This window comes from Canis aureus, chromosome 9 (genome assembly GCF_053574225.1).
Source record: "Canis aureus isolate CA01 chromosome 9, VMU_Caureus_v.1.0, whole genome shotgun sequence".
Classification (NCBI taxonomy): domain Eukaryota; kingdom Metazoa; phylum Chordata; class Mammalia; order Carnivora; family Canidae; genus Canis; species Canis aureus.
The window spans coordinates 66,553,709-66,697,887 of record NC_135619.1 but is presented as its reverse complement, the minus strand read 5'-3'; the positions used below and the strand labels follow the sequence as shown (position 1 = coordinate 66,697,887).

Sequence of the window (144,179 nt, the reverse complement as noted above, 5' to 3'; positions counted from 1 at the left end):
TCATATGGTTTCACTCATACATGGAATATAAGAAACAGTGAAAGGGACTATAAGGGAAAGGAGGAGAACTGAATGGGGAAAAATTAGAGAGGGAGTCAAACCATGAGAGACTCCTAACTCTGGGAAACAAACAGAGGGTTGCAAAAGGGGAGGTGGATGGGGGTATGGGGTTACTGGTGATAGGCACTGAGGAAGGCACTTAATGGGATGAGCATTGGCTGTTATAGTATATGTTGGCAAACTGAATTTAAATTTAAAAAAATAATAAAAATTTTAAAAAGAAAGAAGCCAGACCAAAAATATGTGATTCCACTTATACAAATTAACCAGAAAAGGCAAAAGTATGGAGCCATAAAGCAGATCAATGGTTGCCAACAGTTGGACATCAGAGTAAGAATTGATAGCAAAATGGTTTATGGGATTTTTTTTCTTTGTGGCAATGGAAATGATCCAAAACCTAATGACATTGGTACAACTCTAAATTTACTAAAAATCATTGAATCATTCACTGTCAGCGGGTGAATCTTGTGGTACATCAATTATATCTCAATAAAGCTGTTTAAAACAACCCTTTACAGATACATGAAACAGCATTGAGGAGGAAATTTTACTGCTTCAAATGCATATGTCACCATATACACTAAAAAAATGATAAAATCATCATCTGAAGACATTAAAAGGAGAACCATAAATAAAATGAAACTGTAAAAAAGACAAATGAAACAAATAAAATGAAAAAGTGTAAAAAAGACAAATGAAACAATGTAGAAGAAAGGAAATAAACATGACAAAAGTTAATGAAATAGAAATAGAAAGCAACATAGAGTAAGACTGATTAAGAAACTCAAAAGTCAGTTTTTGAATATACAATAACATTAATGACCTCTTGGTGAAACTGATCAAGAAAAACAGAAGAGAAACACTAATAACTAAGGCCAGAAGTGAAAAATGGACCATTCCTGTGCATCCGGAACATGCTAAAAAGAAAAAAAAAAGTAGTATGTTATAGAAACTGTATATACATTAATTTTTAAAGGTAGATTAAATGGACATTTTTAAAATATCCTACTTGAATAAATAGGAAATCTGAGTAGCTCTCTGACTATGAAAGGAATTAAGTCCATGTCTAAAAAATTTCTTGGGGGGCAGCCCGGGTGGCTCAGCGGTTTAGCGCCGCCTTCGGCCCAGGACCTTATCCTGGAGATCTGGGATCGAGTCCCACATCGGGCTCCCTGCGTGGAGCCTGCTTCTCCCTCTGCCTGTGTCTCTGTCTGTCTCTCTCTCCCTCTCTCTCTCTCTGTGTGTCTATGAATAAATAAATAAAATCTTTAAAAAAAAAATAAATAAAAATAAAAAATTTCTTGAAAGGAAACTCTAAGCCCAAATGATTTCTCTGGCAAATTCTGCCAAACATTTAAGGAAAAAGTAACACCAAATATACACACTTTTCCAGATTTTTAGAATAACAGGGTACATTTCCCAAATTGTTCAGTGAGGCCAACCTGAGACTGATACCTAAACATGGCCAGAGCAGTAGTCAAAGGGCAACTTGTGACCGCTGTGTGTGACACATTGCATTGATTATTTCCACTTATCAGCACGATACCCCTTTTAGGCAGGCACAATTCTTCACCTCACTTAATGGACCAGAAAATTGAGGTCTGCAGACAGTAAAGGATTTGCCAAAATCACGTAATGAGTAATTGTTGGAGCAACCCTGGAGTTAGGGTTGACAGATTCCAAAGGTCCCTGGCAGTTCCTTGTACTGTTTCAATTCTAGCCTCCTGCCTTCTCTGACTTCAGGGAAGACAGAAGCTTAGGAAACAGAGCCTCGAAGAAGTCAGGCAACCTGTTCAAGGTCACAGAATAAGTTGGGGACAGAGCAAGAGGCAGGCTGGGACTGTGCCCCAGGCCCCTGCAAAGGACGTGCAGAACTGGCCCACTGCATCCCCTGTTCCTGGGACTCTTTCAAGCCACTGCCAAGTATGCCATACGTGGACCGCCAGAGGGCGTTCCCATCACCACCCTACACCGTGCGCCAACCTCCTGGGCTTAGGAATCTGCCCTGCAGAATTCCTACAGATCTAGACTGGAGTGCCCATAACCCCTGCTCTGCTGTGGGACCGGGTAGAGAAGGAATGCATGAAGCTGGAGGTAGCTGAACTCTGTGGTGAGGACTTTGGCTAAGGCACCTGGGTTCAAATTCTGACTCCTCTACGTACTGGCGTGACTTCAGGTAAGCCCTCCAACCTGTCTCTTGCCAGTCACCCAATCTGGCAAATGAGAATATCAATCATCACTAGTATTCCTATGCCTTGGAGTATATCAGGCACTGTTCTGGGCTCTCTCCACATATTACTGCAGGCATTCTTTACAACAACCTAATAGATTCTAGATATTAGGATTTCTGTTCCTCAGCTCAGGTATAGAGAGCTTATGTAAGGTACCCAACATAACAAAGCTGGGGTCTGGATTTGAACCCAGATCCGTGCTCTTGACTACTGTACTATCCTACATGATAATAATACCCTGTGGGTTCTTGTGAGGATCGAATAGATGAATACTCATAAAACACCAGAGCCAGCACCAGTGAGGACTTGATAAATGCTGACTGCTGTCCTCACTGGGCACTGGACCCTATGCTCAGTGTTTTACACATGGTTATGAAACCAGAGCAGAGCAGGAACTGGCAGGTAGGAAGTCTAGAGGGAAATAAACGGGAAACTTACCGGTGAATTGATGGCTTCCCTGGGCTGATTTCCTGCCTGTCCAGGAGAAGACAGCCCCAGAGAGAGTTAAAGTCCTGCTTAGTCCAGGAAAAGCCCAAAGGCTGAGCATACAGGTGGAACAGGTGGCCTCAGCAATGTGGGCCAGCAAGGCTGCAAGAAAGGGGGTCAAGCAGTTCCCCTGACCTACCACAACTAAAAGGCAGGCTCTGGAACCAGCAAGGGCCATCTCAGGTTAGTCTGCAAAGCTCAAGATTTAGCCCATCCCACCCCCACACTGGCCATCAGTACAGGTTGGCATCCTACTGTGCCATGTTGGAATGCCAACACGTAGGCATAGTAGGATGCCAACATGGCTCATGATTCCTTGGGTAAACAGCCAGCCAGGGCTCAGCAAAGGCCAGCCAAGACTCCCACCTGGTGATTCTAATCACCACAGGTCCCTGGCTTGACCTGACCTGTCCCACACCAGACGGGACTCCAGGCAGCACTGCCTTATCCACAAATTTACAGAAGTTAGAAGGCCCTAAGCAACCCTGCCAGTCCCACCTTCTATGGTTGGTAGAGTTGGGCAAGAGGAACCCAAGCTATGGAGTGATTTCACTCGAGGGTGTTGGTTACTCTTAGAGGACTCCAGCCAGAAGCTCCTTCCAGGATTTGAGGTGAACCCTAAAAGACCAGCAGATCTTTCCTGAATGAGACTCAGATGCATCAATGCTGAACAGGGCCCCCTGGTATGGAGGGAATGGATCTCACTCACCCGAAGGTCTTGAGCCATGGTCTGGCACACAGACCAGCGGTTCAGGGAACATGAAACTAACAAATGAACATCTGACTCAAAAGTACTTAAGAGAAACGTTCATGTAGAAAATTAGTCCCCCATATTAAAGTCCTCATGTTCATGGTTAAAGACAGTCAGGCTAATAATAGCCAGTCCTTGGTAGGTGCCAGTCACTAAGGAGATAAAATAACAACAATTTTAGCTCTGGCTGTCCTGAGTGAGGCCTAACCACACGCTCACTGCTGCGCTAGGCTTACGGATGCATCCAGCCTTAACCATGTGTATATACATGTATATGTATTTTCAGAATTCTTTCAGAATCCATTTTATACACATAACTTTTGACTCTTAAATACTTCCATGTTTATTTTCTAAGAATTTGGGGTATTCTTTTTCAGTAAAGCTCTCAACTTCAGGAAAGTCAGCCATGCTACAACCCTTTCCTCTCATGTACCGTTCATATTCCAGTCTTGTCAACTGTCCCAATAATGCCCTTTATAGCACACATTCCCACAGTTAAGGAGGATGCATTGACGTAGCCATCAGGGATGACTTGCTGGTTTTTCAGGGGTCACCTCAAACCCTGGGGAGAAGCTTCTTGCTGAAGACCTCCCAGAATCACTGCCTCCTCCTCTGAAATCACACCATTACAGATGCCATGCCTCTTTGATCTCCTCTGAGTGGTAACACATTTTTGTCTTTTATGACACTGACACTTTTAAAGAACACAACCCCTGAAGTCATTAAATGGCACATACATATGGGAAAAGACTAATTTGACCCCCACTTCACACCATGTACACAAGCCAGATCTAGATGGACTGCAGATCTAAATGTGATAAATAAAGAAATAAATGCTTCTAAAAAGAAAACATAAGAATATAGGTTTCACAACATCAGGAGAGGCAAAGATTTCTTAAGCAGGATTTAAGCAGCCCTGACTGCAGAATAAACAGAAGGATTGGGCCCCACTGGAACTATGCACTATGTTCACGGAAGATTCCATACAGATAGCAAAAAGTCAGACCACAAACTTAGAGAAGCTTTTTCGCAATATATTTATCTCTCTCCCCGGCACTCCTACCAATCAATAAGAAAACAATAATCTGACAGAAACAGTCACTTCTCCCCAATCTTACTTAAACAGGGTACTTCTCAAAAGACAATACCCTTAGCTAAGAGGTAGAAACTAGATTATCTTTTAACCCAGTAGTTTCCAGCTCTTGTATATTTAACAAAAATGTTTAAGCTTATCTGGCTCTCCCATGTTTTATTCCAAGTAGAAAGTATAAACCAGACCATACCTCCCACAGTTCACCTGGAAATCTCATCATCTACTAGCTCATTTGTTCCACTTTCCACATTCATGTTACCGCAGGTGACAGCGTTGCTAAACTTTCTGACTCCACGGAGTAAGAATGCTCTTCCTCCTTCCCATAGCCTGGACTCTACTTTTCATTAAGCTCTTAACAACAACCTCCAAAAGGGTCACAGGTGTCCACTAACTGTCATTATAAGACCTTTCCAACTCAGCTGCCCCACAACTACTACCTCATTCTCTTTGTTATGCAGCACCTCACCCACTCCCAGGTATCTAAATCTATTCTAGGTACTATAGTCTAATAATAAATTATCTAAAATTTTAATAGCTTATTCTAAGGACAGGAATTCAGGCAAAGCATGGCAGGAGTGGCTTGTCCCTGTCCTCATGATGGCTAAAGGCCTCCGCTGAAGGTTTTTCAGTAAAGGGCAACCACCATAATACCAAAAATAGAATAAATATCTTTTGAACCAATAGGAGAAAATTCAATCTCTTCCAGGCAAATAAATAAGAGACACAAAAAGAAAAAAATAGATAGTAAATGGAATATATGAAATAAAATCGTATGTCAGTGCTGATACTACAATAATTAAAAATAAATGTAAATAGGTGATTTTTGCCAATTGAAAGACAGAGACTCTCATTTTTGGTTCATAAAAATAAATTCAACCAAATGTTATATAAGTGAGACATTTTTAAAACAAGAAAGCACAGGGGCACCTGGGTGGCTCAGTGGTTGAGCTTCTGCCTTTGGCTCAGGTCATGATCCCAGGGTTCGGGGATCAAGTCCCACATCAGGTTCCCTGCAGGGAGCCAGGTTCTCCATCTGCCTCTCTCTCTCTGTGTTTCTCATGAATAAATAAAATCTTTAAAAAAAAAAAGCACAGCTTGGAAATGAAAGGATGGAATATAACAGACAAGTGTGAACCAAAACAAACTTAGGAAAGCAATCCTCATAGACAAAATAGAATTTAAGGCAAAATGTGTCATGAGAAACAAAGATAAGCAAAAAATAAGCAAGAAAGAGGATATAATTATCAAAACTTCTGCTTTAACAGCCTCAAAGTACATCAGCCAACAACTGACAGAGATAAATGAATGAATAATTGTGATAGGAGATAACATTCCCCACTGAGAAACCAAAAGGTCGAGCAAGTAGAGAATCAGCATAGATGATAAATAAAAAAATAAGCTTGGGCAGCCCTGGTGGCTCAGTGGTTTAGTGCTGTCTTCAGCCCAGGGTGTGATCCTGGAGATCCAGGATTGAGTCCCACATCGGGCTCCCTGCATGGAGCCTGCTTCTCCCTCTGTGTGTGTGTGTCTCTCGTGAATAAATAAAATAAAAATCTTAAAAAAAAGAATAAGCTCAAGTAATTATACATATACACGTATGTATACACATTTATGCATACTGAACAGATACTACCCATTATTTTTTAAGAAAACATCAAGCATTTATAAAGATAAAGCATATATGACGGCAAAACATCATAAATAAGTTCCACATGTTCAATATCATATATGGACATAACTCGTTTTATTGTGCTTCACTTTACATGCTTCACAGATACTGTGTTTTTTTCAAATTGAAGGTTTCTGGCAATCCTGAATCAAGCAAGTCTGTTGGCACCATTTTCCTAACAACATTTTCTCATTTCATGTCTCAGTGTCACATTTTGGTCATTCTCACAATATTTCAAACGTTTTCACTATTATTATATTTTGTAGGGTCATATCTGATCAGTGAGTATGACATGCAGAAAGCTCAGATGATGTTCAGCATTTTTTAGCAATAAAGTACTTTTTAATTAAGGTATATACATTGTTTTAGACATAATGCTGTCGGACACTTAATAGACTGTAGTGAGGTATAAACATAACTTTCGTATACACTGGGAAGCCAAAACCTTTACTTGACTCATCTAATTGTGATATGCACTTTATTGTGGTGGTCTGGGACCAAACCAACCACATCTATTAGGTATGCCTTGTAGGTAATATTTTTTGCCCATAATGAAATAAAAGTAAATAACAAGAGGGGCGCCTGAGTGACTCAGTTGGTTAGGCATCTGCCTTCGGCTCAGGTCATGATCTCGGGGCCCTGGGATCAAGTCCTGCATCGGGCCCTCTGCACAGGGTAGGGGGTCTGCTTCTCCCTCTCCTCTGCCTCTTCCCCATTCTCTCTCTCTCTCTCTCTCAAATAAATAAATAATCCTTTTTTTTAAAAGTAAATGACAAAAGAGTAGCCTAAGGTTCTAAATACACTAAATGACTTATTGCTAAGTTACCCTGGCGTTAAAAATAAAACCATAAAGAGTATTAAGAAACATACCAGAACATGACAATGATAACAGTCAATATCAAAAACTTGAGGGGCATCAAAAATTAGATGAAGACTTAATTTTAAATACATTTATAGGGAGACTGGAAATGTTAAAAGTAAGAAAGCTAGGTAACCATTTAACTCAAGAAAATAGAAAAAGAACATATTAAAAAACAAGAAATTTGAAAGGATGGTAAAAAAATAAAAATAAATGAAGAAATCCATTTAAAAAATAGATTTTAAAAAAACCAGTAAGGATTAATAAAACTAAAAACTAAAAGCTAACCCTTTGAAAAGATTAATTAACTGGACAGATCTCCCTAATAAGACTCACCAAGGGGAAAAAAGGAGAGAGAAAATACGTAAATAAAATATAGAAACCAAAAAAAATACTGTTATGGCAGAGATTTAAAAATAATAAATTTCTAGTTATAAATTCCAAAATCGGCTCAATAAATAAAAAAACTTCAAAAGATTGATAAGGACTGATAAAACTGAAGTGCCCCCAAAACTCTACACCAGCTCTGGATGGAACTTCTCTTTATTCCTGGAAACAGCGCCCCTCATCCCTGGAAGGAAGTAATAATGTCATCAACCAGCAGAGGGCACAGGACCCTGGGCATTCACGCGAGGCCATATTCTGCATGCTGTGATCAGGCCTGTGATGAGCCATCCTGCCCGGAGTCCTTTGGGAGACTGATATGAACAAGGAGAAAAAGTGAGTTTCTCTCCTTCTGATATCACATAACCAGTCAGAACCAAATAACCTGGAGCTGCAGTGGCCACCTTTGTCTCCACCTATATGGCTAAAGCAGGAAAGCCGAATAAAGAGCTTAAAAAGAAGTTTTTTTAAAAAGAGAGCGACATGGCACCCAACTTGGAACCCTGGATCCAGCCAAGCCTGAAGCCCTCCCCACCCTTCAGAAATCTCCTCCATGAGACCCAATATATATTCTTTTTCGCTTTAAAAAAGTTTGTTGTCTGCCACTTCCAATCAAGACAACTAATAAAAATGCAGAAAGAGGGAAGGTGCTAGACTTTCGAGTAGAACGGTCTTGGATTTGAATCTCAAGGGAAGCTCTCACTTGAGCTCCGTGTGCCTCAGTTTTCTTATCTACACAGAAGTGATAATAACAGTATCTACTTTGTAATGTCGTTGGAAGATTAGATGAGATAATCCGTGGGAAGCACTTGGTTGCTTTTCTTCCGTGTCTCTTTCCTACCAGAAGGAGGTCCCACTGGAGGCAGGACCTCGCTAGACTCATCCCCAGCCCACGCTTAGCACTGGGTTCTTCACAGGTGTCTGTGCCACTGGGCCAGTTAAGGGCACCTGTGGCTTCCGTGCCAACTGCCGCCAGGCAACCACAAACAGTGACGCAACTTCAGGCTCATTTTGATATTAAAAATACAACTTCAGGGAACTGAACGCAGAGGAAAGTTAACTTGCAGCATTGCTGTGTTTGCTCAAATGTCCTGGAAAAGACTCCCATTGGTTAATGTCTGGGGGGAGGGGACCACCAAATGGTGAAGGCCACTGGCCCCCCTCTAACCATTAACCAGCAGGGAAGCCGGCAAACAAGATTTAGCGGTGGTGCCCCGCAGGCCTACTGTACACATACTAGGACCCAGGACAGCCGGGCGAGCCAGCGGTTGCAGCCTGAGCCCTCTGCAGACCGTGAGTAGCACCTGGACACTGTCCATCCCTCCTGCTGCTGCCCGGCTGCCAGAATGAAGCCATGTACCTCTTGCTCATTTCATTTTGTTAATGGGCACTGAGCAGTAGGGCAGCCAGCAGTGACCTGAGGCCGGGTGTATGAGCAGTGACATGCAGAGGGTCTCACAGTCCGCGGGTCACCCCTGGGGGTTTGATTCTCCCCGGCCTGCAGCCTTGCAGGGGTTGGCACTGAGCTAAGAGCCATTCCCATCCGTTGCTCCACTGATGCTCCAAAGCCCAGCCAAGTAACACAAGCGAGACTGACAGCTGGGCGGGATGGCCGCAGGGCAGCACCCCTGCTGGGGGGTGCAGGCAGGGACAGTGTGCCCACTGGCACAGTGGACTGTGCGTGCCTCAGCCTCGCACACGCCTGCTCCTCACTGGTCCACCTGGGGCGAGGATACTGCAGATGGAACAGGATGCCTTGCATCACACCACATGTCCTGAGGCTTAAGTGCAGAAGGCCCAAGACTCTACCCGGCCCCTAGGGGTGTTCGTGAAAATAAAGAACACAGGGGATCCCTGGGTGGCTCAGCGGGTGAGTGCCTGCCTTCAGCCCAGGGCATGATCCTGGAGTCCCGGGATCGAGTCCCACATCGGGCTCCCTGCATGGAGCCTGCTTCTCCCTCTGTCTGTGTCTCTAACCTCTCTCTCTGTGTCTCTCATGAATAAATGTATAGAATCTTTAAAAAAGAAAAGAAAAGAAAGAACCCAGTGGACATTTACTTGGAGCCTCATTTCAAAAATGAGAGACAAGAGGACATAAGTGAAACTCATGAAGAATATCAGTATTTTGCATTGTAATTTTGCTGGGTACTTTGTGGAGATCTGCTTGACTCTTGTTGCTTTGCTTTCTCTAGAGAACGGTAGAACAGCATGGCACAGGCCCTGAGGCCAGGCTGCAGGGCTTAGAATCTCAGCTCTCAACAGGTTACCCTCTACCTCCCTGGGCCCCAGTCTTCTCATCTGTAAAGTGGGCCCAGGATGACCCGCTGAGCGAGGCCACATAGGAAAGTACTCATAACCACCGTGCCTGATGTTCATGACAATCTCGGGAGCTGGATGGAGTTTTCATCCTTACCTTGGGGGGTTGACACAAAAGGGGATGAGGCACGAAATCCCAGAGACAGCAGGAAGAGGAGGGGAAAGCAGAACTCGTAATGGGGCAATTGCACCCGGCTTGGGGCTGCACGCTGGACCAGGTCCTTGCCCAAAAGGGCTCCAGACAGCTGTGAAGGGGACAGGGCTAGCAGAAATCTCACTGCAGTGTGACGGGGGGAAGAGGGACCGCCACAGGGAAGCACAGAGAGCAGGGCTGTTGGAGGAGAGCTGGGACCTGTGTCTCCAAGGACACAAGGCAGTGAGCAGGGCAAGACAGGGAAGGGATGGCCCTACAGAGTGGAGTCACAGGGACAGGATGGGGGCATGTCCATCTTTGTCCCTAGCTCCCGGGTCAGAGCCAAGCTCCATAAGCAAGGAACTGAGATGACCTGCCCTGCCCTGACCTTGGCAGTGGGATGATAATCTGGTGTGTGCTGGAAGAAACCTCAACACACCTGGCAGTGCTGTGCCTCAGCCCTCAAGGGGCCAAATTAGAGGCTGAGGTGGGGCTGTCACCAGGCATGGAGTCATGCAGACCCCATAGGCCACATTAGTGAGGACCAACCCCTCCTGGAGTTAGTGTTTAATGGGTAGACTTCTGGTTGAGATGATGAAGTTCTGGAGATGGATGGTGGTGGTGGCTTCATGTCAATGGGAATGTACTTAATGCCACTGACTATACACTTAAAAATGATTAAAATGATCAATCTTTTGGACTTGAGTTTTACATATTCTGGATGTTAATCCGTTATCAGATATGGACTTTGCAAATATTGTCTCCCATTTTGTGGGTTGCCGCTCTGTTGATAGTGTCCTTTAGTGAACAAGAGTTTTTAATTTTAAAGAGTCCGATGTGTCTAATTTTCCTTTTGTTGCTCATAACTTTAGTGTTGTGTTCCAAGAAATCATCACTAAATCTACTGTCATAAAGCTTTCCCTCTATGTTTTCTTCTGAGTTTTATTTCGTCCTTACATTTAGGTCTTTGATCCACTTTGGGTTCATTTTTGCATGTGATGTAAGGTAAAGGTCTAGCTTCATTCTTGTGCATGTGGATAATCCAGTTTCCCATCATTTGTTGAAAAGACTATTTTTTTTCTCCCACTGAATAGTCTTAGCACCATCGTCAAAAATCATTTGACCATATATACAAGGGTTTATTTCTGGGATCTCCATTCTATTCCATTGGTTCCCATATCTGCCTTCACGCCAGTACCACCCTGTTTTGGTTATTGTAGTTTTATATTGAATTTAAAAATCAGGAAGTGTGAGATCTCCAACTCTATTCTTCTTTCTCGAGACTATTTTGGAAATTCAGGGTCCCTTGAGATTCTGTATGAGTTCTAGAGTGGATTTTCCTATTTCTGCAAAATGCTTCATTGGGATTTCGACTGCATCGAATTAGTAGATTTCTTAGGGTGACACTGACATCTTAAGTATTCCAATGCATGAACACAGCATGCCTGTCCATGTATTAATCTCTTAATTTCTTTCAGCAATGTTTTGTAGTTTTTAGAGCACAAGCCTTGTACCTGCTAAGTTAACTCCTAAGTATTTTATTCTTTTCGGTGCTATTGTAAATGGAATTGCTTTGTAAATTTCCTTTTACAGTTTGTTCAATTGTTGGTATATGAAAACAGAACTGATTTGTATGTGTGTGCTGATTTTGTAGCCCGCTACTTTTCTGAATTCATTTCTTAGCTCTTGCATGGTTTTTGTGGAAACTTTAGGGTTTTCTACATGTTGCTGTGATGCTGATCAGGTTGCCTATGAGCAGAGATCATTTTATTCCTTCCTGTCCAGTTTGGATGCCTTTTATTTCTTTTTTCTGCCTACTCTCTCTGGCTAGAACTTCCAGTGCTGTGTTAAGCAAGAGGCAAAAGTAAGCATCCTGCCCTGTTCTGAATCTTAGATGAAAGCTTTCAATCTTTCACTGTTACATTAGCTATGGGCTTTTCACATATTATTTTTTATTATATTGAAGTAGTTTCCTTTTACCCTTAGTTTGTTGAGTGTTTTTATCTTGGAAGGATGTGTTGAATTATGCCAAATGCTTTTTCTGCATCAAATGAGATGATCATCTTCTTTTTTTCTTCATCCTGTTAATGTAGTATAGCACATTGGTTGAGTTTTGTATGTAGAACCATCCTTGTATTCCAGAAACAAATCCCATTTGGTCATGTTGTATAATCATCCCTTTAATATGCTGATGAATTCTATTTGATAGTATTTTGTTGAGAATTTTTGCATCAATGTTCATAAGCAATATTCATCTGTACTTTTCTTTGCTTATATGCTCTTTCTCTGATTTTGCTATCAGGGCAATGAACAAGTTAGGAAGTGTTCTCTCCACTTTGATCTTTTTGGAAGGGGGATTCATGTGAATTCTTTAAACATTTGGTGGAGTTCAACAGTGAGGCCATATGGTCCAGGGCTTTCTTTGTTAGTGGATTTTCAATTAATGATTCTTTTTTTTTTTTTTTTACTGTGTATAGATCTATTCAGATTTTCCATTTCTTGTGATTCAGTCTTGGTATGTTTTGTGATTCCAGAATGTTTTTTTCATGTTATCTAGGCTATCCAGTTTGTTGGTATGTAATTTTTTCCATAATACTCTCTTATAATCCTCTTTTTAGAGTTTATTTATTTTTACTTTAGAGATAGAGTTGGGGGGAGGGGCAGAGGAAGAGAAAGAGAGAATCTCAAGCAGACCCCCTGCTGAGCACAGAGCCCGGTGCTGGGCTTGATCCAGGAACCCTGAGATCATGACCTAAGCCAAAATCAAGAGTTGGGCATTTAACTGACTGAGCCACCCAGGTGCCTCCCTTATAATTCTTTTAATTTTTGTAGAATTGTTAGTTTTAGTTCCCATTTTCATTTCTGGTTTTAGTAGTTTGAGACTTTTCTTTTTTTCTTACTCAATTTAGCTAAAAGTTTGTAAATTTTGTTCATCTTTTTGAAGACCATATTATATTGTATATCATCATACTATATTATACTATAATGATTAGGTAGATTTTGGTTTTATTGATATTTCTAGTCTTCCTATTCTCTATTTTATATGTCTCTGCTTTAATCTTTATTGTTTCCTTCTGCTACCCCATTCTCTTTCGGTGACTATTTAATTGGAATATCTTTTTCCATCTTTCCACTTTCATATTTATGTCTTTGGATCTAGAATGTGTCTTCTATAGTCAGTACATAGTTGGATCACTTTTTAAATCCATTCTGCTGGGGATCCCTGGGTGGCTCGGCAGTTTCGCGCCTGCCTTTGGCCCAGGGTGCGATCCTGGAGTTCCAGGATCGAGTCTCTTGTCAGGCTCCCGGCATGGAGCCTGCTTCTCCCTCTGTCTGTGTCTCTGCTTCTCTATCTCTCTCTCTCTATGTCTATCAAAAATAAATACAAATAAATCTTTAAAAATAAATAAATAAATAAATAAATAAATAAATAAATAAATAAATAAATAAAAAATAAATCCATTCTGCTGATCTCTGTCTTTTGATTGGGGAATTTTATTCATTTACATTTAGTAATTATTAATTTACATTTAGTAATTGCTGATAAAGAAGAGCTTCTACCATTTCCTATTTGTTCTCTTACATATTTTTTGTCCCTCATTTCCTGCATTACTATCTTCTTTTAGGTTTAGTCTATTTTTTTTTTTTTGTAGTGAAACATCTTAATTCCCTTCTCACTTCCTTTTATGAACACTCTATACCTATTTTCTTTCTGGGTATCACAGAAATTATATTTAACATCCTAAAGCTATAACACTTTAATTTGAATTTATGCCAGCTTAACTTCAATAGCACACAAAAGCCCCTCTCCTATGTAGCTCCATCCACATACACTTCCTTTTAGTTATTTAAGTCACAAATTGCATCTTTATTCATTGTGTATCCAAAAACATAGACTAATAATTGCTTTTCATGGATTAGTCTTTTAAATATATCAAAAATTAAAAGTGGAGTTACCAGGCAAAATTACAATAATATGACTTTTTCTAATTGTTCATGTGTTTACCTTTACCAGGGATTTTTATTTCTTCCTATAGACTGTATTTACTCTCTAGTGTCCTTTTCATTTCAGCCAGAAGGACTCCCTTTAGCATCTCTTGTAGGGTGAGTTTAGTGGTAATGAACTCCCGCAGCTTTTGTTTATATGGAAATGTCTAGATTTCTCCCTCATTTTTTAAGGATGGTTTTGCCTGATCCAGGATTCTTGGTTGACAGGTTTCTTTTTTCTTTCAGTCCTTTGAATATTTCAATTTGTTGCATATATAACCTTTCTGGGTCTCCATTTCTGCCTACCTCAATTCATAATAATAATACCTACTTTATTAGCCTATTGATGAGGATTAGATGAGAAAATATAGGCAAAACACATAAGTCGGTGTTGGGCATCTGGGAGGTACCTGATAAATCATAGCAGTATAATAATACTTTCAGATGAGGAATTTGAGGTCCAGGGTCCTGACCTGTCCCAGGTCACATAGCCAATGTGGAGGAAGGAACTGAGACTTGAATAAGATCCTCCATAGGGTCTTTTGCCTACCATTTCACCATGCCCCCACTGCCTCAGAGGCCCTACATTACCTAATGAGCATTCCTGATTTTCCAGGGCCTGATCATCCTGGACAATGCTGCTTGCTCTGTGCACCTATTTCCTCTGGCTGTCTACCAGTGACCTCTTGACTGTCCAGGCGAAGGACCCAGACACTGACGTGAGCACAAGTAGCTCTCACCGGGACTTGGCTCCAAAGAATGTTGACTTTGCCTTTAACCTGTATAGGCATCTAGTGGCTTCATCTCCTGACAAGAATGTTTTTATCTCCCCTGTGAGCATCTCCATGGCCTTAGCTATGCTGTCTCTGGGTGCCTGTGGCTATACCCGGGTCCAGCTTCTCCAGGGCTTGGGCTTCAACCTCACCAAGATGTCTGAAGCTGAGATCCACCAGGGCTTTCGGCACCTCCGCCACCTCCTCGAGAAGTCAGACACCATGTTGGAAATGACTATGGGTAATGCCTTGTTCCTTGACCGCAGCCTGGAGCTCCTGGAGCCATTCTCTGCAGACACCAAGCACTACTATGATTTGGAGGCCTGGGCTACAGATTTCCAGGATGGGACTGGAGCCAGCAGACAAATCAATGAGTACATCAAAAATAAGACACAAGGGAAAATTGTAGACTTGTTATCGAAGCTGGATAGTTCAGCCATGGTCATCCTGGTCAACTACATCTTCTTCAAAGGTACCCTTCTACCCATCTCATTGCCAAGAATAATAAGAGTCATCAAAACCCAGGGTGCATTCTTGGGCAAAGCCTTTGATTTTACAAAGCATGTTTTCATCTGTGAATCTCCATCTTTACCATAATCCTATTTGGAAGGTAGACTATATCCTCTTACATGTGATCAAAGTGACACCCAAAAGAATTGACCAACTTGCCCAAGCTCATGTAGGTTCATTTGAAGCTCAACTATGTAATCATGAATAGACTGACTGCCTCATGGTCTACAAATATTGGCTGAGTTCTGGCTGTGAGTCAGTCAGGGGCTGGAAGCCCAGCATAGAAGCAGACAGACACAGCCCACCCAGACAGACACAGCTCCTGCCCCCCCCCAGGAACTCCCCTAGATTGCCCCTATGCCACACACTTCCCCAGCGCTCACAACCAGCTCTGACCAAGTTCCAAACTCCAGCCCTTCCTCACCAATTTGGAGTAGGGTTTTCCAAAGTTCTTGTTCATAGAATTACCATTTCAACTTGTTAAAATTAAAGATTCCAGAGCCCATGCCATAACTACTAAGGCAAAGCTCCTGCAAGCAAGTCCTAGAATTTGTATTTTTAACAAGGCCCCTCCCCCAATCATTTTTATGATCAGACAATTTGGGGATACATTGTCCTTGAGAAGAAAATCTACACCCCTTAGTCTATAGCACTGGTTCTCAACCCAGGGTGATAGTCCCCCCCTTCTAGCCTCAGAGACGCTTGGCAATGTCTACAGATACTTGACGTTGTCACGATTGAGGGTGAGGTGGGGTGTGTTCCTGACACCTAGTAAGTAGAGGCCAGGGAGGCTGCCAAACCTCCTAGTGAGCTGGACAGCACCCCACAATGATATCTGCTCCAGAATGGCTATCATCCCAAGGCTGAGAAACCCTGGCCTAGAGTCATCTGCTTCTCTGTCCTCTCCAGCCTCGTGTCTCAACACTTTCTCTCCTCCAGTTCCCAACACACAGTGCGCGTGCGCACACACACACACACACACACACACGCATAGTGTGGAACCACACCAAATTTCTTCCAGGTCCTTGAGCATAACTGTCCTCATGGAAGCCTGAGTTAGTTCCCTATGGTTGCTGTAACAAATTACTGCAAACATGGTGGCTTATCTTACAATTACAGAGGTTAGAAATCCAAAAATGGGTCACGTTGGGATAAAGTTAAAGTGTTGGCAGGGTGTGTTCCTTCTGGAGGCTCTAAGGGGGAACCTGTTCCTTGCCTTCCCCAGCTTCTGGAAGCCACCTGTGTTCCTTGACATGTGGCCCCTTTCCTCTTGAAGCCAGTAATCATATCCCCATGACCTCTCCTCTGACCCTGCCCCTCCTCTTTCACTTTTAAGGAGACCCTTATGATGATACTGGGCCCATGTGGATAATCCAGAATAATCTCCTCATCTCCAGATCATTTGATTAGGAACCTCAGTGTCTTATTGCCATGTAACATAACATAGTCAAAGCTTCCACGAATTAGGAAATGGGCATATTCGGAGGGCCATTCTGCTGCCACAAATCCTTTACTCTGTCGCCTGAGCCCTCCCTCAACTAGTCTATTCCTAAAACTTCTTCCCAGTCTTCAAGTCTTGGCCTTAAAGTTACCTCATCCATGAAGCTTCCCTGATTCCCTCAGTCAAATCCTGGGTTCTCATCCATACCCCTTACAGTCTTCCCACACCTCATCTTAACAATCATCTTGTTAGACCTTGTAACCCTGGACCAACGTGGTTTGGTTTCAATTACATAGTCATATTCAAAGAAATGAATGTGAAAGAGGAAAAAAAAATGTAATGACCACATTTAACGTGTATCTCTCAACAGCATTTAAGCTCATCCAGAGCACAGTCTCCAGAAAGAATCTCTACACACCCTCCTTTTCTCCCCAGCTTCCACCACACCAAATTTCTTCCAGGTCCTTAATCATGACTGTCCTCATGGAAGCCTGAATTAGTTCCCTATGGCTGCTGTAACAAATTACTACAAACATGGTGGCTTCTCTTAAAAGAGGCCTCCCATGAGCCAGCAGTGCCCTGCAGCTATTTGTTACCTGTCAGACTTACCATCCTGGTATGCCCCCCTCCTTCCATCCTCCAACCTCTGCACAAGTTTGGGAACCCACCTGGCGGAGGCAGGCATGATGCTGACCTTGGAGGGTGTGAAGCTGACAAAACAAAGGCATCATTTTTTTTCCTTCACCTTCACTAAGACATAATAGACTTATAACACTGCATAAGTTTAAGATGTACAATGTGATGATCTGATATATGCATAATTGCACAATGATTACCAAAATCATTTGGAGTTAACATATGCACCCCCTCCCATAGTTACCTTTGTGTGTGTGTGTGTGTGTGTGTGTGGTGAGAATCCATCAGATGTGCTCTCAGCGACTTTGAGGATATGATACAGTGTTGTTGACTGTAGTTCCCACACCTACGTTAGATCCCCAGAACTAGTTCATCTTATAACCAGAACTTTATAACTTTGACCACTTTACCTATTTCTCCCAACCTCCTGCTCCTGACAAACCATCATTCTACTCTGTTTTTACGAGTTCCAGAGTTCACATTCTACTTATAAGTGAGATCACTCAGTATTTGTCTTTCTCTGCCTGGGTCATTTCACTTACAATAATACCTTCAAGGTTCATCCATATCAACACAAATGGCAGGTTTCCCTTCTTGTTTGTGGCTTAATAATATTCCACTGTGTGTGTGTATGTGTGTGTACTCACACACCATGTTTTCTTTATCCATCATGCATCAGTGGACATTTGGGTTACTTCCACATCTTGAATATTGTTCATAAGGCTGTGATGGACAGAGGAGAACAGATGTCTCTATGAAACAGTGTGTGCATTTCCTTCTGATATGTTCCAATGAGCGGAATTGTTAGATCATATGGAATTTCTATGTTTAATTTTTTTAAGAACCTCCACAGTATTTTCCAAGTACAGTTGGCTGCACCAGTTTACATTCCTACCAACACTGCAGGAGGGTTCCCTTCTCTCCACATCCTCACCAACCCTTGTTATCTCTCTACTTTTTGATACGAGCCATGTGCATAGGTGTGAAGTGATAAATCATTGTGGTTTTGATTTTATTTCCCTGATGACTAGTGATGTTGAGCACCTTTTCATGTACCTGTTGGCCATTTGCATGTCTTATTTGGAAAAAGAAAATGTCTATGCAAGTTCTCAGCCCATTTTTAATTCAATTATTTGGGATTTTTTGCTATTGAGTTACATGAGTTCCTTAACCCTTTATCCAGTAGACAGTCTGCAAATATTTTCTCCCATTCTGTGGGGTGCCTTTCATTTTGTTGATTGTGTCTTTTCCTGTGCAGAAGCTTTTGATTTGATGTAGTCCCTCTTATTTATATCTTCTTTTGTTGCTTTTGGAGTCACATCCAAAAACTCAACACCAAAACCAATGTTGAGGAGCTTCTTTTTCCCTACGTTTGCTTCTAGGAGCTTTGTGGTTTCACACCTTGTGTTTAAGTCTTTAATCCATTTTGAGCTAACATTTGCAAGTCAGGTAAGATATGGTCCAATTTTATTCTTCTGCATGAGTATCCAGTTTTCCTAACACTGTTTATTGAAGAGACTATTTTTTTCCCCATTGAGTAGTCTTGGCTCCCTTGTCAAATATAAGTTGACTGTATGTGCAAGGTTTATCTCTTGGCTTTCAATGCTGCTCCATTGGTTTCTGTGTCTGCTTTCATGTGAGTACCATACCCTTTTGATTACTATAGCTTTATAATGTAGTTTGAAATCAGAAGCATGATGCCTCTAGCTTTGCTCTTTCTCAAAATTGCTTTGAGTACTCAGTTCTTTTATATTTCCATACAAAAGGCAACATTCTTTACCCTTGACCACAGGAGGGTCAAGGAGCCTGGGAATGTGTGCCCAGAAATGTTCCTGGGTGCTTCCACAAATTCCACACGTCATCTCTCCCACAGACTATGTGCTCATGCACAATATCCTTGTCTCTTTCAAGATCCCAGTGCTTTTGCACAATGCATGGGATGGGGAAGGAGCTCCATAGTGTCTTCATAGAGATTCTGGCATAGAGAAGGACAGTAAACCCAGGTACGAAGGGAAGGTACTCCTGAGCCTGAGAGGGGGTTTGTGGACCAAGTGCCAGCACATCATTTGTGGTGTCATTTGGCACAGGGCTTTCCTCTCACAGGTTGCCAGCATTCTCATGACTACACTAGGGCTGAGTTGATAGGAAATGATCGCTCCCAGTAAGAAAATCAGAGAGGCTTTGGACTTCTGGAGGCAGGACCAGCCGCCAACCAGGCTCTGTGCTGCTTTGCTGTACACGGATTTTCTAGGACGCAGAAAAGCTAACTGGCAGGCCTGTCCTTAAGCTGGGGATCCCCTACCATGTTTCCAGCAAGCCAGCAAAGCAAATAGCAATAAGGAGTGACATAGCTATCATCACTCAGCCTCAGACATGTAAAGCATCCCTGGCATGTTCCTTCCTTACTTAGTGAACTATCTTGACTTTTTTTTTTTTTTTTTTTTGGAGAACATGAAAAATACAATTGAAAGATTTTCCACAGGAATCATCCTTGCTGTCTCCAATTTGCCTCCATAAATTCTTAAGCTTCCCTACCATGAGTTCTCCTGGGCGAAGGCGAATTTTCAAGAAGAAATCACTTAAAGGAGAGGTTAGGCCCCATCCTGCATTTTGTTTTGTGCCAAACCAGATATGGTACACTTTCTTCTAGAAAAGGAATACTCAGCATAAAGCAAACAGCAAATTTTTAAGGATGAAAAACTTAACACTGAAAAATACTCTTCTTCTTTTTTTTTTTTTTTTTTTTTTTTTTTTTTTTTTTTGCTGTGAATTGGACAAGTTAGCCAAAACTGACCACCAGCCTTCAGCCTAGGAGATCCCAGACCTCTGGAGGATGGTTTGAGAACCTTCAAATTATGTCACCTGCTATGAGGCAGCCAGACTATGACATCACATCAGTGATCAGGAACGGGGCAGACACAGCTCCTGGGCCTCCAGGTTCTGCATCCACAGCCTTTCCCTCCATTCTCCATCCTCCTGCCTCTCCCTACTGCCTCCCTTAGCGGCCCTTAAGGGGATTGAGGCGGGCTCAGAATAAGAGTTCTGACCCTGGGGTCCCTAAATCCCAGGCAGTGTGATGGAGAAGAGTCTGCCTGGAGCTCTGCACCAGCCCCCTCAACCAGCATCAGTTGGGAAACAGCTGCCAAGGGCTCTGAGGTCAAAACAGCCAAGAGCCCCTGGACACATGGTTCTCACTCACCTCCAGAGTTGAGGTGTTAAACCTGGAGCACCAAAGGCCCTGGTGAGGTCAACTCATGTCTTCAAATATTCAGAGTCCTATCACCAGAGGACTCACAGTTGCTTGGAATAAACCCAGAGGGGCCGAAGAGGCTCAGCAGATGGGCCTCGCAATCAGGCAGGCTTTGGCTCTAAGGAGCAATTTTTCTCCCATTAGAGCTGACCAGTAGCCGAAAGTCTAGTCTGTGAAGGTAGTGAGCTCCCCATCACGAGGCAGACAAAGAGGCTGTGTGATGCCACCCCAGAACACAATAGAGGGATTCAAGCCCAGCTGTGGGGAGGAGGCTGTGACCTTGAAGGCGTCTTCTCACCCTGACTTTGCCTCCAGGAAATGTAGTGTGGCCCCTGGGGCCCCACGGGAGGTCAGGAGCCTCCCTCGGGAGAGGGGACACAACCTATCAGGCAGCTGGGCTTCTGCGGCCAGACGTCAAGGCGTGGGCATGAAATGCGTGGTCTGTTTCTCCAAACCTCTCCCACCCCGACCTTGAATCTGCAGCCCAAGCTCCATTTGGCACCATTTCCGTCCAGGGCCTTCCTGCCCAGGATCCACTCCAGGCAGTTGTGGGCGAAGGGAGAGGCAAAGTCTGGTTTATTGAATCGTACCCCCAAATCTAAGGGCCTGCATTCTCCTTTGTCGCCCTTCTTCCATTTTTAGAGGCTCAGACACAGAATTAATCCTCAATCCATTTCAGAGAATGGAGGACAGAGGTGACTTTAAAGTTCTGGGCATCTCACAACTTTCGAGGAAATCCTAGCCACTCTGGTGGGGACCTCGCAGGGAGCAGCCACCGTGACACCTGCTTAGCACTCTGCCACCACCCAAACCGCATTCTCCTGGGGCTCTCACGGGCCTGTCTCCTGCCACCCACTCCTTCCTCTCCAGGCACCTGGGAACACCCCTTTGACCCGGAAAGCACCAGGGAGGAGGACTTCTACGTGAACGAGACCACCGTGGTGAGAGTGCCCACGATGTTCCAGTCGAGCACCATCAAGCACCTTAACGACCAGGTGCTCCCCTGCCAGCTGGTCCAGCTGGAGTATATGGGCAACGGGACCGTCTTCTTCATCCTCCCAGAGGAGGGGAAGATGGACACAGTCATCGCCGCGCTGAGCAGGGACACCATTCAGAGGTGGTCTGAGTCCTTTACCAGGAGGTAAGTCCTTCTCCTTGTCCCCGCCGACTCACCCTGCAGGGCTCATATGTTTTCTTCTGAGGGTCCCCAAGGGCAGAAGCTCTCTGACCAAGAGGTCACCTCGGTTTACCCGCCTGTCCATTGTCACTGAGATGCTTTGGGGCATCCACAAGGGGAGGTCCCCCTTTCCTGGAAGGCTAAGAGACCCCTCTGCGTTATCACATTTTTGCATCATTGGCTTAAATTAAGTTCCCCAACCCCCCAGCCCCTCGCTTATCTGTTTTTTTATTATCTTGCTTACCTGGATGGGTAGGACTCCCGGCAGAGGCCAAAATCTAACGAAATGGCAGTCACGTCCATGACGGAAAGAGCACAAAGCCTATGAATGATTCTCAAGTCACTCAGGGGGTAGCCCTTCTTCAATCTGTCAATCCATCAGTAAATACGTAAGAAAGGAAAGGCATAAGTAGGTAATAAATGAGTAAAAGAAAGGGAGCGAGGAGTGTAAATGCAGAGGGGCTGGTGGTCGGGAGGAGAACCAGCCCGTGAATGCCCAACCTCAAGCCCACACCAAGGGCAGGTTCCGAGCACACACGCAGGGAGTCCTGGCATGAATGATGAATGAATGAGTGATTGAACCCATTGCCCCCAGGCACCCCTGAGCCAGACAGCGATTGAAATTATGGTAGAGCATGTGCACAGCCCCAGCCCACTCCTTGGAGGAGGGGCCAGGTGTTCGTGAACGTGATCCTCACTCTTGTGAGATTGCTTGTGCCCAAGCAATCAGAGCAGTGCCATCAGGGTGGGACCTGGTGGTGGCTGTGGTGGTGGAGACCCAAAGGGCGGAGAGGACACAGGAGGAGAAGCGGGCATCTGGATGTGCAGTGGCTCAGGAAGGCCTCCCGAGCGGACTATATTTCACTCCAGAGCAGAAAACCAGATTCTGGTGGAGCTGATGGTGTGCAGTGACGTCAGCTGTGTCAGAGCAGGAGAGGAAGTGTGATGCGGGAGGAAGGTGGGGAGGCCTAGCCACGAGCGCCCACGGAGGAGGAGAGGGCACAAACCAAACACGGGAGGCTGCACCCAGAGCACCAGCAGGGCCGGGCAGCAGCTGCCAAGAACGAGGCAAATTCTACTTGAATGCAATTCGTCATCCAAGAGTTTTGCAGGCAAAAAAAATCTAGAAAGAAGCTCTTCTACTTTAATTCACATGCAGGTTTTGTGTTTTACGGTTTCCAGTTATTTTTATTTTGAGTGGCAGCCTCAGATTGCTGCTCAGCTGGAGCTTCTGGAGAGGTTGGTCCAATTCCATGAGTAGAGGCCGAGGCGCCTGCGAGTTGGACCTCACCCCTGCAGGGAGGAGCCAGGAGTTGGACTTCACCCCTGCAGGGTCGAGCTGAGCGGTCAGCTCCGTGTTTCCTAGAAACTGGCCGCAGCCACGTGGGGACCCAGCGGTGTCGTTAGAGTCCTGGAGCCACCGCACCTAACCTTGAGCATGGGGGTGGGGGTCGGGTGGGGAGGCGTGCACGTGGGCCTAGTTTAGGCCACGTGAGGGATCCCTGGCTGGCTCCTCACCACTGCAACTGCCCCGTCCCCCCTACACCCCTGCCCTTCCAAGGGAGCCTGTGATTCCAGAACAGTGCTGCCAGGGGGGTAATTATGTGCCTCTCGGGCTCCTATTCTGTTGTAAATGACAAGGATCATCTTTTCTTTTTACACCAAAAATGATATTTTCACTAAAACACTTTAGCTTAAAAAACATCAATAACACATGCCATTTTCATCTAGATTTAAAAAATAATCCATCCAAGGCAGATTCTTGTACCTTTAGGCGTCATATATGATTGGAGATGAATACTCTATCCAAATGACGCTCTCCTAGCCCCAGAAGGCAGACCCTGTGCTCCTCACCTCCGGTCTGTCACCCCTCCTCCCGCCTCACCCCTCCTGGGATCACCTCCTTCCTCCCCGCCCTGAAGTGTCATCCCTCAGGGTCCAGCTAGCTCACCTCCTATGGAAGTCTCCTTGCCCTCACACAGAGCTGGTGGGCGCCCTCCCTCCCTACTCCCTCCCTCCTCCCCCTCCCTCCCTCATTCTCTCTGTCTCCTTCCTCCTTCCCTCTCCCTCCTCCCTCCCTCCCTCCCTCTACCTTTTCCCACAAGGCAATGGAGCTTTGAAGCAAAGGGTCTGTGGCCTCTTCACAATTCTGCTGCTTCCCAGTGGTGTGACTTTGGGGGAATCCCTCAGCTCCTCTTGAGTTCTCTCTGTCTGGACATTGAGGATACTGGTCCCAACTTCCCAGGGCTGAGTGTGCATGTGTGCATTAGACTGTGATACAGAAGCTAAAGGAACCCAGCTGGTGTTTGGTATCGGCCAGGATCCCCAACTGCCATTTGCTCTTCTCCATCTAGAGGAGAAGTGCCCTTGTTTTTTTTTTGTTTTGTTTTGTTTTGTTTTGTTTTTTGAGAAGTGCCCTTGTTGCCCTGCGTTGCCTTGCTGTGTAAATGAGGATGAGCACAGAGAGGGACAAAACTTGGTTAAAGCCACACAGCATTCGTGGCAAGGCTGGGGCCAGGACCCTGTTCCCAGCGGGAGTTCCCTCCACTCCTCTGCTTCTGCCCGGGGGGTGCCTGGGGTACCCCAGGGGTTTCTGTAGGATTGCTTTTCTTCAATGTCCAGTGGTCCAGCTAGACCACAGTGGAATCTGCTCAATGAAAGAGGCCCCGAGAGGAAGCTGCCTGAGTGATGTAGAGAGAGGTAAATCCTGCCTCTCGTTCTGTCCTTTCCCCTTTTCCCCAAAGATCATGGTGTCTGGCTGTGAGGCAGGGTCTGGAGGGATCACAGAGGTAACAGAAGTTGGCTGGCTAGGCCCAGACCCAGGAAAATCTAACCCTGTCTGCTTACCCCCGAGCAGCCAGGTAAACCTGTACATCCCAAAGGTGTCCCTCTCTGGAGCCTACGACCTCAGGGCCATCCTGAGGGACATGGGCATTGCAGACTTGCTGGACAATGGGGCAGATTTCTCCGGCATGACCCGAGAGGCCCAGCCGAAGTTGTCAAAGGTAAGTGTCCATCCGTAGAGCCCATCCTTTCCCCTCTCATCTCCCCCGCCCTTATTATGCATAATAATAAGCAACATGGAGCTCACTCATGAATAGGTCTCTAAGCCCATTTACCCATTGTGTCAGGTCATACAGAGCGTGCAGCGTGGAAAACAGAGTGGTCATGGCAGGACCGTGTGTGGCCCCCACCAGAAAGGATCCAGGAACATGGGAAATGTCAGAATGAAGTCATATCACACCGTCTACCCACTACATTCTTTACCTTCAGTCTTTAGCTTCATGCTCTGTCGGTCACTCAGTCACTCAGCAAACGTTTATTGACACCCACTCTGCACCCCACACTGCGAGGCACTGGGTATTCCTCCAATACTGAGACATGGCCCTGCCCTCGCGGGTTCTCATGGTCATGTGGGTGACAAAACAAGAGAGGGGACAGGAGAAAGCCATCGTGGCAGCAGCCCTTCCCGTGAGCGCACAGACATGGACCATCGCGGTGCACACAGTACATGCTCAATAAAACACATGGTATGCGAAGGATTGAGGCAAACAGCCGCCTCCTCATAGGGGGAGCATAACTTCTTCAAGGAGGAGCCTCTGGCTTGGCAAAGGTAGACCACTCGCCCCGGCCACACAGGTAGTAAGTGACACCCTGACGTTCAGCTTAGGGTCTATTTGACTCAAAGCCTCATTTCCCAAGACAAACTGCAGGGCTCCCCATCCCAGCTCGGCTTCTTCCTGCACCTGCTTATGGAGCTTCTTAGAGCCTGTGGCTCCTCACTGTACAGTCAAGGAGGGTGCCCCCCCCCATAGGACGGTGATAATCAGCCAGTTCTGATCCACGGAAGGCCTTTGACGCAAGCTCCTCCAGGGTTTGCAGAGCTGGTCTCAGAACTGCTCCTAATTGTGGTCACAGCGAGAGGCTGCTCCACAGCCCCACTCGGTTCTGAGCAGGTGCGGGCGCTCTGCCTAAAGGGGTCCCTCCCATTTGGCTAGCAGGGTGCAAAAGGAGCCAAGCTCACCCTCCCCCCGGGACCCAGTTAGGAGTGCCTGGTGTGGATGCTGACGTCCAGTTAGCACCCTGAGACCCCCGGTCTCCCCGTGGTGGGCCCCGTCCGCCCACTTCCTAGGTGTGACCTGGTTCTGGAGGTGGACAGGCCTTGGCCCTAGTCCCAGGGCTGCCACTTAGACATGGAGCCAGCAAGTGACCCTCCCTGAGCTTCGGCTCTGCCCCCCATGAAGGCGAGGGTGGGAGGGTGGCAAGGTCCCACACGCAGCAGGTGCTCAGCCCTCACCTCCGACCTCACCTTCGGCCTCCACCAGGTGGTCCATAAGGCTGTGCTGCAACTCCACGAGAAGGGCTTGGAGGCAGCTGGCCCCGCCGGGGTCATGCCAAACGTGAAGTCTGAGCCTCTCGCCTTCCACTTCAACCGGCCCTTCATTGTCATGATCTTCGACCACTTCACATGGAGCAGCCTTTTCCTGGGAAAGGTTGTGAATCCGACCTAAGGGTGCACCCCCCACCCCGGGAAGCCGCAGCCCCAGCCGAGCCTGTGCACCAGGGACCCCACAGAAATGCTCTGAGGAGCAGCAGTGCCCCCCCCCCCCGCACCGTCTTCTCCAGGTTCTTCTGTCCAAATAAATAACCATCACTGCAACCGCTGGCAGGTGCGGATGGAGTGGGGCAGTTGGCAAACTCGGAATGATAGAAATGCGATATCGCAAGGGGATAGAATTTCCTGGTCTTGATCCTTGTGCTGTGGGTGTGTAATGTGTGGAAGCCGGGTGAAGGGTGTAACAGAAACACAATTGCTTTTGTAAATTTTTGCGAAGTCTGAGATTATTCTTTAATATTTTAATTAATTAAATCTTTTAATTAAAATTAATCTTTTAATTTAAAAGGAGAAATCACGCAAGGCCCAACAGAAAGACATCTCTGATGTGCTGGGGGAGAATGATGTAACATCTTCAAAAAAGAAAAAGAAGGAAACAAAGCAATCCTTCAAACACAAAGGCAAAAAAACGTGTTTTTTTTTTCCAGACAAACCAAAGCTGAGAAAGTTTGTCACCATCCTACTATAAGAAAAATTTTAAGTAGCTCTTCAGGCTGAAACAAGATGATTCTCTTTTTTATTATTATTTTATTTATTTATTCATGAGAGACACACAGAGAGAGGCAGAGACACAGGCTGAGGGAGAAGCAGGCTCCATGCAGGGAGCCCGACGCAGGACTCGATCCCGGGACCCCAGGATCACAATCTGAACCAAAGGCAGACACTCAACTGCTGAGCCACCCAGGGGTCCCTGAAACAAGATGATTCGAAGTGAAAATTTGGACCCACACAAAAGAATGAAGAATGAATTTACCTGGAAAGGGTAAATATGTGAACAAATAGAAAATGTAAAGTATAATTAACTGTCTAAAGCAAAAGTAGTTAACAGTTTGTTGCTTCAAGCTCCTGTGCTCCCTTTATCCCTGCCCTGCAAAACCTGATCTGGACATGATGTTAAGCTTTGTCAATAGAGGGCGCAAGAGAAACGTTGCCTGAGGAGGAGGCTTACCCTCCTGGTTTAGGGCAAATAGCATTAAATGAGAGAAGGAAGAATTAGATGATAGATAGATAGATGATAGATAGATAGATGATAGATAGATAGATAGATATTAATAGATAAATAATTATTAAATTTATAGATAGCTGGGAAGATGACTGATTTTATATATATAAAAATATAAATATATAGAGTATATATAGTAAAAATATATAGAGTATATATATATGTATATATATATATATACACACACACACACATTATATAGATAGTATATATATATCAACTTACTTAATAAGAAAACACTAAATGCATTCCCACTAAGGTCAAGAGTAAGACAGGGCTGGTTATATCCACCACCATGTCACATCGTGCTGGGGGTATTAGGCAATACAATTAGACAAGAGAAAACAGAGGGATGGAATTGGAAAAAAGTGAAGTACAACACTACACGCAGATGGCCTGTCACATAGCTGTATAACTCTCACAAATTAGTGATAAAACAAACTCATGTAACAAAAGAATTCAGCAAGCCGTCAGGCTATAGCATCAACATGGAAAACCAACAGCCTTCATCCACACAAATCACAACCAGGTAACTAATGGAGGAGAAAACCCAGTAGCAACCAAATATATATGTATACACACACACACACACACACACACACACACACACACACACCACTTAGAAATTGGGACGCCTCGGGGCTCAGTGGTTGAGCATCTGCCTTTGCTTGGGTAGTGATTCCGGGATCCTGGGATCGAGTCCCACGTCGGGCTCCCCGCAGGAAGCCTGCTTCTCCCTCTGCCTGTGTCTCTGCCTCTCTCTCTGTGTGTCTCTCATGAATAAATAAATATTTATTTAAAAAAAGAAACAAGAAATTTTCAAAATCTACATTGAGACAATTATGACATGACTCCTTAAAGAAGCAAAATTAGACTTGAACAAATGGGAAGATACTCCTTCTTACATAAGACGCCTCAGTATCACCTGGATAGCCATCTTCTCTGGGTTAATTTAACAATTTGATGGTATTCCAATAAAAAATACTAGCAATTTTTTTTTCTGGAGACAGACAAGATGATCCTGAAGTCCGTACAGAAAGACAGACATGCAAGAAGCCAGGAAACACTAATGAGGAAAAACAGGGGTGTGGAGGGAGGGGCAGGGGCGAGGTAGGGAGGATAGAGGACCAGCATGAGCAGACATTTAAAGCAAACCACACAGATCCTCTAATTAATTCTGTGGCCCTGGTACATAAATCCGTGGGCAGCCCAATGGCACAGGTTTGTGAGACTGGAAATAGATACCAGTACACATGGAAATTTAATATTCGAAAAAGAAAGACTTTTAAATAAATGGTATTAGGACAACTGGACAGTCCCCAGAGGGAGGAAAGGATAAAAGTAGACCTAGTCTTCATACCATATGTAAGAATAAACTAGGAAAAAAAAAAAAAAGAATAAACTAGGAGTCAGAGATTTACGTGGAAAAAAAAAAAAAAAGAAGCTAGAGAGAACACAAGAAAGCACCAGTCAATTCCTCTACAATTTAGGCGTAGGACAAGGTTTTCTGAGCATGACTCACAGCCCAGATGAAATTAAAGAAAAGACTGGCAAATTGGACTCCATAAAAAGTATTTTTTTTAACTGCCTGGTCAAAAACCCATAAGCAAAGTCAACAAAACTGAAACCTGGAGAGAACACACGTGCAAGGTCCGTCACTGGGGAAAAGCAGACGTCCCTCCTGCGTGCTGCTTGAACATATGAAAACATGCTCAGCTTCATGCCTAGTTTTAAAAATACAAATTAAAACTCCACGGAGGTGCCACTCCCTGACTGTCGGATTGGCAAAGTCGTGAGAGCGTCACACCACCCCCGCCAAGGGCGCAGAGACCGTGGTGCACGCATCCCTGGTGGGAAGGCTAAAAGCCAACTGATGCGACAAATCAGAGCACGGGGGATGGCTTCAGACGCAGCAGTGAGTCCATCCACAGTTCCGGAGGGCAAAAGTGGGAGCGCAAGGTGTCAGCAGGGTCTGTTCAAGCACGAGGCTGGGAGACACAATCCGTTCTGCACCTGTCTCCTAGCTCTGGTGGCTGCCACCGTCCTCGGCATCCCACATTCTGGTCCCCGCCCCTGTCTTCACAGGGTCTCTTGAAGGCATCGGGAAGGCCTTGCTCTTGGAAGGTCAGCTGGCACTGGAGTTAGGCCCTAGATCCAGGGTGATCTGCTAGTCCTTGCCCTAATTCCAGCAGCAAAGACGCTCTTTCTAAATAAGGTCACAATTCACAGTCCTAACCCGGAGTTAGGACCTGGTTGTAGCTTTTTCGGGGACCAGGATTCAACCCAACACATATAACAAAAATTCAGACATGTTTACTTTTGATCCAGGAATTCTAGGAATTTAACCTAAAGAAAAACTTCCTCCAATTTTTAAAAATAATCTGCACAAGGTTATTCATTGGAGCATTATTTGTAATTACAAACTACGAAAAACTACTTAAATGAGCAAATATTGGCAACTGGTTGAGCAAACAATAGAGCACTATGAAGTTGTAAAAAGTAATAGTAATAAGGAGGACTTCTGCAAACTGAAAAAGAAATAAAGCACGTGTGCACCTCCCTGCAAGGGACTGGGTGGGGTACAGAGCAGAAGGGATGGGAGGAATGACATGTCTCTTCGGGGACCTCTTCCTGTGGTTTGGACTCTTGGAATAATGTTAATGTTCTATATATTCAAAAATAAAATTAAATGAACAAGATGAGGAGAACCCTAAAAGCAAATGAAAAGAAGAACAAAGGAATTCAAATGTATTTCAAATAGATAACCTAAGGAGGGCACTAGGTGGGATGAGCACTGGGTGTTATACTATGTGTTGGCAAATTGAATTTAAATTAAAAAAAAAATTTTTTTTTAAGATAACCTAACCACACTGCAGGGAAGAAAAAGGATTAACCCAAGGAACTTTGAACACAGTATTTGGACGATATACCCCCAGTTTGAAGAGTAAAAGACCACAAACAAACCTTGAAGGCTTTTTTTCAGGTTTGTTTTTCAAAGTGGAGTAGGTATAGCAAACATGACATTATTTGTATCTTTTGTAGGGCTAAGCAAGAGGAAAGGTGACATACAGAATAAGGAAGCAAGAAAGAATCCTGTAGGGTAGGGTGTGAATTAGAGGCATAAGGGGCTCCTGAGTCGCTCAGTCAGTTAAGCATCTGGCTCTTGGTTTCAGCTCAGGTTGTGATCTCAGGGTCTTGGGATCAAGCTCCGCATCAGGCTCTGCCCTCAGTGTGGAGTCTGCTTGAGATTCTCTCTCCCTCTCCCTTTTACCCCTCCCCCTGTTCCTGCTCTCTCCCTCTCTCTCTAATAAAAGAAATAAAATCTTTTAAAAAATTATAACTGAAGGTATAAGCATGGTTTCTAATACATTCCTAATATCTAGGTATGCCTGGGATGATTTAAACATCTAATAAATGCAAACATGGATACATGTACATTGATAATAAGATCAGTAATGGATTAAAATGCACTAAATAAAATTGAGCCCATGAATCTTTACTGAGAATGTCAATAAATATAAAAGGAATAGGGATTTAGACCATCATCTTAAAAACTGGTTCAGGCAAGAGCATTCCATGGATATACATCAGGGAGGCATGAGGAGTTTGATGAAAAACAGGATATTTAAGTTTGTTTCCAAGTATCCCCTCACAAATGACTTATTGCAGGAGACATGGTAAGTGTATCTTGGAGAAATGGATATCCCCTTAACCAAGTCGTTAAAATATACATCATCAATTAGGGACAAACAGACATCAGGTGCCTCTGAAGGTGATATTCTGAGGACCCAATATTTTTTTCATATTTCTGATACCAAAAATGTATAATCAGAAGCTAATCAAGATACATTAGACCAACCCAAACTGAGAACCGATAAAATAGCTGACCGAGCCTTTCAAAATATTAACATGATGAAAAGCACAGGATGAGCTGGAGAAGCATCTCAGGTTCAAGGAGACCAAGGGGACATGGCACCAAATGCAACAGAGAGCCGTAGACGGTTCCTAAATAGCAAATAGAAATGCCACAAAGAACACTTCTGGGGCAACTGGCAAAACTAGAGGATGATTGTAGCTTCAGGTATCGTAACAATACTAAATTTTTGGATTTGATCATTTTCTGCCATTTACATAAAATAGTATTCTTATCCCCCAGGATACCTAACCCTTTCAAATGGTTCAGAATAAGACAATGCGGGGTGGGTGGGGAGGGGTGCATGCGGATATAAACATAGAGGAGAGAATTGTAAAACACGTGGAAAAGGTTTAAAAGAAAGTGATTATGGGTAAGGGGTTATAAAAATTCTTTGTAGCTATCCTTGCAACTTTACTTAAAGTTTGAAATTATGGGTCTTCCAGGTGGCTCACTGGTTGAGCGTCTGCCTTCGGTTCAGATCGTGATCCTGGGATCCTGGGATCGAGTCCCACATCAAGCTCCCCGCAGGGAGCCTGCTTCTCCCCTCTTGCCTGTGTCTCTGCCTTTCTCTGTGTGTTTCTCATGAATAAATAAAATCTTTGAAAAGAAAGTTTGAAATCACTTAAAAATAAATTTTTCAAGTTAAAATGGAGATAAATAAGTAATGACCAGCAGCATAAAAGAAAAAGAGGGGAAGGATATAACCCAGATGGACTACAGTTAAGAACAGGTGTGTGCACACATACGTGGTGTGGGTGTGCGTGCATGCCTGCGTGTGTGTATGTGTATACGTGCACGTGTATGTGTATGCCTGTGTGTGTGTGCATGCGTGTGCGGTAGGAGTGGAGAGACATCAGATGCTTGGTGGCACCCTACAAGTGTCCTCCTTGCAGGCAGTTGAGCTCCCGACCCACCTCAAAGCTCCTTCCTCCGCAGCCCAGGATCCAGCTCTGGCCCCCGTGTCCTGGGCGCTGAAGGCTGGGCAGGGGCCACATGGTTGGACAGGGACCCTCCAGCGCCCCGGGGCAGGCTCCTGTGAGGTCCTGCTGGGCGAGCTCCCTTAAGATCTTTCGGTAACTAGGCAACCGTTCCTTCCATCCTCACTGCCCCCCAGACCCCTGGGATCCTGGGCAGGCTGTCGGGCCATCCCTCAGTCATGCCGACAGTGGTCCCCATGGCCAGGCTGGCCGCTGGGCTGATGCTGGTCACAGGCGTGGCCCTTACACCCAGGGCTAAGCCGTGCGGGCTCCCAGCGTCGGGCCTGCCTTTCTGGCACGGGCGGTGGGAGCGGCTCTCCTGGGCCCAGGCTGGAGGCGGACGTGGACGTGGACGAGGACGTGGACGTGGAGGCTGGGAAGCCTCTTCTTGTCTACAAGGCGCTACCCCCGTGCCCAAGCTCTGTTTTCGATCTGGTGCACAGAGTGCACACTCACTTGTGGTCTCTCACTGTTGTCCCGGAGCCTGGTTACGCCAATGACTGGCCTGCCTTGTTTTGCAGACATTTAGCCCCTTGGGTGTGAGGATGCTCTTGCTTCGGAGGCCCCCTCGATCTGACCCTGCGGGGTGGCCTTCGGACAACGCCTCCTGCCTGAGGGGAGCGTCTCCACCGATCTCATCGTCCCCAGAAGCCTTCCCGCCAGCTCTGTCTCTACGGAGGCCAGGACAAGCCGACATCAGAGAGGCAGATGGCCCGCGTCTATTCTGGCTCTGACACTGGCAGGAAAGGCCTTAGAGTCCAGATCTGGGGGGTGCGTTACCTCTGATGTTCGTTCTGGCTCTAATGTCACACGACGACCACCGTTCATTGGTGCGTCCGACCAGACATCAAGCTCTTTCCCAGCACCACCCTGTGTGATCCTCACGGCAGTGCCAGCAGCTTGGCCTCGGGAGCCCATTCTACAGATGGGGAAACTGAGGCAGGGTGAGGTTGGGGAGCTGGTTGAGGGCGCACAGCTGGGAAGGAGCCCCGGCTACAGGGGTAGCCCTGAGTGTGGCCTGCTGCAGGCAGTGCAGGACTCAGGTCCCTGCTGAGGGCACAGAGCTGCTGAGCCACACTTCCTGGGGGCCAGCGCCGGCCTTCTGGGTGCTGCTGAGATATTCAGAGGCCAGAGGCTCTGTTCTGGCCATTATGTGCAGGGGGCAAGCGACCACGAGAGGCTGAGTTGCATTCCCCAGTGAATAGAGTGGGGGACCCGGGGGTGGCCGGTGGAGCCCTCCTACTATATTCCGCTGCCTTCCCTTAGAAAGATCCATCCTGAATTCCTGGCGGGCATTGTAAGAGCCTCAAAGAAGGTCAAGGGCAGCACAGTGACTTCTACGATGCTTCTGTAGGGCTCCGTGGACACCAGGCTCCACAGCGTTGGGCCTGCTGGTTCCTCTCAGACATACGGCCAAGCTGACTCCCCCAACTATATCCAGGAAGGAGACCCTCCTCCATCCCCTACAGGACAACACAGATGGGAAGGTCAAGGCCGGCTCCTGCACCGAGCCGAGAAGCCCACCTGCACCCCTCACCTTGACCTCATCGAGTACTCAGTAGAGTAGATACTGCCCCAAAGGAACATTCTAGAGACATGTTGGGGCGCCTTGATTTTCACATGGGTTTGGGGAAACACGATTGGTATTTAGTGCACGAGGATCAGAGGTGCCAGACGTCTGGAACTCGCAGGACCGCCCCTCTCGGTGAAGTGACCCTTGGTGCCACTTCAGGTGTCCCACATGAAAGATGTTTCACTGCAAGTCCGCATGGGTGAAGATCCTGTCCACAAGTCATCTGAGCCCAGACCCTCACAGTCCCATGGAGGTTTGATTTCATATGAAAACGCCAATTTCCCCCAGGATTTTCATTCTCACTGAATTTTCTGTGAAGACAACTACTATGTAAATCAGAGGAAGGTTCGTATTTTGGTTTTTGGAACTCTACCAAGTATGACTCACATTGCAGCAAACCTTATGGCTGAGCTGGGGGGGGTGTCTTAATCATCTCTGCCCTCGCTCCTCACATGGTGCCCAGCCCTGGGGACCCAGGGGGGCCTCCATGGGACCCACATCGCCTTCCTTCATATGAGGAACTCAGCCCCTGGAGCAAGTCCATCCCACAAGGCGCTGGATCCCACCAGAGCAACAACACCTTGGACTGAAAAGCAGAAGCTCTCACAGTGGGGTTCCAGTCACATTCCAGGTTGGAGAAACAGCTGGGAAAGATGGAAGCCTGTCTCTCTGTCTTTGCTTTTCCAGAAAAACCACCATCTCTGAGCAGGATGTTAATCAGTAACAGTCCCTTGGGGAGCATACTTTGGAATAGCAAATATTTGCTGCAAACCCTAACCTTCCCTGTCTTTTCTCCAAGTGAAGGACCTTCCCAGGCACCAAGGGGCCACTCGCTGGTAAGAGCCAGCAGATTAAAGGAGACCTTTAGAGTCCAACCAGGACAGGGTGGGGGAGAGATGCCCTCATTGGCTCTGGGTGGGTGACAAGGGGAGGGGGTGGGTGGGTGTCCGGGCAGTGCCGAGCCCCCCCCCCCCCGACACTGGATGGGGCAGGAGGTGTGTTATAGACCCAAGGGCTTTCCTTTGCAGGATGGTGGCCAGAGGAAGAGGCTTTAGGGTTTGAGATCGTATGCCCATCACACTCACTGTGCAAACCACACTCAATCAAGTCCCTGGCTTTCTTCCCAGGGACCCTCCTGCCCAGGGAGCTGGCCCACCCCTTCCAGGACTGGGAGCAGGATGCTGTGGCAGGGCCGCTGCTCTAAGCAATGCAGGGCTGAGGGGTGGCAGGTGAGCAGTTGGTTTCTCAGATCTCAGGTTCTATCTGGGTTGGTGCATCCTTAGGATGCTTGATGGCAGCCTGGTGCCTAGAGAGGGGAGGCGCCCCTGCAGACATTCTCTTCTGCTCAGCTGATAAACACGTGCTTTAGGGGTTACATGGGACGGTCCAGTCAGCAGCATGCAGGGCCCCCCATGTATTCCTGGACTGCCCCTCCAGACCAGAGGAGGAGCTTCAAGGCAAGACTAAACAATCAGCAAGGAGTGACATCTGCTGGGTGTGCCGGGATCGTTTCCTGATGCCTGTCACCAGAAGTGACTCTGTATTACTTTACAAGGTAGTGCTAATACTGTCATATAATGAAGGTGTGAACCTGGAGTACGTTTAGTACACCCCAGGAAGCCTTGCCCGGTGCTTATAGTTCAGGAGCGACCCACCGAACACAGGCTTGCCATTTAGAACCAGACAGGCTTCCCCAAACACAGACCTTTAGCAAGCACAACAGAAGAAGGGAGTGACCCAGAGGCCGCAGGAGGAGTGGGGCCCTGAGTCCTAAAGGTACAGCTTAGAATCAGCAAGGAGCCACGGACCGAGTCCCAGGGCTGGGTGTTGTCTTCTTTGGGGCACAGAAGCGGACACAGCCCCCTGCATCAGGCAGGAGAGGCCTGAGAACCTCACTCAGTCACAGTTTCTACAGGTGGCCTGGTTCAGAATGAGGGTCTCTGCCGATGGGAACCGCAGCCTCCCCGCTCCCTACCGAGGGGTCCCACAAGAGAGAAGGGGTGCGTGTCAGTGACACCCGGGAACTGAGTGCGGAGACAGCCAGGTGGCACCCTCCGGCCCACAGGCATTTATTCAAATGGGAACCGTGCAGGTGCTCTGGAGCCCAGGGGAGCAGGAGAGGTGGGGGTGGAGGCAGCTAGTGATGGGGAGTGTGGGGTTTGGGGATCCGCTCCCCTTGCTGGAAGGCCAGCTCCACCAGAATGTGTGATGGGAATCGGCTGCAAGCGTCCCAGGGGAGCTTAGCCCAGGCCGGTGAGTCACCCGCTTCCGTCGTGGGGCGCTCCGGGTGCAATGAAGGCAGGGCCGCGTAGCTGGGCGCAGGGCTGCATGGGAGGCTGGAGGAGATGAGCAGGGAGAGAATCTGGATCACAAAAGCAGGCGCACTCAGCACTTCTGCTTTTCCTTCCCCGGCCACCCCCAGACCCTCCAAACCCCCAGCCAAACGTGCCCCAGACTGGTCCCCACAGCCTGCCCACCGGTCAAAGGCAACGGATGAAGCGGATCAATCCCAGTTCTGCTGGGACCCTCACTTGCCCAGACTTGACCCTCACCCTCACTCTCGTTAACCCCTCTGCCCTCTGGGAGGCAGTGGGCAGAGGGGGGCAAAGCTGGAGGGGCCCCTGAGCTGCCTGGGGCCTGGCCAGGAATGGGAACCAGAGGAGGTTTTGCTCTGCGAAATAGTGCTGCTCCCGGGGTGGGCAAATGTGAACCCCTACTCGCTCTGGAGCTCCCTGAGGGGATGCGAGCCCAACCACCCCACCCAGGAAGAAAGTGGGGTCAGTGGTGGGACTGCACCCTGACACCGAGAGGAGACAGGTACTGGGCATTAAATGCAATCTGTTCCCTCTTTTCCCCTGAGGAAGGCTCGCTGCTGAATGGAGGTGCTCCCGTGGCCTCCCTGCTGCCCAGAGGAAGGCCGCGCTGAGCCTCCCGCGCCCCTGCCTCCTGGCTGAGATGTGGCTGGTGCCTGGTTCAGCCTCCTCCCCCAGGTGCCAGAGGCCCAGACAGGGTTGAAGATTGCCCAGAGCCCATCTCCCCTGTGGGTAGGTGGCCTCCCTGAGGCCAGGGGCTGCATCTGTCCCGTTGTCCACTGTGTTCCCTGGACTGTGTCACCCACTCAGCCTGCACTTAACACAGAGATGAGGTCAGGGCCCCAGTCATCCAGGAGCTACATTACAGGCCCTGGAAGAGTCTTGGCAGAGATGGGAAGGCCCTGGAGGGGTTGGAACAGAGGAGCAACATGGTGTGACTTGGGTGTGAAAGGGTCTCACAAGCTCCTACACGGAGAAAAGACTTGGGGGGGAGGGGATGAGGGAGGAAGCGAGGGCCCTCAGGAGGTCACTGTAACACTTGGGCATGGGGGTGGCAGCAGGGGACAGGGGAGCTGGTGGATCCTGGGCCAGTCGGGAAGTAGAGGTGGCGTGGTTAGCTATGGAGTGGATGCAGGTGAGAGACAGAAAGAGGGGAGTCGGAGATGATGGCCAGGGGCTTGGCCTTCGCAATGGGGAGGGTGGGCTTGCCACTGACTGAAACGGGGAGACCGTGAGAGGAACAGATCAGGGCATGAGTTCATAGGTTCCATATGAAGCACAGGTATCAGGAAGGTCTGTGGACGTCCAGGTGGAGGTGGCAGGGGCAGCTGCTCTGGAGCTGAGGGTGAGGTCCCGGCTGGATGCCCATGTGCACAAGTCACCAGCCCATCAGCGCAGTGGGAACTGTGACACTGCAGCAGGTGACCTGGGGAGGGGCCAGGAGCCCAGAGGAGGGTCGGAAGCACAGGCAAGGCCCTCAATGTTTGTCGAGCGAGCTGATTACCTGCCACTGGGGCACAAGGCAGAGAGGATCCCGTGGAGGCGCCTTCTGCGTCTGGTCAGTCCACAGTGGGACACAGACGAGCCCTCCCGCTGGTCCTCAGTATTAGCTTCAGATCCTTTGTGCCTAACATGGGACCTCCCACGGGATAAGCCCTCAACGAATGTTGGACTGACCAAATCAATTTATAACTCAATCTTCCAAGCAGGTCACGTCCTTGGTGGTTATATTCTCGTCTGACAGCCTGGCCCAATGCCACATGCAGGAGATGATGAAGGGGATAGAGAGAACAGAAGGCAATCCTATTTGTTAAGCCCCTGCTATCCACCAGGCATTGTTCTGGGGACTTCACGTGCATAATTTCATGTAATTCTCCGAACAGCCTAGTGAAATTGGTGTTGGTATCTTGGGCTACACATCACAGGTTAAGACATCGGGACTCCCTTACGACTGATCTAGTATCAATTAGTATTTTCAAGCTTTTTATTTCTGAGCCACTGAACTCGTTTTTTCAAACAAAATATTTTCAAAGGAGAAACACCAATATATAAAGTAGGTAACATCAGAGTTTCTTGGGCTAAAGTTGGGTGGAGGTTGAAGTGTCTCCTTCATGCCCCTCCTGCTGTCCATCCTGCCTCCTAAGGCTCTCCTGGAATCTGGTCGATCTGCAGAATCTAGAGACTGCACACAGCCACCATCCTGGGGTCTGCGGGATGGTGGGAAGCAGCTACCTGGTTGGTTTGGGCCGTCTTCTAATCAGAGGAATGGACACAAAGTGTGCCACTCTCTGCTAAAGAGGGGGGAGTCATTGGCTGGGAAATAGATTCACCGAAGCTGAAGCAATGTGCTTCAGAACTCTTCTCCAAGCGAGACCATTACAAAAGAATGGGATGAGCTACACGTACAGTCAACTGAGGGAATTCCATCATGGTAATAATTTAGGACCAAAGCAAAAAGGAAGGAAGTGTAACCCTTTTTGGTGTTCAGAGTCTATGGCTTTTGTCTACATTTCACCATTGTATGAGCTTTACTGCAGAAACATCGAAGTTTTCTTCCCAAAGTTCCAGCTAGATCAGAAGTATGAGATGTGTGAACTGCTTCAGTAGATGGGAATCAGAGAAATGTTCTTGCCCCGGGCTGACCTCAGCAAGCCCTAGTTTCTTCAAGAAACCCCAAAATACCCAAAATAAGTCAAAATCCTTCATTTAGGCCTAATCCCTAAGTATGAAATGTGGCCAAAACCAACATATTTTTCAAACCATTTAACATTGATAAAATACCATGGTGTAGTAGAAAAGCTGTAGTAGAAAATTGGACTTAAAACTCCAAAAAACTTGAAATAGCACCTAGGTTGGATGTTTTTATAATTTTAAGCTACTTTATTAACACATTTAACTCATGTGACTTCTCTTATGTGGACTTCTCCTTCTTCTCTCTCAATGCTCAAGATTTACCCCCGAAATGGAATTGGGTCACAGATTCATTAAAATTGCATGAGATGACACCACTTTCAAGATGAAAGCATCCCCCAGGGGTCACTCAGGCCAATTTCCCACCCCTTTGTGGAAGTCCTTCTAGAATAGCCCTACAAAACAGCCCCCTCGCTCTCTTTCTTTCAATGCTTCCAATGAGAGAGAAACTGCCAGTTCTTTGAAAAGCAGTTCAATCCACAAATGGCTAAAATTGTTTTTGTTACACACACACACACACACACACACACTAGCTAACTCAGATTCTTTCACCTTAGTTCTGCCTCTGAAGCCATGGAGAGCAAGGTCAGTCATTCTTCCACATGGAATCCCCCCCAAACCCTGCCCCAGCTAATCCATTTTCTCAATGCAAGCGCTACTGGTTTGGAGAAGCAGTCATCTGCTGTCCAGGGCAGTTCCGTGCATCCTGGGGAACTGCTGAGCGAACATGCCTGGTCCGTATGCACGAAGGAGCCAGCAGTAACCCCCAATCATGATTACAACCAAGAAACTATTCCGACAGACAGTACAGATGGCAGCGATATCTTACTACAGGCTTTCCAGGGATACGGAATCTGATTGCCTTTTTCCCCATCAGGCTTTACCAGCTCAGGGAAAATAAGGTAAACAAACAGGACCATCCTGCACACCAGCACCTGAAAGAATTTCTGCTATAAACACAGTTAAAAATGAAGAAATATGCTATTTTACAGTTTAATTTGCAAACCGTTTAATATTCCACCCCTCACCCCCCATTTAATCTGAAAAGTAAATTCCACTCCAGAAATGAGAGAATTTCCAGGTGTTGGGACACAGAAGTTTGCTTGATCTCCTCTTTAAAAAAATTATGTGGGTACCATCATTTATATTACATGAGGTTTCTGGACAAAAGGGCCTCCCAAACGTGACAAGCAGCCTGAGTCCAGGCAACTGGAGTCCAGGGAGACTTCAGGGTCCCCAGGGACTGCCTCACAGCAGTACTAGGGACTGGGAAAGCTTCTATGGAAAAGTAACCATGCCCCTACTCCCACTTCGCCTGCCATCCAGGAGCACCGGGCAGCATGAAAACCTTCTGGGACGAGCATCAGCTCATTCAAGAATCAGTAGCACAAAGTATATGGTCACTAAGTATTTGCTGACTTGATGCATGCATGCACAAATTGGCTAGGCGGTGTCCCCTGATCCACACCCGCACTGTGGTCTGGGGTCCCCTGGTATTATTTCGGGCTTCCAAGGCAGTCCCTGGTACAACCTCAAACCAGTCCTCTCAGCACAGATGAGCCTGAACCACTCAATCTCAGGAGCGTGGATGGCCCCATGGGTAGGACCATAGCCGAACATATCAAGGGGCTCAATTAGTTCCCTCCTCACCACTGCCACAGGAATGGTCTGCCACATTATTTCCTTTTCTAGGTCTTACAAAGAACAGTGATGGAAGTGGATGAGAAGAGAACTGAGGCAGTGTGGGAAGCCTTTAGGGAATTATTGCTTATTCCATGCCTCCCCTCATCAGGGTGGACCAGCCATTTCACTTCATGATCTATGAAGAAACCTCTAGAATTCTTTTATTTCTGGGCAGGGTGGGGACTCTCTCTTATGATTTAAGACATGCTAAGTACTAAGTGCTCAGCAGAGGTGGAGTCTGGTGCAGCTGGTGGCACGGGGTGGTGAGGAAGAGAGTGTCTCCCTTGTCCCCTACTAGTCTGGGCCATTCTCAGATAAACCCGACTATTACATTCACTCTTAAGGAGAGGTCTGTACCGTCTGTCTGGAATTTTAAGCCTGTTTCTCAGAGCCCTTGTTACTGGCTCAAGACTAGGTTGGTAGGAGATCTTTACCCCTCTCTGTTACTCACGTATCTGGACTTTTAAAAAATGGTAGACCAGAACCCCATTTCAAGACCAAGCCTTTGGGAGAAAGACACGTTCTCTAGGAGTCATGAGCTTTGCTCTCTTTACCTCTCTCTGGAGCAAAGGAAGCATTTTATTTTAATCCATTATGGAATCATTTCTTGGGAACTAAAAGGAGAAGAAAACAGCTGTAGGCATCCCTGACCGGGGCCGCAGACTCTGTGCAGCCCTGGCTATTCTGCGGTGTGACAGATTCTTTGACAGAGGCATTAGCCGAGCTACAGATGGACTTCAGTTCCTTCATTTCACACAGGCAGGAACTGGGGGACACACACTGGGTCACAGGTCCAAGGACGGTCACTGTCCCAGGCACTTCTGGCTTCATGGCAACGATCTCATCTCAGAGAAAGAAGAACCCTTGCCCAAGGTCACCCCATGTGGCGTGGTGTGATAGCTGGAGATCTGCTTCTCCTGACCCCAACCCTCTGGCCCATTTCACTCTTCCTCCCTCGACTGAAAACATTGAATCTAAATATACAGGCCACACATACTCCCCTCTATTACCCACTTTGCTCAAATAGAACATGAGCATGGGCTTTGTCCGGGGGTTAAAGGAGACTAGCAAATACCTCTAAAATTCTCTTGCTCATTTTCTGTTACAGAGATAAGAAAATATTTCAGGAGCAAATTCAGAAAACCATGGGTTGAGCTAGCTAATTTGTGGAGTGTCAAATGTGTAGACTAAATGCCTAACTGGATTTCCATCTGTTTGCTATCCCATGTTTAAATGTACCTAAAATGGATTTATTTGTCATCTTGGTTATAAATATAAATCAGAGTAACGTGAACCGTATCTCAGGAAATACTATTAAGCAGTTTAGAGATGGACTTTTCATCATATTAACGTGTGTACATCACTTCATTCCTATATTCCTTCCATGAGCACTGACACCTGGGAATGGCCAGGCAGTGCTAGGACCTAGGACGAGGCAAACAGAGAGGACTAACTCCAACTGACATTCTTAACTGACTTGTTGGTATTCTAATAGTCAAGTGTGTTTGTGAAAAGATGGTGGGAAAAAGAAATAAGAGTTCAAATTACCCACCTTTAAGGGATGAAATCTAAAAAAGAAAGTCTATGGAAATATAATATCCTCTGAAATAAATATGGCCAAACCCAGTTATAAGAAGCTTCATTGCTATCGAAAGACTCCTAGAACGTGCAAGTCAAATTCGCCCATCATATGCATGGCAAAACAACGACAGTGTAAAATTATATCTAACACATTATACTTGGAGGCAGAAAATGGCCCTATACCCTGCTTTAAAAAACTTAAAAAAAAAAAAATCCCCTCCATTTACTTGATGAAGTCCCTAAGACACTAGGTTTCAGCTTTTCCAAGTATCTCTGTGTGGTGAAAAAATGCAGGCCAATGAAAAATATAATAGATCTTACCAAGAAAATTCAAGTTTTCAACTGAGGGGGGAAATCTGAACATTGCAACAAGTCTTCATTATATTTAAGTGTCAGGTTTAAAAACTACCCTGGCACAGACACATACACACTCACCCACACTCACCCACTGTCACACACACTGTAACAACTGAGAACAGATTACTGGGTTGCTGCAATTCATTTTATCTTCATGGCAAGATTCCTACTCAAGCTGAAGAGTCTGTCCTACTTCAGTTTGTGTATCTCACATATGCCCACTAACTGCAGGGCTAATGGATCCACCTTCCAGGATAAGATGTCTGAACTCAGGAAGTCAAATAATGGAAATGATTTTTAAATGTGTATGAGGTTATGTCAGAAAGACTCCCTATGCTCCTCTTTCACAAGCAAAATCCCTTTTAGTCTGATCTCTGGATCTGCCAGTAAGACAGAGTTCTATGGGTCTGTTACCTCACTTGTAATGTGAACTAGGGACATCCTAGAACCTGTCCTTAAAATGCGAGTTTTCATAATTAACAGGAAGATACAGGAGCCAGCCATCCCTATTTCTCTGGAGTGACAGATGTTACACAATTAGTTTAAAGGATCTATTTGGTGAGTTGTTACACTGAGAACTTTTAACAAGACTATCAATCTTGCTTCTGGTATAAATCGAGATATATGTGGATATTCATAACTGTCACCAATTGGTTTTTACTGTTTTTATATATATCCAACCTTGGAAGTATAATCTTAGCGAATAGGTCAATGGTTTTAAAAATTGTGCTCTTTTTTCTTAAAAAAAAAAAAAAAATCCGAAAGTAACACTGATTAAAATCACCGTCTTAATTGACAGTTTAGTTAAGTAGGAACAAGACTGCAGCTGACTTGGGCATACTCCTGAACTTTACACACAGTGGTGACTTCCCCTGGCCAAACACTTCACTGTTCTCCTGCGTGCATGCTGGGAAATAAAGCCCCTAACTCTTTTATTATTATTAGTTATTATTGAACAAGCAAACTGAAATTCTCCATTTTATTTAAAGCAACACAATGATGAGTATGAAGCAAAGTGCTGGATGTGCTGCTATGCACACATGCATTCTCTCCATTCTCTCCTAATCATGCACTCCATTCCATGTGACAGGTGCTGACAGTGACATGAAAGCCACAAAGAAGAGGGGATTCACTGAGCCCATATTGTCCAGTCTCTCAAAAATCTACCCTAGTTTTAATTACTGACAAAATGAGTAGTTTGACAATTCCATTTACCTGACTATCTTTAAATGAAAAGACACTAAGATTTGCTAAAAATAGCCCTGAAGAGGCCATACGAAAGAAAAAGGGGAAACGAATGTCTTGGAGAAGTCTCACACTGAGTAGCTGTCCCCTGAATAATTAATTTATAGTTGATGTTGGTGCGCTTCTCATTCATTACTGAAAAATGAACTGTCTTACTCTTTAATTGTAGAATAAAAACTGCAGGAAAGATTTAAAACTTTTTTCACGAACACTGGTATCTCAGTAACCTATGTTTTATTTTGAGTAAACTCATTATTCATTATTTCACATTATAAAAAGTAACCACACACGCATATGCATTCACAAATTAGATCATCTTTATCATACATCAATATATTTTAAAAAACAAACACTCTCTAATATCAATATAGTTATATGCTGATTGCATTTTGAAATCGAGAAGCTGACAATAGCTTCATACAGTATATCTCAAGAACTGACATTTTAAAATTAAGAATTGTATATGTTCCACAGGCAACTATTGATGGAAATACTAGCATTAGTACAAATAAATGCTGTTGACATAGCTTAAGCATGATAGCTTGGAATAACAGCTGATTCAAACTAGATTCATCATTTTTAAATTAAGGACAAATACAATCTAAAATGTAAACAAAGTATTTATAAAATAAAGTCTTCTAGGAAATTAAATCATCAATCTATTATTTTTAAGGTAGTCGTAGCTAAAAGTTATCAGAAATCTTGGTAGAATTTTCATTGCCAAATTGAAATTTCAGAATGTCCAGGTACAACACTGTCGCCTCACCGGCAGGAATGATAAAGTTGCTGACAGCTGTTCGTACCCTTTTCAATGTGACTTTTCAATTGGGCTTGGAGATTTTCCAGAAGATGCAATGTCTTTCTTACTTCCAAGGCCTTTCCAAGTGATTAGCTAGAGCAATTTCAGTTGATTTGGACTTTCATATAACTTTTGAGTGCTAAAACTCTAGGACAGTTAAATAGATGGTTTCCTGCACAGATAAATGCAGACTGGTCTCTTCTGTAGCCGTGCTAAAAGCGCATACCTAAAGTTGTTTTTCATTGCACTTCACTATGACATTGGAATTCTGTAACCACATTATTACTTGAGAAATACATAGTATACCTGCTAGGGAATCTAATTTCAAACATGGAAAGTTTATCAACATCAGCTGCCACTATGTTTCTCTTTTCCATTCATTAACCAAAAAAAAAAAAAAAAAAAAAAGAAGAAAAAAAAAAAAGAAAAGACAAGAAAGAAAGAAAGAAAAAGCCCAGCCATTGCTTTAGGTTCTGTCCATCAATCACATTATCTCCAGTTGTCTTTGTTTTGCTTCCTTCATCAAGTGGATGATTTAAGGATTGGATTTTCTCGATTTTCTTTGTCAAGAAAATAAGGGAGGGAGAGAGGGAGGAGTGGGAGGAGGGAAGGAAAAAGAAGAGAAAAAGAAAAAACAAAACATGAAAAATTTGGTACATATAATGCTTACAAAGTAAGTAAGAAATATAATCTACTTCAAATAAACTGAAAATATGAGGATTCTGGTTAATTTTGATTAAGTGAAAAAGAAATCACGCATTAAGGATTACCTGGAACTCTTTAATTACCAAATCCTACGTACATTTAATATAGCATTCAATTCAGTTCATACAATTTCCCCACTTTTTTTGTATAACAACAATGGAAATGAACATAGACCCAAATATATCAACTGTTTGGCCTTAAAGGACATAAGATATGATGCCTTCCTTTACCTACTTTAAGACTCCGATACCCCTAAATACCAAATGGGTCATCTCTATAACACCCAAAAGTGGGAGAATGTATCACATGGAATTTTTTGAAGAAGCAATACTGAAATAACTAATACTTTCTGAAATCACTTCATAAGCTTATTTTCATTTCAATATGGCACATCACCGAACTGTGTATAATACTTCATAGAAACCAGACCAATGCACATCTCACTCAGCTATTCCAGTTGTGCAGCAAGTGTGCATTCATGAGAAAGTCTAGACTAGAACCATGTTATATAGAAATAGTTATGGACTTGATATCCAGTCTCCTGTTAAAAAACCAACATTCCTCCTCCTTCAGAACATTCACAAAAGAATAAACAAATGATGTGATTTTTTTAGAGTGTTTCTAGATTCTTTTTTGTAACCCTCAATTATATGTAATCGAGTATACAATTCTATGGATATGTAATATCCATATGGATATTTTACATAGGGTGTATACTGAGCAAGAGAAAATTCAGTCTATAAAAGGAAAAACACAGCAAAGCAAGAACAGATGAAGATGGTAATCTAAATAAAGGAGAACTGGTGTAAATATTAGGTTTCAGCTATCCTTACTTTACAAATGCCTCTGGCATTTAGAAAAATGAGAATAGAATGGATGACATTCTGATGTTATTAACTATGCTTTTCAATAGAAGGATTCCAGGGCAGGCTTTTGAGAGGAAGAAAGCATAGGGTGACAGACAGGAAGGACCAGGGTGCCCGGCCTGGAAGGCTCCGGAAGGGAGACTCCATCTTACTGAACCACACGGAGCTCTGAGTGGCCACTGAAGCCAGGGCACAGGGCTGCTACTCCATACCTCCACACACCACTGTCCTGTCCTGCCTCTCTCCGCAGGACTTATAAACAGAACTTCAAAGTGTCATCGTTTGAGCAGTAATTGTAGGGGGGCAAAGAACATTCTCTGCAAATGAAAGTACCCTTTGTATTAAATGCTACTAATCCGTACTATCAATATCACCTTTGCTAGTTACTATTGCTTTTCTCTATCATATCCTCCTACTCTCTCCTTGAGCTCCATTCAATACATTTTTTCCTAATCTTTGAATGAATTTTGAATACATCTGTATTTTTATATACCAACAGCCAATTAAAATTTAGAATTATGAAATTCAGTTCCTAAAAGGGAGTAATAGCATGTAGTTTCTGAAAAAAAAAAAAGAGGCATTTGAGAAATTACATAAGAAAATACTCATGCATTCAGTGAAATATGCTTCAAAGAAAGCCTGAGTCCTGTTTAAACTCCATGCTAATCAGAAGGTTTGGGAGTTCTGTATGAAAGTATAAACCCTAACAATGGTTTGGACATCCTGGCTGAATCAGTTCTACCTTGAGCTCCTCTCTCACCCTGGGGATTTTTATAGTCTGCCCTGTTCAATGTTTCAACTGCAAGTACCAAAGGCTTCAACAATTCAAACAAGATACAAATAGTTCACAAAAAGGAACCACAAGGGAAAAGCTGAGTAGAGGCCCTTTATAACCATAACATGAAAGCATAAATTTGGTCTGTAGAAATCTTCAGTTTGCCAGAGCCACAATCCTAGATTATAAGGCTGCAGTCATATTTCTTCAGGAGCATTAGCTGTACCGACCTTTCTAAGCACTGGCTGATTACATACTGTGTATCTGAGCTGGGTGTTCAAAAGGGATGCAATTATACCCAGTGTCTTCTCAGAGATAAATGCCCTGAATGCAAACACTTCACAAAAAAATAAATGGACCTCAGATTTGAATGGCAGCCATTTCAAGTTTCCTGTTGATCCCCTAGGGTTTCAGTGTCTTTGCCATATCTGTAACATCTTATGTAAAGTATCAGACATAAAAGAGGCATGGGTGAAAAGAATTCCTTTTAATTTATACCCTTTTCCTCATTACAGACTTTGTCTCTTCTTTGGAAAGTACTTAAAGAGCAGAATGATACACTTGGCACATCACTGGATTACTTACAAGGTAGCCTTTCGTGGTTGTGTGTCTTTACTTCCACTGCTCTTTGGATCAACTGAGTTACCTGTCCCCCGGGAGGTGCTCGGTAGGGAAGGATTGGAGGGAAAGGAAGTCGGAGTGCTACTGGCATTGCGAGTGCGGAATGAATCATCTGAAAGGAATTCAAGTACAGTCAGACATGCTGAATGCGCTAAGAAATGTTAACCTAAGAGAAGTAAAGTTAATGATAGCTGACTTTTCTTAAGATAGATTGTATTAAGGTGCAGCCTAGGTACAAGAAATTGCACAAATTTAAGGTCTGACAGATGCATAACATGCCTATGAAGCCATCACCACCATCAAGAGTAAAAATGCACCCACCCCTGTACCTCCTGCACCCTGGCAATCCCTCCCCTACACTCCAGGCAATCTGTCTCATTCACTAAAAATTAGTTTGCATTTTCTAGAGTTTTATGTAAACGGAATCACACAGTGTGTCTGTCTTCTTTCACTTGGCAAAATCAGTTTGAGGTTCATTCTCGTTATTGTTTGTGTATATCAATACTTCATTCCCTTTTATTGCTGACTGATATGCATTGTACGGATATGCCAAAACTCATTTATACATGGCTCCGGTCAACAGACATATGGATTTTTTCCAGTTTTTAACTTTCACAAAGAAAGCTGCTATGAACGATTGTGTACAAGTCTGTGTATAGATACATGTTTTAATTTCTTGTAAATAAAAGCCAAGGAGTGGAATTGCTGATCACATAATAAGTGTACATTCAACTCCATAAGAAACTGCCAAGTGGCGCCTGAGTGGCTCAATTGTTAAGAGTCTGCCTTCCACTCAGGTCATGATCCTGAGCTTCTGGGATCAAGACCCCGTGTCAGGCTCCCTGCTCAGCGGAGAGTCTGCTTCTCCCTCTCACGCTGACTTTCCCCACTGCTCATGCTCTCACTCACATGCTCACATTCTCTCAAATGAATAAATTAAAAAATCTTTAAAAAATATGAAACACATTTAAAAAGAAAAGAAAAAAAGAAACAGTTGAATTGTTGTCCAAAGCAGTTGTACCATTTTACATGCCCACTAGCAACAAATAAGCATTCTGGAGAGTTGCTCTCTATATCCTTACAGACATTTAATACTATGTCTTTAATTTTAGGCATTCTAGTGGCCGTAAAGTGTTATCTCCTCGTGTTTTTTCCCGTTGCTTTTTTTAATTTGGAACTTTAAAAAATTTTTAAATTAGCATTTTCTTGATTTAATATATTTGTCTGGATCTTCTGTCTACCAAATCTTCCAAAAGATGGACATATAGTAACATATCTGTCTGACATCATGAAACGAATTACAGCATTAAGCAATCACATATTTTTTCATTACAAGAATAACCTATAATTTTTAAAAATGGAACACAAAAACAGTATAAAAATTAAAATCCTCTATAATACCATAATTCTAGCAACTAAAGCCACAGTCTTTAATCATTCTAATATAAATTGTTTCAATCTCTCTTCCTAAGCGGGCTATGTATATGCACACCTATGCATCTAAATTATAAAGACCTACTGTGCATTCTATTTTATAACATACTTTGTGATTTAGCCATTCATGACTACTTTTCTATGTAGTCAACACTTTTTTTCCTCTTAAACATTTTAAGGAATGCATAGAATTCCATCTTTAAAACTAATTTTTTTTTAAAGCATAGTTGACATGCAACAGCACACTAGTTTCAAGTACACAACGGTGATTTCACTATAGGTTATGCTGTGCTTACCATGAGGGTAGCCACCATCTGTCATCAGGGAAAGCTACTACAATATCATTGACTGTGCTCCCTACGCTGTGACTTTCTTCCCTGTGACTTACTCATTCCCTAACTGAAAGCCTGCATCTCCTACCCACCTTCACACATCTTGTCCATTCTCCACCCCTGGCAACCCTCAGTTCTATTTATGCCTCTCTTGTTCCTTTTAAGTTGCATTTCTCTAAAGATTGCTGATGTCAAGCATTTTTCATGTACTTATTTGTGTATCTTCTTCTTCTTCTGTGAAGATGATGATACACGATTTTTCCTCCATTTTAGAATTAGTTGACTAATTAGTTCTAAAGATTTGTTTTGTATATCCTGACTGTAAGTCCTTTGGTCAGGTATATGTAATATGATTATTTTCTTCTCATCTGTGTCCTGCCTTTTATTTTTGTATGCTTTATTTCAAAGAGCAGAGTTTTAAATTTTCACTAAGTCCAATATGTTAACTTTTTCTTTCATGGTCTGGAGAAATCTATTCCAAAACCACAAAGACTTCCTTCTGTAACATTTTCTTCAGAAATGTCATAGTTTTAGCTTTTATGCTTAAGTTTATTATGCATTTTAAGAGAATTTTATGTGTAGTGTGAGATAAGGATTGAGGTTCATTTTGTTTTTTTTTTTTTATTATAGATATAAAAAGATACAAACAGTAATTTGAGGGGCACCTGCATCCCAGTGTTCATAGCAGCAATGTCCACAATAGCCAAACCATGAAAAGAGCCCAGATGTCCATCGACAGATGAATGAAGATGTGGTGTATAAACTATATAATGGATTATTATTCCATTGGATGGAATATTATATGGAATATATTGGAATGGAATATTGGAATGGATGGAATATACTTGGATGGAATATTATTCCATCCAAAAAGAATGAAATCTTGCCATTTGTAACAATGTGGATGGAACTAGAGAGTATGATGCTAAGCAAAATGTTGGTCAGAGAAAGACAAATATCATATGATTTCACTCATGTGGAATTTAAATACAAAACAGATGACCATAGGGAAGGGAAAGAAAAATAAAATAAAATGAAAATTGAGAGGGACAAACCCTAAGAGATGCTGAACCTAGGAAACATACTGAGGGGCACTGGAGGAAAGGGGGATGGGGGGATGGGGTAACTGGGTGATGGGCATTAAGGAGGTCACCTGATGCAATGAGCACTGGGTGTTACATGCAATTGATGAATCATTAAATTCTACCTCTGAAACTAATAAGAAGATATAGGTATCCAATTGTTCCAGCTTCATTTTTTGAAAATACTATCCCATTACTGCTGATTTATCCTGGAGCCTTTATGGAAACTCAGCTGCACATGTATGTCAGTGTAGGCACATAGTCTTGACTACTGGAGCTTTCTAGTAAGTGCTGCAATGAGGCAGTTTAAGCTCTCTCAATTTGGTTTGCTTTTTCAAAATGGTTTTAGCTATCCACAGTTCTGTGCATTTCAATTGAGAGTTTAGAATCAGCTTATGCATTTCTACAAAAAGACTACTAGAATTCTGATCAGGATTGCATTAAATCTCTGGATCAATTTAAAAGGAATTGACATCCTAACAATATTAAGCTTTCCCATTCACAAACACAGTATATGTCTCCATTTGTTTAGGTCTTCTTTAATTTTATCCAGCAATGTTTTGAATTTTTTAGTGTATACAGAATATACATTTTGTTAAATTTATTCCTGAAGACTTAATGTTTTTGGAGTTACTATAAAAGTGATTTTTTTAAATAGGCTTTATTATGTAAATGTTTAGATTTACAGAAAAATTGAGAAGATAACGCTGAGAATTTTCATCCACCCCCTCACTCAGTTTCCTCTACTAACACTTCACTCTAGTATGCTGCACTTGTTACAGTGAATGAGCCAGTAATGAGACATTATTACTAATTAAAATCCACAGTGCGTCCAGATTGCCTTAGTTTTTGCCTAATGTCTGCTTCTGTCTCAGGGTCCCATCCAGTACACGACATTACCTTTACTTGTTGGCCCTCCTGAGCTTTTCCTTGTTTTTGGTGACCTTACCAGCTTTGAGAGGTACTGGCCAAACGTTTTGCAGGATGCCCCTCTATTAGAATTTATCAGATGCTCTTCTTAGAATTAGACTAAGGTTATAGGTTTAAGGAAGGGTGACAGAGGTAAAGTGTCATTTTCATCACATCATACCATATGCTATGATATTTTTTATCACATTTTATGTATTTTATCCCACTGTTTCATGATGGGTCACTAGAAATGGGATTGCGTGCATCAAAGACTAGTTTTTAAAACTAGGATTCTTGATGAACTTCACCAAACTGTTTTCCAAAAGGGCTCCACAGATTTTCATACCCACTAATAATGGATACATTACAGTTGGTTTCCCTGACTCCTTACTGGCATTCTCCATGTATTTCTCCCAGTCTGTTGTGCTCACATAGCCTTAGATAAATGTTGGAATTGACAACAGGCAAAAGTCACCAAAATATTAACGATGGGCTCGTGGTAAGTAAAAAGTCCTCAATTTGGCCTTCCAAGCAGTAACTGACCTTTCATTTCAGCTCTATTTATCCCACTCTCTCACACTCAACTCTGTGCTCCAGTCAGACTGGCCTACTGCTGCTTCCTCAAGACATTGACATGTCTTCTTTATTACAGGCACTCTGAGTAGGATGTTACTCCAGACCCATCTCTGCCTATCAGAAATCCTAGCATGCCTCAGGCTTCATCCCAAATGATATAAGTATCTTAAAACCTGCCTTAAGTCCCAAAGTCTGTAAAATCTCTTCTCTTGTGAACACCTAATGCATTTGTTAAGACATTTTGCTCCCTTTTTCTCTTTGTAGATCAGGTATATAATTTTTCCTCAGTCTGTACTTCATAAAGCAATATATAATATATATATTAAGTAATACATAATAACCTGGAAGAGATTTCATTCATTCAGCCAATATTCCCTCTCCCCAAAATAACATTGAACCCTTAAGACAGAATATTTTTCTAATATTTTAATAAAAGATTTACCCTTATAAAATTATTTTACTTAAGATTCTGGATAAGTTTTAGGATCAGTTGATCACTCTTGATTCTCAAAGTGACTTAAGAACAAGCAAAGTCAAAACTGAAGAAATTAGTGCACATAATTAAAACTTGAAAAAAAAAACCTATTCCAAATCAATATTCTTAATGACTTAAGCAAAGAAATTTCTTGGCAAGACTTGTTACAAGTTCATGAATAAATATGCTCATATGAAGTCATCTCCAAGAGGCCAGATTGGATCCATGCAAGTCTGAAGAACTACTTAAGGCTATCAAGAATCATCTGCACCATTTAGCTCCAATCTGAGCTAATTCAAACTGACTCATATATATGAAATTCTTAGACACTGTATTATAAACTTCACAAATCCCGAATGTTCTCTTAGTATTTCCTAAAGAATTCACTAATTTGCTATGATAAAAGTAATCAATAATTTTATTATTTATAACCCCCACTTCAAGAAATGTTGATAACTTTTAGCTCAAAAACTTCCCATTATCAAATTCTTCCAGGTTTTTTAAGCTACTCCTAGTCTACCTTGTAAAACCACTCTATATACGGCATATGAATGTCAATGCTTTATTAGAAAGATTTTTCTGATCTGACAAATGAAAATATACTGTTTATAGAACAGCCAGTGAGTGTATATCTATTCTTACACAGATAGTGTATATCTATTATATATTCTTATAATATAAGAATATAATAAGAGGTAAGAGGAAGACAAAATACTCAAAACATAACCTGGGAAGGAAATGTGACCAAACTTTAAAAAGTTTCTGACCTTTGAGTAGATTTGCTATTCTTTACACTAAAAACTTACCAAAGATCAGTACTATAATTTTCAGCCAATATGCTAAGGCAAAAACTTAAAAATATACTTAGGAGCCACTAGTAATTTTTAGCAATATATTTCCCCTTATTCATAGTATAATTCTGGGTTCTATTATATAAGCCAGAGGTCAGCAAACTATAAGTCCGTGAGCCAACTCTTGCTTGCTGCTGGTTTTGTAAATAAAATCTTATTGGAATGCAACCATACCTATTCATTATGTACAGTTTATGGCAGCTTTTTGCTCAACAGCAGAGTTGAATAATTGTGACAGAAACCAATTTGGCCAACAAGGCCTAAAATATTTACTTATCTTGCCCTTTACAGGAGGCTTGCTGATCCCTGGTATAAACTTTCAAATATATAATATTGTAAATGTTCGGCTGCATGTGATCTACCATGAAGCCCTAGTATTCTTAACTTCCCTAAAAATTACTACAAAAACTTTTAATCTGTGCCCCAAGAGGCCCTCAGACTATGGAACAACCTACCCTATTACTGTCCTTTCTCTCTTTCAAAAGTATTAAATACGGAGTCTTCACAATAAAAACAAAATGGCACAGTCAAGTATTTTCGCAGTTGCTAGGGAAAAGTTCAATTATTTGGGCATTTGATAAAGATGTAAGTTTCAGGAAAACACTATATCTAGAAATAAAGAAATTGGTCCTTAAAAAAATAATATTTCATTACATTTAGCATTTTTTTTTGAAGAACTCAGATTTCTACTTACCAGGTAGTGAAATCACAGAAGTCTTTCCTAACCCTGAGACAGAAGATGTATATCCTGCTGTAGAACTTTTACTAGAAAAGAACATGATTTAGTTTAAAATACAAGAACATTCTTCTTTCACTTCAGTCATCAGGCGCTTGGTCTTTTCTAATCTTTTTTAAATGCTCTCTTCTACTTATGATGAAGCACACATGCTACTTTCACTTCTCATTTATTGTTTACATGCCATGCCTCCTGACAATTCCTTTGTCTTTAATTTAAAAGACAAAGTTTAAAAGACAAATTTAATTTCCTTAAACTTGCTACATCAGAATCAAAGTTTTTCTCTTGGTGCTCAGTCAGCTAAGACAGATGATATGGATAAAATTTTCCTAGAAATAACTTATCTTCAGTTCTCATCTCTTTTGTCCATTGCAAGATCACCCTATTGACTAGAACTCCAGATAGATATATTGAGAATGTCCCAAAATACAGCTAACAATCTAGAGCCAGCTATCTTTAACAAAAGAAAAACCTATTTTTCCCACATCATTTTTTTTCTCAATAAATACTTTCAAGGACAATTATGTTTACTTAATATTACCTTTGTTGATTGATATACACCTGTTATATATTTACAACATTTATAAAAAGTTGTCATTGAATTTATGCTAATTCTCTCCTAATCTTAGCTGTTTATAATTCAGTCTGTGGGGCCAAAGGAGAAACCAGACATTCAACTATTTTAAGAATTGTTGTGATCACTTTACTACAGAAACATACCTGTGGCTTCTCTATATAGAAACAATATCAACAGTATGTGGATATTCACATCCACTTAGCAAATGGGGCATGTCCATATACACTTAGAGGTTGAGTGACCTGTGTGATAGAGCACCACCTCCCCCATAAAACAATATATGGATCCCATGACATTATTATATAGCATCATGGCAATAGTCTTCCTAGAATGCCATAAAACCTGTTCTTATACAAATTGGTAGAGTCCAATTTTTTTCATAGAGAATCTTTATGGAAAAAAATTTACAATTTATTGACATAAACAAAACCCCAAATTAATCCTGATTTTACATAATGTAAATATTTCACATAATAAAGATGTGCAACTACAAAATAAAAATTGGGTTAAAACGTGAATAGCTGACAGACCATACCTAGCACACTTGTCTAAGTTGCCATATTTTGCATGGAAGGCTTGATTATTAAAAGACTGGCTTCGAATCAGTTTGGATTTCTTGATTTCTTTGCCTAGAGCAATAAGCAGAAGGAAAATGCAGCTGTTCATTTCATCCTTAGCTGCCCCAACCCCTCACCAACTCCCCGCCTCTTTCATTAGATACAGGTGGCCCAGCTTCCTTTCTTTAGGGAGCTAACTGGAGTATCTCTTACCCCTACTGCCTGTCAAGAACTCCCAAAACAATGAATGATACAGGTAAAAGGCATTTGAGAATCTCATCTAGTGGAGTGATTTTCCCTGTAATTAATTTTTACAAAAAGGGAAAAAGGAGACATAAAAAGAAGTTGTTTCTTACTTGTCGATGGGGTGCTTGTTCCAGAGGGTCCAGGAACAGCAATAGGGATGCTCTTGGGCAGAGTTGTTGGTGTCTTAGTGTCTCTACCTAAAACAAACTCTATTTTAAATGCTGTAATTTCCTCTGAGCTCCTAATCTCCATAAACCAAGAAAACACAGAGAACATGAGTCACTGTCCCTAGTTAGGCAGCATGCTCTTTCCCGAATATTCTTACTTTATATATTTACATATTTCAATCTTAGCCATTCAGTGACCAATTTCACAGACTCATAAAGTCTGTTATCAGACTTTAAGTTTTCCTCTGAAGGATCTCAATCTCCACACTGACTCCCACTATTTATTCATGTATTCTTCAATCAGTACCATATGAAGTAGCCAATTTTTTAAAACAACTTTTTAGAAAATGAAAGAAAATGAAGCAATCTTCCACATCAAATCTGAAAATCAGCACAGACTTTCCAAATGCCAGGATGCAACATTAATTGTACGATTTAGTGGTGAAGACACAAGAAAACTACTTACGTTTCTTTTCAAAGGTCTTATCACTCACGGGCCTCCCATCATTCTGTTGCTTCTCTTTCTCTAATTGTTCCTATTATTAAAACAGTATGCTAGCATTAAAAGTAAGCATAGATTTAGAAAACTCTTCTAATGAGAAAGTACTCTAAGCTTTACAAATACAGTTTACAAAAATGCCTTAGAAAAGAATTTTTTAATATAAATTACTGTCAAAAGAAGTCAAGGTTCTTTTGGATTTGTGTGCTTTCAACATCCACTGAATTGTACCCTGGGGGTTTTGTCAAGTTAAAACAATGAGTTTAGTATCATTGTTGTAATTCGCCTTTATATTCTAGAAGACATTTGCCAATTCTCATCATCAAACTATTTACTAGGAGTCTTTTTCACTTCTGATTGGTAAGTGGCAATTACCAATTGTCCTTCTCTAAAAGGACAGAGGAAAAAAGAAATGGTCTTTTCGGTATTTTTTAAACATTTTACTGAAGTATAACACACTCAAGTGTACAAATTATAAGTGCACACAGCTCAATGAATTTTCCCAAAATGAACATACCTACATAACCAGCTTCCAGATCCAGAAACAAAATGTTACCAAAACTCAGAGAAGTCCTTTATCCCAAAAAACAGAACAAGTAGGCAAGAACATCAATAAACATACCAAGTTCTGAGCAAATGTAGCATAACTGACACATATAAAACACTACATTCAGAGCACCTGGCTGGCTCAGTTGGTGGAGCATGCAACTCTTGATCTCAGGGTCATGAGTTCAAGCCCTATATTGGCCATGGAGCCTACTTAAAATTTAAGAACAAACAAACAAACAAAAACTCCACTATACTCAACAACTTGGAGAACATGCATGCGTTTTGATTCCACATGTAAAGAAAAACAGGAAGAAAATAGACGATAGATTAAAAAGTCTTCCACACAGAACTGGTCTGCATAAAAAAGAATCAAATGGAATCTCTAACACTGAAAACATGTAAAATTGAAAAATAAAATGTCATTAAGTGAGCTCACAAGTAGTGTTATCTATTTTGTCCACCTTTTCCTCTATTTTGATCATATTAATCAGAGTTGTCTTAAAGTCCTTATCTGCTAACTCCAAAACCAGGATCATCTGTAGGTCTTTTTCTATTACCTGATTTTTGTCTTGGGTTTAGGTCATTTGAGTCCTAAAAATTTGTAGAGCCTGCTTATGTTCTACAACCTCTATCACTAGGAATCCTGAACTTCGATCTTTGTCTCAGAAGGCTGCTAAAGCAATGTGATCGTTTTCAGAAGATTTCCACATAAGTGTTTAATCTTACCATACAATTCTCCATGAAGAGATAGAACATATAAAGAAGAAATAAATGGGAATTTGAGAACTGAAAAATACAGCACTGGGAATAAAAACACTGAATAAGCCTGGCAGCTGAAATGGAGAGGACAGGAAAGAGTGACACTGAAGACAGATCAACAGATTATTCACTCTGAGTAACAAAGTTTAAGGAAAAAAAAGAAAAGAACAAAATCTCATGGACCTGTGGGGCAATATCAAAAGATCTAACATCAAAGACCCAGAAGTAGGAGTGAATACATATTTACTTATTTTTTTAAAGATTTATTTATTTATTTATTTGAGAGACAGAGGGAGAGAGAGCTCATGTGCAGGTTGGGGGAGAAGCAGAGCGACAGAATCTTCAAGTAGACTTGTTGCTGCATGAGGAGTCCAACACAGAGCTCAATTTTACAACCCTGAGATCATGACCTGAGCTGAAATCAAGAGTTGGATGCTCAACCAACTGAGCCACCTAAGCACCCTGAAGAGTAAACATAAGTTTAAATAAATAATGGCTCAAACCTTTCCAAATTTGGGAAATAATACACATTTATAGATTGAGGAAGCTACACAAATCCCAAAACAGATAAATTTGAACTCAATTATGCCTAAACACATCAAAAGCAAACTGCTAAAAACAAAGGATAAAAAGAAAAAATCTTTAAAGTAGCCAGAGAAAAGCCACAATACACGCAACAATAATCTGAATTAGAGCTAATATTTTATCAGATGCTCTGGAGACAAGAACACATATATAAAGTACAGAAAGAAAAAGGCTATCAACCCTGAATTCCATATCTAGTGAAAATATCCTTCAGGGACAAAGGGAGATAACAAAATATTTCAGATTAGGGAAAACTAAGGAAATATGTCACAAAATACCTACACCCCAAGAACAACTAAAGATAGTTCTTCAGGCTGAAGGAAAAAAAATAACAGAGGGACTTTTGGATCCTCAGTAATGAATGAGAGTACTAGAAATGGTAAAAATAAGAAAGTAAACACAGAAGTTCACTCTCTTAAATGCTTCAAAGATATATATTACAACTTAGAGCAAAGTTTAGATCCAGTGGTCATGAGATAACTGACTCGTGGGGTTTTCAACACAAATATAATTCACATAAAAATTTTAACATAAAGAAAGGGTAGAGATCTGCATCATTATTAAACGAAGTGGTATAACATTAATAATAAGTTGACTTTGAAAAGTTAAGTATATTGTAAACTCTAGAGAAACCACCAAAAAATAACTCCAAGAGAGAAAGAGAAAAAGAGAAAGAAGGGGAAAGAGAGATAGAACCACTAAGGGAAGAATCAAACAAGGGTTATCACCATGGGTCTGTTATACATTAGAAGAAGACTATAAGAATAAACAACTTTAGACAACAAATTTGACAGCTTAAATGATATAGAGAATTTTGGGTGTGGGAAGCAACATCATCAAATTTAAAAAAGAAGAAATAGAAAGTCTGAAGAGTTTTATATCTATTAAAGTAGTTGAATCAATTATCAAAATCCTTTCCAATCCTTGATTGTTTCACCAGTGAATTCTATCAAACACTCAAGGAAAAAAATAAGACCAATTTTATACAAATTCCATCAGAAAACAGAGGAAGTGGTTAAATACTACACATTTCATTTTATAAGGCCAGAATAATTCTACTATCAAATTTAAAAGACCCCAAAATGACAAAAAAAGGAAATTATAGACCAATTTCACTATGAATATAGATGAATATTAAAAATTAGCCAAGAATCCAACAAAATAGGAAAGAACACCATATCACTAGGTGGAGTTCATCCCTAAAATATATGATTGATTTAGCACCGAAAAAATCAATGTAATTCAATGTTTTAACAGGATGAAGTAGAAAAAACAAGTATCATTTCTAAATATGCAGAAAGAGCATTTGACAAAAACCAATAAACATTCATAAAAACTCTTAGTAGACTAGGAATATGAGGGAACTTCCACAATTTGATAAAGGACATCCACATAAAACCTCTTGGTAACATCATACTTAATGGTGAAAAATTAGATATTTCTCCCTAAAATCAGTAAAATGACAAGGATGACTGCTTCCATTACTTTTATTCAACTGGAAGTGGTTTATTTTATGAGATGTCCTAGACCCTGCAACTAGACATAAGAAATAAAAGGCATAAACACTTGAATTAGAGAGAAGGAATCTTGCTACACTTGAAGAAGTTGTAATGGCTCATGTATAAAATCCTATTAAATCAAAAAAAACTCTAGAACAAATATAAGACTAATTTACAAAAATCAACAGTAATTGACAGCAACAAAATTCTAGAAAGTGAAATTAAAAATTATAATTCCATTTATAATGCCAAAGAAGATAATATACTTAGAAATAAATCTAACAAAAGACTTCCTTAAACTCACACTTAACAATTACCAAAATTACATAGAAAAAAAGTAAAGATTAAATGAATGGAATGGGTAGACAATGTTCATGGACTAGAAAATTCATTGTTAAGATGGCAATTATTCGAAATGATCTATAGATCAATCCTAATTAATTAACACAACCCTAACAAAAATTCTAGCAGGCTTTCTATGTAAATGGACAACTGATTCTAAACTTTCTATCAAAATGCACTCAGCATAATACCCTCCAGTTGTTCTCATTCATTTGGGGAATATAAATAATAGTGAAAGGGAAAATAAGGGAAGGGAGAAGAAATGTGTGGGAAATATCAGAAAGGGAGACAGAACATAAAGACTGCTAACTCTGGGAAACGAACTAGGGGTGGTAGAAGGGGAGGAGGGCGGGGGGTGGGAGTGAATGGGTGACGGGCACTGGGTGTTATTCTGTATGATAGTAAATTGAACACCAATAAAAAAATAAATTAAAAAAAAAAAAAAAAAAAATGCAAAGAGCCTAGATTGGCCAAAGCAATTAAAAAGAACTAAGTTGAAAAACTTAACTTACCTGATTTCAAGAATTACTATAATGTTATGGCTATACAGTTTACAATTACCAAAAGTATAAATATATAAATCAGTGGAACAGAATAGGGAGTCAAGAAATAAACACATACATATATGGACAATCGGTTTTTTTTTTTTTTTAAAGGTGCTAAGGCAATTCAATAAGGGAAATTTTTAACAAATGATGCTAGAGTAACTGAATATTTAGATGGGAAAAATATATAAAACTGAACAGAATTATATATATAATTCATACATAACACGTAAAACCTAAAACTAAAATTTCTACAAGAAAACATTGGAAAAATTCTTGGTAGCTTTGGGATAGACAAAGGATTCTTGTAACAAACAAGCATAAACAATAAGAGAAAATACTGATAAGTTGACCTCATCAAAATTAAAAACTACTCTTCAAAAAACAGCATTAAGTAAATGAAAGATAAACCATAGACTCCAAGAAAACACTCATAAAATGTATATCTGACAAATAGTATTGAGAGTGTATAAAGAACTCTTACATCTCAAGAATTGAAGATAACCCATTAAAAATCTGAAAACAGACTTTATCAAATAAGAGATAAGGATGGCCAATAAACAAACAAAAAGACATCCGATCTCATTAGGCGTCAGAGATACACAATTTGAAAGTACAATGAGACACGATTACATAATCACCCTATCGAGCTGAGGGGATATGGGGTAACTGAAGCCATCCACCAAGTGGACGGATATGTAAAATGGCAGTTTTTGTTTGTTTTTAAGTCAAACGTGTCCTACCATATGATCTAGCCATTCCATTCTTAAGTATTTCCCCAAAAGAAACAAAAACATATGTCCATCCAAAGACTTCTTCATAAATGGTCATAGCAGCTTTATTTCTAACATCTCCAAACTAAATGTAACCCAAGTGCTCATTAAGGGGTGGGTAAATACTGTGGTATGTCTATAATATGGAATACTACTCAGAAATAAAAAGGAATGACCTATCAATACATACAACAGCATGGATGAATGTCAAAACAATTATTGTGGTGAGAAGAAGCATGAACAGAAAATGTTACATATGAATAAATTTATATAAATTCTAGTTGCAAGCTAATTTAGTGACAGAAACTAGATTAGCGGTCCTTAGGGACCAGAGTAGAAGATATGGATTATAAAGGGGCTCAAAGGAACTTCTGAAGGAATGAAAATGTTTGGCATTTTAATTGTGGCAATGGTTTCATGGATTACCTATATGTCAATATTCATCAAATTGTACACTTTAAATATATGCAGTTTTTTTAAAAGCTTTTATTTATTTATTCATGATAGACACAGAGAGAGAGAGAGAGAGAGGCAGAGACACAGGCAGAGGGAGAAGAAGGCTCCACGCAGGGAGACCGACGCGGGACCCGATCCTGGGACTCCAGCATCACACCCTGGGCTGAAGGCAGGTGCTAAACTGCTGAGCCACCCAGGGATCCCCAATATATGCAGTTTAATTGTATGCCAATTATATGCTTCAGTAAAGTAGTTGTTTTTTTAAAAACTCTCAAGTGTAGTTTTCCTACATTTGTTTATGTAGTTCATAAAAGAGATTTCAAAAGATCAGGACTCGTCTTTAGTCATTTAGAAAGAAAAACTGCAGTGTGAAATTGCAGGAAATTACTTATTAGGTTCCATAACAAAGCACAGCTCATAGTGGTCAGAAATAAGTATGTGTGTGTGCGCATGTGAAAACAACATACCATTTCCATAAGAAGTAGTTCTTCTCTTTCTTTCTCTTGATCCAACAAATCTTTTTCATAAAACTTTTTCTGAAACTAAGTTTAAAGTTTAAAATGAAATTATGAAACATTATGATGAGTTTCTGCCAATTTTAAGATATTCTTTCAGGCTAAGGTAAAGTGTATACTTACCGCATCCATTGACATTTCCATTCTGTCCAGCTCTAACACAGTCTGCAAGCAAAGTTGTGAAAATTATTCAGCAGTAATTAAATTAAACCAACCAATCATTTCTCGGAAAGATTCCTCTCCAAGAGGGAGGTACAAAGAGAAGACTTCTCTACTCTGTGGAAGACTAAATTAGAAAATCTCTGAGGTTCTTTCCAATTTTGCACTGTATTTTTAATTAGTCTCCTAATGCCAGGATCCATTTACACTCGTAAAAGACTTTGACCTTAAGATGAGCAAGTCTCAAGGGACACTGAACACACAAAACACGTGTAAATTAACAAACTTCTAATAACTCCCAGGGCCACTCTTCTCTGAATTTTAGAATACAAGATAATTTTTGAATTTTTGAAAATTTTAGCTAACTATATAATAAAGCAAACTCTCATTTGGCTGAAAATCCTTAGTTCCTTTCTACAGAAACTTTTGACCATTATGACATTCTAACCATAAAGAAAGACTTTGCCCTAAAAGTATTTCTCAACTTACTATTTCTCTTTCAGAACACGTTAGTCTAAAACAAACTGTTCAACCAAACAATGGTCCATCTAACCCAAGATTCTGACTGTGACAGAGGACAATACTTCTCTCCAGGAGTAACTCTCATGGCCTAAATAAAGTACATTCGTATATTCTTATGCCCAAAGATAACCATTACAAATGCAGTATTTATTTGAAGCCTATTTTTATGCCGAAATTTGTGAAAATATTACAATTTATGCCATGAAATATCCCTTTTAAATGAAATTACTTCCCATCTTAAAAAACTGAGTAGCATAAGCCATGCCATTTTTATACTGAAGTCAGAGGTTCCCATGCCAAGACTTGTTTGATAAACATTATACTATAGAACTTTCATGGGATTGATCTGACTTCCTCACATGACATATACTTAAAGAGCTCTAGTCCAGAATAATCTATTGCATATTAATAATCTATTAATTCCATCATTTTTGTCCCTACTTAAAGGGTTAGTTTATATATCTTTTGAGTTAATAAATTCTTTCAAAAAAGTAACTAACCCTCGTATGTTTATTATTTTAAAAGTTAACTATTGCCTAAACTTCTGTAATTAAATGGTAAGGACAGAAATAGCTGATAGAAACAAATACATGTAATACACACATATTATGTATGTTTTTAGATGTAGCTACATATCCAGACTCTGGGTATTTCTGGTTAGTTTAGTTGGTAAAAGAGGAATTCATATTTCAGTTAAACAAGAGTATACTAATTAATACTAAGTTGTCAAATCACTTTATTAAAAAGTTCCTTGTGTGACATCTGGTAATGATCTCTAGAAACCAAAGGGGGAAAAAAATCAAAGGATTCTTTTTTTTTCCTCATCACTGATGCTAAGTTAAAGACATTAATAAATTCATTCCTCTCAGTACAAATCAGAAAGCTGAAGTTCACATTCAGATTCATAGAAGCAACCACTATTAATTTGACTTAATAAGTTACACATTTTAAGCAAGAAGTTTTTGAAGACTATAAAGTATTTTCAGGTTTGACTTCAATAACCCGAACTTTTCCTGTTTTAGTTTCTAATATTTCCAAACAATCCATATAAAATCCAATGTAAAACAAAACAAACAACAAACCTGTAAGACACAACGCTACATTACTGAAAAAGAAATGTACTCAGGGTAAGAGATCCATATTCTGGCTCCAGCTCTGCCACTTGATAATGAGATCTCAAGCAGACGTTTACTACCTCTAGGCCTAAAGCTTTTGCAAAATCAAAGAGATCATGAAGGCCCTTCCAGGGCTAATTTCCATGAAGTGTGACTTTCCTAATTTTACCAATAAAGTTCTCCTGGATTATAATCCCTTATAAATCAAGTCTGGTGGATGAAGTATTTGGTTGAACAGTATCTATTGAAGTGCCTCAAATGTGCCAGCTTCCCTCTCATGGTGCTTGTCTTACTAGTAATGGAAGTTGAATGAGTGCCCCTTGGTAGGAACTTTACTAGCTGTAGCACCCATCAGCCAAGTCAGTTACTGATACTCCTCTAGCAACGATATGAATATTTTAACATATTGCTATCTTGTCAAGCTAAAACAGGGAAGCCATGATTGACACTATCTACATGCAAGACACACAGATGTGGTGGTAAGAGTGATACTTACTCTTTTCACAATAGCCAGAACATCCTTATCTTTTTCTTGACAGAGGAGTTTTCTCACACACATTTCTAACTGCTGCAGTAGATGCTTATCTGCAGGGATCTTCAGGGTAGATTTCACTTTGGGTAACAAGTAGCAAAGTTTCATTCTACAATAAATTAAACAGTATTTGCTTTTGAATACATTTAATAACTAAAAAATAATAGTAACATGAAATTGAGAGAAAATTCACACTCTGGATAGCCTGGGAGTTTTTGTTGTTGTTGTTGTTGTTGTTTTATCATGTCGCAAATGTTTATGGAGTATCTGTGATGAGTCAAGCACTCATTGTGGGTGCAGAAATACAACTGAATAAAACCAACAATTTCTCTGCTCTCAGGGAGCTTACACTGTAGTATGGGGCAGGGAAGAAAGAATAAGGAAATCAGTAAAATGTCCATCAGATAGTACTAAGGGCTGTGGAGAAAAATAAAGCAGGAAAAGATGAGAGAGTACCAGAGAGGCATTACATTTTTAAAACACGTGGTCACAGAGGGTTTCAGCAAAGGTTTCACTGAAAAGAGAATATTTAAGCAAAGACTTAAAGAAAATTAGGAAGTAATGTGACCATCTGGAGAGGAACAGGACAGGCAGGGGCCTGCAGTATGTGCAAATGCTCTACAGGGGGAGCTTGCCTAGGGTATTACTCCAAATCGGCAAATTGGCCCAAACTGTCAGCAGGAGGCCAGCTCCTGCAGGGCCTTGTAGACCACTGCTTGAAGACTGGCTTTTCCTTTGAGCACCATAGGAAGTCATGGAGAATTTTGCACCGAGGAATGAAGTGATCCGACTTAACATGCAGGAAGGACCATCTGACTACTGAGTCTAAGAGAGAGGAGACTGTAGGTGTTTGGGGATGGAAGGGAAACGATAGGGAAGCTCTGGCAGTAATTCAGGCAGTAGATGGTGGCCGCCTGAATTACAGTGCTAGCAGTCAGGTGGGGAGAAGCAGTTGGACTCAGTATATTTTGCAAGCAGCAGGATGTGCTGAGGGACTGCAGTGGGTTGGCAGAAAAGAGGTTAAGGTTTTGACCTGAGTGGGTGCTAAGGTGCGATGGTCATTTGCTCAGAGGGAGAACACTGCAGAAGGAGCAAGGGTGTGTGCAGGTGCAGGAGATGAGGATTTACTTTGGGACAGACTGAGTCTGAGGCACCTGTTGGACATGCCATGGAAATGCTAGGTGGGCAGCTAGCTCAACGTGGCTCCCGTCCAGGAGGGATATCCATATAGTCAGGAATCTTTAGCACACAGATGATATGCAAGTCATGAGACTGGACAGATCACCAAGGCTGTAGGTACAGTTCAAGAAAAGATAAAAGGACAGAGTCTAGGTGCCATCCCAGTCTATACCACATGGATAAGGAAGCAACACGCAGGCTGAAGAATGCCAAAGAGGAAAGAAGCAATCCAGGGAAGTACAGAAAGCTTCCTAGGAAGAAGCAGTACAAAAAAAATTCTCTGCTTTGCTAAGCTACTACCCTACCACTCTGCCAGGGCTGGCTTTAAAGAGGGATGCTAGGTGGTTGCCTATGTTTTAGCTGCTGTATCAATTCATTCATCTTAGTGCTCTCCAAATACTATTTTTTTTACTCCTTATGCCAATTTGAGACAACCAAGTTCCATTCCCAGAGTTTCCAGGACACTTTGTCAGCTAAGCTCACAGTTGAGGAATCTTCATATAAAAAAAAAAAAAAAAAAAAAAAAAAAAAAAATTGGCTTTTTATTCAAGCAAAAAGGCTAAATAGGCTCTTCCTCCAGAATTTTCAGCTCTGTTCATAGCAATAATGGTCTTAAACTCACTCAGAGCTCACCACGGATCCTGGTGATGCTTTCTTTAAATTAAGAGGCCCGAGTTGCCCCAAAGAGAATTTTTTGCATTTCTGGCAAAGGGGAAGGTTCCTTTGGAATACCAATGGTCTTTCCAGGCTTCATATTGTCTATAATCAATGAATTCAAATTTTAAACATTCACTTAAGGAAAAACAGAAACAACAGACTATTATGCATACTTCATTCTTCATAACTCAAAGTAGGTCTAGAAAACATATATTCAACAGAAGGTACAGAAGAAGAAGCCACAGCGGTGAGTTATCTCTGTGAGATTCCTGGACCCGTGAGATTATAAAGATTTTAAGATTAGATATCACATCTTTCTGGTAAGCTAACTTTGTTATATACATTATCTCAGGTATTTATTCCTCAGAACACCCTATGAATTGGGTAATTAAGGAAATTAGTGCACGGAGAGATTATGTAACTTGCCCAAAGACCACAGCTAGTATATAGCTGGAAATCAGGCCAGGTGGTATAGCTCCAGAAACCCTCCTACTAAGTGCATGATCCCACCACTCTTGCCTGTGATGGCTTTCATTCTAAATAACATCTCTACAGAGTTGGGCAAATGCTTTGTATCCAAAAGCCAATTAGCATACTGTGTTGCTGAATCCATTTGTTTGGCTGGCAGCTGCCCAGGTAGAAGACTGAAACTTGGGTGGCTCAAAGGTTGAGTGTCTGCCTTTGGCTCAGGTCGTGATCCCAGAGTCCTAGGATTGAGTCCCACATTAGGCTTCCCGAGGGGAGCCTGCTTCTCCCTCTGCCTGTGTCTCTGCCTCTCTCTCTGTGTCTCTCATGAATAAATAAAATCTTAAAAAAAAAAAAAAAAGAAGAAAACTGAAACCAAGACAAATTGCTATGCAATGATCTCTTACCCTCCAAAAATAACCAATATTTATGGAGCAATGTTCAATTAATCTTCATTTGGTTTTTGAATTGTCAGGTTGCTATCTCTTAGGGTCAATGCTATGCATTTAGTCATATTGACCAGAGTAGAGATGATTTCATTTCCTTTCAAATAATCTTTGTCAATTGCTTGATAAATGATAATTCATCACACCGGGAGCTGATTTTCTAGAGTCACAACTTCAATTTGCAAAATATTAACAACATAGATGTAAAAATACTGAAGCCAATGCAGTAGCATTTTCTGTATTTTCTTACACTAAAAATACGAAACAAAATCCAATCCTGATTGCCTCTAAAAATGGACAGAACTTGGCCAAGCCAACTTTAAGTTATTTTCTTTAGTCTCAGAAAATCCATAAATTAAGAATATCTACTCAACCTTCTCCTGACACCAATGTATGTATTTATCCAAGTGGCAGGAGAAGCCTGCCAGTCTGGCTTTGACTACTACTCTCTTAACCCAATAAATCAAAGACATGAGGCACTGTTTAAAAAGATTATGCCTCCAAGTCCTATTGAGGCTCATGAATTAAGACTACCAGGAATTTCAAAGTGTAAGTACATTATAGTAGATCAGAAGATGAATTATAGTAGATAAAGTTAAATGTACAATATTTTCAAGTATTTCTTTGGATTAGTAGCATACCTTACATTTGCCACCGGATCATGTGTCAGTTCAATAGCAGGTAGAAAGAAATATTTACAGAAAAATGATTTGGAAAAGATCTCTATAATAAATTCACAGGTATCCAAAAATCGAAGTCTATTCCAATAACTTTTTCCTTGGCCCAGTTCTAGAAACAACAACAAAAAAGATAAGTTTAATCTTTCCTGCATGAAATTATATGTGACAAATACAAATCAAAACCACAATGAGATACCACCTCACACCAGTGAGAATGGGGAAAATTAACAAGGCAGGAGACCACAAATGTTGGAGAGGATGCGGAGAAAAGGGAACCCTCTTACACTGTCGGTGGGAATGTGAACTGGTGCAGCCACTCTGGGAAACGGTGTGGAGGTTCCTCAAAGAGTTAAAAATAGACCTGCCCTACGACCCAGCAATTGCACTGCTAGGGATTTACCCCAAAGATACAGATGCAATGAAATACCGGGACACCTGCACCCCGATGTTTATAGCAGCAATGTCCACAATAGCCAAACTGTGGAAGGAGCCTCGGTGTCCATCGACAGAGGAATGGATAAAGAAGCTGAGGTCTATGTATACAATGGAATATTCCTCAGCCATTAGAAATGACAAATACCCACCATTTGCTTCGACATGGATGGAACTGGAGGGTATTATGCTGAGTGAAATAAGTCAATCGGAGAAGGACAAACATTATATGGTCTCATTCATTTGGGGAATATAAAAAATAGTGAAAGGGAATAAAGGGGAAGGAGAGAAAACAAGTGGGAAATATTAGGGAGGGAGACAGAACATGAGAGACTCCTCTGGGAAATGAACTAGGGGTGGTGGAAGGGGAGGAGGGCGGGGGGGGTGGGGGTGACTGGGTGACAGGCACTGAGGGGGGCACTTGACGGGATGAGCACTAGGTGTTATTCTATCTGTTGGCAAATTGAAAACCAATAAAAAATAAATTAAAAAAATATATATATACATTATTTTAATTTCTCAAGTGTAGAAACTCACTAAAGAAGGCCCAGAGTAAATATTTCTCCCATTCAATCACAGACCGATCCTGTCATTTAAATTTCTAAAGCAAAAAAAAATAAATAACCTACAAAACTCAAATACACACTCTAGATATTTATCAACATCACGGAAAAATGATACATAATGTCGGCCCAAGATAACTAAGGCCAGTTTACTTTCTGCTTTTCCAAATAAAAGGCAATGATTACTTACGTTCAATTAACTTCTGAATGACCTCATGTCTCTGTTCTTGTTTACGATTATAACGTAGAAAAATGCATAGAGTTCGTGAAGCTGCCTTTTGGACAGGTAAGACATTCTTAAAGAAACAGGTAGGAAAGACAATTAGACTAATCTTATAGCATAGTTTTGCTCCACAGATCAATTTTCAGTTTTGGCTAAAAGTAAGAGCAATTTTGTCTGCCTCTCAAATCACCTAGGAAGTGTCTTCCTAATTCAGTGTGAATATCACTCAGGCAGATCAACTAATGCATCACATTACAAAGTTAATTTAGTTTGGCACAGTCATTTCCAAATCATCCAGATCTGATTTTTAGTTGACTCTCCTTTCTCTGCCACTTCATCGTTAAGTGGCATTCTCCCCAAAAACATCTCAGCCATCCATTCTCTTAGCCATTCCCTGGACCTTGTCATTCATTTATTCAACAAATATTGCAAGAACATGCCCTGCCTTAGACCTAATCACCAAAAATGTGCCACTTCTAAATTGAAATCTAGAAATCATATGATCAAGTGTACCCTTCAATCCTTCCGCTTGCTTCTGCCTCTTCGACCATTCATCGAGATCCCTGGCCTATATCACAGATAAAATTTAGAATCCAAGGGACACCATGTCAGTGACTCTGACTAGTGTTCTATAATCCTTTGTCTTCTGACTTTCCATCTTATCACTGGGCAGAATTTGTCAACTGTAAATGAATTCAATTATCTATCTTTACTGGGTTCAAATTATATATTAGAAAAAAAATCTCTCAACCAGTAAAAAATTCGTATTTACCACCTTGGCTTACATATAAATACCATCATATTTAATATTCAAAGATTCAGAGTATTATAGTGGGGATCCTTGAAATTCAAGTAGAATAAAACTTACTACACTGCGGGGAGTAGCCTACTACCTCCTCTCATGTTTTATACAAGCTCTTTTTCTCTAGAGTACTATTCTGTGTGGTATTTTTGATGTGTTAAACGTAAAAGGAGAGTATTCCCTATGAATTAGAACAGAAAATTTAAGAAAGGTACATAAAGAGAAGCATCACTGGCATTTTAAAAATGAATTTTAGATAAATGAACTGAATAAAAACATGTTACTCTCTTCTTCAATTTGTGTATACTAATAGAATTTCAAACACATCAATACTAGTCACATGAAAAAAAATTTTTTTTTTTTTACCTCACAGTATAACATAAGCTATCTTTTGGGCCAGAAATCAAAGATGAAGGTAATCGTATCAAAAACATGTTAGGCCCTGCCTGAGTAAATTGTGACAATCTGAGTACACAAACAATGACTGCATTTGATTAAAACAATATCTAATATTAGAGAATAAGCCTGAAAGGGAGACAAAACCAAAACAAAACTCAGTTGTCACCACTGGGAGTGGTTACTGCACCAGCTCCTAACTCTAAAAACTGACAGCAGGAGGAAAAAACTAAGGATTACATGAGGAAATATATTTCAGTGTAATCAAATTACCCAAATGGATAAAGAAGAATATCTCTTCATGGAAGAATGTCATGAAAAATGTAGAAGTGATAGAATTTTTAAAAATCACTCTCCTGCAAGTTCTAATGAAAACAGATTCAGGAAGGATCACCAGTGGTTGCCTAATGAGTGTTAAGGTTGATGGAAAAATGGTGTTCAGAGTGTTCCAACCATCAGCTTCAGGGTACAGTGTACCTTGCAAGAGAAAACATAATTTTGCACCAGACTGATAAAGCTGTCCCCACCTGGACAAACACTCTGAGCTCACTGACAGAGAAACACATGTCTGGATAGGATGCAATATAAAATGTAAATTGGTGTCCAAGAAGTATTCTCACCAAAAATGTGTAACCTAAAATTCAGTGAGCTTTAGGTTAATTTTCTATTAGATCTAATTTCCCATTTACAAGAAATATTGAGAATAGGTGAACCATGAAGCAGCACTCTGACAGAATATTCTACAGGACAACAAAGTCTCTTCCACAATTCAATGTCATGAAAAAGTGGCAAAAGGGAGAAGTGGGAGCCTGTTCTGAATTAAAAGACAATTAAGAGTTGTAACAGCCAAAGGCAATGTAGATCCTATATGGATATGCATTGGATCCTATATGGAATAAAACAATTATAAAATATACTTAGGGGGCCAATGTGGACTGCAGAGATATGAAACAACATTGAAGAATAATTGTCTGCTTTGTAAAATGCAATGGCTATATTGTGATTATATAGGAGGATGTCCTTTGTTAGAGACGAACACTGAAATGTTCAGAGATAAAATATAATGATACTTAGAATTTAAAATTCCTCAGCACAATGAAACAGAAAAAGTGGATATGGCAAAATGTTAATAACTATTCAGTCTAGCTGAGTTCTACATGGGGGTTCATCATTTTCTCTGCCTTTCTGTATCTTTACAAAAGTAGAAAAAGTAGAAAAAAAATCATTACTCAAAACCTTCCAAAGATTTTCCATGTTTCAGAGCATACAAGCTTGATTCCATGTCAAGGCCCTGAAAGTGCACTGTGCTGCGGGCCCCACCACCCCCTGCCTCATCTCTCTGCCACTCACCACACCAGCTTCCTTGCTCCTCACGCAACCACACTATTCCCTTTGCCCAGGCCACCTGTCCTTCAGACATCCACACGGTAACTCCTTTATTTGGTTCAAACCTCTGCATGAAGTGTACTTGATCAGAGAGGACTCCTTCCTGACCACTATCTCTCCACAAGAGCATCCTACTACCCACTGTCACGTTCCTCATTCTCTACCCTGCTTTACTGTTCTTCACTGTTGTTCTTCCCTGACATACTATCTACATATGTTGGCTTACTGTCTGTCTCCAGTGAAATTTCAGATTCCAGGATAATATTTCCTTTGTCTCTTTTAGGTACCCTAGATATAGTGCTTGGCACATAGTAAGCACTCAATAAATTTTGCTGAATGAATGCATGAGTCTTCTAGCCATTAAGTATGGAATGGAAAATATAAATCTTTCTTTCCTCCAGAGAATATTGAAGCAGAATAAAGTATCCTCTTTGATCATGGAAAACATGCTATAATAACCATGTATCTCCTTTTAAGTGTGGAATCACTGTCTTGTAAAAGAAGGTAAAACAAATCTCTTAGGCTTGCAAGTACTTTGTTCATACTCTATGTTGTAAATCATTTCTTTCTTGATAAGTGAAGTTAAAAATATGGCATAATTATGTCTTCTTAGCTTTGTAAGTACAGCAGTACTAAATCATCAGGCTGAGATAAACAATTAAGATCAAACTTCATAGCACTTACTAGCAGCTGTTAATATATTCCCTGACCCTGTTTTATTATCTATCCTGCCACCACCCCTTCAGAACACAAGCTCTGTTAAGAGCAGGAGTCTGTCTTATTCACTCCTATATCCCTAAGTCCTTAAACAGTCCCTGACACATAGAAGACATTCAAATAGGTCATTTCTGAGTAAAATAATCCATCAATTCTGCTCAATTTTATGTGAAATTTCCTATGTGGTACACTCATGCACTGTCCTCCAATAAGGGAGTCATTGTTGTCAAAATCATTTCTTAAGACTGTTATACCTATAATGTAAGCCTATATAATGTAACCTTAGTCCTCTAGGCTTTGATGAATGAAATTAACTTGTAGAAGTGTTAGCTCATGAAATGTAGGCCTATTTTTTTTTTACTTAAGTTGTAAATGACACCAATAATGTTATTTTTTTTATTTCTTTTTCATCTTTGAAGCAAAAGCTGATTTTGGGTTTCTGAGATGTCTATTAGATTTCATTACCTCCCTCTTATTTAGAACAATGAGAATATAAAGTGATTTTTAACAGCTTCTAAAACATACACAATACACAGAACTTTTTTATATTTCAAAAATGATAAGGGGGCACCTGGGTGGCTCAGTGGGTTAAGCGTCTGCCTTTAGCTCAGGTCCTGGGATCAAGCCTAGAATCAGGCTCCCTGCTCAGTGGGGAGTCTGCTTCTCCCTCTCCATCTGCTCCTTCCCCTGCTCATGCACTCTCTAGCTCGCTCGCTCTCACTGCTCTTTCTATCTCAAATAAATAAATAAAAATTTTCTTAAAGATTTTTTTAATCTTTAAAAGGGTAGGAAGACATCATATTAAATGTACAGTGAGCTGTGGGTTAAATAAACCTCTGGAAATTTTTGTGAAAAGATAAACAACTTACTCTCTGGGGGATTTCTGAGTACAAACTTTTTTTTCTTCCTGCTTTTCACTCTAATTTTAAGGCTATCCATAGCAGGTTATCATGCTTTTAATATAAGCTTTCCCTATTACACAGCCACTTTTTAGAGGTACTTTAAAAGAAAAAGCAACTCCACTAAGATTTAGGGGCTTACGGGATATCTTGACAATATGGCATAGCTGAGGTAGGCTCTGAGACCACGCCACATAAAAGGTGTATGTCAGAGCAAAAGGGACTTAGCAGTAGAGATCACAGACTCCTGCCAACCTGTCTCCTGAGAAGAACTATATTGAGTTTGAAGTGAGTCTGTTCACACTCTTGTTGGCAACATATGGCAAAAGGGTAAGTAAGGATAACACTTGTTCATTCTTCAATCCAGCTATACAGACAATGTTCAAAAACAAGCATTAGTGGAGAAGCACAGGGAAACTTGATTTCCCCCTTGAGGACCTGGGGAGATAACATCCTTCTAGGATAACATCCTTCTAGGGCAAAATGGAATAAACAGAGTTTGTTGTACTATCTTGAGAATGGGAAGAATTTGATAATTCCAAAATCAGATGTGAGTTCAAAAGAAGGAGATAAAAGGTACTGGGCTCACATTTGTCATCATGATCGTGAACATTCTTTGTAAGAAACGGTAATAAATCTGATCACTTGATATGATATGCGGCAGACAGGCATATTTCTGTAGGAGCTTCTCATGAGTTCTCCATTTCAAGGAGGCTGCAGCTCGCTGCTCAGCGGCTGTGAGGGCTGGGATCAAGTCAGGCAGAGATGATAACTGAAAAAGAAAGCACATCAGAGGATTGATGATAATAAATCAACTGCAACATTCAGCCAAACTATTCAGTCTTACAACCTGAGGAGAGGAATATTCTCACTCACTTGAGAACCTAGGAGGATCTCAGCTGCCCCAAGGAGGTAATTATCTGGCAAAATCAAATGTTTTAAAAAATGTGTAAGTAAAATTCATGTTTACAGAAAACAAAATTTTGAAAGAGAGAATAGGACTCAATCCTTTGAACTACAGTAAAATTGGTTCTATTTCACTGTTGGAAAATTTTGACCTTCTAGTTTCCTACTCTTCTGTCCACACCAGATGCTATTCTTGGAATAATAATTAATGCTAATAAAAACTGAAAATATGAATGTAAACTCCAAGGACAATAAATAAGAACCATGGTAATGGAAGAATTGTAGGGGAATTCACACTGTTGAAGCTCAAACAGACATTTACTAAGCACCTGCTATTACAGGGCAAGAACTACTTTAAATGTTTCCCGTACGTTCTCTCATTGATTCCCCACAACTCTGTAAAGTAAGATCATACTTATAACATTCAGGAATTTCTTTGATAATGGGATTTACCTTATTTTCTTGTACACTGCTTTCTCCACCAGTAGACATAAGTTCAAGGATTTCTGGAAGATGATCTATAAGAGCATCTAGTACCTTTTAATAGAGATATTGATTATTGTTACAGCAACTACTGTTTTTCTAATTTTAGATTAGCCTCATATGTCAATTTCTGTGCAGAAATAGTATTATTTACCAAACAACATTTGGGGAGTTTCTATTTTCCTACATTGCCATCTTCTTACTAGAACATCTCAGAAATATCATCAACTGCCTTGATCAAAACTACCTTTGAAAAGAGGTTAGTAGATACGCCTCTTGATATTGTTCATTTTAGATCTTAGACAGCTACTTCTATACAACCAATATGCTGAGAAACTGCCTCTCAACTTTTAAAAAGCAATTTATGTTGGATAACACCCTCAGCAATGTGTAAATATTGATGAGTTGAGCTTTGGCAAGCTAGTAGTCATTTGGATGAATAGGATATACTAAATGCAGCATCATAATAAAGTATTTCAAAGTTTCCACAAACTCCCCAAATATACTCCCCAAATAACGCTAGGAGAGAAAAAAGGCATAAAATGTGATATAAAATATGACTGCAATTGTATAAAACAAAAATCTTTCCATAGCAAAAAGATTTTTAAAAATATAACAAACAAACAGTAATTGGAACTAAAGGTGTCCTTTTTTGTCTACTTTTTGGCATTTCCTAAATTTTTCTCTTTTTTTAAAGGTTTTTATAATTTATTTGAGGGAGAGAGAGAGCACAACATGGGGAGGGTCAAAGGGAGAGGGAGAATCAGATTTCGCACTGAACAAGGAGTCCACCATAGGGCTTGATCCCAGGACCCGGAGATCATGACATGAGCTGAAGGCAGAACACTTAAATGACTGAGCACCCCCAGGCACCCCCTAAATTTTTCTTAATAAACAAACATACATATATGGTATTTTATGTATGTTTCTATGTATGTAAATACATATAATGTTTAAAGACATATATTAAATACATGTATTTAAACATATATATGGTATTATATCAATTTCCAGTCTATGATACAATGATACATTGTCTTGATGGTTTGGGGGCTAGTCTGCTGACAGACCTAATGCAATTCCTAAGAAGGGGGGGGAGGCATTGATACATTCAGACTTAACATAAAGAAGTGAAAACCGAAGAGTAAGAAGATATTACCTCCAGTGATTCATCTTGTAATAATGTTATTAGTTCTTTATGTATTAAATATACTCCAGAATTCAGAAGTTTAGATACCTAAAAAGGAGCAATAAAGTCTCTCAGATCTAAAACTATTAGACATCTAAAGGTTATAATAATTTTATAAAATACATGCCTGTTAGATGCTTCCTCTAAAAGGAAACTAGGTTACAACATAAATATGAAAATTAGATTTCTAAAAAAACAGTGCACAGAAAAACAGCTTTTTAATACTCTGGAGCATGGACACACAGGGTGGGAAAGTAAGTGCCCACGTGGGTGTATAAAGAACAAGATGGATTTATCTGAGTCACAATTTTCATATCACAAGCAATAAGTCCAAGGACATCTCTAGCTCATATTTTAAAGTCTTAACAGCAGCCAAGAGGGTCTTACAGGACATTGCAGGCATATAAGCATTCATCTCGGTTCAGTGCCTCCTAAAGAGGGGAAGCACTACAGAAGATCTGTGTGACACAGGGACGGGCTGGGGGGGGGGGGGACACTCCTGAGCAAGCAAGACATCCAAGATTTTTCCCATCAAAGACTTTAATCAGCACAAGAGGAGCTGGAACTGTCTTGTTTAGCTCCCCTGTGAACAGGTTTGTTTTATTTCCTCAAGTAAACTCAGAACCCACAATTGTAAATTCACCAGTTTCTACTTCACTTTTTTATTTCCCTTTCTTTTTTTGTTTTTTTGGGGGGGAATTTGTTTTAGGGTTTTGGGCTTTGTTTTGTTTTACATACTGGGCCTCTGGGTAAGTTTTTATTTGAGGGGGGGAAGGCTTCCTGGATAAAGACAGAGTTTTAAAAAAACCTTTGTTCTACAGGGTTGTTTCTGACTTTTTCAAAATATTTTCAAAATAATATATTTCTGAAAAACAAGAATAAAGTTAGAACATAGTAATGTAAGTATCAGAATTTTATAGTAACACTGTGAGAAAAATTTAAACCCACTAGCGAATTTTCACTATTCTAGAGGATAAACCTAGACTAACAATCTATTTTGTATCAATAATAGCCTACCTACATGGCCTGATTGAGAGAATATGGCAACTGGCCACCCAGCAAGGAACTATATCAACAATCTCCAAACTCACTTCTAACAGTGAAGTATTTTTAAGTACACATTTCAAGATGTTTATGTATAGGGTGTTAACATATTATGTCCACTATAAAACACAAATAGAAATGAAATATTAAGGGGATGAGATAAACATAAGTAAAAATTCTAATATTGTATTAATATTGTGTTCTCAGACACTAACCTTATGAAACCATCTCTAGAGACCATTCATCTAACAAATACAAGCACACACAACAACCAAGGCTAAATGCCCACTTAATGTAGAATGGAAACAGATATTTCACTCAGCTAGTCAGTGCCCTCTGTTGTTTCCCCTTCTCCAAAAACATATTTCTATAGGTATATTTACAAAGATGAGTTAATTGTGCAACATTGGAATTATTTTAATTAACTACATCTTTTAAGGAAATATTTCCTAGTCTTAAGCAACATAATAATGATGCTATAGATACCTTGTACACTTTCACCTAATCTCATAATGCTCTGCTGTAGGAGCACAGCAAGGAAGTGGCTGAAATCTTCTCACTGAGACTAAGAATAGATATTTCTTATAAAGAAAGGAAATAACTTATTATGCTATTTATAAAGATATATTTACATTTTAAAGTTGGTAAGTTATACTTTATACATGTTTACTGCACTAGAGCATACATATGCTTACTGGGATCATCTAAGACACATATCCAAATTTCAACCTCAAGTGTTACACAGTTAATCTGTCATAAAAGTTTAAATTCACTTTTGGCTCTTACATTACAGAGAGTTGTTGTAATAGCTGAACCTAACAGCTATGTTCATGAAACATGATCCATGTGCAGTAAAAATAATAAATTTAAATAATCTCTCAATTTTCCATTTATTCTTAAGGTCTTGAGTTTAGATGCAAAGTCAAGAATAAATATTGCAAAGCATATAAAAAGTCATTTTACTTCCAAAGCTGCAACACCCATATTTACACCACAATCTCTGACTTAAAGTAAGCACTTAGTATAGATATATGGAGTGAATGGACTAATACATGATAAATGATTATAATATGCTTATGTAAATGAATTCCATAAACATATTTAGAGAATTATGGGAATCTTAACATTCAGGACTACAATACTAAAGACATATGGAGCCAATATCTTGTAATAAACCTTTATAAATGGAAGTGTACACAATATCAAAAAAAATCATCTAGCATATATGGGTGGAATTAACAACAAACGTAAAGTAGTATCACTTTTTCAGACTTACTTCATAAAAACAAATAGCAATAGTGTATCTGACTGGTACTTCAGGGTCGTGACAAAGGCAGAAGAATGTAGAATAGAGTTCCAGGTGGAAGTTTTTAGGATCAACAAAAACAATCATGGCCTGGTGGAGGTGGAAGGGAGAAGATGAATGGGAAGGAGAGAAAAACATGCATCAATACCCAATATTATAAATATTTCATTTATATTGAAATCATGTCCTCTGAATAATAATTCAGATAGAGATCATATTTAGAAGGTCCAGATGCATGCATATAGTTCTAATTTATACATAAAGACAAACATAAATTACACCAATATTACTTAGTACCTCCTGTATATGCCAGATATAAGGCTAATTAAGCAGCAGGTGTCAAATATGGCCACATTTTTAAATATTATCTATTCATATATTTTAAAGTTATAATCAAAATGTTTAGTCAATTCAAATACATAATTTATTACCGGGAAGTTATAAGCACAGTTCTTCCGTACTGAAATATATTTCTTCTCCTGCTCCAGGATTTGGGGTGGAATCTGATTTTCATTGTGTCCATTTTCTTGTTGCAAACCCAATGTACAGAGTTTCTTATAAAACTCCAAAAATCTCAAGTGTTGATCTGGAGTAAAGATTCCTAAAAAAATGTAAAACTTGTGTTCAACATTCTAATTGAGAACAAAAACAAAGAGAAAAGCAAGGTACAATACATATATAATTGGAACCACATATTCAAATAAATGGCTAAAGGTCATAAATAAAAGCAACAATGAGGAAAGACTACCTATTATGAAGAAATCTAATGGATCTATTGTTTCACTTCATGTCAATTTTCACAATAACTTAATTTTGATAGTATAAACTATGCAATGCAAAAATTACAACTACATTAATTTCTGCAGGATGTATCATACCACAGACCACTAACAAGCCACTACAATATATCAGGGTCATTAATGCTATTTACTTATCATAAATATTCTAAAATTGTTTGTAGAAAAGACATACATATGTTTCTGCAAAGAAGGTACTTAAAAACTTGATTTAAAAGATGGCAAAGTAAACTTGAAATATTTTTATCAATGGACTGATTCCACATTCATAAACTATGTTAGGGAGCTGGGAACTCACCATATATTGCAGTACTTATTTTCAACAGCCTGTTAAAAGTCTACAACATACATTTTTTAAAATGTTTTACTATGCCAGATGGTTGTAACTTAATTTATGCTTACATTATTATAGTAAGCTAAGAACTGGGTAATATGTTCAAGATGCCAGGTTGTGAGTATTATGTTAAATTCTAAGCTGAACTGCTCACATGATATATTAATTATTCAACAAATAGTTAATAAGGGTATATTTACTATGTACCAATAGTCAATTGAGCTTTTATCATATGTCAACTGATACATAAATATAAAATATTCAGAAATTTAAAAGGCCAGGCCTACTTCATTCTGTCGCTATTCTTTCAAATAGGTTCTATTAGAGGAAAAGTCATTCTTAAATGTGTTCTAAATTATGCTATCAAAAATCTAAGGCCTCTTATGATTTCACACACTTAAAGGATAGGTTTTATAACTAGAGAGCTGAAATTTAATGGCTGGGGTAAAATAAAAAGGAAAAAATATTTTTTAAAAGATTTCATTTATTTATTCATGAGAGACACACAGAGAGAAGTAGAGACATAGGCAGAGGGAGTAGCAGGCTCCCTGCAGGGAACTTGATGTTCCCAGGACCCTGAGATTATGACCTGAGCCAAAGGCAGATGTACAACCACTGAGCTACCCAGGTGCCCCCAAAAAGGAAAAAAAATATCTATAATCTTAAAATTCTTAATATATATCATACCATATAGTCCATGGCATAGTTTTCCTAAATGGAAAGATAAGGAAATAAGAATTGATTCATCTGCTTTGAAAGATTTTTCACAAAATGATTTCACTAAGGGAAGTATGGTTTGACTCCTGTCATCTGGAAAACAAAACAAAAGACTTTAGATCTAGTTACCCACACAAGTAGAATTAAGACATACACAGATTCCAGAAAGAAAAATTACTCTGTTAGCCATACAGTAACAGAAAATATCTGCCAGCATTGGTGGGGGAGGTGTGGGAGAAGCAGCACTGAGAAGAGAGTTGAGATCATCAAAAATTTTAATGCCAGATGGAGGGGCTCAGACTTTCGGTGAGCCTGTTTACTGAATTTCTTCACCTTGACTTCTTAGAAGACCCTTCCTTAAGAAGTTAATTGATTTTTTTTTAAATTAGGCTCCATACCCAGCATAGAGCCCAATGCAGGCTTGAATTCACAACCCAGAAGCAAAGATGTGTCCACATGAAGATGTACCTGTATCAAATACGTCAAGTAGATTAACCAAAGTTTCAAAAGCTGCAAGCCGTACACTGCTGCCTTCATCCCTAGAGAGTTCTATTAGTTCAGGGAGCACCACGCTTTTTGTAAGTTCTGTCCTGCACAGTGAGCAACAGAAGAAAATAAATCAATTCAGTAAACTATAACAAGAACTTATTAAGAACAAATCATGGTGCCAGGTGCTGTAGAAAATAGGAAAAATCATAAAGACATAGCTCCTGCTCCCCAGAAGCTTCCAATCTGGATAAAAAGCATGATAAGAAACATTAACAGTAATTGTATAATTACTTAAACAATTCTAGCTCCACCAGGATAATATTATTACCTACAGAGATCCTAATGACTAGAAGTATATTAAACTTTATAAATTTTAACATGGTTTTCCATTTTAAGCAACCAGTCAATGATCTGGACTAATTAGAAAAACTTTACAGCAGTGATTATAGAAACCTTAATAAAATCTTTTTATCTAGATTTAAAGGGTTAAAGAATTTTTTCATTCACTCCAAATATATTATTACAGGAACTAATTTCTATATAGCAGAATGATATATGATACCAGATGCTTCCTCTAAAAGAACAAGACACAATGTACATGCTTTCAGGGGATATACAACATTTATAATACAGTCACAAATGGTTCTTATTCAAGACTTTAAGATTCTGCTTATTCACCATGATAAGACATTATTACAATGACATACACTGATAGAGGAGACGCATATAAGGTAGCCAGCTTTCTTGACCACTTGATTGAAGATGGTATGAATTATAATTTGATAGAGTACAAGAAAGTCAATAGGAGCTGCAGAAAACCTTAAATTCAGGGCAGAGCACAAAGACTCTAAGACATCCCTGCCAAGCAGAAGTTTCTGTGATGATGGAAATGTTTATAATCTGTAGAGTAGCTACATGTGGCTCCTGAGCATTTAAAATAAGGTCAGTATAACTGAGGAACTGAAGTTTTAATTTTATTATACTTAATTTAAATAGCCAAACATGGCTAGTGGCTACCACACTGGACAGCAGAGCTCTAAGGACTTGAGTGAGCAGAGGGCCAAAAACTGTTTTTAAGAAATTAATCTATGAAAGGAGGTAACATGGTCAAAAGGTACAAACTTTCAGTTACTAATAAGGCATGGGAATGAAATGTATAGCATAGTGACTAGAGTTAACAATACTGTGTTGCATATTTGAAAGTTCCTAAAACAATAAATCTTGAAAGTCCTCACCATAAGAAAAAACTATTCTGTAACTATGTGATAGGTGATGACTAGACTTAACTATGATAATCATTTTACAATGTGTACAAATATCAAATCTTTATGCACGTGAAACTAATATGTCAATTATACCTCAAAAAAAATTTTCTTCTAAATAGTACTTATTCTTCAATATAAAATACTCATGCGAGATTTTGAGTAAATTGCCAGGAAAATCACCAATACCCATTTCTTTAGCAATAGGCTAAGAGAAGGGGAAGAAAAAGAAGTGGATCTAGATCACAAATACAGGTGTTAGCATGACCAGTAGTTCAACATTTATCAAACATAGGAGGAAGTAGACAGAGGAGGTGAAGAAGGAGAAAAGATAAGAATACATTCTGGCCCAAAGGTCACAAAAATTTATTTCATACAAATCTTCCTCAAAAGTGTTTGTATACCACTGAAAACCTTGAATTTATTAAGAATGAAAGACAGTCGTTTAAGATTTCATTCCATTATTTCCATTTAATTATTTCCATTCAATCTTTCAACAGACTTTTCTTTTCTCCCCAAAAGTGGTACACTGATGCAATCCCAACTATCTAAGTGTTAAAGATAATCAGAAGCAAGAGGTCTTTAATAAACTGTATAATGATTTCTTGATGCTAAAAAGGCAAAGAGAATAAAATCAAATCTGTATTGCATTAGTGGTTAACAGGGACATTTCAATTTCAACCTACCAACACAGATGAGGATTTCTCATTTCCAACTCTGATAAAGCCACTAAAAACTACTGTACTATGTATTAAAATAGCATATTTTATGTTCATTATCAAAAATTTAAAAACATAAGCAGTATAAAAATTAAAATGACCTATAGCCCTCTACTTCGAGAAACTTTGAAAGTTTCTGATAATGTATGGCCTTCCAGACTTCAATCCTGTTCATATTATATAACATCCTCTTTGGGCTTCAGCTTCCCCATCTGTAAAAAAGGAATAACGATACTATCCATCCAACAGATGGTTGTGAGGATATAAATAAAGTTCATCTATGTGAAACACTTAGAACAATATCTCACACAGAGTAAATATTATCTAAGTGTATACTTGTTATTTATAAACTTTAATATAAACTAGTTCCTTAGACTCATCTCTAAAAATGGAATATAGGTAAAAGATAAGCAAACTTTTTTCCTATGTTGTAGAACTCAAAAGGACTCTAAGTTTATGTTTCTCCCAGTAGGAGGTGAAGATGTTCTGTAGGCCTTTGCTAACACTTAAACATTTATCATTAACTTTTCAAATTTCATTGGCAAAAGTAGCATCCCTATTGTTTTTGTAAATATCACATACTATTCAATAGTTGTCTACTTGACTACATCTCTTATCAAACTAAGCACCTGGAAGACAGGTGCTTTTTCACTATTACATATATAGATAGATATAGACATAGACATAGATATTTTAAGATCTTTATTTATTCATGAGAGACACACAGAGAGAGGCAGAGACATAGGCAGAGCAGAAAGCAGGCTCTCCACAAGGACCCCAACAAGGGACTCGATCCCGGGACCCCAGATCATGCCCTGAGCTGAAGGCAGAAGCTCAGCCACTGAGCCACCCAGGTGTCCCTACATCCCCCATATTTAATCCAGTGCTTACGATAGACGCTCTATATATATGCATTCAATAAGTACATCTCTCCACAACTAATGAGGTTGAATAATGAAGTTGAATCTGTTTATTAGACATTTGTATTTCTTCTTTATGAAGTATATATTTGTTTTCTTTGCCCATTTGTCACATTATAAAAGTTATGTGGAAATAAGGCATCATGGCAGACCCACACATGTAAATTACAAATATTCTCTCTCAGTTCCTCTAAACAAACTGGATTATAGCTGAGTAACTCTTTCAGGAAATAGATACGGGTTGTACACTGCCTATGATGATATATTTATGAGAGTATCTTTTTCTTTTTTTTTTTATTTTTATTTATTTATGATAGAGAGAGAGAGAGAGAGAGAGAGAGAGAGAGGGGCAGAGACACAGTCAGAGGGAGAAGCAGGCTCCATGCACCGGGAGCCCGATGTGGGATTCGATCCCGGGTCTCCAGGATCGCGCCCTGGGCCAAAGGCAGGCACCAAACCGCTACGCCACCCAGGGATCCCGAGAGTATCTTTTTCTTAACCTTACATGTAAACTCCAGCCCGGTTTGGGCAGAATTCTAGGTCATTATCCTTTCTACTAAAAACTCTTCTGGCATTTAAGTGTTCGGAACAAAAATCAGGACAGCCTGATCCTATTATTTGCGTAGAAGTCCAGTTTTATTAGTCAATAAATATAACCTCCAGTTACAATATAACCTTTTCATGATGTCAGAAGGGGAGAGGTGTGTAAAATACAGGGTGAGGGATAACAAGACGGATGAAATAAGCAAGCTTGCCCAGAGAGCCAACCCGCAATTCTGGAGTCTTGCTGAGTGATAACAAATCTACCCAGGTGCTGGCTATGTCATCTGATGGTGGTTTATCTCCTCAAGCTAGATACTGATGAAGATGATCCTGACTGAGTTCAATGGTTGGCCAGGACAGCAACAGCAATTTAAGGAAACTTCTCATTTGTTTGTTCCTTTTCCACTGGCCTATATTAAGAAGCCTAGGCTTAAAGAAATACTGGGGAACCTAATCATCCCCATCTCTTTGTTAAGAAGATGAAGTTGCCTCTAGTGTTCTTGCTTAGCCCACCTCTACATGGCTCCCCTTCATCAATGACCTTCTAATCTTTTTTTTTTTTTATTTTTTATTTATTTATGATAGTCATACAGAGAGAGAGAGAGAGAGAGAGAGAGGCAGAGACACAGGCAGAGGGAGAAGCAGGCTCCATGCACCGGGAGCCCGACGTGGGATTCGATCCCGGGTCTCCAGGATCGCGCCCTGGGCCAAAGGCAGGCGCCAAACCGCTGCTCCACCCAGGGATCCCAATGACCTTCTAATCTGACCAAAGACAAAAATTATGGGCAGAGGACAAGAGCCAATCATCAATCCCATTATATCTGAATTCTACAATCTGCTTCTGACAAAGGTAAATTGTGGGTCTGCTTTTTATCACTCAGTTTGTATTTATCATATAGCATATGCTGGTTTATTTCCCTTAACATACTGATTTTGAGATGTACCCATGATGTTATATTGCATGTATCAGTAGTACATTTCTTTTTCTTGCTAAATATGTTCACTGTATGAACATAACCACATTTTATTTTTCCCTTCACCTATTGTTAGACATTTAGATTGTTCCAGTTTGGGCTATTATAAACAAAACTGCAATAAACATGTATATATAATCTAATTCTTGTTGAGGACATGTATTTTCACTTCTTTGCATAAATAATTAAAAGTAGAATGGCTAGGTCATAAAGGAGATGTTTAACTTTTAAGTAAATGCCAATCAGCAATATTACATCATGTCAGATTGGAAAGCTGTTGATTTGATTATATTCAGGAATTGATAATTTTCAAATCAGTCTTTATGTATATGGTGTGAGGTGAGGATCAATATTCACTGTTTCATGAATATCCAGTTATCCCACTACTGGGTTTCAAAAAGATTTTCCTCCCTGAACTGCTCTGGCACTCTGCTGAAAGTCAACTGGCTACATATATGTGGGTTTATTTCTGGACTCTTTTCCATTCCATTGATCTAAATTTTTGTATATATCCTAAAACATCTTTAAATCCATTTATTAGTCCTAACCATTTTGTAAATTACTGAGAACTTTCTACGTAAATGATGATGTCATCTGTAAGTAGTCATCCTTTTACTTCTTCCTTTCAGATCTTTAAATCTTTAAGGTTTTTGTTCTCTTGCCTTATTTCAATAGCTAAAACCTCCAGTACAGTGTGGAATAGAATTGAAAAAACTATCCTTGACTAGTTCTTACCTTAAAGGAAAAGCATTCAATACCTACCATGAACTATAATGTTAGCCATAGGGTTTTCACATATGCCGTATATCAGATTGAGGAAGTTCACTTCACTCCTAGCTTCCTGAAAGTTTTTATCTTGAATGGATATTGAATTTTGTCAGATATTCATAATGGGGCCATTTTTCAGGTTATCTTATTTGCTGTATCACCAGAATTAGAAGTGCTGATCGACTTCTTCAAAAGTATGTTCTTCCTTTCCAATCTGGATGCTGAGGGAAGGTTCTTCCCCTCTAACACTAAAGGATCTTTTTGTAGATCCCACATTTGTGGGTTTTTTTCTCTTTAGTCACCCCTGTACTAGGTCCATTCCATACAGTTGTTTTTCTATAAACAAATGTGCGTGACCTCTTCATTATACTATTCATTATACTATTCTGAAAACTGTCCTCTTTGACCCTAAGCTGTGCACAACCCATAGCTAGCCTTCTAGTGTTGTGCAGCCTTTATTTCATATGGCTATGCTAGCTTGACAAGAATCTCATAATTTTGCTTCCTGATTATCTTATTAATGAATAACAGTTTCTGGTGCTCATTGCTGATTAAAGTGGTCAGTAATTGTTCCCTTGCCAGCCACAGCAAATAGAGAATTACAAACCCAGATCTGTACTGTTCTTGGGCCTCTTCCCAAGGAAGGTTTTGCCGTAGAACACAATTTCCAGTGCAGTAGTGAGCAGCCTCTCTCTTAAATCAGTAGCCATCTCTGAAATATCTCTTCCCACCTCCTTTTACCCATCTCAGGGATTCTTCTATCCTTGAATTAGGAAATTCTTGTTTGTGGTTATCAGATCTTATCAACAGTCCTGATTTCCAATGCCAAAAGAAAAAAAAAAACAGAACAGTGTACCTATCTTTAGTTTTATGTATTTATCAAAGGGATAATAAAGAATATGAATTAGATCTTAGTCGTATTCAGCCAATATACCATGAAAGTCCTATGATTATGTTCTAATAGTATGTGAGAATTCAAAAGTGAATGAATATGCATTTAATCAGGTAAATTAGTTTCTTAAATGAATTCTAAGTTAACAAGCCAGGTAGATTGTAGTTTTGCTTTTTGTAAATTAATCTTTAAGCAATAATGCTATATTATTCAGAAGACTAACTGAAACACACTTGACCAGGCTGAGCTTTTTAGGGTTTTTTGTTTTTAAAGATTTTATTTCTTTATTTTAGGGCAATATAGAGAGTGTGAGCTGGAGGAAGAACAGAGGGAGCGAGTGAATCCCAAGCAGACTCCCCACTGAGCATGGAGCCTGATGAAGGGCTTAATCTCAGGACTCTAAGATCATGACCTGGTCTGAAATCAAGAGTCGGACACAACCGACTGAGCCACCCAGGCACCCCACTGATCAGGCTGTTTTTAACAGTGGTAAAATGTCAGATGACAAAAAATGGAATACCAAAAGACAACAGCATATTCTCCTGATAGGTTCTGATCCTGGTTAAGGAACACAGAATTGGGCAAAACTGAATTATTTATGGTCCACAATGATCCAGAGTCACCCTAGCCTTTGAAGATTTATCAGAAAGAAGCTGGTTCTGAAATCAAAATTAAAGAAATGATTACTCTGTTGAAATGTTAAGCTTCCTGCACACTTAAATCCAACTCAGCAAATTGGACAAGACAGAGGACCTGAATCTGTGTGACATTCTGAAGCCATTCTAAAGCCTTAAATGCTGGTCCCCAATTTTTATTAACAATTGTGCAAATGGCAACAACCTGATTGTCCTTGCTTGTGAAACAAAGAACCAGGTGAAAACAGCGCAACTTCTACTAAAAATGAGAGGTCTGATGTTTTTTGTATCAATTTAGGTTCTTTTAAAAGAAACCATTTCCCAAAATGTTTCTTAGATAAAATTTCCTTTAATCTACTTTGACACAAGATCAGTTTTTATGGATGAAGAGAAAAGACTATCTGCCCTATGTGTCTCTTCCCCGAGCTTCACATATCCAAAAGACAAGAAAAGCAACATAATAGGCAGTGGAATCGAGAGTTGTACAGGAAACAAAGACTTCCACTGAGTAATCCCATCTGAGATTACCCAATAATATGCTGCTAGCCCAAAGAAGAGCTACTGTAATAGTGCAAACATGCTTTATATCAGGACATTTTCCCTTCCTGAATCTGGGATGTTTACTAAACAACTTAAGGTGAAAAAGAAATTAACGTGAAGTAAATCTAATAAGCATTTTACTTTAATCTCTTTTAATCCAGACACATTAGTAGGTACTTGTTACGATCACTTTTAAAGATCATATAAAGTTTAGCCTTTCAACAGCACACTCTCATGGAACACAGGAACAGAATATGCATATGAAAATCCAGAAATAAGAATATGACATAAGGAATTGAAAGTATACTTACCCAATGCCCTGAGCTATGTTTTCTAATTGCCGACACATACAAGACCGAACTTCATATTCTACATCTTGACACAGTGATTTTACCAGAGGAAGTATTTCTCTTTTAATGCTTAGAAGGGAAGAAAAGGAATATGCAAATGGGTGTTTTAGAATACTTAAAATTTTCAAATAATTATCATCAAAATCTTAGCTTAATAACAACAAATATACCTTAATAGAAAGCTTTATAGTTTACAAGGTATTTTTACATATGTCATCCCATTTGGATGTTATCTTTTGTTACTTGTAAATTATATATATGTCTGGGTCTTTTTAAAGTAATGGTTAATTTTGGATTGACAGTTAAACAGCTAAGATGAAAGGTTATAGGCAAATGGAATGACTAACAACCATCAACCAAAATATGCTTCAATTTTATATTTTACTCTTATGTCATAATTATACAACATTCCTTTCTTTCCACTTGGTATTTATCATCTGGGCAGAGAATAGCTTCTCCATAGAAATCTCAAAATAGGTAAGTTATTCAAAATAATAAATTCATAACAATAATGGAAGAAATCAGAAAGTCCATCTTTAGGTCAGCTTTGAACAATTTTTGAAGTCTATATAATATATATATATATATTCTATATATAGAATGCTCATTTTATGCTCAAAACTACACTAGGTGTGTGACAGATAAGACTAAGATGAGAAATAGAAAAAAATTTAACCATATTGATTTTGAAACACCATGAGATCAGAGGAAATGCACCTGAACAAGTAGACTTCCAAGAATTCTATAAAGTTAAAATAGCTAAGCTTGTATGCAGTATGGAACGATAGAAGTCTAATATAATTGTTAATCATATGACCATCATACATTTTAAATCAATTTAATTGAATAAAGTAGACAAAAATTATATACAAATACTCACGTATGGGCATCAAATTTGTTGGTCAATTTTCCTAAAATTTTACAACTAACTAAACGAGACTGGACTGTTTGGGAAAGCTGTGCCTTGGAAACAAGTGGGTTCAAAATCTAAAGAGAAAAGATTTAGAGAACAAATTCACAAAGTTTTATATATTCTTACCACTAATGTCAGCTATTTTCCTCAAGGAATATTTTAAGGTCCCAAATGTTTTTAAGGAACCTGAATTAAAATGTAAGGTTGCTCATAACCTGAATCACCTTGTTTGCCTCTGGCTTGTTAAGGTAAAGGTGATGATAAATTACATAATTAAATACCAATCAGGCACATAAAAACTGAATTAAAGCTTATGGTGAATTCGGCAGTGATCTGTATGCATGTAAAGTATTGTTGGGAAATGTACATTTTCAAAAGAAAAAAAGCAAATTATCACATAGTCTGAAATTTATTTTTATTCCATACAAATTTTTTATATTGATCCTAAATGGATACAAAACAATATAGCTTCAAATAGATTCTACTAAGTACTTCTGTCATTTGGATGCAGTTCTGATACTGTATTATGCAATGCTGGGCACTAAAAAATGCAACGGCATGACAGACTGTGAAGAACTATGAAGATCCAATCCTGATTCTGGCCTCCATTCTTTAATCTGTCCATGTAATCTTGCTATTTCTGGTCCCATGCTGCTCATCTATGAAAATGGAAATTAGAATATGCTGTACCAGCACTGGGTGTTATATAAGACTGATGAATCACTGACATCTACCTCTGAAACCAATAATGCATTATATGCTAATTAACTGAATTTAAATAACAAATACAATTTTAATAATAATATGTCACACCAAGAACCTTCCAAGTTCTAAAACTCTAGGACTCTAATAAAAAAGTCAACTGGTTTTTTACCTCTCAAAAAAGTAGCCAGAAATGCTGAATACATAATGATAACTGTAATTTAAAACTTGAAGATGTGAAATAAACTGTGCATTAAAAATCACATAAAATAATATATGGCATTCTAGAGTAAAAACTGCAATCTACTATATAGCACTCTTCAAAAAATATAAATAACTATGTCAACATTAAATACAACACTTAAATATGTGTAATCATCTAGATGTTTGGCATTAAGTTTACAAACAGTCTCATAGCTGGGTAAATCTTCCATTTTCTTTTTTTTTTTTTTTTTAATTTATTTTTGTTTATTTATGATAGTCATACAGAGAGAGAGAGAGGCAGAGACACAGGCAGAGGGAGAAGCAGGCTCCATGCACCGGGAGCCCGACGTGGGATTCGATCCCGGGTCTCCAGGATCGCGCCCCGGGCCAAAGGCAGGCGCCAAACCGCTGCGCCACCCAGGGATCCCAATCTTCCATTTTCAAACAAGTATTCTGGCACTAAGATAGGACCACAAACCATATGTGGGCAAAGTAGGACAAAAACACTGTACGAAGTATATAGAGGACATTTCACTGACAATTAACTACTTTTTTCAACCATGATATATTTGAAAAGAATATTGGGATGCTGTTCAAAGAATGAAAAATCATTTCATTAGAGAAGAAATTTCCTTTCTAATTTTCTCATTCCTTCATTTTAATTTACTAAAACTTTTAGCGATAGGTATAATGAACTGTGTTAAAAGTTTAAGAACAAACAATAAATTAGTAAAAATACTGGCAACAAACATAACAAAAGATTGACAACCTTGACAAACACCATGTATAAACAGTGATCAAAGGATATGATCAGACAATTCCAAAAGAATAGAATTGACATAAATATATGAAAAAATGTTCAACAGCATAATAATAAAAAAATTCCAATTAAAATATAATTCAATTTTTTGGCCCAGAAAAACTAAATTGGAACACTACTGGGGCACCTGGGTAGCTCAATCAGTTAAGTGTCTGCCTTTGTCTCAGCACATGATCCTGGGGTCCTGGGATCAAGCCCTGTGTCTGGCTCCCTGATCAGTGGGGAGTCTGCTTCTCCCTCTCTCTGACTTTCTCCCTCTGACCCTCACCCTTGCCTATGCTCTCACTTTGTCTCTCTCAAATGAATAAGTAAAAAAAAAAAAAAATCTAAATAAGTAAATAAAATTGGAACACTATTGTTAAGGTCTAGGGAAACAGGAATTTTCACATATTGCTAGTAAGAGTCTTAAGAATATGAAAATCCTCTACTAATTCTACTTTTCTGGAATCTACAATTAAGAAAATCATCCAAAAAACTTAAAAAGCTCTACTGAGATGCTCATTAATGCCTTATTTATAACAAAATACTGAAAACAGGCTTAAATGTTTAACAAGTAAAATATTTTATATATACTACTAAGGAGTTTAAAATAACAGAAAAATAATGCTAAGTGAAAAATTACCATATGCAAATTCAACATGATTACTAATATGGCAAACAAAAAAGGTGTGTAGGGTAAAAATCTGAAATGATATTTCAGATTTTAGGTTAAGTCCGGAACCATGATTTTTCTTCCTACTATTTTCTGTATTACTCATATTTTTATAATGAACATGCATTGCTTTCAGAGTAGAAAATAAACTTATTTTCTTTTTAAATATTTTTTTAAAGAAAACAAAAAACCTTAGAGTGACTCACTTAATAGTATCTACTAAAAAAAAAAATTAAAAGTATTACCTCATGTCTTAGGGTTTCTTTGGGCAATACTTCTATCACAGACAGAAGAGTCTCAAGCCATGCATTGCTGACACCTGATTGACACAGAAAAAAAAAAGTGCCAAATTAAATGCCCACAAATTTTGTTTCAACTCAGTCATTAAGTTACAACAATATTTAATGATAAAATGGGATTATTATTTTTATCAGTATTTGAAGAAGTTCCCCTATTTTTTTTTCCTTAGCCAACATCTAGAAAACATTTATATCTTTAAAAATAATATGGGGGAGGGTACCTTTCAGCCAAAATGTGTATTTTTTGCTGTAGAATAATACTATACACACAAATATTGTAAAATTCAAAAATTCTAAGAAGAAAGTATAGATCATAAGACGAATTAATGAGATGAGTCTTCCGCTTTTAAGGACACTGAACTTTGCGGGTTTTGTAAGGAAAGAGCCATGGCTGATTTAAGTCACACTAATGATTAACTCTTGGGCAGCATGGCCTCAGTCAGTAATCCTCATCAGGCTAACAAGATTCAAAAAACATCACAGCCACATCCAAGACACAATGAATAGGTAAAGAATGAAGCACACCAGGCTGCTGACCTGTGTCCCTGTGCTCCAGATGTAGCAGGATGACTTGGAGAAAGGAGTGGGCATATGTATGAACTGACACTGATTCTTCCTGTAGAATGGTCAGGAACGACACTGCAGCTGTTAACTGCATTTCCACTCCTGCAACATGCAGGACTTCCTGCATAATCAGAAAGAGTTTGCTATTACTGAGATGAGAGATCAGAAACTCTTAAGCTTTTAAAAATCCAAGGTCAGAGAAACCAAACAAAGTTATATTTCACAAAATATCTCTATATGACCTTTAAGGATATGTACTTTCTATTATTACCTTAAGAAAACTATATTAATCTGTTCCTTATTAATTTGTTACACCACAGAAAAGTTTAAATGTCTTAGGCATTTATGAAATAAAATAAGATTCCATTGCTTTTTAAAATGAAAATTATAAATATAGATAAACCTCTAAATAATACAGTAAAGATTTTTGATAGATTTCTATTTCTATTTTTGCTATTTGTATTGTACAGTTTGCCACCATACCTAGAGCAAGGTCAGACAATCACATGTATTTTCATTACTTGTATTTCTGATTCAAAATATAAACATATGCATTCTACTATAAAAAAGGAATACACTTAAGATTGTGCAAATGTATTTTCCCCTTGAAACCATGATGAGCACGTAAATTACCATGCAGTAAACTTCTTAAAAGAAATTTTTAAAATATAAGAATGTTTCTAAAAATTATATTCATAGCCATCTCCATTCACTTTTTAAAAAATTTAACATATACTCAAAGTTAAAAACTACATGAGATTAGTTTTCAACACATCAAAAAGTAAAAAAGAAAATCTTTCATATAAACCTCATCAAAGATATTACCTCGACTTCTCTAGGAGAGTGTATGTATATATGTGTGTGTGTGTGTGTGTGTGTGTGTTTGTAACATAAAGGTAGCTAAAAGCATTACCTTGCTTAATCAGTTATGTCAATTAGGGGAATTCCCTTTAATGCTTATTTTGTAACTAACATAATAAAGTTGGTAGAACATGAAACTTGCAGCCATAAAACAAAGTTTCGTATCTGTGACCTTAAGAAAATTAATCTCTCTGTATTTTTTCCTCTTCTATAAAATGTTACTTGTAATACCATCTTCTCAGAGATTTAAACCATTTAAGCAGAACTTTTACGACTTAGTAACTTGTGCAAACTCAGCATTTAAATAATGACCACTGGCCGGATCCACCGGTCTCCTCTACATGAGACCATCTAATAGGAATCTCATCCTGTCCACACTTGAACCAACCTTTCCCCAAAACCTGCTCCTCTTCCAATCTTCACCTCAGTAAATGCTGAACAACAACCTTCTCCTTTCAGTCACTGGCCCCAAAACTTTGAGGCCAGTCTTTAGCTCCTCTCAGACCCTCACTCACCACAGATGGCCAACCGATCCTGCGACAGAGTCTGACCACTTGCCACCTCCACCACCACCACCCTGTTCCAAGCCACCATCACCACCAGCCTGAATTATCCCAGTAACTTGTTAACTAGTCGCCATATCTTCCTCTCTACTGACTAGTTCCTAGAGAGTAGCCAGAGATATTCTTATAAAAATAAATCAGATCACAGCACTTTTCAGCTCAACACCCTCCAGGGTCTTTCCATCCCACACACAGTAAAAGCCAGTCCTTTCAATGACTTCCCAGATCTGTTGCCACTTTCCACTTTTCCCAGATTTCCACATGATTGGCTCCCTGATTTCTCCCAAGCCTCTATTCAAGCATTACCTTTCCAAGGAGCTCCTCCTTGATGACCTGATTTTATACTGAAAGCCACTCCCTGGCTCCAGCTCTCACTAGCTCCTTTATATCATAGGTGTATTATCTCCACCATCCAACATGATCATGTGCTTATGGTCCATCTCCCACATCTAAACATGAACTTCAGGACTGCAAGAGTTCCTGGCTGTTGTGCTCACAGCTGTACCCTGCCTCCTAGCACACAGCAGGCATTCAGTAAGTAACTGCCAGATGACTATCTCTCATCCTTTCACCTAAACGTTCTGCTCTTGATGCTCTCTCCCTTCACATATATTTTCCACATCTCCTAAAAGGTGGCCTCAAGAGATTTTGAATTGAGTCCTAAAGATTAGGGATTGGTAGAATTAGACGCAAGGCAAAACAAAAATGGATCCATACAAATGCACTCAATCCTCTGTCATGTCAATAAGATGTTCCTGCTATCTTCTTCCCCAGCATCTCTGCAACCATGATGCATACCAAGTACCCAGACTTCTTGATTCATATGGTGGCACCATGACCAGTCATTATTCCAGGAGATAACATGTTTATTATTCTATAGCTAAAGAAACAGACTTGGAGTTGTCGATATTCTGCTGAAGGTCAGCAAGCCAGTGACTGGCAACTCTTAAAACTTTCTGCCTGATGCCAGAGCTAAGTACTGAATTCTTCCTCGTGGATTCTGTACTTCCATTCATCATTTATTAAGGCATGGCTTAAAGCAATCCCAATCCTTCATGTGGTAGTACGGGAGATCAGATGGTGGCTTCACTGTAGCAAATGTTTAAGCAGCATGGTTAATTCCCAGAAACCCCTACCACATGTTCAGACTTTTGTATCACACACACAAGTGTACTTTTACAAAGTTTTTCAACCAACAGTCAATTACATATCTTAAGAGTTCTTGGCTGAAAGAAAAAGAGAAGGAATGATAGGTGTAAAGCAAAAGCAACAAATAATCTCTGAAATCAGCCTTCCCATATCTCCCTGTTTTAAAAGCAAACATCTCTTCCACACTAACCATTCTGGATTTGGAAAACACTCTTAAAAGATTTGATGTGGCCAATATACATCACTTACGGGTTGTAGAACACACAGCTTTTATTTAGAAACAGAAAGTACTTTGCAGGAAATATTAAAATATATTGTGAGGGCCACAGTGTACATTCCGGTTCACATGAGTCTGCTGTTTTAAGTTCCAAGAGATGTAATTCTGCCCCCTTTTAAGTCATTAGAGTCTTGGGTTTTGTACGTATGCAAACTTTATGCAAAAGAAGAACATGAGAAGCTCTCCAACTTCATATCTTCTTACTGCATTACTTAGTCTTGACTCCCGCAGCAACATTTGCCCCAACTATTTTGCATTTAATTTTCGAAAAATCCTCAAGTCTTATCAGGATTTGGGTTTTTCTCCTGTTGTGCTGACTTCAACATCTGGGACTGTCCACTGTTAAGAAACCAGCACAGACTAAGAGATTTTATCACTGCTAAAAATCAACTGATTTCTAAACATATTTTTCTGAAAAATAGTATGATAAGAGTTTGACACTTACCAGTAAGTGTTCTCCTCCACAGAGTCACACCCTCTGGACAAACATAGTGAGATCCATACTCTCTGGGTAAATAAGTGTGCATCCTCATGGACCTTGGAAGACACTGAAAAGGAAATTCTTCTATTGCTTAAGTGCATGCCTTAATGCCAGTTATGCTCCTCATACTATTGTATGGCTGGCATTCCAACCTGAATTCCTCAAAAATGAAATGAGACATTTTATAAATGAGTACATGGTACATCTTCACAAATTTAAAAAATGACTCCCACTCAAGGAAGGAGAATGTCCTAGACACTTCTCTTTAAATTCATTCTGTAGTTAGCATGAATAGCACAAGAGAGCGTTTTGTGAAACAACATAATACAGTCCTTGCCTAGAGGGCAACTACTCTGTCTCCAATAAACTCACATTGTATACATCAGGAAGATATTTCTTTTTACAATACCAACATAGAGAAGCATTAAATAAATCACTGGTGTATTCTACAAGAACAAATATTTTGGATTCACATATTTGGAAATATATTTACAACAAATGATGCTGGCTAAAGGTAAAGGAGCCCAACATTACAAAGTCTCTGTATATTTCTAGAGAGAATGTCATCAATTGTTTTGAAGTTAAATAATAGGAATTTAAATGGTAAAACACTGAAGACTTGGACATTTAAAATATCTGGGGTTTTGAGGGTCATAATCATGAGAACTTTTAGTGACTAACAGTAAACAGCTCTTTTCACTATAAAATGGTAATATTTATAGGACTTTAAAACTGAGTTAAATACGAATAATTGGAACATGCCAATTCAGATACCTTTAACAATGCACTATACGTCTTTTTTTTTTTCTATCACTGACTGCCATGCTCTACACTAAAATAAAGGGTGGGGAAAACTAGTTAAGAACCCTGAAAGTCAAAATCTGAGAGAGAAAATGGTAAAATAAAGTGGAGACAGGAACAGGAATAAAAGGGATGTGTTTCACCCTTCTTGAAATCTGTTTTTCAGTGATTAGCAAGGTTCATGAGGAGGTACACATAACAATATCCCAAAAATCTCTTTCCATAAAGGAAATATCAATGCCAGCAGTAACTCTCATATCACTACTATAGACATGCTTCAGATGAAGTATCCTTCCGTGGAAAATTATGACAACACCAAACAAAGAAATATATTTCACAACAATGGTTTTAAAACTGATCTTCTAATTGGACCACTCTGCCAAGCCATTTTTACATAGAATAAATTAGAATCATGTAATCTCACAATTTAGGCCTAGAATGTAAATAAAGATCTATATACTACTGCAAAGAAAAGATGTACTTATCAAAGAAATATTCATTTACTGGATACAGTACTGTCAGTAACAATGTCAAAAGATCCACTGTAACTATATTTAATTAATTGAATATATTTTGATAAAAATATGAACTGTTTTCTTGGAGGGAGGAAGCTGCACTGGGAAGTGGCAAACGTCTATAAGCAGGTAGAAATAGGGTTTTCTTTCTTGTCAGTCTATCCTAATTTAGTCCCTTCTGATCTTTCTTTAAAGTAGCCCCATGAAGATCTAATTCTGATAATATAATTTTAATTTTATTCACAACTGTTTATTAAGCATCACACTAAGTTTTCTGGGAAACTGGAGACAAGCCAAAACGTTGTGCCCCTACCTTTGAGAGACTCCTGTTGCTTCTATACATTCAAACATTTAACAAATATTTAGTGACATCCAAGGCACCATGCCAGGCACTGGAGACTTAGCCATGAGCTGGACTAGCATGTTAATATACCTGTTACTACTATAGTTAAAACTGTGAAAAGAGCTAAGGATGAGAAGCACAGACAGTGTAAGGACATCTAACAGGTGACCTGATTTCTTCTAGGGAGATGGGATCACTGAGAAGTGACAACTGACCTGTGCAAAGAGAAAGAGATAATTAGACAAAAGCTGGGATAAAGACAGGTCGGAAAGCAAGAAGAGTGAAAAAGCAAGCACTCTCAGCAATGAGAAGTAAGAAGGAGCTTGGTGGATTCAGAAACTGAAAGATCAGTATGCCTAGAGCAGACTGAGAGGAAGGGCTGAGGCTACTAAAGTAGAAAGAGCCCCAATTATGCAAGACTTTAGATGCATTCAGCAAGAGAATACTCAAATGGTAGTCTTAAATGCTTTGAAATAGCAATGTTGACTATAAAGATGAAAGTGAGTCAGCAAGTAGTGAGGTAAGATGGAAGTGGAGGGAGGTGGTGGGCAGGGATCACTTGCAAAGCTATCCCCCTCAATCGAGCGAACCCTCAAAGCAGCTTGGTTGAGGATGGAGGTGGTGTGGTTGGAGAGGTGGAATGATTCCACAGAATATTTAAGGCATAACATAAACAGGACTGCATAAGCGAGTGATAAAAGAAGAGACAGTATCAAGAGTGACTCCCAAAATTCCACCTTGAAAACCAGGGGGTTAGCAGTGTTACATACTAGGACAGGGGACACTGGAGGAGCCCCATGTGGCACAGGGACACAGCCAGAGCTGAGTTTTGAGCTTGTCAACTCTAAGAGGCCTCTGAGCCATCCAAGTCGAGCTTACAAAGAGAACATTATCACTTACAGATCTGATGCTCGGAAAGGTTTCTGTAAATAGAGAATTTACATAGAATAGATGCAATTTATGTGGACAATATATAAAGACTTGGGTGGCAATGAGACGGCCCATACAGAAACAGACTTAAGTGGAGATCTGCTACTGTTAACACAATTTCACCCCAACAAAAGAACTTAGTTGAAGAACTCAAAGTTTAAATAAAGAGATCCATCACAAATGCTTTAGCAGAATATTTAAAGTGCTAGGTTATTCCTAACACATCATTAGAAAACAATCAATTGTTCTCTGTGGGGGTAAGGGTGAAGGCAGGTCATGGTGCAGGGTATATTGCAGATATACAAACAGAAACATTTTGGGTTACTATTCCAAGATTAAACCAAGAAGAGTAAAATGAAAGGGAACTTTGTAATGACAGACTAGATCAATCTAATCAGCTCTCCTGATGAGGATAGTATGCAAAAAAACTGGACAAAATACAAAATTCATCTGCATAAAGGCATATGGAAACTAACAAGGTTACCCAGCCAAAACTATCCATCCTAGATTACTTATCACTGGGATAATTACCCATCCAAGACCTAAGAGACAATGGCACTCTAGGAAGGTAAGCATGTAATTTGGAAGCTGTTTTTCCTCTGGGGCCACTTGCTAATTCTAGAAAAGGTTCCTGAGAGGCTGAGAGGTTAAGCGACTGCTTGAGTCTCATGGAGGCCCCAGTAAGAATCCTGGGATAAGACAAGGGTGATCCTGAAGCTGACTGGCATTTGCAGGATAGGCAGCCCAGCTTCAAAACATCCAATGCCTGACCCTGGATTAGCGGAGACTTCATTGTTAGTGCAATTAAGTGGCTCCCAGAAGAAAATACATTCCTTTCTAGAGAAAGATATCACTCTAGGACTCAATCTATTTCTACAAACAATTTATCAAGCACAAGATCAAACACATAATTAATAATGACTGCAGGCACACGAAGAGATAAGGTAAGATGAATGAGAACCAGAAGAAGCCACGGAAAACAGAAATGCACCAAAAAATTCTGTGGGTATTGGTGTTATCTGACGTATATGTGGCTCAAGTGGACGTGGGAGATTTTTAAAAGAGCTAATCAGAAATTCTATATTGGAAAAGTATAATAATCAAAATCAGTTTAGACACAAATGAATTGGTGAATTGAACTATGGGTCAGGATAAATCAGACTGAGTCACAAAAAGAAAACAATGGAAAAAGAAGGTAAAAGACATAGAAGATACCATGAAAGGTCTAATATAAGCGAAATTTGAGTCATAGAAGAAGAGCAGAGAGAGAGTTAGGCAGGATATTAGAAAAATGTGTGAAATGATAATGGTCAGGGATTTTTAGTGCAAATATTCTAACAAGTATATAGATTTATTTGCATGTATCTAAAGACTAATGAGACTGAGCACCTTTGCTTATGCATAGTGGCCATCCACAAATCTTCTTTGAACAGATATTTCACTATTAGTGAAATATCTGTTCAAATTTTTGCCCATTTTTAAAAATTGGTTACCCCTCCCCCTTTTTCCTGAGTTTGGAGAGTTGTTTATGTATTCTGAACACATGTCCTTTATCAGATATGTGATCCCTCAGTATTTTCTCCCATCCTACGGTCTTCTCTTTTCATTCTCTTGACAGTGTCTTCTGAAGAGCAGAAGCTTAAATTTTTCATGAGATCAAATATATCAACTTTTTCTTCTATGGATCATGCTTTTAGTGTCATATGTATGAAATCTCTGACCGACCCAAAGACACAAAGATTTTCTTGTTTTCTCCTAGAATTTTTTAATAATTTTAGTGTTTAAATTTATGATCTACTTTGAGTTAAATTTTTGTACACGGTGTGAGGTGTGGATTTTTTTCCCCATTAATCCAGTGCCATTTTTTGAAAAGACTATCATCTCTGTGCCAAACTGCCCTTGCACCTGTGCTGAAATCCACTAGCAATGTGGGATTTATATTTCTTCTGTATGCATCCCACAGATTTGTCTTTGTATAATTATTACATAGTCTTAGTTGCTGTAGGTGTATATTATATTTTGAAATCAGGCAGTTAAAGCCCTCCAACTTTGCTTCTCTTTTTCAAAGTTGTTTTGACTATTTTTGGTCCTGTGTGTTTTCATATGAATCTTAGAATTAGCTTGTCATTTCCTACCAGAAATAAAAAATAAATAAAATAAAAACATAACCTGCTGGAATTTTTATTATTTTACACTAAATATATAGATTGATATGGGAAGAACTGACAATAATATAGAGTCTTCTGGTCCATGAACATGGTACATCTTTCCATTCACTTAGTTCTTACATTATTTCTCTCAGTAACGTTCTACAGTTTTCAGTATACAGGTCTTACATATCGTTTATCAGATTGAGCCCCAGGTATTATTATACCTTACTATGATGGTTTAAGAAAACTTCAGTGTTCAGTTGTTCAGTTATTTGAATTTGCTAGTGTAGAAATACAACTGATTTGTATTTTGATCTTGTATCCTCCAACCTTTCTATACTTACTAAGTAGTTCTATTTTTCTTTTGTAGTTTCCGCCATAAATAATAATGTTATATATTTTTTAAAGACTATAATTACTTTCTTTGCAATGTGAGTGCCTTCACTAATTTTGTTGCCATACTACACTGGCTATAATGTCCTGTAGAATGTTGAACGAAGTGGTAAGAGTAGACACTCTTGGCTAGTTCCTGATCTTAGGGGAAAGCATTCGGTCTTTCACCTTTTAAGTACAATGTTATCTATAAATTTTTCAGAGGAAGCTCCTCTCTATCCCTAGTTTGCTGAGTTTTGTTTTGTTTTTCAGGAATGACTGTTAGACTTTTGTCAAATGCTTTTCCTAAATCTACTGAGATGACTAAATGGTAGTGTATTTTTTTCTTTTTCCTTTTTTTCAGTTTGTTGATATGATAACTCATATTGATTTGTTTTTGAATTTTGACCCAACTCTAAATTCCTGAGATAAACCCCAACTGGTCATGATGTATTATCCTTTTTATATGTTGCTGAATTTGCTTTGCTGTTTTTTCAAATGTTTGCATGTAAGTTCATGAGGGATATGCACCTATAGTTTTTTTGTTTTTGTAATGTCTATGTCTTATTTGGGTATCAGGGCAATGTTGGCCTCATAGGATGACTTACACTTACTTTTGACTTAAATTTTTGTACATAGATTAATGGGGGAAGAGTCCACACCTCACACCATGTACAAAAATTCTTCCTCTATTCTTTGGAAGAATTTGTGTAGAATTGTCATTTCATTTACATTTACCTTAATTTTTACCATTGCTGGTGATCTTTATTTCTTCATGTAAACCCAACGTCCATCTCTTATCACATTAATTCTACCTAGAAACCCTCCCCCATGGGATCCCTGGGTGGCGCAGTGGTTTGGCGCCTGCCTTTGGCCCGGGGCGCGATCCTGGAGACCCGGGATCGAATCCCACATCGGGCTCCCGGTGCATGGAGCCTGCTTCTCCCTCTGCCTGTGTCTCTGCCTCTCTCTCTCTCTCTCTCTCTGTGACTATCATAAATAAATAAATAAATAAAATTTAAAAAAAAATAAAATAAAATTCATTTAAAAAAAAAAAAAAGAAACCCTCCCCCATTAGCATTTCTTGTAGGATAAGTCTGGTACAAAGAATCCTTTCAATTTCTGTTTATCTAAAGAAAATAGCATTTTGCTTTCATCCTTGAAAGATATTTTCACTGGGTACAGATTTCTTGTTGATATTTTTCCTTGCTTTTAGTAATTCTAACATTCCATTGTGCTCTAATCTGCATTATTTCTGACCAGAAGTCTGCTTTACTCTCACCTTTGTTCCTCTGTTTGTAATGTCTCTTTCATCTCTGGCTGCTCCCAAGATTCTATCTTATTTTTTAATATCAGCAGTTTGATCATGATATGCCTAGGGATGATGCGTGTGTGTGTGTGTGTGTGTGTGTGTATTTGGCTTCAGATTCTCTGGGCTTTTGGATCTTTGGTTTGCTGTTGTTCATTAACTTCAGAAAAGTCTTGGCCATTATTTCTTCAAATAGTTCTTCCCTATTCTCTCTTTTCTCATTCTGAGACACCAATTGCACATATATTAGATCATCACTTGACACTGTCTCAAAGCCATTTGATGCTCTCTCCTATTTTTTTCACTCTGTTCTATCTTTGTGTTTCAGTTTGGATCATTTCTACCTTCAAGTTCACTGACTCTTTCTCCATATGTGTCTAAACTCCTGCTAAGCCCATTGAAAGAATGTTTCATCTCTGATATCATCCATTTTATTTCTAGCATTTTCAGTTGATCATTTTGTAGCTTTCATCTCTCTGCTGAAATTCCCTGTACGTTCATGTTGATCAGTCTGAGGAAATGGACAGTACTGTGTTCCCATCCCCAAACACCTCCCATTCATCGCCACAGCTGCATCAGCAAGGGAGAGTCTCTCAAGTCTCACGTCCTACAAGGCAAGGAGGCTTGTGGAAAAGAGCCTGCTAGTTGGTGCAAAATTGTGTCTGGAGCTCCAAGTTATTCTAAACTGATGTGCTAGCCCATAATCAACCTTTAAAAACTTTCCAGTATTTTAGTGATTTTTTTCTAACAACCTTATGTGATAGCCACTTCTTCCTTCTATACTCTGTCAAAAGTCAGTGTCCCTGTGTCCCATCTTTCCTCAGAAGGGTGTTGCTATTGTGAATTCAGCTTTCTTGGTTGCCAAGAGAAGTGATGACTATATAGATTCTGTGACTAACCTATTGTTATTAGGACAGGAGCAATGTTTTCTTGCACATTTCCACACCCTAAGTAGATATGGAACTGGGTGCTTTGTTTTTGAGCCCTGAATAGTCCTTCCTCTCTTATAAGCTTCACTAAACATTTAAAAGAATGCTTGCTGTATTGCATCTAGAGTTTCTAGATTTGAGTTTCTGATTTGAGAAATTTCTAGGATATTTGGTTCACCACTGCCAACAAGTTAGTTAATCCATCAAGTTATATATCAAACATTATAGATCTTTATTACAGTACACTATATAAATATTTTATTTTATAATTCTGCAAGGATTGTAAATAAAAATATTTACATTTGCTCCTTCATATCACTCAAGTGCCTCATGTCAGAAACAATATTCAAATAGTAATAATGGTCCCACTATCACAGAACTAAAGGATATCCTAATTAAGAATTTCAAAAGTTCCAGTTCATTTTTATGGTAAGCAAGGTAAACATAACAGGTCATTCATGACTAAGAAATTCATGTGAAAACACTGGTCTCCAACAGAATTTACTGAAAGGCAATATTTTTAGGTTTATTAGGAATATTAGGTAATATTTTATATATGCCCAGAAAAACTATATACTTGGTAAATGTTTCCATTGAATTTAATTGCTGCAATGTAATTAATGATGTTACTCTACCTTATCCTTAAGTACAAATAGGTAAAAAGATACAACACAAACATTTTCAAAATGCATAGGGGTGAATGTACTTTTATTTTTGAACTATGAACTGCACAAGAAAGAGTAATTTGTATCATCTGTTCATCTTCCCTAATTCCTTTGGTTAATATAGCCTCTTTTTTTTTCTTTTTAAGTGAACTAGAAAAAAATGTTATATAATTTTATGCTTCCTAGCCCATAAAACCTCCTAGTAAGGTCAATTCTAACCCTGATGGTTGTTTTCCATTAGCTTACATTAATGGGCATTATTTCATTTTCTTCCTTCACATTAGAGTGTCTCTAAATGCTTAGCCTGTCAACAGAGTACCACACTGTGGACTTTTTAGGATCTGTGGTGTCTGGAACACCATGTTCTGTTTGCTATATATATGTATAAGTGTATTGCTTTCACAAAATCCTTTTGCTTTTCTAAGGATGTAACTTTTGAGTTATCTCAGAACATAACTTTTAACTTATCTCAGGCAACATCACCTACATTAAGGAAGACAGGTACTTCCACTTTTGAGCTGCAAGCCAAAGATAAAAGCAATTTGTATCATCTGTTTATGCTCTTTAATACTTTTAGTCAAAACCATCTCTCTTTTTCTTGGTGAACTGTACAAACATAATTTCATGCTTCCTAGAAAGCTCCTAACAAAATATTTATAGTCAAACATTGAATATTTTAAGCCTTTATTTTCTCCAAAGGAGAATAAACACATCATATAGAGTTGTTGTAAGACGTTTAAAAGGGTGAGTCTAAAACAGTAAGCACAGTGCCTGGCCCACAGAAAGTTGCTCCTTATATTATTATTGGTTATCCACACATCTGTGCCACTTGAAATAAGATTTTAAAAGTAAGTAGAGCTAAATTTTTAACTCACATATATCTACATTTACACAGTAAAGGTTTTCTTTAAAAATTTTAAAATGAAGTATTTTTTAAAAAAATATCTACCTACACTCAGTAGATATAAAATACTCTAATAAATAACCATACTTGCAGAAACTTATGATATTCTTTCTATTATTCCCATTAATGAAAATAATGCCACGTAAAATTAATAAAACTAATGAATCTTTTTCAGAATCAGACTGGTAGACTACATCTGCTAATCTCAAATGACTAAATCTCATGATGATTATGTCTCTTTTATCCTTTCCTTATTACACATCTTTTTCCCACTCCCCAAAACAAAGGTCTCTCTAGGACCATAAATCAGCATATCACTCTACTGATACCCTCTTTTTACTTCCCATCCAAGAATGACATCAGTGGATCAGGCCAATGTGCCACTGGTCTTTCAGGCAGACATTTACTGTCTCAGAATATTAAATTCATTCGATATTCATTTTTAAGTCATTGTTTAGGGTCTATTATTTGTCAAGCACGGTTCTAGATTCTGGGAATACTATGGCAAATCAACTCTCAAAGATTTTACCCTTAAGGAAGAAAGAGAAAAGAATGGTAGAGGATGAGCTCAGAAAGCTAGACGGGGTCCTTTAAGGGCATGGTGAGGAGTTTTATTCTACCTAAAATGGGAAGGTACTTTTATTGGTTTCTTGTGGCTGGTATTACAAATTACAATAAACCAAGTGGCTTAAAACAAAAGAAATGTATCCTCTCTTAGTTCTGAAGGCCATAAGTCCTAAATCACTATTATTTAGCCAAAATCAAAATGTTCTGCTTTCTGGAGGTCCTGGGGTAGAATCTGTTCCTGGCCTTTTTCGGCTTCTAGTCACTGCTGGTATTCTTTGGCTTGCAGCCACATCACTCCAATCTCTGCCTCCTTCTTCACATGGCCTTCTCCTCCCTCCTCTATGCCTGGGTCAAATCTACCTCTGCTTTCCTCTTAGAAGGATACATGCAATGACATTTAGGGCCTACCCAGACAAACCAGGATAATCCCCCCCATCTCCAGATCCTTAACTATGTCACAAAAACTTTCTAAATAAGGGAACATTTAAAGGTCGCAGGAATTAGGACCTGATCTCTTTGGGAGGCTGTACTCTGCCCACCACACCACTTCGGTAATTTTCATGCAGGAAGATATGATTGATGCTTTTAAAAAGATCTATCTGAAGAAAAAAAGGTAACTATGTGAGATGATGGCTGTTTTAATAAAAGGTAACTATGTGAGATGATGGCTGTTTTGATAGTGGTAATCATTTCACAACGTATACACATATTAAATCATTATGCTGTACACTTTATACACAATTTTACTTTATACACAAAAAAATGTAGATTGTTCCTACATAAATAAATAAATAAAAGATTTCTCTGGCTGAGTGGGCCCTAGGTGCCAAAGTAGAAAGGATAGGTCCAGCAAGAAGGCTGTTGTATAACCAGATGAGAGAAGACTAAGGCTTGAGAAGTAAAATTATACATTATATATCTGCGGCAGTCATGATCAGCTAATGAGGAGGTTGTATAATGGTTAAGAGGGAGGACTCAGGAGCCAGACTTCCTGTTCAAACCCGATTATGCCACTTGCTAGCTTTGAGACTTTTGGCAGGTTACTCAACTAAGTTGTTTCTTCCTCTATCCAGTGCCCCTTACAGAACTGCTGTAACCATTCAAAAAATAAAAATGTTCTGTCTCCCTTTCTGATATAAAGACTCCTAACTCTGGGAAACGAACTAGGGGTGGTGGAAGGGGACGAGGGCAGGGGGTGGGGGTGAATGGGTGACGGACACTGAGGGGGGCACTTGACAGGATGAGCACTGGGTGTTATTCTGTATGTTGGTAAATTGAACACCAATAAAAAATAAATTTATTATTAAAAAAATAATAATAAAAAAATAAAAATGCATAAAGTGTCTGACAGAGTACAGTGCCTGACCCATAGTAAGACCTCAACAAATGTTAGCTATATTTATTTCTATCTGTTCCTGGCATTGCGCATTTTCTAATATATAATTTATGCCACAGATTTTGGGTTCCCAAAATAAGTATAAAAACAATTAAAAGAATTCAATAACTCAACAGGCAGAGACATTTTTTGCAATTCATTATAAAAGGAGTCATTAATGTTACATGGTATAATTATATCACTACCACTTCAAATTTTATAAAGGACCATAGTATTTTAGAAATGTATCTTGATAGTCAAATTCTTTCCCTTCCTGATAACGAGATATTCAAGTCAAATATTGAAATCTAACATCTAAGATCCTGATTGATTATATTGTGGAAAAGAATTCAAACTTAATCAATAGACTATAGAAAAAAGTTATTTCTTTTTCAAAAAATACTGTATGATTAAATCATAGAACATGAATACATTATAACAACTATATTTAAAAGTATCTCCAATCTAAGAAATTTAAATTGGAGGTCAAAATATTTCCTTTCTGGAGTCTTATTTAAACTTAACCTTGAGATGAGTGACCTGATAGCATTATCATTCATTGTACACTTCGGATAAAATTTACAAAGTGAATTGTAAAAATACTATGGATTAGCTCAATTCTAATCCTGATTTTGTTTCTGCCATTTTTAACCTTAAATTCCTTCATCTCTAAGACAGTGAAAATAGCAACCTATTTTTAAAACCATTGTTCAGTTAATATAGTATTATAAGGATGAAATGCAAATGCAATACGAGAAAAAAAATCAATAAAAATATCATTGGTGACGTTTTACACTACATAAGGCCAGAAAGAGCTTCCCCATCACTGCATCTGATGCTCTTAAGATAAAGCAAAGGGTGAGCTCTAAAAGCTGCTTATCCTACTGCTGTGAATGTGCTAACAATTTTGGGAATGATTAGTTTCTTATACAAAATATTTATTGTTTGCATCTTTAAATTCTCTACAAGTAAATCATTCATAGAAGACCAGTGTTAGTAAGTATGCAAACTATTGCTCCCCGTGGATTTAATAAATATCCAGCAAAGACACTGAGAACCATACAGGTGCTCAAGCCAGAAATCTGGAAGGTATCTCCTACTTCCTACATCCAATTCATGAGGAAGTTCTGTTTATTTTACCTCAGTAATTATATCTCAAATACAGCCACTACTCCCCTCTGTCCCAGCTAGCTGGCCCAATCCAAGCCACCTTCACGTATCACAAGGACTAGTGCTGTACCTTCCTAATTCTTCCACTCCAAGCCATTCACCACATAATTATCAAAATGATAATCATAAACTGTAAATGGGATAGGCCACTGTTCTGCTCAATGGCTTTTTGCTGTCCTCAGAAAGAACACCTCTTGCGTGCTCTCTCACTGACTGTCTCTCTAACCTCTTTTCAAGTTATATCCCACCCCTGCCCACTGCATCTCAACCACCTGTGCCTCTTCCAATTCCAACCAGCTTTCTCATCTTAGGGCTATCTGCTGCTTCCTCTGCCTGGACCATTCATTCTTGACTCTTCAAATGGCTGCTTCCTCCTATGCCTTTGGTTTTGAGCTCCTCAATGAGGCTTTCCTTGACCTCCCAGTGCACAGCAGGCAATCCTGTCTGTTTATCCTGTTCTTCACAGTTACTTGTTTAATGTCTGTTTCCCCGACTCTGGACTGTACCTTCCTTGAGGGCAAGTTCTCTCTTTTTTTCACCTCTGTTTTCTCAGTGCTTACAACAGTGTCCAGCACATGGGAGGTACTCAGTCAATATTTGTGAATGAATGAGATACCATTATTTCTAAATGCTCACATTGGGATACAAGATTATTTTTTTTATAAAATCAACAAAGGAGTTATGGCCATGGCAAAAGAGAATAAAGTGGCTATGTGTGATTTCTGTCACAGTTTTATCATTTGAAATGTAACCACTTTCAGAAGCAAGGTAGAACTGAAGAAGATGCTAACAGTGAGTACCAATAAATCTTAACAATATCTGAATATGGTGACGGTTTGCACATAATACAGGTTTTATAACTTGAAATGGAGTTGCTTAAATGTTTAATCGCCTGCATTATATACTAAACCCTCTATAAAAGTCACTATTATTGCCCCACTAAGTCTTTTCAATACTTAGTTCTTTAGTATCTTCAAACAAAGTCAGAATCACTCAAGTAAATATTCTCCTATGATTGTTCTTTGTTTTCCATAGTCTTTAGGCCATCCTGACATGGAATCTAATCTGGGACTATCTTCTACCCTTTTGGTATGTTTTTAGGACAAGACAGGATAAATGAGAATCGTAAATAAATGGCTGTTTGTTGATTAACTAGAGAAATGAATAAAATCTTTCAGCACTAAGTAAAGGCTTTCTTAGCACATATTCATTAGTATACGTTTTCTTTATATCCGTTTATTCAGTTAACCTTCTATATTATGGATTAACTTTAGTTACCTTAAAAGCTTATTAAAATCTTATCTTCTATAACTCAGTTATATGGTTTTAGCATATACATTTGATTCTCTGTATAAATATGCCACATATATGAATGTAAAATATTCTTTATACCGTTCCCATGAAATTAAGATTTTTCAGGAGTTATTACTTAACTAACTTTATTGTGAACTCATTAACAAAAGGATTTTTTCAAAATAATTTAGAAACCTCTAAAAGCCACTATTCTCCACCCTTCATCTTTTATTCTTGCTTTAAGAAACCGTGGCTGCTCAGTATGCTGTCCATGGACCAGATTTCGCCTGCTCAACACAGAGTTATAGCAAGCTTTATGTCTTTAGCTTTACATCGAATTCACTTATCTACAATATTTCCTTGTCAAGGGGACCTACCCACTTGTTCCCTTCTACTATGATTTAACTAGCACTTCCAGGTCTCATGCTAAGAAGCTTAAGCCAGTTACCATCACTGAAAATGAACATGAAATTAAACCTGGATAGTGTAAACTTAATTCCATTGAAATTATGGCATGATTCTGGGGGAAATAGCTATGAAAAACCTTGATTCACTTTTGAATCACATGCAAATCCAAAATAAACATTTTCTCATTTCAACATTGTAACTAGTAAAAAAACAACAACAACAACAACAACACTCACAATGCCTATATGGAAATGTGGGCATTATAAAAATAACATGCTATATCCTTGACCTAAATCACAGCAACTAGAACCATGTTACAGAGGCCTCAAAATGAAACTCAAGAACACATTAATAATTATAATATTTTAAATGCATATAAATTAATAAAAAATTACGAATAAGCTATAGCCAACCAGAAAGCCAAAGCAAAATATACAAAATTCCCTATCAACAAACATAGTCCCCATTAGTATATAACCTCCCTGGCCCTAAATAGCAGGTAGAGCTCCCTGAGGACACACAGGCTGTTATCTGTTTTGCTCACTCAGGTTCTTACAAACAAGAACACCACTTTGCACACAGCCACAGATAAATAACAAGTACTATCAAAAACTTAATATTATATATTAATAATCAGTAAATATTAAATAGTCAGAGAAAAGAATGTTCTAATAAATCAAAGATTTCCATTTAAAGCAAGAAAACTAATTCTGAAAGAATTTAGGATGCAATAAGTAAATATAAAACTAAAACTATGATGACCGCAATTCACTCTTTATTTCAGTGATTCTCTAGAAGTTACCAGAGGGTGATTATTAGTAATATTAGTTAAATTTCATTATCAGTGTTGTAGAAATACTATTAATATAAATTTAAGTCAACAGAATACCAAATTAAGATAGCTATGATTTCTTAAGACTAATTAGGATTTTGTTTTGAGCTACTGAGAAGCTAACTTTTAAATAAAACATCTCAGGGCACCTGGGTAGTACAGTCAGTCAAGCATTCTGACTCTTGGTTTAGGTTCAGGTCATGGCCTCAGGGTCCATGATCTTACCTCAAGGTAAGATCAAGCCCCATGTTGGGCTCCATGCTTGGCACAGAGTCTGCTTGAGATTCTCTTTCCCTCTCTCCCTGTCCCTACCCCCACCACGCAAATCCACAGCCCCCCTCTCTGAAATAAACAGTCTTTTTGAAGAAAATAAAATATCTCTCATGAGAATACGACAAAGAAACATTCACAACTTGAGATCTGGATTTTTCCCATTTTCATCAGCTAATTTTCCTAAATATTTTCATTATGATTCAAAATATGTATCATAATACTTCCTCCGCTCCACAATTAAGCACAAAATATCAGCCATCCAAAACTCTGAAACCTCCTCCTGACCATGGCAACACACTACTGGAAAAATGGTAAATGCGAATCTTATTTGGCACCAACTTACTCTGACTTTTGGCAAGACTCTCCGAAGCGTCTCAGCAGGGTTCTGCCGCATGAGGAATGGAAGGTTTGCAATCACACTCGTTCCTTGGACATCTTGGCCAGCACTTACAGAGAAAACACAGATTTAAGATTCGTGATTACAAGCCGAAGGCCTAGCTCACGACTATATATAAAAAGCAGGGATTGATCTGCTTTTAATAATAAATATGCAGACATCTGACAAAGTTTTAAACCTTCAACACATCATTTAGATATAAAAATAAAACCAGACCTGAAATTTCATCAAGTAAATCTTGTAACAAAGGCATGATGATATTAATTATGCTTATGCTAAAACCAGATTCTCTATATACATGTCTTAAGTCCAGAAAGTCTTGATGAGATTTTTAAACACTTCCTTTAAAACTCTACCTCATTTTTTCCTGTGATCTGCCAACTTACTGAACTTTACAAAAAACATATAGAGATGTTGTAAAGGTTCATTATGGTAAAATATTAATAACTATGGCAACAGCACACACAGCAACAAAATCGACTACCACAGAATCACACAACTTTCTTCTAGTACAACAAAATCACTGTTGCACTTAGTTAGACTCTAAAGTTGCCAGAAATTTCTTAAAGATATATTAATTATCCTTAAAGGTCAGTGAGGTATATTTATTCAGTACCTTTTTGATATAACATTCATTAGGTCACTAAGGCTTTCCCAAAATAATCTCAGTGACACTCTAGGGGCCTAAGTACCTTGGAAAAGGTGTTTGGACTCCTCTGAGAAACTACTTCCACACAGAAAAGTCTTTGTTCTTAAAGCATTAGTCAAGCGACATGTGCACATACTTGCAACATACATTAAAAAAATAATTTCTTAAAGTACTACATTTATTGGCTTCAGTTTAATAAATTCTGTTAATAAGAAGTATATTCTGACTCTAAATGGAGCTGCCTGTTGTGAAGAAAGGCTTTTTCCCGTTGCAATATGGCAGTGAAATATAGGTCAGTACAATTGTTTGACATCCTTGACACTCTCCAAGTGAATACTTAAGACGACAAAACCAAAAAGGAAATGAGAAGAGAGTAAAAGAAGGGACCCATGCCAAGATGGGAAGAAGATCAAAAAGGGAAATTAAAGTTACATATACTCTAGATGACCCTTGAACAACATGGAAGTTAGGGGTGCCATCCCCCCTATATAGTCTAAAATCTGCATATAACTTTCAACTTCCCCAAAACATAACTACTGCTGGCCAAAAGCCTTACTAATAACCTAAATAGTCGATTAACACATATTTTGTATACATATCATATACTATAATCTTACAAATAAAGCAAGCTAGAGATAATAAAATGTTATGAATAAATTCATAAGAGAAAAATACATCTACAATACTGTCATGTATTTACCGAAAAAATGTGCATGTAAGCCAACATGCACAGTTCAAATCCATGTTGTTCAACGGTCAACTGTACTTCTAGTGGGTCAACTGTTGGCCCTCCATAAAATTCATCTGCATCCTAATCCTGGAACCTATGAATGTTATCTTAATTTGAAAAAGAATCTTGAGACCAAGAGATCGTCCTGGATTATTCAAGTAGGCTATACACCCAATACCAAGTGTCCTTAAAAGACACACTCAGAGAAGAAGACAGACCGAACAGGAGAAGGGAATCTGATCACAGAGCAGAGATGGGAACAATGCTGCTACTAATCAAGGAATGCCAACAACCACCAGAAGATGGAAGAGGCAGAGAACAGATTCCCCCTTAGAGTCCTGCTGTCACGTTCATTTAGACTTTGTGATACCGATTTCAGACTTCTTGCCTCCAAACCCATGAGGGAATAAATTTCTGTTGTTTTAGGCCATCCAGGTAGTGGTGATTTCCTATGGCAGCCACAGGAAACACGCCACTAAAGAACTGGGACAGAAGAGAAATATCTGAGAAAGGAGAAGAGAAACATCTGAGAAAGTAATGTGTCATAAGACAACTCCTGGCCCAGAGCAGAGATACAGTAAGTGTCTCTTAAAAGGATGCATGAATGGATGACTCATGAAATGAACCGATGTCAGGAATATTTAATATTGCACAGAACACTGGTGAATTTTGTTCACTAATTTTGCAATTAAGCAAAAAACAATATAGTATTAGAAATCTAATAGATCTGAAGACAAAACGCTGCATTGAAGGAACATAAAAACAAACAGAAAACAAAAAGTAAATGGCACATTTAAGCCTAAAATAGCATTAATTTTTTAAATAGCATTAATTACATAAAATGTAAAATAGTCTAAATACATCAATTAAAGGACAGGAATTGGCATGGTGGATTTTAAAATATGACTCAACTAAATGCAGCCTACAGGAAACTAATCGTGAATAGAATAATAGCAGCAGATTGAAAATAAAGCACAGAAACACAAATCAAAAGAAAGTAGGAATGGCTAGATTAGTACCAGATAAAGTAAACCTCAGAGGAAAGAAAATCACCAGAAACATTATCATATAATGATAAGAGAGACCATCTACCAGGAAGACACAGCAATCCTAAATGTGTATACACCAAACAGAGTTGCAAAATATGTGAAACAAAAGCCTATATAACCAAAAGGAGAAATAGACACATACACAGGTAGACGGAGATTTCCATAATCCTCTCTCAACAACTGATCAAACAAGGAAACAAAATTATCATGGACACAAGAGAACTTAACAACAGCATCAGCCAACAAGATCTGATATTTTTAGAACACCCTATCCAACAACAGATTGCACATTCAAGTGCCCAAAGGATAATAGGTCTAAAAAGACCACATCCCAAGCCACAACAAATATTTAAAACTTGAAATCAAGAAGTGCCTGGGTGGCTCAGCCAATTAAGCATCTGCCTTTGGCTCAGGTCATGATCTCAGAGTCCTGGGATCCAGCACTGTGGTGGGCTCCCTCTCAGTGGGGAGTCTGCTTCTCCCTGCCCTCTGCCCCTCCTCCTGCTCATGCTCTGTCTCTCATGCTCTCTGTCTCATATTTTACTACATATGTTGCCAAAAATTGAAATCATACATATTCTTCTATGACTACAATGGAATCAAACTAGAAATCAATAATAGATCATTTAAAAATCTAAAATTCTTGGAAACTAACACACTTCTACATGATGTATGGGTCAATGAAGGAGTCCCAGGAAAATAAAAAAAATACATCTACCTGAATGAGAATGAAAGTACAATGTATCAAAATTTGTGGACACAGTCAAAGCAGTGCATAGAGGGAAATTTATAATACTAAATGCATAAATTAGAAAACAGGAAAAATATACAATAATTTCTACCACAAGAACCTAGAACAACAAAGGAATCACAATACAAACAGGAGGAAATAGTAAACAGAAAAAGTAATGACATAAATACAGAAAGCAAATTAAACAAAAACTTCATCCTTCTAAAGGATCAATAAAATCAAGGCACCTGGATGGCTCATCAGTTAAGCATCTGACTCTTGAATTTAGTTCAGGTCATGATCTCAGGGTCATGAGATCAAGCCCTACATCAGGCTCCAATACTGGGCATGGAGCCTGCTTAAGATTTTCTCTCCCCCACCATTCATGCTCTCTATCAAGAAAAAAAAAAGGGAATAAAAGATCAATAAAATAATAAAATTGACTACCTTCTAGTAAGACTGGCAAATTAAAAATGAGAAAAGACACAAATTATCAATATCAAGGTTGGAAGGGGTATCACTACAAACCTTACAGACACCAAAAAATTAATAAGAGATTGCTACAAATAATTCAACACATAAATTTGACAAGTTAGACCAAATGGACCAGTTCCTTTTTTTTTTTTTTTTTTGGACCAGTTCCTTTAAAACACACACACACACAAACCATCATAACTCATCCAATATGAAATAGATCATTTGAATAGTCCTACAATCATTAAGGACACTGAATTCTTATGTCAAAACTCCCTAAGGAAATCTCCAGGTCCAGATAATTTCACTGGAAAATTCTACTAAACACTTAAGGAAGAATTAGCACCATTCTACACAATCTTTTTCAGAAAACAAAGAGGAGGAAACACTTCCTAAATTATTTTATGAACCTATTACTACAGAAATACCAAAACCAGGCAAAGACCAAAAAGAAAAACTACAGAGAAATATTATTCATAAATACAGATGCAAAAATTCTTTTTTTTAAGATTTGTTTATTTATTGATGAGACACACAGAGGGAGGCAGAGACATAGGCAGAGGGAGAAGCAGGCTCCCACGTAGGGAGCCCATTGCGGGATCCCGGGATCACGCCCTGAGCAAAGGCAGCTGCTTCAACTGCTGAGCCACCCAGGTGTCCCAGATGCAAAAATTCTTAACAAAATATTAGCAAGTAAAATACAGTGATTTGTAAAAGGAAAAGTTACACACCATGACCAAATGGGGTTTACTCCAGGGATGAGAGGCTGGTTCATTAATCAGAATCGGTGTAATCCATCATATTAACAAGTTAAAGAAGAAAAATATCCTTGATCATATCAATCAATGCAGAAAAAACATTTGACCAAATTGAATACAATTAACATTGAAATTACAAATACAATACTACTTGAAAAATGAACTACAAAAATTAGATTTAACGCAATTCATATCAAAAATCTAAACAAGAATTTTGGGAGACCCAGACAAGATTTTTCTAAAATTTATATGGAAAGGCAAAGTAACTAGAATTCTTGCAGACACAAGTTATACAAATGGAGAACCAGATTAGTGGTTTCCAGGGTTTGTTATAAGAAGATAGGTAGGTGTAGAGTAGGAGGGATATGAACATGAGTAGGCAGTGACAGAAATCTTACTTGATTGTATCAATATTCTGGTTGTGATATTGTACTATAGTTTTTCAAGATGTTACTATAGAGAGAAATTAGCTAAACAGTATATGTGGATATCTCTATTAGTTCTTACTACTATATGTGAATCTATAATTATCTCAAAATAAAAAGTTTCATTTTAAAAAATCGACAGAATTTTAAAAAAAACATATGAGCATCTCCAACAGATGTAGAAATCTGACAAATTTAGCATTCATTCATGATTTAAAACTGTCATTAAACCAAAAATTCCTAGATAAAGAATGCCCTTCATAAAAGGGCTCCTTTGAAAAACTTACAACTTACTTTGTATTTCATGGTAAAAGAATGATGCTTTCTCCCTAATCAGTAACAAGAAAAAGATGTTCTTCTTTTTTCTTCATTACCACTTTTATTCAACACTGTGTTAGAGGTTTGGTTTGAGCCAGGGCAATAAGCAATAAAAAGAAATTAAAGGCTTATGGATTGCAGAGAAAAAAAGTCAAATCGGCTTTATTCACAGACAACATAATTGTCTACAGCAAAAATAAAATTTATATGGAAATGCAAAAGATCTAGAAAAGCCAAAACAAATTTAAATATAAACAAGGTAATAGTAGAGCTAATACCATCTTATTTCACAACTTATTATAAAGCTACAATAAAAAGATAGTTCGGCACCAGTACAAAGATAATCCTTTAGATCAGTAGAAAAGAACTGAGTGTCCAGGACATAGACTCAAACATAAATACGTGATTGATTTTTGACAAAGGTGACAAGACAATTCAATGAGGAAATGATCATCTTTTAAACAAATGATGCTGGAACAAATGGATAGCCATATGCAAAACATAATAAACCTCTCCCCAGGCTGAAGCATATACAAAAAATTAACTCAAAGTAGATTACAGACTTGAATGTAAGAGCTAATACTATAAAATTTCCAAAGGAACACTTAGCAGAAAATCCCAGTGACCTGGGTTTGACAAATATTTCTTAAATAGGACACAAAAAACATAAATAATAAAAGAAAAAATGTAACAAAAAGAACCTCATCAAAACTAAAAACATTTGCTGGGTATTAAGGAGGGTACTTGTGATGAGCACATTTAAAAAAAATGATAAAATATTTGCTTTCCAAAGGCACTGCTACAAAAACAAAAAGGCAAGCTAGACTGGCATAAAATATTTGCAAGATATATACTCAACACACAACTTATATCTAGAATATATAAAGCACTCAAACTAAATAATAAGAAAATCCAATAATAATGGACAAAAGATTTCAATACTTCAAAGAAAATATACAAATGGCAAACAAACACATGAAAAAGGTGCTCAACAAAATTAATCACTAGGTAAATTACAGCTACAATAAGATAACTGCTACACATCCACTAGGAATGACTGAATTTATAGACTGAACAAACCAAAAGTTGGCAAGGAAGAGAAGACACTCTCATATACTACTGATGGAAATAGAAAATGGTACATATTTTTAAAAAGTCTGACAATCTCTTAAAAGCTTACAAACACACGTACCAAACAACCTAGAAATTCCACTCTTAGATATTCACTGAAAAGAAACAAAAGCCTATGTTCACAGAAACACCTGAACATTAATATTTATCATAGTTTTGTAATAGACAAAAAGTGAAACAACCCAAATGTTCACTAACAGGTGGGTAGATAACCAAGTTCTGATATATTTATACAGCAGAATACTATCAGCAATAAAAAGGAATGAACTATTTTTTTTTAATTTATTTATTTATGATAGTCACAGAGAGAGAGAGGCAGAGACATAGGCAGAGGAAGAAGCAGGCTCCATGCACCGGGAGCCCAGCGTGGGATTCGATCCCGGGTCTCCAGGATCGCACCCTGGGCCAAAGGCAGGCGCCAAACCGCTGCGCCACCCAGGGATCCCAGGAATGAACTATTGATATACAACAACGTGGATGAATTTCAAAATTAGTGTGCTGAGTGAAAGAAGCCATACTACTGTATGGGTCCATTCATCTAAATTTACAGGCAATGCACAATTCACTACAGTAACAGCAGATCAGCCATTGCCTGGAGAAGAAGAAAAAAAAATGAAGTTAGGATTGCCAAGATGCATAAGAAAAGTTTCAGGGGTGACTGACAGGTTTATTATCTTGATCACAGTGAGGATTTCATGGGCATATACCTATGTCAAAACTCATCAGACTGCATTTTAAATATGCAGGTTCTCTGTATTTCAATAATACCTCAATAAATCTGTATAAGATAAAAAATAAATGAATACAAAAAAAAAAAAAAGACTGGTAGAAGGGTATCTAGGAAGGTGGCAATAGTAGACACCGTTTTTGAAATTTCCTGAATTTCCCATAAAAAAAAAGAGCAACCAGGAGAGTAAAATAAAAAACTCATGCACAACAACATAACCAAATGGTGAGACTTCCCACATAAACCCAAGATCCTGCATGTATAGACAGCAGCTAAAACTATGAATGATTTTGTGCACTCCAATACCTGATGGGTTCAATGCATCCATAATACTAATAATTCAAAGAGTTACATCGTAGTCTTCTATGAATTCTCAAAATATCTAGAACAAAGGCCCACACTGAAAAAAAAATTCTAGGAAACAGAATCTGAACTGAACAGGATACAAACAAAAGACAACAAAGGGAAGAAGACGAGGTCCAAATAAATGTAGAGAAATAGAACCCAGAAGCCTCAGAAAGTAAAGCATCATATTTTAAACATGAGGTAAAAATAAAGAAATAAATATATAGGGGCTCTAGAATCCTGAAATTAGATAAGCTACCCTGAACCACACTTCCTTCTAAGGTTTATAAAACTAGTTTCACATAAAAAGGAGAAACACAGAGGATCATAATCTAACTCCATATAGAGCTACCAAAAGAAAAAGAGAATAAAGATTGGGCTAATATCCCTAAAGACCGTGAAAGACAGACATGCCCACAAAACAGCTAACTGTAACTACTATTTCTCCCCAAGCAAAAAAGGAAAAGAAAGAAAACGTTTTAAGATATTGAAAAAAACCACATCAATCATAATTATGAAAACTCAGAAATAAGGTGATAGAACTCAGGAAAGAAATGAAGAAAATATTTCAAAAACCACTAAACTAGAAAGAACATAAGGGTAAATGAATACAATAAATAATGCTTTAAGAAAAATGAAAGGTGAAAAGAAGGGAAATTTTAAAACAAAAAGATTTTAAAAATTTGAGAGAAAGTAATATAAAAGGTAAGGAAAAAAGACCAGCTCCTACTTTTAATAAGGAGTCCCCAAAGAAAAAAATCCAAAGCAAGGGAGGTATTTAAAAAAGAAAAAGTTATAAAATGAAAACTTCCTTTAAATTTAAAAGAATTTAAAAGAGCACACCATATCCCTGAGAAAATCAATCAAGCATAACCAACACTGAGAAATACTGGACTGTATAGAAAAAGAAAAATCCTTCAGCAAAATCAGCAAATTATTCAGAAACAAAATCAGAATGCCATTAGACTTTGACAGCAGTAAGATGTTAGAGAACCAAGTTAACAGTCTACTGGTAACATCACCATAAACAGGACATGAAGAAACATACAAAAAAAAGTGAAGCTAAACTGTAATCACCATAATCTCTACTAAACATAAAATCTAATTTCTATAGTTAATTTATGTCCAGCCCTTCTCCCACTCAAGGAGAAAAATGTATATATTATGGGTACCACGTTGGCTATTATTGCTTAGAAAAGGAAAGCAACTGGGTTAGCTAGTGATTCTCAATTGGGAGCGACCCCCTACCTACAGAGCACCAGGGCACATATGACAACATCTGGAAACAGTTTTGATCATCACAACTTCACAGACGCTACTGTGATCCAGTAGGTAGAATCCAGGGATGTTGCTAAACATCCTACAATGCTGTCCACAACTAAGAATACCCACGACTCAACAAAAAATATCTAAGAAACCCTGGTTTACACAAAGTAACTATTAGCTGAACCATGTGAGATTGCCAACATCCAATAATTGTTGACCTACAATGACCATTTCATAGTTTCAACTTACACCCTGAGCTTAGCAGAAATATATTAAGTCCAAGATTTCAAGGAAATGTACACAGGCTGGTAACCACCATGTGCTGGTTCTCAAGCTTTACCAGGTACCAGAATCCCCCAAGAGCACCTTTAAAACGAGGCCCTACTTTGAAAGAGTCAGGTTCAGGAGATCTTGGTGAGGCCTGAGCACCTGATTTGTAACAAGTCCCCAGGTGATACCGATGCTGCATGTCTGGAGACAATAGTATGAGAGCCACCATGATGGAAAAAGAACTTAAAAAAAAAAAAAATTTTTTTAAGAGACTGCAAAATTCTTCACATTTTTTAGACTACATGTGGGAAACAAGCCAAGTGCACAGTAGCAGTTTGCCCAAATGAAGCAGAAGGTCCATCTGATGTTGAATGCATTTGTGCGCTACTGCTGTTAGTCATGGCAATGGGGTTCCTCTTCTCCATAACAATGTTCACAGTAATGTGGCCAAAAACAGTTTTGCAGGGGTATAGTAACATGTCATCTCAAATGCACATCAGAGAAGAGCAGGAGGAGGAACGTGGGAAGGGGCTGTGCCTCAGACAAGAGAGACACGGACAAGATAGACCTGGCCAGAGTAAAGTGGGATACTGAGCCTGCATGCCTGTGAAGTTCCTGGGTGCTATGGCCCTGCTGCTATCTCCTGTTGGGTAAATAAATCAAACACGTGTGGAAGTATGTGAGTGCCACTGATTGGCATGAACCCAAAAACAATCAGCATAGGTTTAAATCGACAGTATAAATTCATTTTATTGCTATTTGATAAAATATACGTAATTTTAAAATAAATGTTGATTCAGTGTCATACTTCAAAAAACAACAACAAAAAAGTAAGGTTCCTAAACTTCAAAACCTACACCTTTCAGCTGAAAGGCACAGGGAACCATCATTCTGGCTACAAGATATGCTGTTCCTTTTTGTCTCTGTTGCGCTATTCTTTGGGACATGTTCCCTTTCAAGGATACTCACTCAGAAACAAAAAGGACACAAGCCCACTCAGCAAACCACTCCTCTAAAACCAAAAAGAACTGGGTTAATCATCTAATATGTACACTAGTGGCTAAAAAGGAAAGAGGAAGGGAAAAAAAAGACTAGTTAAATAAATGAATTTAGGACAGCTATCTTCTAAATTCTAAATTAACGTTACTAATTATTTTACTCCCATTGGGAGATGCACCTATTTTAAAGAGCCATTTATAGTAATATCTTAAACCAATGAAAAACAAGTCAATCCACTCAAGCATTTTCCGCTGTAACGAAGTTCCAGTCTTCCTTGTCACCTGAGCTCCTGCCATTGTCATGGGTAACTTCAGCATTCAGGTGAATGGCAAATAGCTAGCTAGCTCTTGACCCCTTCTAATCCAGTGATGCGTTGCCCAAATTTTCCATTCCCCAACGCTTAGTGCAATATCTAGCACACAGGAAAAGCTCCATAAATATTTTGTTGATTTAAACTGAATTTGTCTCTAATTCACATCAGCAACCACTGTCACAGGCTGGATCTTCCCTTTACCTGGAAATGCTCATCTCTAGAGTCTCAAACCCTGTGATCTCACTTGCTGACCATAATTCTCATCTACTTCTCTATCACTAAATCCATTTTTTTAACCCAGATCCCACCTGTCAATTCCTTCTTACTCTCCAGTTTCTAATACTCCTCCTATAATGCCTTACTTTCTTTCTCCACAACCTGAATCTCCCCAGCTGTTTCCTCCAGCCACTCTTCACCAATCACCTCCTCCTTCAATTCTCCTCCTCCTTGACAGCAACAGCAACAAAAATAGTATCTGACACACTGTATGTCAGGCATTATGCTAAATGAGCACCTTGCTTGTGGTCACATTACTCAATGCTCACAATCTTATGAGGTAGACACTTTTATTAGCTCCATTTTATAGATGAAGTAAAGTAGAGCTTAGAAAGATGCCTGCGCAGAGTTATCCAGACTATATAACTCCAAAACCCAGGTACCACACTGCCTCTCTTTCAACCTGTGCACCTGGCCAATACCAAACCCATCCATCTGTGCTTTCTATCCTACTCCTGCTCCTAAGCTATAGAGAATTACTAGAGAAAACTGTATAACTATGCTATGTAATGCTTCTAAAAACATATGATTTCAAAAACAGCTGGTCCTCAATGATGCCAGAGGGAAACAGAATGATAATTCATGGGAAATCAAGAAAAGGACCAGAAATGCTTAGTGTATCATACTGCCCAAAGCACTTTCAGAAACATGATCTTGGGTCTCCAAAAATGAGGCTATCTGTGCTAGTTTATGAAACCCATGCCCTTCCCACAAAGAAGACTAGAGCCAAGTGTTAGAACACATCTGGAGACTAACAATACTGCCTTTCTCTATCCTTGCACCTTGCTTCAACCTTCAAAGAGCTCAAACTCTAATGAGGAGGACAGATGCAGACACTAAGAATTCTGACTGTATAGGGAAAAGTCCTATCTCTTTTCCTAGCAGAGCAACCATCACCTTTTATTGAATCTTAAACCATGGGGAAAGGGAGAGGGGAAGGAACAGATGTTATGCAAAAATGAGGACATATCATGATCAGTCACTACCAGAGAAATTAATCTGAAAACTCTAGCTTTGCTACTGTTAAACTATGATTTGTATATACACAGTCTGTGATCCTAATCCTAGCAGCTCTCATTTCACACTCAAAAATATAACACAGAAGCTACTGATGCTGTTTGAATTTGTAACAATGAAGCAGATGCCAGAAGGCCTTGTTTTGAGTTCCCAACAAGAAAGTAAACTTCACATAGTTGACGTTATTTCTTTATTCCAAGTAAATTATTAAACAGTTTATTTTAATGACTAGAGCAAAATAAATTAAATGATTACCTCAGAAAATAAAAACTTCCAAGAAAGACAAAACCTTCTTTTAAGACAAAGATGACTCAGGAATCTAAAGCAGAAGATACAGAGTACCAACCCACAATAGCAGTCATCTTTCAAATGTGGCATACTTTCCTATGTTAGTACTATAAAATCAAATTCTGAATAATGTTAAATCTTCAAAGTACCAACTTTATATATAGTTAGGGAACCATTCTACCCTGCTTAGTCATTATGCTTAGAATCATAGAGAAATGTATTATACTTTTTTTATAGTACCAAAGGAAGGGTAAAGGAAAAATTAACATTTAAGGATCTACAATGTACCAGTCAAGACCCTTCATGTAATCACATTAATGTTCACAATATAAGAGTAATATATTCTATCCATACTTTGCAATTGAAGAAACTGAGGCCCAGAAAAAAAAAATGCAACTTACCCAAAGCCAACCAACTACTAAAGATTAGAGCCAGATAGGACTCCAACCTATGACTTCTAGCCCATACCTAACCTAACCTGGGGCCACTATACCCAGGATAACATCACATTATAAGAAGTAGCTAAACCCGTAGCCTAAATAAAAATGTGTCTAAGTTGACAATACTGCAAGAGAAAAATTAGCACATGATTTAGTAATATTCATGTTACAATAAATTCTTTAGTTGACAATTTCCACTCTATATTACGGTGCCACGTTAATAGAATATGCAGAAGGTGCATGTTCATTGCGAAGAACAAACTCCTCTCTTGATGGAACCAAGTATCACCAGTTATACCGAGAGCATTCCCTTTTGAGTGGCTCTCCAACTTCATATATCAACTAATGAGCTCCTTTCCCCTCAGTCTACCAACACAGGGACAAACAGCCCTCTGACTCTCCAGGTATACATCTTGGAATTACTTTCACCTTCCCTTTCTCCCTCGTGCCCCACATTAAATCTCAAAGCAGTTTATAAGATGAGCATTATTATCCTCACTTGTCCTGGTGTGGAATGAACATATTAAGGGGCAATTATTAACCATATCAAGACTATTTCATGTTAACTTTGATATATTATCTTATTATACATAGAAGAAGAATTATTAAAACTTAGTTTTAGTTATATACACACACACACACACACAAACTTGTGTGTACATGTCAGGTCACAATGTAAATGTATTTCTTATTGTAGGTCGTGGTAAAAAAAAAAAAAAAAAAGTAAAAGATCATTGTTCCACAGTGTTTTGCAAAGAGTAAAAGGAAAAATTACCAAGGTCTGCCCTACATAAATAAGCTACAGCAGAAATGTTGAAAGGTATGCAAAATATAAGGTCAGGAGTAACTATACAAACTCAGAAAATTTCCAGGAACACTGTAATCTGCTTTTTGGTTTTTTTTAATCAGTCTTTCCATTTCTCCATTAACACAGTAGTAAAAATCTCTTTAAAAATATTTTTAAAGACTATTTTGACATATTAGAACAAAGCAGGGAAAAAGGGATAGCTAAGAAGGATTCCATTTACATAGCTGCCAACCTAGTAAGAGAGAAACCCAGGAGGGAAAATAGAAGAGTAAAAAAGAGATAAAAGCAGGCCAAATCCCTGGTACTTACAGGAAGAAAAGATGATAAACTGCTACCACAGGAAGGGGAAGAGACCTGATTACTTGACCTACAGAACACAGGAGGACTGATATGTTTAATAAGTCAGGAAGTACTTAATCAGGACCTGTTGGATGCCAGGCACTGGTTCTGGATTTTCCATCATAATCTAATGCTGCTTTATACCTGGCCATAGACCCTGTTAGCTAGCAAAGACTAAGCGCCTACTCTATACTGGACAGTGAACTAAGCCTTGGCAGGGATATGGTGGTAACAGACACAGCCCTTGCCTGATTAGAGTTCACAGTCAGAGAAGACAAGTATTAAATGACAATCAAGTAAATCATCTCAAGTGTGCAAGGACCTATCAAGGAACAGTACAGAGCACTATTGAGAACATCACTTAATTTGGAGGCCACAGGAGGGCTTCCCTGAAGAGCTGAGACCTGAAAAATGAGCAGAAATAGATGAAAAAAAAGAGTCAAAGGAACAGTATGTTCAAAAGTTCCATGCTAGATGGGAATCATTCAATCGTTTTATAAGGATGTACTGAACGCTTATGATTTGCCAGTCACTGTGCTCTGGAAATAAAAAAAAGAAAACAATAAAAACAAAGCATTCTGATTCTATGTGTCTGAATTAGAGTAGAAAGAGAAGAAATGGCTTCTTGCAGAAGTAAAATCAATAGGACTTGATATAAAACCAATTACTGGAGGAAAAAGGAAGAGTAAAACTCATTCCCAGGTTTCCCTCCAGGATGATTTGAAAGGATGGTCAGGCTCCATGACTAGGGAAGGCACAATTAGATAAAAAGTGGTGAATTCAGTTTTGGGCATACTAAGTTTGAAAAGCCAGCAAGCCATACTAGCAGAGACATCCTCGTGGAGACACTCAGCAGGCAGATCTGGCCCAAAGTTCATGAGCAAAACCAAAGGCTATCACCACAAATTTGGAAAGTATGTCATGGAGATAGTCATTGAAATCTAGGGGTGGATAATATGACCCAGAAAGAGTCCCAAACAACATACAGGGGTTCCTGTCTTCATTAGCACTGCAAATGAAGCACCAAATCAGAAGAAATGTAACACAAACAAAGTCAATTATAAAATGTAAAAAAGCTCATTGGTCAACCCAAAATCAATATGCAAAATTTGCTTGAAAAGCTTCCTCTTCTCTAAAGCTAATGATAGGATAGAAGGCAGTGTGTTAAAGAGGGACTGAAGCAGTGACCATCTCCATGACATGATTTCCAAATCTGTGAAAACATAATTCACCTGCTCACATTGTGACAATGAAGAAATCAACACCTATAGACTATGGAAGTTGTTCAAGTCAGGGTCAGAACAATATCCCCGTAAAGCAAGAATCTAATTTATATAAAACAAAATTATTGGTCCTATGGTATTTCTTATGAGTTCCTAAATAACTCTTAATTTAATTTCAGGGGCATCTGGCTAGCTCAGTCAGTGGAACATGTGACTCTTGATCTTGGGATTTTAAGTTCATGCCCCATGTTGAGTGTAGAGATTACTTAAAATTAAAGTCTGTTTTAAGACTTTGATTTTTTTTTTTATGTTTTAAGATTTTTAAGTAATTAACTAATTTCATGCATATATTTTCTTAAGAGAAATAAAGTCAATTTTCTCCCTTCTGTCCCTTAAAGAATTATTTTAGACATTCCTATTATTACTTCCAGCAATAAATGAATTACCAGTCCTCTAATTATTTTAAAAGAAATATAGTGTTGAAGGAAATACAGTTGCTAATTATACCACATAATTCAGTGAGTAAATTCAGTGAGTAAATAGGAATACATGAGTAATGTATTACTTATATATGAATAAAAAATGACATATAGCTTACTTAAATTATTCTAGTATCTTGTCCAGAAGACTAGGTTCACGTGCTACTTATGTGGGAATTATAAAAATACTAAGCAGTAAATGGACTTATAAATCACAATATGTAATTATTTTTATAAAATAATGATTTGATGAAATAACAAGTCATTCTATTTTTATAACTATTTACCTGCACAAAAGAATTTAGAGAAGCACACATTTAAACATGGAAAATATTGAACATTTTAATATTTTTAAAATACAAGTCAAAAGAATTATAGCTGACACATATACCCTGGGCTTTTTTTGTTTTTTTAAAGATTTTATTTATTTATGGGGAAGGGAGAGAAACAGAGGGCAAGGACAAGCAGACTCTGCTCTGAGCACCAAGCCAGACGCTTGATCTCAGCACCCTGAGATCATGACCTGAGCCATAACCAAGAATCTAACGCTTTATCGACTAAGCCACCCAGGTGCTCCTATTGTGAGCTTTTTTTAAAACTACAGATAAGTAAATATTTTTGAAGGAATAGAGAAATGGAGGTTAGCTGATAGCTGCAGTGAGCACTGAATTAAGTGTATAGTCATAGTGTAAGAAAAGGTCTTAACAGCATGACTACGTACATCTTTCTCACTTAACAAAATAGAGATGCCAAATGATGTTCCCAAGGTCACACAGCTGGTTAGTGGCTGTGCTGTCTCTTAGCAACAAGGATTAAAAGAAAAACACAAGTTTTGTAGCTCTTGTTGCCTAAAAAAAGAAACAAAATTAGTCTCAACTAATTTTACATATGTATGTAAATACATACATATAAACATATATATTCCTATAATAAGTAAGAAACTAGAGCTAAACTAATAAAATATATACTTTTTTTGAACATTAAGAAAATTTTTCCTAAAAAAGCAAATAAGAGGTCACATCTATTTACCCACTAATATATCAAAAGAAATGACTAAAACATTGGAATTCTGACCCTTCAGCAGGTTTCTGCTAATACAATATTTAAAAACCATCTTGAATAAAGAAATGCAGGGGCTTTTTAATGCCTATACAAGAAAACTACAGAAACCTTATAAGCATTCATATTTTGTAATAGAAAGACTTAATCTGCTTAAATATCAGAGATGAAGAACAGGAAAGATTGAGGACACTCCCAGGTTTTTAACCTGTGAGCAGATGATGGTGCCATTTATCTGAGATGGACAAGCAATCCACATATGAATAAAGATGTCAAGGAAATAATAGACCTAGCAATGCAAATTTCTGGGGAAAACATATTAAAAGCAAAAGGAACAACAAGAGCAAAATCCAAGGTAGATGTGTACCTGTTATGTTTAATGAATAGGATGGCTAGAGTACACACCAAGCAAAGAAGGTAATCCTAAGAAATTAAATCAGAGCTGCTATGGGCAAAGAAGAGATAGTCACAGAAATCAGGCAAAGTACATTCTCAAACTGTAATGGAACTAAATGAGAAATCAGTAACAGAAAGATACCTGGAAAATCCTCCAATATGTGGGAATTAATAAACTTCTAAATGACTCATGAGTCAAAGAAGTCTTGAAAGAAACTTTGTTTTCTTTAAGATTTTATTTATTTATTTGAGAGAAAGAGCACAAGGAAAGGTGTGACTGGGGGTAAAGGGGCAGAGAGAGGGAGAAGCAGACTCCTTGCTGAGCAGGGAGCTCAATGCTGGGCTCCATCCCAGGACCCTGAGATCACAACCTGAACCAAAGGCAGCCACTTAACCTACTGAACCACACAGGTGTCCCTGGTTTTGCTGGTTTTTTTCATTTTATTTACTTAGGGGGGTGGGGGAGAGCATGCAAGAGCAGGGGGAGGGGCAGAGGGAAAGGGAGAAAGAATCTCAAGTAGACTCCGGGTGGGCGGGTATAGAGCCTGAGATGGGGCTGGATTTCACCACCCTGAAGTCATGATCTGAGCTGAAATCAAGAGTCAGAAATGAAAGCTTAACCACCCAGACACCCCTGAAAGAAAGTTTTTTTTATTTCAACTAAATGACAATGAAGACATAAAAAAATCAAAATTTGTGGAATGCAGTTAAAGCAGGGCCTAGAGGAAAATACATAGCATTAAAGTGCATGTAATACAACAGAAGATTTAAAATCAATAAAGTAGGATTCCACCTTAGGAAATTAAAGAAGGGAAAACTAAAAGCAAAGTAAGGAGAATGAAAGAAATATTAAATACAGAATAAAAATCAATGAAACATACAGAAAACATTACAATACAAAAAAATATTAACAGAAAAATGAAATCAAATGCTGGCTCTTTTAAAAGATCAATAAAATTGATAAACATCAAATGTAAACAAGAAAAAAGTTTAAAAAAAGAAAACACAAATTACCAATATCGATAATCAAAGAGGGGATATCAGTACAGATCCCACAAACATTAAAAAGAAATACTAGGGCAGCCCCGGTGGCCCAGCGGTTTGGTACCACCTTTGGCCCGGGGTGTGATCCTGGAGACCAGGGATCGAGTCCCACATTGGGCTCCCTGCATGGAGCCTGCTTCTCCCTCTGCCTGCGTCTCTGCCTCTCTCTGTCTGTCATGAAAAAATAAATAAAATCTTAAAAAATAAAATAAAAATAAAAGGAAATACTAGCATAGAGAATTCAATGCCCATAAATTCAATAACTTAGATGGAATACAATTAAGGACTTGAAAGAAAAAAACTACCAAAACCCACTTAAGAAGAAACAGACAACCCAAATAGCCCTATATCTATTAAATAATTGAATTTTTAGTTAAACACTTTTCAAAAAAGAAAATCCCAAGCCCAGATGGTTTCATTGGTGAATTCTACCTAACATTTAAGGAAGAAATATGGGGCACCTGGCTGATTCAGCTAATGAAGCATGGGACTCTTGATCTCAGGGTTGTGAGTTCAAGCCCCATGTTGGGAGTAGAGATTACTTAAAAAAAATTAAAAATTAACATTTAAGGGAGAAATCCTACCAGTTCTACACAACCTCTTCCAGAAGATAGGAAACCACTTCCCAAATCATTTCATGAGCATTCTCCTAAAACCAAAACTAGGCACAGATATTATAAGAAAACTGTAGGTCAATATCTCTCATTACATTAGTTGCAAAAATCCTCCAAAATATAGTAGCAAATAGAGCCCTGAAATATTTTAAAAGACTCATACCAAGTAGATTTCATCCCAAGAATGCAAGGCTGGTTCATCATTTGAAAACTGATCAGTGTAATTCAGCATATTAAAAAAACTAAGTTAGAAAAGCCATATATCATACCAATTAGATTCAGAAAAATATTCAACAAGATTCACCATCCATTCCTAATAAAAACTGTCAGCAAATTAGGACTACTTACATCATACTTAATGGTGAGAGACTGAATGCCTTCCCCCTAAGATCAGAAACAAGAGAGGTCCTCTCTCACCACTTCTACCTTGGAGGAACCTGGCAAATACTATTTTAACCAAGTACTCAAGATTATCATCACCAGTGATAAATTGTAGTGATAGCATGTATCCCCTAAAATGATGGGATGAGAAAGGTATTTCACCTCCATGGTAGTCTTCCCAAAAGCCCATAAACCCCAATATAATAATGTGAAAAACATTAGACAAATACAACTTGAGAGACATTCTACTCTTTAAACTATCAAAATCTTGAAAAGCAAGGGAAGACTAGGAAAGCATCACAGCCAAGAGGAGACTAAGGAGATATGGCAACTACATGCAATGTGGTTTCCTGGAGGAAAAGAACATTAGTGAAAAAACTGATGAAATCAAAATAATCTATAGTTCAGTTAATAGTGATGTGCCTATGTTAATTTCTTAGTTTTGGCAAAAGTACCAAGGTTATATAAGATATTAGCTTTAGAGGAAACTGATGAAAAGTATATGGAAACTCTCTGAACTATTTTTGTGAGTGTTCTAGAAACCTAAAATAATTCCTTCCAAAGTTACTTTAAAAAAAAAAAGTAAAAGATATACTGGGTAAACACTAAACAAAAAAAAAAAAGCTAGAGTATATTAATATCAGATAAACTATATTTCAAAACAAAAAATATTTCTAAGGATAAAGATAAATATTACATAACTATAAAGGAGTTATGTCACCAAGAAAACAATCCTAACTGTATATGTACCTAAATACAGAAACCAAAACATGTGAACAACTACTAAAACTGACAGATTTGAAAGAAGTAGACAAATCTGCATGTATAGAGACTTCAATACTCCAATCTTTGTAATTAATAGAATAAGTACATAGAAAATAACATTGGAGATATAGAAGACCTGAAAAATACCATCAACCCACTTGACCTAATTCACACTTATAGAACATTATACCCAACAACAGAATGCACACGCTTTTCAAGTATGCATGGAAAATTCACCAAGATCAATCATGTTCTGGGTCATAAAACCTCAGAAGTCAAGCAAAGTAGAGAACGTTCTGTGACTATTACAGAATTAAACTAGAAACCAATAACAGAAAAGTTCTGGGAAAATCCTCCATATGACTAGAAAATTATGTGAGTTACACATATACACCATCCACATGTATAAACCAACCCCCCACCCCGCGCTTTCCCACCATTATCAGACCCTCAAGGAGAGGTGTCCTTTTCCCCATATGGCCAGGTTGTATGTACTTTTGTGAATCCCTTCCCTCTTCAAGATTACCTACTTTTCAAGCAAATTAGTTTAATTTTATTACCAAGAGAATGTCCAAGCAGACAAGTTTGTAAACTTATTACCAAGAGAATTTCTATGACAATTCTAAGTCAGTCAGACTTTAAAGTCTGATTTTTCATACATGAACATGTAAAATATTTTTATGCAGGCCATATAACTCTCATTCTGCCCCAAACATCTCCACACCAAATCTATAATATGTAGAACTCTTGAAAGAAAAACTATTTTCTGATATTTTCTAGTTCAGCAAAATGAGCAGTATTTTTTCTTTAATCATATTATTGTATCCAATCCTTAATGAAACACAGGCACCTTCTGAATTATGACTCTTTACCTTACAAATGACACTTTTTTAAAAAGCTGTGAAACCATTCACCTCTCCAAGGACCTTCTGCCCAAAGGGATGACCAATGGCACCACTCAATGGATGAAATAATAAACTGGGATTCAACATCTTTATCCTACAATTGAAGATACCCTGCTCAAGCAAGATGGAACCTTAAATTCTGTCAGGCACAACCCATTATATTATATGGAGGAAAGAGGGGGGAACGGTGCCTGAAGAACTTAAGTGACTTAAATGTGATCACAGACAAAGATGCTATGTCCCCTGATTTTTACACTAGCAAACTGGCCCTTTCCATTTCACATTACAGCCAAGGGCAAAAAAATTAACCTCGAACCTTATCTTTACCATTTGCCTGGAAATGGATCACAGACCTAAAATTAAGAGCTAACACCTTAAAACTGCTTAGAAGTTGATAAAAATCTCTTCAATATAATTCAAAAAAATACTAATTATAAAGGGGAAAAAATCAATAAATTAGACCATCAAAATTAGACTGCAACAAAGCAAAAAGTCTTTGCTCTTGGAAAAATACTTCTATAAAAATTAAAAAGCTACAGACTGGGAAAAATATCTGCAAAACATATATCCAACCAATGGGCAAAAGTTTTGAACAGATACTTCACCAAACAAGATATATGGCTGGCTTATAAACACATGTAAAGGTGCTCACGGGCCACTGGTCATTTGGGAAATCCAAATTACAAACACAATGAAACACCATTAAATGGCTTAAAACTAAAAAGACTGATCATACCAAATGTTAATGAGTACATGGAGCAACTCAAACTCATACACTGCCTGGAAATGTAAAATTATAAGTTCACATTGGAAACAGTTTAGCAGTTTCTTATAAATGTAAATATCAACTACATGACCCAGTCATCATACTCCTAGCTGTATACCAGAGAAGGAAGAAAAAGCACGTACCCACCAAAGATTTGTACTTGAATATTTATAGCCACTTAAGTCTGTAGTAGCCAAAAACTGGAAATTACCCAAATGTCCATTAGCAGATGAATAGATAAGCAAAATGTTATATTCTTAAAATGGAATAATTATCAACACCAAACAGAAATAAACTAATGACACATGCAACAGTATACATGAACTTCACAACAATTGAGTAAAAGAAGTCAGACAAAAAAGTAGATACTCCAATTAATTTCTATAAAATTCTAGAAATTGCTAACTAATCTATAGTGACAGAAAGTTAATCAATGGTTGCCTAGAGTGGGAGATCAGAGGAATGGGAGAGAATATTAAAAAAAGTTACTGTGGAGAGTGATGGATATGTTCATTACCTTAGTTGTGATGATAGCTTTATGAGTGTGTATATATATACATATATACATTTTATATATATGTATATACACACATATACACACACCCATAAATTTATATAAATATATGCATATTTATGTTTATTTAATATATTTAAATGTATATATATAAGTTCATCAAATCGTACAGCTAAAATATGTGCAATTTATTGGATATCAACTATACCTCATAAAACTATAAAAAATGAAAACACACATATATTCACCACATAACCCAGCGTTCCATTTTAGGAATTCATCCAAGAGATATGAAAACATACGTCTACATTCTAGAACATACGTCTAAAAATCAATCTATGACAAAAAGCAGATCACTGGTTGCCCAGGGTCACAGTGGAAGATTGACTGCAAAGGGGTACCATCTGAAGAGAAACTTTATAACTAAAGGAAGTTTCCAGATGGGATTTTTCCATATACCCTATACATACATCTATAAATCATGTACTGAATTGCAAACAGGTGATTAAAAAGACCAACAACAACTACCCTTGGGACACCTGGGTGGCTCAGCGGTTGAGCCTCTGCCTTTGGCTCAGGGCATGATCCTGTGGTGCCAGGATTGAGTCCCGCATCGGGCTCCCCACGGGACTGCTTCTCCCTCTTCTCTCTCTGTGTCTCTGCATCTGTGTGTGTGTGTGTGTGTATGTCTCATGAATGAATAAATAAATAAAATAAAATAAAAAACTACCCTTCTCTAAATACAACTCTGAACCCAGCACTGTGCCCTCTACATACATTTCCTCTAATCTTAATAATCCTACAGTATAGGTATTATTATTCTCATTTTAGAATAGGAGGCTTGGACTCAGAGAAGCTAAGCGACTTACCCAAGGTTTCTCCATAAGTAAATGAGTGAGCCCCAGCCTCTAAGAATCAATCTGGGTCTGTCTTAATATAAAGTATTTCTGACACAACGTCCTGCCTTCTTAACACCCAACACACTTTAACTGGGGATGCCCTCTCTTCTACTGAGCTCTAAGAAAAATGCATTCACTCCCTTAAACAACTACTTCCTGAACACAAGTTATTTGCTGCGTAATGTTATCATTCCCCAGGTGATGCCCAACACCTAACAAGTACTCAATAAATATTCTCTATCTTTTACCTTAACTCATAAGATTTATTCTAAAGTAATAGTTACATTACAAATCTCTTCTATTACTAATATCTGACTATACTTAAGATAAAAACTTCCCAAATCTCTCATAATTGCATCATGTTAGTAAGCTCCAGATCTTTCCAATGACACGATATAGGTCACTTTTCACTGATGAAAATAGTTTTTTGTTAAGCTTTTCCTACAGATCCCTTGAGAGCATTCTGCTTTCTCCTGATGTCACAGAGACAGCCTTCTGAAGCTTCAGTAAATAGGAAAAAAGAAACATGTCATTGTTATGCTCATAACAAAAGGCAAGGCAAAGGAGATGGAAATAATCGCCAAACCCCCTACGTTCAGTGACCTAGTACTTTTCCGAAACAGGGAATTCAAGGTTTGCCAAGGGCTTAAGTAATTTGGCCTGAGTAATAATAAGATATACAACCGGAATCCATTATATACTCCTCTTAATATGTGAAACACTGGTCCGTCTATCTTAAAACACAAAAATGAAAGTGCTTCCTACTTCAATGTAGAAAGGCAAGTTATTCGAGCATCATCTTCACAGAGGATGATAATTTGGGCAATTTTCTTTAAATGGGACCTCTTACAGGGAACATTCTTGTAGGAAAAGAAAAATGTTCAATGGTATAAGTAAAATCAGGCACAGGAAAACAAAAACCAACAAAAACCTCTTCAGGTGATTAAGTAGGCAGTTCATTATCAATATGCTAGAAAATTTATATACTAGAAAGTTTGTCACTTTGTTTCCTAAACACTAAGGGTTGGGGTCACTCATACACTGCTGGTATAAGTTTAAATTGACACAATTTGGAAAACTGTTTAGCAGTATCTTTTAAACTGATCATATGCATACATGAATGACCAGTAATTCTACTTCTATGAAAATAACTAAAAGAAAAGCACACATCTATTCACCAAGAGACTTGTATGTGAATATTATATGAATAAATTGTGGCATATAATGGAATGCTATACAGTAATGAAAAATGAACAATCTATCCATGCAACAACATGGACAAATCTCTTTTTGAAAAGGTTCAGTAAAAGCTAAGCATAAAACATGGTTCCTACTATATTAAGTTCAAAATCAGGCAAACTAATCTATGATGTTAAAAGTCAGGATGGTAGTTACCCTTTGCAAGGAACAGAAGGAACTGGACAGAAGTACAAGAGAGGTGCTAGGCTAATATATAGTAGATTGTGTTCTGTATGCTGGTTACATGGGTGTGTTCATTCATGCAAATTCAACAAGCTATATATTCAGGATTTATGCACATTTCTGCAGATATTCAAAAAGCTTGTTTTAAAAAACAAGACAAAAACATATGTCCATGAAAGTATCTTTGTGGAGCACCTGAGCGGCTCAATCAGTTAAGCATCTAACTCTTGATTTTGGCTCAAGTCATGATCTCAGGATCGTGAGATTGGTCATGATCTGCTGGGCATGAAGCCTGCTTAAGATTCTCTCTCTCCCTCCCCCTTTGCCCCTTCACTTTCCTCTCCACCTGGAAGGAAGGAAGGAAGGAAGGAAGGAAGGAAGGAAGGAAGGAAGGAAGGAAGGAAGGAAACTCTTTAAGATTTCTAATTCTTTTTCTTTTTTAGTATACAAACGTAAATGAATAACAGACCACACCACAGCCTAAAATCAATGCAGAAACAAGAGAGAAATATCATGGATAACCAAGGATGAAGGGAGGTCATCACAGTGCACACTTTGAAAACAGTATCTCTCTCTGCATGGTGTTAAAAGACTCTTCCAACTAAACAACACTTTCCACTTCCTTGCCAAAGACAGGCTGAAAGTCATAGCTAATAGGCTACTTTCTAGAATATTCACAGGCTTCTGCTCTAGTTGATTTGTAACCAAGAGTTGCCTGTATTTGTTCTCAGACCAGTTTATCCCAATTTTACTGGCTGTTACAATTACATAATTTAATTAAATATTGCAGAAACATGAGATGCAAAAACAATCATTTCTATGAAAATTAAATTGAAAGTTTTAGAAACACTCAGTAAAGATAACTTGCCAAAGAAAATTGCTACTGAATTAGGAAAAACAAGACAACTTGCAAAAGATGAGTAGAAAATCACAAAACTCTAGGACCATGCTTTCCAAACGCTTCCTAAGCCACCTTCCAATTCTCACCTAGCTTTAAAGAAACATAAACTTGACATTAAAAGTGCTTCATGGGGGTAATCAATGCAATAAAGCAGATCCTGAACTATAATCAGCAGACCTATGCTCAAAGAAAAGGCAGTGGACCTACAACAAAAGACTGGCAAACAAAAACATATTTTTATATTAAAATAAAATGTTGAACGTAGGTATCATTTCTATGGTTTCCTACACTGACCATTTTTTTTGGATTAAGTAACCAACTATCCATTCTACTTGTGAGGCATTAAAAATGCTCTTCTGTACATCACTCAAGAAAACTTGGCAAAGTAATACTAGACAGTCAAGCACCCCCATACACACACATACACAGTCTCCCTCTGTCTCACATACATATACACACACACACACATCCCTTATATATCCGTTTTACTGAAACTGTACTAAAAGGCAGAAGGCATCAAAAAAAGAAATCAAGACATTAGTGAAAATAAAAGAAGTGTGGGGATACAGAAGATCTTAGAAATAAGGCCATACAAAGGAGTTTTTCACACAACTTTTCACATTTGCAGAACAAATACAATAGGTATTTTTAAAGATAAAACTATCAAAACCTAGCCAGGTAGCCAAGTTTATCCCTCAAGTTCTTCCCCACTATCTTACTGCTGTCCTGTTCTAGTCCTGAATGCCAAGAGTCTCCAGAGGTGACTGTATATGTATCTCAGTAGCCAAGTTTATAGGACTTTGGTTCCTTTTCAGACTTGGCTGCAGAAAGCTCCCTCTACGATTTCACTAGGGGGAGCACTTACTCCTCAAACAGGGGACAGAGGCGGGGCAGAGGGGAAAAGTTCCTAATTAAAGATGCACTTTACCTGGCTGTCCCTGGAAGGCAAAGTGCAAAATGATCTAAAACTCACTGCATAGGGGCCTGGGATGGGGGGACAGTTGGTAACCCAGGCAACTCTTGATTTGGACACAGGTCATGGTCTCAGGGTCCTAGGATCAAGCCCTGCTCCAGGCTCTGCCCTCAGCAGGCAGTCTGCATGGGATTCTCTGTCTTTCCCTCTGCTTCTCCCTCTGTCCCTCACCCTGCCCATGTGCATGCTCCCTCTCCAGCGTGCTCTCTCTCTCTAAAATAAATAATCTCTTTTTTTTAATTTGCAGTGTTACAGTGACTGTAAAAACAACCAACATAAAAATGAGGTTAACACTAACCAATCCACACAATGCATCCAATATGTTAAGAGCAAATATTGCTTAAGATAAAGTCATTTGGTAAGAAAATACAAATCTTTAAAACAGGCTGGCCTTATCACTCAGGCTTAAAAATGTTTAATTATAATTCATGAAGATTCTGGCTTCTGATAAAGACTATTAGCCAAAGAAGTTAATAGTATCGATCATAAACTTCAGTTGACATACTTTATTTGCCAGTTACTTTACTAAATTATTGGAAGGCAAAATTAATATCGTAGCCTCTTTTAGAACTTTGAAATGTAACCTGAGAACTTAAGTAACAAGGAAGTAGGGATGGGGGAAAGACACAGAACGAAATTAACATTAATTGGGTACCTGTTCCGTGTCAGGGCTCCATACATAATACAAGCTTGGGAAACAGGAATTGCTATTTCCATTTTACAGATGAGAAAAGAGAGCATAACAACCATAAATAACATGTTCATGGTCACACAGATAATAAACAGTAGAATAGGCTATAACCTAACTCTGATTGATTCTATTGCCTACAATATTTTTTTAAAAAATCAGAAGTATCTTAATCCATTTGGTCATCTTAAATTGATAAAAACACCTTAGGAAGTATATATTTATATCACAGCACAGAACGAGAAAGACCAAAACAGCAACAACATAACAGATGGCTTGCCCTCTGGGAGCTTACAATGAAAGAAAATGTTCACGCACAGACAGGTTAAGGAATACTGTGTAGTGATTCATCACTACTTGAGGGAAGGCATCAATAAGTGATATGGGAGCTCAAAGAAGTCTGGGCTCCATGTGGTTTCAGCAGTTAAGAAAGGCTTTATGAAAGATGCAAGATCATAGCTGGATCCGGGAGATGGAAAATGTTGAACAGGTATAATGAAAGGTCCTCCAGGATAAGAAAAAGCAGAGCTAAGGATGAACACAATGAATATGAATAACAGTGAAGAGGCCAGCAGGACTGCTTCAAAAAGTAAAGGACTGAGTGGAAACAATAATTGGTAGGCAATTACAGATATGTAAGTAAAGACCTACCTAATGAAGCACAGTATACAAACTTAGGGCTCTTCAACAAAATTATCCACATATTTTAAGTACATTCCTAAAATGTATGCCAAAATCGCAAAGAAGACAGAGAACAGGAAAAAGATGATGCGATATGATTTTGACGAAGCCACAAGCTGTGACTATTAGGAAAGCTGTTCTGCTTCAGCACTAAATGCCACAGATGGATGTATCAGCATCGTATTTATGCAAAACCACAAATTCATCTGTGTCATGTCTTCAAATACCGTAATGTTCTAAGCTTAATTATGAAAACTGCATTAACAATTGATCTGCCATATTTTAGGGTGAGATAATGAACCATGTAATTTGCTTTGCATTGGATGACAGTACTCTACAGATAATGTTTTAGATATTAGATTCAATTTAAATGCTATCAGAACCTCTACTGACATAAAAGCATGTGTGATGAAAACACATTTGCATGAATTCTAATTTAACCTAAGATTCCGAAAGAGTTTTAATATACAAAATAAGAGAACTAAAGAGACAAACCTGACATTCAAAGACAGAGGCGGGGGGAATCTGGATATTAAATATCCCATACAAAGAAAAAGGTAGAGCACTCAAAAATCTGAAAATCAGATGAAAAACAAACAAACAACAACAAAAAAAAAAGAAGGGGCACCTGTGTGGCTCGGTTGGTTGAGCATCTGACTCTTGGTTCCAGCTCAGGTCATGATCTCAGGGTCCTAGGATCAAGCCCCATGAGCTCCATGCTCAGTAGAGTTAGCTTGTCCCTCATTCTGCTCCTTCCCCCCAAACCCCACACATATGCAGCATGTGAGCTCTCTCTTATAAATAAATAAAACCTTTTTATTTTATTTAAATATTTTATTTAAAGGAAAAAATAGAGTACGTTTAAAATAAAAGGCCTAGTATAAGATAGCAGAAGAGGCTGTAACAGAGACAAAGTCGGGACTCATCTATAAGACAATCCCCACACCCTCCCCGAATCCCAGGGAGAAAGAACGGTTCAGGCAGTGTGCTTTTAGAAGCTGAGAAGCTGGCCTACAGGTGAAATCCCACTTTCCCCCAGGAGGCGGTGAGGTAGTATAAATACTAAAAACTCTGCTGGAGAACCTATACACAACCAAATTAGTGTTTGCCTTCTGAGTCACCTTCCAAACCTCCTTCAAGGCAGACCAGCCACAAGAAACTAAAGAAAATATCAGATCTCTTTAAAAAAAAAAAAAATCTTGTCTAAGAATGAGAGGACCTGGGACACCCCGGTGGCTCAGCGGTTGTTAGGTGCCTGCCTTCAGCTCAGGTCATGATCCTGAGATCCAGGATCGAATCCCACATCAGGCTCCCTGTGAGGAGCCTGCTTCTCCCTCTGCCTATGTCTCTGCCTCTCTCTCTCTCTGTCAGTGTCTCTCATGAATAAATAAATAAATCTTTAAAAATAAGAATGAGAGGACCCATTTGTCTCTGAAGGGCTTTGTAAATTCCAGAACTAGATAAAACTTATGTTCTGTGTCTGAGAAATACAGACAACTTAGATGACCCGGTTCACTAACAATAAAAGCAAAATAGAAAACAAGTAAGCTCTCCTAAAAAAGAAGCCTTGTCACTGATATCTGAATAAGGTATCTGCTGTCACAAGTAAGTAGAGCAAGACTCTCCATTTCCTAATTGTAAGCCAGAGTTTATGCAAAAAAAAAGAGAATCCAGTAGGAATAAGTAGGAACTTATTACAAATCATTAACTGCTGTAGGTTTAAAAACTTATCCAAACTCTCAACAATGGTCTATCTACTCCAAACAAAAGAACTCTGGGAAAAGGTGGAAGTTTACAACTATTGTTCACCCTGCTGAGCATGTTAATTACTAAAGAATAAAGTATTCAAATACAACACAATAAAGTATCAAAAAAGGTTAAGCATTGAACTATTCTCTGTGTAAACACCAGAAACACATACTGTTAATTCATAAATAAATAAAAGTTTTCTTTTAAATAAATGGGGAGAAATAATGACAGCATACTACCAAAGATCACCAAAGTAGGGGAAATAACACCAACATAAGGTCTAATGACCAGAAACATTTTCAAGTGGTAGAATTATTAGAGAGAATGGCCTAAATGATAAGCATGCTACAATTCTGACTAAGAAGAGAAACCCAAGAGGCCATGAATAGGCTAAAGAATAATTAAGAGAAGTCATGGAAAGGGAAGTCATGGAGAGGGATTTCTTTTTACAGGACCCTCCACTGAATTACATGAATTACATGGAACTAGAAGTATGACCTATAAATTAGAAAGGAGAACAAGAAACTTGCCAGCACCTGAAACTGGCAAACCTGACCTAAGCTAAGGAAACAAGGATGATAAATATCTCAGGAGGTAAATAACACCAGTTTTCAAAATCCGTTCTAAAATACAAAAGTGAAAACTAACTTGCCAAAGCGAAAAACAAGTGGCTGTAAGTCAAAGAGAAATTTCAAAACAAACATACACAAAATACCTTAGGAAAAAATTCTGCTTCTGAAGTATTTTCACAGATAATTTCATTAATGTTCACTGCATTAGCTTTTAAGAAGCTAAATCCAAAGTTTCTTAAGCAGCTAAGAGAAATTTTATAAATATTTGCAATAACCACTTGGATTAAGCAATTGCGCAGAGCTTGGGAGATCACACTTGCATAAGAGAGGCTCAATTAAATTTTAAACTCTTTCAGACAAAATTACAAAGCTTACGTAGCAGAAGTAATATAAACAGGCTATGCTGAGCAACAAATTGAACTACTCTTTGTGTGTGGGTTTTTTCTACTTAGTAAATAGCATATAAGTTCATACTCTATGATTAACTTAAAATTAATCACTGAACATTCTTTAAGACTCATCTCAACTTACTGGATCTGTGGGAGAACAACCAAAGCTGGAAAATAAAAGCCAAAAAAAAAAAAATAAAATAAAATAAATTAAAATAAATTAAAATAAATAAAATAAAATAAAATAAAATAAAATAAAATAAAATAAAATAATGAAATGAAATAAAATAAAATAAAATAAAATAAAATAAAATAAAATAAAATAAAATAGAACGAGATCCAATTCAAATCCTTAGCTGTTCTGTTTCTCCTCCTCCTCCAAGAAATAGTCTAGAAGTTGGTTGTCTTAATTGATTTCAGTTGTCAAACGTTAAGCCCATACCAAAATCTTTTTTTTTTTTCAAAATCTTAACTTAAAACATAATTACGTGCTGTGCATGCCAAAGTACTCTGTTCAAGCGGTTCACACTACATCTGAACACACCACAACGCGTTCATCCCTGCTGCCACAGGGAACGAGCAACAAATTCACAGGAAAGACTTGGGGCCAATACCTGAGCAGATAAACAGCCCTTTCAATATCGCTGAGGTCTTCGTCGACGGTCAATCTTTCTATTTCTTCTGGTGTCTGTCAAGTGCAAAACACAAATTATGCACACACACGTGGGTTAGTCCTGCCCCCCACCCCAGTGACCCTCCGCGAACCCCATATACGTACAGACTAATGGAAAAGTTTCACAATTAAGCATCATCCTTGAAAACTAATCAAGAGTCTGCGGACTCCAGGTGCGGACCTCAACCACAGAGGTCTCTAAGGAAGCGTTGGGTTGTGGGGTGGAGGGGGGGGGGGGGAGTTTGGAGTTTGGGGGTTGGGGGTATGGGTTCGTTGCTTTTTTTTTTTTTTTTTTTAACTGTTCTATCTTGAGAATTACAGTGTGGCTTCAGGACATTGCCGAACTCGATTTTACATGCATGCATAAAATACACACGTACTTTGAAAATCCCTAATGCCCCGAGGCTATTTCTCCAGCATTTTCCACCCCCAGGAAATGCTACAAAGGGGATGGAGGCAAACTGCAGCCGGGAGAGAATGAAGAAAGACGAAACGTGGAGTGGGGGAAGGGAAGGGAATAAACTCTGGGGCTGGAAGGAAATCAAAGATTCGCGACGTTGCGGCAGGTGGGAGTGAGAAAAGCTCCAGGGAGCAGCGGAGGGCGGCTGGGGGAGGGGGCGGTCGGGAAACCGGGTTTGCCAGCAGCCGGGGGCTGGGGGCTGGGATGCAGATGACTCTGCGGGGGGAGGGGAGCCCAGGGAGGGCGGACCGGGGTCCCAGCCGGAGTCCCGGAGGACCGACGTGTGCAGACCCAGGACGGGGGCGGGGGGTCCAGGGGGCTCCCGAGGTCGGCGGCAGGACGCCCGCGGCACGGGTGCGGGGAGCCGCGGAGGGAGGCCCGGCTGAGCTGGGGGAAGGGGATCCCGCGTGGACGGGAGGGGGGCGGGGCCGGGCCTGGCGGGGGGCGCCCGGGACCACGCTGGGCCGTCCGCTCCGGGGGCGGGCTGGGGCCCGGGGCTCCGAAGGGCCGTCCCCCGGGGATGGGGTCCGGGCTGCGAGCCCCGGCGGCGGCCGGGTCGGGGCGACACTGCGGCCGCAGGGGGACGGGGGGCAGCCGCACTCCGAGAGGGTCCCGGGCCGCCTCGGGAAGGGGATGGGGATGGGGTCGGGTTGGGTCGGGGCCCGGGGCTCCGAAGGGCCATTCCCCCGGGGATGGGGTCCGGGCTGCGAGCCCCGGCGGCGGCCGGGTCGGGGCGACACTGCGGCCGCAGGGGGACGGGGGGCAGCCGCACTCCGAGAGGGTCCCGGGCCGCCTCGGGAAGGGGATGGGGATGGGGTCGGGGTCGGGTCGGGTCGGGTCGGGGCCCGGGGCTCCGAAGGGCCATTCCCCCGGGGATGGGGTCCGGGCTGCGAGCCCCGGCGGCGGCCGGGTCGGGGTGACACTGCGGCCGCAGGGGGACGGGGGGCAGCCGCACTCCGAGAGGGTCCCGGGCCGCCTCGGGAAGGGGATGGGGTCGGGGTCGGGTCGGGGCGCGGGCCCGTCGCCGGGCGCCCTGCGGGCGGTTCCTCCTCCCCGGGGCGCACCTTGAGGCTCCGGCGGACCGGCCTCTCGATGATGGTGAGCTCCTGCAGGTCCTCCATGTAGCCGAACAGGCTGTTTTGACCGAAATCCATCGCGGCAGCGGCAGCGGCGGGCGGCGGCGGATGCATGGACCGCCGGGGCCCCTCGCCGCCCGGGCCGGAGCAGCCCCGCGGCCGCCCCCCGGCAGGACTTTCTCCCGCTCTCGGCCGCGGGAGCCGGGCGGGAGGCTATAGCTGGCGGCGGGAGAGGGAGCGCCGCCGCCGGGGTTGCGGGGGGGAAGGGGCGGGGGCGGGGCGGCCCAGGCGGGGGGGCGGGGCGAGGCGCGCGGGCGGGCTGCGGGGGCGGGGCCACGGGCGGGGGCGGGGCCACGGGCCCGCCTCGGCCCCGCCCCCCGGCGCCGCGCGCACGCGAGCCCGACGCAACTGCCGCGCTGGGCCGTGGCTGCCCGCACCGCCGCGCGTCGCCCTCCGGCCCCCCCCTCGCCCCGCCCCCGGCCGAGCGCGCCCCGCCCCTTGGCGCGTGCGCAGAGCCCCCGCCTCCTGCAGCCTGCGGAGGCGGGCTGGGGGCGGGGGCCGGGAGTGGCGAGGCTGAGCCAATGGCTGGAGGAGCAAAGCAGAGGGAGGTGGGCTGCTGTGGTCTTCAACCTGCGGGAGAGACCTTCCGCTAGTTCGCGCGGTCGCCCACCCCAGCAGGCCAGCTGTGGGCGTTAGGAGACGTCCCTAACTCAGCTGTGGCCCTGGGGGAGGGATGTGTACCCCAAATCAGCAATTACGACGTGGTGTGTGCGAGCGGGTGATGGGAGCAAGGGTGCAGGGAATGCTGTCCTGGATGAGGCGAGCACTCGGGGCGGGGCGGCGGCCAGAAAAGGACTCCCGGAGGGGAAGCACCCAATCTTAAACCATCAGTGAGACTTGGCTAGTGAAGTCAGAGGAAGCCCCTTCGAACTGGAATCTGAGCTTGCTTTGACTGTGTGACGCGCAGCTAGGCGTGCAGGGGTGCAGGGAAGCGAGCGCTGGGCAAGGGGCGTGCAAGGGAGGGGCAGGTCCTTTATGGAGAAAAGCCCTGCTCTGGGCAGCCGCGCTGAGTCGCCTACGTTTGATTCCATGGAATGGAATCAAGCAATGGGAAGGGGACTGGAGCGATTTTTTTTTGGATGTCAGGGGCAAAAGTTATGTTGATCATACTCTTCAGCTCCAGCGAGAGCTGTTTTATTATTTCCCACACGTTCCCTCTCTGCAGTCCCATTTCTCTAAGCTGCATGCGCACCCTTTCTTGTATGTGTAAGCTACGTCCCGGCGCATGTGTATATCCTCCAAAGATACTGTTAGTTTCTGTATTTTTTTGTATTTTTTTTTAAATGCATGAGAGGTATCGTGCCAAGAACTCATTCTGTTTCTTGTTTTTCCCTTAACGTAATCTCTTGGAGATTTATCCGTGGGGCTATCTATATATTCTAGGTGCTCATTAGCCCTGACCACTAAAAGCATTCAGTTTGTGCATCTAACACATTTTAC

General features: G+C 39.3%; 2 protein-coding genes across 11 annotated transcripts; one reads left to right on the top strand and one right to left on the bottom strand.

Annotated features, from left to right (window-relative positions):
- Positions 1-2,024: 2,024 nt before the first annotated feature.
- LOC144321083 (corticosteroid-binding globulin-like) lies at positions 2,025-26,640 on the top strand. 2 transcript variants are annotated; one of them, XM_077910448.1, is made up of 5 exons: positions 2,025-2,236; positions 14,586-15,214; positions 21,450-21,720; positions 24,614-24,761; positions 26,082-26,640. In XM_077910448.1, the coding sequence occupies exons 2-5, from the start codon at positions 14,605-14,607 to the stop codon at positions 26,265-26,267; spliced, it is 1,215 nt and encodes a 404-aa protein (XP_077766574.1). In that variant the 5' UTR covers positions 2,025-2,236; positions 14,586-14,604; the 3' UTR covers positions 26,268-26,640. The 2 variants fall into 2 exon arrangements, with proteins under 2 accessions (XP_077766574.1, XP_077766575.1); XM_077910449.1 differs by lacking the exon at positions 2,025-2,236 and adding an exon at positions 8,709-8,826.
- A 17,286-nt stretch (positions 26,641-43,926) lies between these two features.
- Positions 43,927-142,923, bottom strand: PPP4R4 (protein phosphatase 4 regulatory subunit 4). Of its 9 annotated transcripts, none has more exons than XM_077910439.1 (25): positions 142,668-142,923; positions 141,085-141,158; positions 110,645-110,747; positions 95,430-95,532; positions 91,517-91,590; positions 88,861-88,967; positions 87,942-88,049; positions 80,357-80,478; positions 79,859-79,981; positions 78,472-78,641; positions 78,011-78,130; positions 75,661-75,738; positions 74,472-74,555; positions 73,702-73,884; positions 68,880-68,985; positions 67,656-67,803; positions 64,232-64,376; positions 62,063-62,104; positions 61,892-61,966; positions 55,884-55,953; positions 55,361-55,447; positions 54,983-55,076; positions 53,829-53,899; positions 47,440-47,587; positions 43,927-45,068 (listed from the first exon to the last, which is right to left on the bottom strand). In XM_077910439.1, the coding sequence occupies exons 1-25, from the start codon at positions 142,791-142,793 to the stop codon at positions 45,044-45,046; spliced, it is 2,586 nt and encodes an 861-aa protein (XP_077766565.1). In that variant the 5' UTR covers positions 142,794-142,923; the 3' UTR covers positions 43,927-45,043. The 9 variants fall into 9 exon arrangements, with proteins under 9 accessions (XP_077766565.1, XP_077766567.1, XP_077766564.1 ...); XM_077910441.1 differs by lacking the exon at positions 95,430-95,532 and adding an exon at positions 92,108-92,255 and having other exon boundaries at positions 79,859-79,882; XM_077910438.1 differs by lacking the exon at positions 95,430-95,532 and adding an exon at positions 92,108-92,255 and having other exon boundaries at positions 142,668-142,922.
- Positions 142,924-144,179: the final 1,256 nt, after the last annotated feature.

Coding starts and splice junctions, on each gene's coding strand:
- PPP4R4 (XM_077910438.1), bottom strand. CDS start 142,793: ATGCATCCGCCGCCGCCCGCCGCTGCCGCTGCCGCGATGGATTTCGGT. Junction 91,591..92,107: donor TCTGGAGCACAGGGACACAG/GTCAGCAGCCTG, acceptor TGTGTCAATCAG/GTGTCAGCAATGCATGGCTT. Junction 79,982..80,356: donor ACTTGACGTATTTGATACAG/GTACATCTTCAT, acceptor TTTGTTTTCCAG/ATGACAGGAGTCAAACCATA.
- LOC144321083 (XM_077910448.1), top strand. CDS start 14,605: ATGCTGCTTGCTCTGTGCACCTATTTCCTCTGGCTGTCTACCAGTGAC. Junction 21,721..24,613: donor TCTGAGTCCTTTACCAGGAG/GTAAGTCCTTCT, acceptor ACCCCCGAGCAG/CCAGGTAAACCTGTACATCC. Junction 24,762..26,081: donor CCCAGCCGAAGTTGTCAAAG/GTAAGTGTCCAT, acceptor GGCCTCCACCAG/GTGGTCCATAAGGCTGTGCT.